Raw genomic sequence first — 105641 nt, forward strand, 5'->3', positions numbered from 1 at the left:
AGTGGAACATTTGGAATGGGCAGCTCTTTCTTTTCAAACGGGTGGTGCCTTTTGACAATCGGACCGAGTGTGGGATGGGATGGGAAGGAGTTTTCAAACACGCAGTCAGTTCACGACCGTAAATTTGGAAGACAAATGCAGAGCAAGCCTTTTGGGTTATAAAGGCAATTGTACTCATTATGAAGGAGCTCAGATTGCTAGGGACAGGCTAGTGCTTAATGTGGACACTAAAATGATGAATAGAAGGAAAGCAAAGTGCATTCCCACAAATTGCTGTGAGCTAGCTTCCATAATACCAGCTTAAACACTCAACTCAACAACTTGAAATCGGAATGACTGCTTCTCAGACACCATGCAGCAATTTACATCTTCCCTGATCCCGTTACTGCAGCCTTTTGTCAGAACTATCATCCCTGGTTTAACTTAATCATATCCATGTGTCCTCGCTCTTCCAAACCTGTCAGAGATCCTCATGTATTTCCAACTAGGCACCATCAATTCGGGATAGTGTTCAAGGTTATTGTGGTGGTTTCCCCACCTCTGAGTCAGGAGGCTATGTTCAAATCCCACTGGCTCCATCAGTATGTCATAACATCACTGAATAGATTCATCAGAAAATATCTCCAACTTATGTTTTGCTTCTATTCTTTACAGCCCATTCCAGATCCCTCTCCCCGGTCTCATCCTTCATTTAATCTCTCCCTTCAGCAAACCTGACCTTCCAAAAAAAAACACTCCTGCACTAATCCTTCGTCTGACTTTGACCTTTCCACTCAGTTACTACCAGCCTGAGAGAATAGCCCTCTGTCACATGGGCCTCCTGCTCCTTTAAAGGATCCAGCAAGGGATATACCCCTCCCAGTCTGGTGAGCCGGTCTGCCTCAGTGACCTCTCGAATTAGAATTCTATATGTTTCTATGAGATCCCCTTTCATTCTTCTCAACTCCAGTGAATATAGAACATAGGACAATACAGGCCCTTCGGCCCTTGATATTGTGCTGACCTTTTATCCTACTCTAAGATCAAGCTAATCTACACACCCTTCATTTCACTAACATACGTGTGCCTAACCAAGAGTTGCTCAAATGTCCCCAATTTATCTAATGCTACTAGCACCATTGGCAGTGCATTCCATGCACCCACCATTCTCTGTGTAAATAACCTACCTACCTCTGACATCTCCCTTATACCTTCCTCCAATCACCTTAAAATTATGCCCCCTCATGATCGCCATTTCTGCCCTGGGAAAGAGTCTCTGACTATTCACTCTGCCTATACCTCTCATCATCTTGTATACCTCTATCAAGTCACCTCTCATCCTTCTTTGCTCCAATGAAAAAAGCCTCAACATTTCTTCATAAGACATGCCCTCCAGTCCAGGCAGCATCCTGGTAAATGTCCTTTGCCCTCTCTAAAGCTTCCACATCATTCCAATAATGAGGCAACCAGAACTGAAAACAATATTCCAAGTGTGGTCTAATTAGGGTTTTATAGATCTGCAGCATAACCTCACAGCTCTTAAATTTAATCCCTCTGCTAATGAAAGCCAACACACTATATGCCTTCTTAACAACCCTATCAACTTGGGTGGCAACTTTGAGGGATCTATGGACATGGACTCCAAGATCCCTCTATTCTTCCACACTGCCAAGAAACCTGCCTTTACCTCTGTCTTCTGCATTCAAATTCGATCTTCCAAAATGAATCACTTCACACTTTTCCAGGTTGAACACCATCTGCCACTTATCGGCCTAGTTATTCTTCCTGTCAATATAGTCCTAACTAATCCAGTCTCTCTTCATGCATCAGTCCTGCCATCCCAGGAATCAGTCTGGTAAACCTTTGCTGCACTCCCTCCATAGCCAAAACATCCTTCCTCAGATAAGGAGACCCAAACTGCACACAATATTTCAGGTATGGTCTCACAAAAGTCCTGTACAGTTGCAGCAAGGTCATCCCTGCTCCTGTACTAGAACCCTCTCACTATGAAGGCCAACATATCATTTGCCTTCCTCGCTGCCTGCTGTACCTGCACGCTTACCTTCAGTGAATGGTGTACAAGGACACCCAGGTCTCGTTGCACCTCTCCCTTTCCCGATCTATCACAATTCAGAGAATAATCTGCCTTCATGTTTTTGCTACCAAAGTGGATAACGTCACATTTATCCACATTATTTTGCCATGTTATTTGCCCACTCACTCAACTTGTCCAAATCACACTGAAGTCCAAATCTCTGCATCCTCCTCACAGTTCACCCTCTCACCTAGTTTTGTGTCATCTACAAACGTGGAGATATTACATTTAGTTCTCTCATCTAATCATAATGATATTTTGTAAAATGCTAGGGTCGAAGCACTGATCTCTGTGCAACCCCACTAGTCACTGCTTGTCACTTGGAAATAGACCCGTTTATTCCTACTCTTCATTTCCTGTCTGCCAACTAGTTCTCTATCTCTGTCAGTACACCACCTCCAATCCCATGCGGTCTAATTTAAGTTGCTAATCTCATATGTGGTACTTTATCAAGAGCCTTCTGAAAGTTCAAGTAAATCACATCCATTGGCTCTCCCTTATCACAGGGCACAGTGGTTAGCACTGCCAGAGACCCGGGTTCAATTCCCGCCTCAGGTGACTGACTGTGTGGAGTTTGCACATTTTCCCTATGTCTGCGTGGGTTTCCTCCGGGTGCTCCGGTTTCCTCCCACAGTCCAAAAATGTGCATGTTAGGTGAATTGGCCACACTAAATTGCCCATAGTGTTAGGTGCAAGGGTAAATGTAGGGGAATGGGTCTGGGTGGGTGCACTTCGACGGGTCAGTGTGGATTTGTTGGGCCAAAGGACCTGTTTCCACACTGTAAGGAATCTAATCTAATCTAATCAACTCTACTAGTTACATCTCAAAAATTCCAGCAGATTTGTCAAGCAAGATTTCCCTTTCATTCCCCCTTAATCAATCTATTTACCTTCCTTTGCTGAAATATAAACTGCTCCCAATCCTCAGATCTGCTTTTCTTTTTGCCCTATTTGGATGTTCCTTTCTTGAATCTAATACTATCCCTAACTTCCCTCATTAGTCATGGTCTGGCCACCTTTCCTGCTTTACTTTTGTGCCAAACAGGAATGAACAATTTTTGCAGTTCCTCCATGTACCCTAAGTGCTTTCCACTGCTTATCCACCTTCATCCTTTTGAGTAATGTACTCCAATTTATCATTGCCAATTTGCACCTCTCACCATCAGGGTTTCCCTTATTTAGTTTCAGGACCTTACTTTCAGAATTAACTATATAATTCTCCATGTTGATGAAGAATTTCATGCCCTCCCTTCAGTCCAAGGGTGAAATGTTGCCTGATGTTCACAGTGTCAGTTTATCTTTACTTCCCTCTTGCTTTCTGCCCATTTTCAACTCCTCTTCTACATGAGAGGAGACTCCTGTCCCTCGATCCTATTGAGATGAAACTTCTGGTCACTCATACAGTCATAGAGTCATCGGGTCATCCAGCACGGAAACAGACCCTTCGGCCCAACTCATCCATGCCAACCAGGTTTCCTAAACTAAACTTGTCCCATTTGCCTGAGTTTGGCCAATATCCCTCTAAACCCTTCCTAACCATGTACCTGTCCAAATGTCTTTTAAATGTTGTAATTGTACGAGCCTCCACCTCCTCCTCTGGCAACTTGTTTCATACATGCACCACCTCTGGGTGATAAAGTTGCCCCCCAGGTCCCTTATATATCTTTCCCTTCTCACCTTAAAACTGTGCCTGTTAATTTTTCAATGTATAATTTCAGTTACACCACACTGTAAAAGTTTGCTATAAATTCTGTGTGTTATGATTGAGCCTTCCACTACCACCTGAGGAAGGAGCGACACTCCGAAAGCTAGTGTGTTTCCACTTAAACCTGTTGGACTATAACCTGGTATTGTGTGATTTTTAACTTTATTCAGGGGATACTGGCAGGTACCTTCATCTGAAAGAGTGAAGACAATTTCGGCTTTTATGATGTGGAATTCACAATACCAATTTAGTTCATGCCATTTGGTATAAAAATGCACCAAAGATGCACCTTCCCAAAGATGAACCAATAAAGTCATTTCAGGATTAATCATTGTGTGGTATATATTGTAGATCTGGTGATTTTTAGTCACACATGGAAGGAACATTTGGAGCATCAATTGGATTTGTTCAATTGACCTTGGGAGGTGGGCTCGGTGGTAAACCTGGCTAAGAGTGAGTTCGCAAAAACCCAAGTTACATTCCTGGGCCATATTATTGGACACGGACAGATGACCCTACAGGACGTGAAAGCAAAGGTTATTAGGGAGTTTCCTAGAACCATCGACAAAGAGGGCAATACTAATCAAAACTCCTTAACATTTTTGGTACAAATTAAGGATAAAGCTCTCTCACAGGCTTATACTCCATCAGATCCACACACACACACACACACACACACACACTTTACCAAGCTTTTACACATGCAAACGCACACATACACTCATGTGCACTCACACTCACATGCACACACACTCTCTTTCTCTCTCTCTCTCTCTCTCTCTCTCTCTCTCTGTCATGCATGCACACACACATACACAAAAGTCTATGGGGTGAATTTGCATTTGCAGAATTATATTAGCAGATACATTCTATTTTGCTCAAAAAATGCACAGTCACCTTCTCGAGATAACTTAACAGGCAATCCCTGTAATATTTTGTAAATTCCACTTTGGAAATAGAACCAATCTGACTCAAGATTGGGATACCAATTGACTTTACCCTCACACCTTTAATGCATTATCTGAGCTGAGATGTCACCTTTTGTTATAAAACCTTAAGTTATCTCGAGAAGGTGACTTAAAAGAAGTTCTGGGATTTACATATTAATGAACTGAAACCTGCAACCCATTCTAAAAGATGAAAGACTTAGCAACAATCCAGGTGTGTATCATTTCAGCTGCATGGCACTGTAATCTTTTGCCATAAATTCTGTGTCTTATAGTCTTATGCTCCACAACCACCTGATGAAGGAGCAGCACTCTGAAAGCTAGTGCTTCCAAATAAACCTGTGGACTATAACCTGGTGTTGTGTGATTTTTAACTTTATCCACCCCAGTCCAACACCAACTCCTCCACATCATGGTCACTTAACTTACACATTCCTGGACACTAGAGGCAATCTAGCATGGCCAATCCACCTAACATATACATCTTTAAACTGTGGGAGGAATCTGGTGCACCAGAGGAAACCCATGCAGACACAGGGAGAACGTATCACTTCCACACAGACAGTCAAACCCAGGCGCCTGGCACTGTGAGGCAGCAGTGCTAACCACTGAGCCACTGTGCCACCCCGAAATTTACTGCTTTCTGGCTCCCCTTCTTGAACAAGGGCATCGCACTGGTAGCTTTCCAATCTACTGTAATACCTCTGTAACACTCACAAAACCAAATACATTTTGTCAATCCCTTGTCCACCCCCATCTTGAGTTCAACTTACATTTTTAAAGGAGAGACCGTTCTGCTTTTCTTAAGCAACTTGGAGCACCAGGCATTAACAGCCAGGTAGACTTCATAATCCTTAACTGTAATCAGCCTTTTGTTTTGTCTATTACAGAGTACTTACATTTGGGCATTAAGCGAGAGTTTCAGAGTTATCTTGGGTAAACTTATTAAAACTTGCAAAGTTAGTAAAATTTAGTAAAAAGAGATTCCCAGTTTCTAATAGCCCTTGTTTTAAGAAGGAGACATGCTTACTGACTTCTCACAACTAATTCTTCACTAACTTATCCACTTGTTAGTATAAATTTGGTTCCCTAATTTAATGTTTATATATTGCAAATAGCAGACTAAAGCTATTAGAACTGTTAATATCAAGCTTCAGGTAGCTACCAAACACAAAGCTAACATCTTCAACCAAGAGGTCTGACTGATGTTATATACCAGGGCATATCAGGTGTGCACTCTGAGCTTGTGAATTTGTTATTTTATTCCTTTATTCCATTAACCAGTTTTTCTTTCTGAGGTACTGGTCCTGGTCCTATTTAGGATGTTTATGGACAGTGGAGGAATTGGGTGAACAAATTGGGGAGTAATCTTCAGGATCCAATTCTACATGAAGATATTTATTCTCAGTGCTGTGACATTGTGTACGGATATGGGTCCAGGAAGTGACCTCCTATCACGGATGTCTCATTGGATTGGAAGCAGGACGTAGGGTTACAAATGTCAGTCCCGTGTTTCATTGTCTGAGCATTAATTGTGACTCAATAGGTCTCCATTTCAAAGGGACACCTCTTTGATCTGTCTTTATTCCCCACCTTAGTCACCTTGTTTTGCTTTCCTTTTGCTTTATCAAAAATTGATTTCTCCCTGGTTCTACATTGAAACTATCCTATTATCTTCTGGGACTTTGGTTCAGCTTTGGATAGGTACAGTGTAAACAATTACTTAACAGATTCGCCAGCTCTCCCTTTACATACCCATCTTGTGGATACTTGTTATAATTTCCCCTCTTAGACTTCACTTATTACAATTTAACATTCATGGAGTTATAGAGTCATAGAGGTGTACAGCACAACAACAGACCCTTTGGTCCTACTCGTCTGTGCTGACCAGAAATCCTAACCTAATCTAGTCCCTTGGTCTAATCTTCGTCCATTTCTCTCTAAACTCATCTTATTCATATACCCTCCAGATGCCTTTTAAACGCTGTAACTGTACCAGCCTCCACCACTTCCTCTGGCAGTTCATTCCATACTCGCACCTCCCTTTGCGTGAAAAAGTTGCCCCTTAGGTCTCTTTTATATCTTTCCCCTGCTAAACCTATGCCCTCTAGTTCTGGACTCCCTGACCCCAGGGAAAAGACATTGTCTGTTTATCCTATCCATGCCCTTCATAATTTTGCAAACCTCTATAAGGTCACCCCTCAGCCTCTGACACTCCAGGGAAAACAGCCCCAGCCTGTTCAGCCTCTCCCTTTAGCTCAAATTCTCCAATCCTGGCAACATCCTTGTAAATCTTTTCCGAAGTTGAAAAATGTGGTGCTGGAAAAACACAGCAGGCCAGGCAGCATCCGAGGAGCAGGAGAATCAACGTTTTGGGCATAAGCCCTTCTTCAGGAATGAGGCTGGTGTGCCAAGGGGCTGAGATAAAAGGTAGGGGGCAAGGAATTTGGGGGACGGGCGCTGGGAATACGATAGGTGGAAGGAGGTGAGGGTGAGGGTGATAGGCCAGAGAGGGGGTGGCGGCAGAGAGGTCGGGAAGAAGATTGCAGGTCAAGAGGGCGGTGCTGAATCCGGGGGTTGAGACTGAGATAAGGTGGGGGGAGGAGAAATGAGGAAGTTGGAGAAATCTACATTCATCCCGTGTGGTTGGAGGGTTCCTAGGCGGAAGATGAGGTGCTCTTCCTCCAGGCGTCGTGTGGTCAGGGCCTGGCGATGGAGGATGCCAAGGACCTGCATGTCCTTGGCGGAATGGGAGGGGGAGTCAAAGTGTTCAGCCACGGGGTGGTTGAGGGTGGTTGGGGGTGGTTGGGTTGGTTGGTGCGGGTGTCTTTTCCGAACCCTTTCAAGTTTCACAACATCCTTCCGATAAGAAGGATGCAATATGCATGCAATATTCCAACAGTGGCCTAACTAATATCCTGTACAGCCGCAACATGATCTCCCAACTCCTATACTCAATGCTCTGACCAATAAAGGAAAACATACCAAATGCCATCCTCACTATCCTATCCACCTGCAACTCCACTTTCAAGGAACTATGAACCTGAGGTCTTTTTGTTCAGCAAAATACCCCAGAACCTTACCATTAAGTGTATAAGTCCTGCTAAAATTTGCTTTTCCAAAATGCAGCACCTCGCATTTATCTGAATTAAACTCCATCTGTCACTCAGCAGCCCATTGCCCCATCTGATCAAGATCCCGTTGTAATCTGAGGTAACCCTCTTCACTCTCCACTACAACTCCAATTTTGGTGTCATCTGCAAACTTACTAACTATACCTCCTATATCAGTGGATTAGAGCCAGTAAAAGGCAAGTGTAAATGAGACTAATTAACTGATTTCTCCTGCAAATACTTGTGTCCTTGTCCATTAACATTTTAAGAGAGTTAGATAATCTGCCCTAAACGTGAAACAACAGTATGAAGTAGGGCTGATACACACCCACACACACACAAGCACAGGCACGCACGTGTACGCACACATCCGCCCACCCGCCCCTCACCCCTAATGTTTGGTACAATCACCTGAAAGTCAAGAATGTGGAGCATGATGTTGGGAGACTGCTGTAAAAAGTGTAAATGTGATTGTAACATCTGAAGTAACTGGTATGAGGAAAAAGAGAAAGAGAAAGAATTTGAACTTCAGAAATTGACAATAAAGGCTACTCCATAAAGGCTATTTTATTCTAATTAGAGAGGAAAGTCGACTTAAAAGGATTGTACTGATGCTGCTCCTTTAACAAGGATAGGTTGCCCTTGGTCTCTTTTTCAGGAAGTTGTAATAGGTTGATCTACCTGAGAATGCTTTTAAGATAAAAAAAATACCTGTCCAGTGAAAGAGGAGTGCCCAGTTCTCCCAGCTCAGCTTTTCTCTGATCTGGTTTGGTTTCAGCAGTCTGGCTATTCACTGAAAGCAGGCAGTCAGTTTGAGGTTGCTGATCCAAGAAACAGCTACATGGAAGAAGGGGTTCCATGCTGAGTCCCTCTGCCATCTCTCTCTCTCTCTCTCTCTCTCTCTCTCTCTCTCTCTCCTGTGAGACCCTGTGTTTGATTTTACCTTTTTGTGCCAAGGGGTATTTATGGGGATTGTTGCAAGTATTTGGAACAGCATCATTAATTTGGGATGATCTGTTGGGTTTTAGCATAGGTTAAGTTATTCGGTATTCTGTTCTGTTGAGTTTGTGTTTCATTCAGTAATCTTGTAACTAAATTCTGGAGTATCGTCTTTACACCTGCTTAAAACAACTAGCAAAGTTAAGGTCTGGGCTACCTTCTTGAAATGTTTGTGGGCATCTGGTCCATAAAAGGATGGAGGTGAAGGTAGAAGGTAGGCTGAGTGGGAAAGATAGTGAGAATGAGCAAACCCATTGTAGCCAAAGGCCTGGTGGGGATCTGTTTAAATGTGTCCAAGCATTGCCTAAATTTGACACCACCATACAACCTTGTCATGGTAGACGCTGCAAGACGTGTCAGAATGTTGACATGGATACCACCATTACACGTGGGGACACCTCCCACCATGCACGTGGCAGGTACTCATGTGACTCAGCCAACGTTGTCTATCTCATACACTGCAGGCAAGGATGCTCTGAGGCAGGGTACATTGGCGAGACCAAGCAGAGGCTACGGCAACAGATGAATGGATAGCGCACAACAATCAACAGGCAGGAGCATTCCCTCCCAGTCAGAAAACTCTTCAGCAGTCCGGGACTTTCGACCTCAGACCTTCGGGTGACCGTTCTCCAGGGCGGACTTTGGGACACACAACAACAAAAAGTGACCGAGCAGAGGCTGATAGCCAAGTTCAGTACCCATAAGGAGGGCCTCAACTGGGACTTTGGGTACATGTCACACTACAGGTGACCCCATTGCACTATACACACACACACTCTCCTACAGACTCATACACTGACACAGGCCCTCTCTCGTACAATCACACATACACTCCCACACGCACCCACTTACAGACTTATACCCCTTTACACTCTCACTCACACACATACACACACTCTCTCACAGACTTTCATAACCCAATGCACACATACGCATACAAGTTTGTAGGGTGAATTTGTACTTGCAGAATTACATTTTACTTTGCTTAAAAACTGCATGAATCCATGTAAGTTTCTGTAAATCCTTTTTTTAGATTAGAATCAGTCTGACCATTGTGGCACAGACAGCCTCACACAGGGAGCTAACACCTTCAATACATTATCTGGGCCGACATGACACCAATTGTTAAAGTTCACTTAAGAATGTAACTTTTAACAAAGTTTTGTGATTTACATATGAAAGAACTGAAACCACATGGTCATTCTAACAGATGAGAGACTTAACAAACAATCCAGGTCTTTTACAATCTATAATTTTAGTTACATCACACTGTAAACCTTTGCTATGAATTCTGTGTCTTACAATCTTATAGTCCACAACCACCTGATGAAGGAGCAGCACTCTGAAAGCTAGTGCTTCCAAATAAACCTGTTGGACTATAACCTGGTGTTAAAATTATTTTTAACTTTGAACACTCAAGAAGCTTGACACCATCCAGGACAAAGCAGCCCACTTGATGAACACCACATCCACAAACATACATTCCCTCCACACCAACACCAAGTAGCAGCAGTGTGCACCATCTACAAGATGCAAAGCTCCTTAGACAACACCTTCCAAACCCACGATCACTTCCATCTAGATGGACAAGGGCAGCAGATACATGCGTACACTACCACTAGCAGGTTTCCCTCCAAGCCACTCACCATCTTGACCTGGAAATGCACTGCCATTTGTTTCACTGTTGCTGTGTTAATATCCTGGAATTTCCCTCCTTACCAGCATTGTGGGTCTATCCATAACACATGGACTGCGGCAGTTCATGATGCAGCTCACCACCATCTTCTCAAGGGCAACTAGGTACCAACAATAAATGCTGCCCAGCTAGTGACACCCACATTCCATGAGTGAACGTTTAAAACAAAATTACTTGTTAATCATCCTTTGCTGGTTTCTAAAACTGTCATAATCACCCATGCTACCATTAATCTTGTACACGTTTTCCATTTAATTTGATACATCATCCTGAATTCCTCAGTTTGTCACAGATTGTGGATCCTTCCTGGAGCATCTTCCTTTGGAAGTGGAATGTATCTGAAATGAGAGTTATGAAAGATCTCCTTAAATGCCAGGCACTGCTCTTCTACCACCTTACATGTTAACATATTTTTCCCAATCCAATTCAGTCTACTTTGTCTTCAGAATTGTCATTGTCCTTGAATTTAAAGTTTTATTTTCAGACTCCAATTTTTCACCTTCAAGCTGAATGTGAAGTTCTAACATATTATGATCATTCTTACCTGCAGGATCCTTTATGATGAGGTCATTATTTCTGTCTCATGACATGTTCTCAAGTCTAAAACAGCTTATTCCCTGATTGATTTCAGAACCATTGCTCTTAAAAATAGCACTCAACTGTTGTCAATACTTATGCCAAATAGTTTAATTAACTTATAAAGTTAATGCAATGCTGAACTCTCCCCAGGACAGATTTAAACTACTGCCTGTATTTAGTGAGATGAATCTTAAAATGCCACCAAACAAAATTGACCAAGACACCATAGAGAACTCCTCTGCCTTTTCTCAATAGGGTGACATTGGAGCTTTTAAATTTACCTGAGACAGCACGCAGGACCCTGATTGAATGCCTCATCCAATATTTGTAAAATTTAATCTTGTCTCACCTAATCACAACTTCTTATTTTGCCACTGCTTTCTTCCTGTCTTTTTTTCCCCACAATGAATGGTGCCTAGACCATGACTGTTTTTTTTTACCTTAACATTCCTATTAACATTGTAAACTGGTGTTAAACAGAAAATGTTACATTGTTAATTCTTATAACTGAAAAGACATGTCACTGAAGCTTTCTCTCTTGGACTCACCAGGACAGATGCAAGAATGCCACATTTCAAATGATTACAATTTATATTGTAGGAGAATAGGATAGTGATTGGTTGAGTAGTTGGACTCCCATTGGTAAATGTGTTGCCTCGGAGAGTGCAGTGGGTAACTATAGGCTGCCCAAGTTCTGGGTAATTTAAAAAATGGCAACGTGGCATAAATATATTCCTTTTGCGTGCAGAGAACAGTGCATGAATATTTGTCATGTCTAGTGAGCATAAACAAGACATGTTATGATCTTGACTTAGTATCTTAAATCAGTTATTAATACTACTGGTCTGTTTTGTGTTTTGCAAGCAGAAACTGATTGAGTAGTGCCTGTATTCTGTCCTTATTTTAGCAGGAGGAGGAAATTTGAGCCTGCTCCCTTGTTCAATATGGTCACAGCTGATCTCATCTCAGCCCATACTCCACTTTCCTGCCCACTCTTCATAACCCTTCAATCCACTACAAATTAAAAATCTGTCTACTTCCACCTTAAATTTATTCAGCGTCCTGGCATCCACTGCACTCTGGGCTAGTGAATTCCATAAATGTGTGACCCTTTGAGAGAAATAATTCCTCTTCGTCTCTATTTTAGCCTGCCACTGGCTTAGCCTAAAACTAAGACCTCCTGTTCTAAATTGCCCCACAAACGGAAACATCTGCTCTATGTCTACTTTTTCAATCTTGTTTAACAATTTATATACCTCAATTAGATCTCCTCTCATTTGTCTAAACGCTGGAAATTATAAGCCTAAAAAGCTCAATCTCTCTTCATAAACAAACCACTCATCTCTGGAATCAATCTAGTGAATCTCCTCTGAACTGCATCCAATGCAGCTACATCTCTCCTCACGTAAGGGGACCAAATTCTCTAGATGTGGCTTACCGTATGTAGTTGTAGGAACACTTCTCTACTGTTGTACTCTCTTTCTCTCTTCCATTTGCCTTCCTTATCATCTGCTGTACCTACACACTAATTTTCTGTGATTCATGCACACTGAAGCACTCCATAGTTTCTCTTCACTTAGATAATAAGTTGACTTTATTTTTCCAATCTAAATGAATGACCTCACAGTTATTCATGTTTAACTCCATCTGCCAAATTTTGGGGCATTCACAAAACTTATCCATACTCATTTGCAACTTTTTAAATTGTTTATTGTAACTTATTTTTGACATAACTCCATTCAGGCTGGTATCCCGTCACCCAAGTCCCCCTTTATTTATATGGGGCAAGTCCTTGATACTGACCCAGCTCTGTTAGAGCCAGCTCTCAGAGTGAACAGAACCTCTAACACTTCTGCTTATATTTGTCAGTCAGGGGCCCCTGATTGGAGCTGTGAATCTCATCCAATCAGGGAGCTCATATTCTATGAGGTCCACCTGGCTGGCCTCGTTAAAACCATTACAGCTCCATCCCTCTAAGTATAAGGATATAGGCTGGTTCTTTTTTTTTGTAGCTCCTCCTGAGGCATTTTAGCACCAGGTCGGCTTCCTCCAACTCTGCCTCAATGTGTAACGCACAGTAGCTTGCCTCTTGCACCCGGAATGTCTTGGAGGAAATTCATTCTCCTCTTCAGGTGGCAAAGGCATCAACATCCATCGTGTCCATCTCAGATTCTGAGGTATCTTCAAGATTTCACAGACAGGGTGTAGCGGGTCCTGTTCCTGCTTTACTCCGCGCTGAGTTGGTATCTGACAGGGTGGCCACTTGCGCGTGTCTCGCACCAGCTGGTTCTAGGAACCAGGGAAATCCCACACTATGGGATTCCCTCTGGGGCGAGCACTGAGTCAAAACTGCTGCAGGCTGCACAGCAAGTCTGACCCTTATATCACCCAGGTAACCCACTGCCACCAATACTCAGGCGATTCTCCCTTCCGTCAGTGGTTCAATGGCCACCCCATTGTCTACCCACTCGGGCAGTTTCCCCGGAAGAGAGAAAAGGACTGGGCTGTTTATGCCTGACCAGACCCAGTCCTGAGTGGATGGCTTCGAGGTGTCCCAGGAAAAACCCTAGATTCTCGACTCCGGAATTATGGCAAGGCCTTTTGAAACACCATGACTTTACCAGAGGTCCGTGGTGAGGGTGCAATGGAGCAAACAAGACGCAGAGCGACAGTCCAACACCCTTTTATTATCAACACCCACCAGAACCCGTAAGAAAGACAAACATTAGACACTATACAGTTTACTATGACTATGGGAACAAGATGCTAACGCACACAACGTAAGGCCTTACTTTACACAAGTTAGCAATGCTTATAACTATGACAGTGGAGAACCCCCTTTCCCACAAAGCCTCAACCACTGATATGGTTCTCGGAAAACGCCACGCTTCTGGGTAAGAAACTTACAGCCAGGCTTGAAATTGAGTGCGAGGGTGAACAGCAGACTTGTCCCAGCAGCCAGCGAAGAGAGAGGGAGAGAGAGATCTGTTCCAGCAGTCAGGAGAGCCCCCTCTTTTTAGAGAGCCCAGGTACCTCTGCAGTTATAGTCTGGAAATGCCCCCAGGGCACTGGCAATGTCCGATGTGTTTTCCACCTCCCTACCGTGCAGGTGAAAATGATCTCCGTGGCTGTGTCCATTGTTTCATAATCTCTCCATTTGCTAACACGAAGGTGCTAATGGCTCTCTTCTGTTCTCCTGAGCCTAGCCCAGACATCATGACTCCAGGCTTTGTTGGCTTATCAGGCCTGCATAGTGGCCACTTCCCCCCTCCAATACACTTAGGTATCTGGCCGATTCCTGCCAGAACACCTTGGGGGCTGGGCTCTCTTTTGTACAGGCACAGAGATAGCAGCCAGCTGAGCCTGCTGGGAAATCATGTCAAGCTTTCAGAAAAAGGTGGCTGCTTTGTCCATTTTAGCTGCTTTTCCCAGGTTCCACTGCTTGCTCCCTGCTTCTGTGTTGCCCGAAATTGCTACAGTTGCCCCTTCGATACGTCCAGACTTGCTCGGACTGTATCGACATAGCAGAGGAGGGCAACACAAGGTGGCTGCTCTGTCCATTTTAGCTGTTTTTCCCAGGTTCCACTGCTTGCTCCCCGCTTCTGTGTTGCCCGAAATTGCTACAATATTGCCCCTTCGATACGTCCAGACTTGCTCGGACCGTATCGACATAGCAGAGAAGGGCAACACACTCATCTCATATCCCCTTTTTTTCCGTGACTGTAGTCCTTACCCATACACGTGGCGCTCGGTTCCCGAGACCTCCCCTTAATCTGAACTATACCCCCCCCCCAGTACCACAGAAAGGTGATATAAACGGATTATCCAGGATAACAAATACAAACATGGAAAGTTATTAAAAAAAAACAATTCAACCACGGGTCCCAAAAGATAGGGGTGACCATAACACACAATAAATAAAAACAAATACAATTGGAGGTTTTGCTGGGGCAGCTTCTCCTTTGGCCTGTCACAGTCTTCTTCTCTTGTTTGTTTTCCTTTGCCAAAGGATCCGATTCTTCCTCCACCGCTTCTGGCGGAGAGCCCTGCAGTGATGCAAAAACAGGTACAACAATACCCCGGCCTGTGCGACTACCAGCAGGTGGGACGCTATACGGATCCAAGGCGGGATAACAATCCATGACCCCATATTCCACCAATCGGGACCTTTAATGTCCGCAATTTCCGGTGGCAAAGGCATCAACATCCATCGTGTCCATCTCAGATTCTGAGGTATCTTCAAGATTTCACAGACAGGGCGAACCCACAGCTTCCAGAACAATCAATAAAGCAGTCGAGAAGCTGGGCACATTTTGTTTCTGCACTGTTTGTGAGATTGCAGCTTTCATATGGTCCACATGTTTGTTCATGACCATTGCACCTACCTTAACTTTATACGTCACTGGACCTGACTTCCCATAGACCATGCTTCTTACCCATGCCAAGTCCGGCATGGGCGTTCCTAATGCTATTTCACCCTCCTCCCACCCAGGTCCAGAAAAGATCTGATTTAGCCTGGTGTGGAATCTTCTCCCCATTTCCAACTCTGCTGCAGCTATCCATGTAAATGCATGACAGGTGGTCCTACAATCAAATAGGAACTGGGACAGTTTAGTATCTAGTGTAGTCTGTTACTTTAAGCCTGCCTTCAAAGTTATATTGCTCTTTCTGCCAGACCATTGTATGTTGAATGGTATGGAGCTGTTCTAGTCTGCCGAATACCATTCAACTTTAGGAAATACTCATATTCCCTGCTAGTAAACAATGGCCCGTTATCTGTGACCAACATTTCTGGAAGTCTGTGTATTGCAAAAGATGCATGCCGGTTTTGTATTGTCATCCCCGTATTTGACGAATAAATTCTATGCAAGTCCAGTCACTTTCAGTGGGCGTCCACAATGACATAGAATATCGAGCCCATGAAAGGATCTGCATAGTCAACATGTAACCAACTCCAGGGTTTATCTGGCCATTCCCACAAATGGGGAGCTGCTAGTGGTAATTTTTGTCCTTGTAAGCACTCTGGGCATTGCCCCACCAATGCGGCTACGTCTGCATCTAATCCTGGCCACCAGACATAACTTCTTGCCAACATCTTCATTTTGGAAACTCCTGGATCACCCTGGTGGAGGGCAGGCAGTATCTGGCAGCAACCTTTGCTCAGGAAAATCACTCTTGGTCCCCATAATAAAATGCTGTCCTCTACTGTGATCTGGCCTCTCTGGTTCCAAAAAGGTTTCAATTCTGGATGTTATGCCACTTTGGTTTCCCCCATCACCACCAGTTTTGCCAGGACTGGGTCTTTCTGCGTCCAAAGTCTGATATTGTCAGCTGTGACTACAATCTTCAAACCATTATGGACTCTTCCAGTGGAGGTACTACCGGCAGTATATCTGCCAGTGGGAAGCAATTCAATACATCCACATTTGCAACTTGGCCTTCCAAATGGTGTCCCAACTTGCAACTATACGCATATAGTACTCAAGCCCACTGCTGAATTCAGCCTGAAGCTATGTGAGGCACTGCCTTGTCCTCTGTAAGTAGATCTAGCAGGGGTTTCTGGTATGTTTTTATTGTAAATTTAGTTCTGCAAAGGTAATGGTGGAACTTTCTGACTCCAAATATGATTGCCAAACCTTCCTTCTCTACCTTCCTTATTTACGGTCTGCAGTAGCCAAAGTCTTGGACGCGTGTGCTATTGGTCGTTCCACTCCCTTGGGCCACGTATGAGCTAATATTACCTCAGTGCTGGACAGGGAGGCATTGCATGTCAATACCAGATCTCACTAGGGATCACAGTGTGCCAGCACCTTCTCCAATGATTGCTGTTTCTTCACTTCCCTGAAAACTATGGCTTGGCTACACAACCATCTCCAAGGCTGACAGTTTTTTTAACATTTGATGCAAAGGTGCTAGGATGGAGGCCAGGTTATTTAGAACCTTTCTATAGTAATTCACCAATACAAGGAAAGACATAAACTCCAGTACAGACGTGGAAGCCAGGGCACCTTTGATTGCCCTCATTTTATCTTCCAACAAGTATAACCTGGTCTTGTCAACTCTGTAGCCCATGTAGGACACTTGGGGTGCCTGGAACACACATTTTCCCCTTCCAAGGCATACCCCCACCTTGGAGAAACATCTAAGGACTGTATCCAAGTTCTCTAAGTGCTCCTTATTGATCTTCCCTGATTAGCACATCACCTAGATAAATGGCATCCTGGGGTAGACCTTGTAAAATGTTCTCCGTCATCTGCTGAAAAATTGCACAGCCTGAAGATACTCCAAATGGCAATCTTGTATACTGATACAAACCCTTATATGTATTAATTGTAGCATACTTCTGGGAATCCTCATCTGACTGCAATTACAAGTAGGCCTGGCTCATGTCCAGCCTCATGAAGTTCAGCCCCCGGTCAGTTTGGCACATAAATCCTCTATGCAAGGGATTGGGTATTTATCTGACTGTGAAAAGTGGTTTACCATTTGTTTAACCTCCTCACAAAGGTGAACTGACCCATTGGGTTTTACAATCGATATGACAGGTGCTGCTGTTTCCATAAACTGCACTGGTTTGATGATTCCTTTGCTTTCCAGCCTCCTGATTTCTGACTCTACTTTTGCTCGTAAGGCAAATGGCACTGGACAGGCCTTCCAGAATCATGGAATTACTTCCTGGTCAACATGCAAGGTGGCCTTGGCTCCTATGATAGTCCCTAGACCTTCCTGAAAAGCTTCCGGTATTTAATTAGGACTTCACTCAGGCAGCCATTTTCTAATTGGAAAATGTTGGGCCAATCAAGGTGAATCTGTCTCAACCAATTCTGCCCCATCCAGCCTGGGCCTGTATCTTTTACTACAATCAGTGGGAACTGAACCAGCTGCTTCTCCTAAGAGACCAGAACAGAAGTTGTACCCTTTAATCTGTAACGGTTCCCCAGTATACGTTCTCAGTCTAACCGAGGTCCAACGCAAACTTAAAGATTGGAGTCCAGAGCAAATTTTGCTAAAGTGTGGTTCTACGATCACCGATATGGCTGTGCCAGTATTAACCTCCATTAGAACCAGGTGACCATTAAACCAGACGTTCATTTTGATTGGTTCCTATTTGGATGCTGCTAAGCAATTTAACTGCTCCAAACCAGATGTAAGTGGGCTTTAAAGGGTGCGCACATTGTTGGACACTGGCCTATGAGTTCTCTTACTCAATGTAGGTCTAATGGGACACTTTTGCTGTCTCGCGTCTGCCTACCGGCAGCAACCACAATGGCTTGCCAGCCCGGATCCTGAAGAAAATGTTAACCATTTGGCCGAGGCCTGGCTTTGTTTTGGGGTTTTGTTGTGGGCTGACCGAGAATCCCTGTGTTCAGGATATGGCCTGAGTGAGGCTGTGTAATTGCCGTCACTCAAGTGGTGTCCCCCCAAGCTCAGTCGGCCTGGTGAGGGTGTCCACTTCTGTTGGAATATCCTGCAACTTATATGCTCCACTTGCTGCATTTTTCTATAGATAAAGCCAGTTATAATGCCTGTTTGAAGTCATCATTGATTCCACAGACCAGTCTCTCAGTATCTCATTAAGGGTTAACCCAAAGTCATATGCCTCTGCCAATCATCTTCACCTAGTCAAAAATCCCGATAAAGATTCCCCTGATTCTCGAATTGCCAAGTAAAAATGAGGAGGCTTGGGGTTGTAATAGTCCTCAACTAAATCCATCAACTCTTGAAAGGTTTTAGTATCCAGTGCCTCAGGGAAAGTTAAGCTCCTAATAGCTGAAAAAGCTGTGGATCCACAAGCTGTCAGGAGAATTATTCTTTGCTCTTCATCCGCCCCAATGTCATTTGCCCAGGAAAAAGTAATGTATTCTTTCCATATACCGGGCACACTCTTTGACGGCAGGATCAAATGAGTCAAGCTTTACAAATAACGGTACAATGCCAGAAATGCTTATCACAACTCAAAGGCAAATGTTGTGAGTGAATTTCTTCAAGAGTGTACTTTTCTCTTGTAGCCACTGAAATAACTCCACAGAGGCCAATATTCATCATCAAGTCGCCCTTTATTTACACATGGAAAGTCCTTGATATTGATCCAGCTTCCTCAGGCACAGCTCTCAGAGTGAACAGAACCAGACATTGCTGTTTTTTTTTTCTTTTTATTCCCACAATACTGCCTAACTGTGGTACTGCTTATTTTTTCTCCACACCCATGCTTGTGTGTGCAGGTGTGAGACACAGTGAAAGACACAAGGTGCACAAATCTTTATTCAGTTTCCATCACCAGGAAGCAAAGAAACACCTGAGTGGCCAATGAACATTGCTGTTTATTTTTTTAAGTTTTTTTTCAAGCACCACTAACATTGCTACAATGGTGATAATCCCCTCTACAGCTGGATCTAGCTGTCGAGCTGCTACTAATCTTATATGGGTGAAATCATTCTACAGAGGCTGGTATCCTGTCGCCAAATCACCCTATAGCTAGACGTGGAAAGTCCTTGACACTGGTCCAGCTCTCTCACAGCCAGCTCTTGGACAGAGTGTCAGAATGTCTGATACACCTGTTTTTTTTTCCTTTTTAGAACCTCTGACACTCCTTTTTTTTAACCCCCACACTACCGCCTAACTGCGATAGTGCTTATTTTTCCCCAGCACCCATGGTGTGTGTGTGTGTGTGTGCAGGTGTGAGACACAGTGAAAGACACAAGGTGCACAAATCTTTATTCAGTTTCCACCACCAGGAAGAAAGTAAACACCCGAGTGGCCTGTGACAAGCAGTGCCCTTCACATCAAAGGGCAATGCTGCATGATCAAACAGTGAAGGGGAGGGCAGGGATTAAATCAAAAATAGAGTTGGCGGGGGAAATAATGCACTCCACTCCCTGCGGCGCCCACCTCTCCCTGAACAACTCCAGGGTGTTGGTGGAGACCGCGTGCGCCTTCTCCAAGGACACCCGGGCTCTAACGTAACCGTGGAAGAGGGGCAGGCAGTCAGCCCTAACCACCTCCTCCACGGCCCGCTGCCTGCACCTGTTTATGGCCAGGCCCAGGAGCAGACTCACGAGGAGGTCTTCAGACCTGCCCTCCCTCCTCCGTACCGGGTAAACATTGCTGTTTTTCTTTTTGTTTCAAACAGTGAAGGGGAAGGCAGGGATTAAATCAAAATAGAGTTGGAGGGGGAAATGATGCACTCCACTCCCTGCGGCACCCACCTCTCCCTGAACAACTCTAGGGTCTTGGTGGAGACTGCGTGCTCCTTCTCCAAGTACACCCGGGCCCTAACGTAACTGCAGAAGAGGGGCAGGCAGTCGGCCCTCACAACCCCTTCCACGGCCAGCTCCCTGGACCTGTTTATGGCCAGTTTGGCCAGGCCCAGGAGCAGACCCACGAGGAGGTCTTCAGACAGGCCCTCCCTCCTCCGTACCGGTGCCCGAAGATCAGGAGTGTGGGACTGAGAAGGTTTTTAAGAAAATCAAAAAGGGAGTGCAAACGCTCACACCCAATATGCACGTGGTCCACGGACTCCACAACGCCACAGAACAAGCAGTTGGGCAACATTGCTGGTTTTTTTTTCAGACACTTTCAAGGAGGAGAGTCCTTGCCCGCGCACACACACACACTGATCCAGCTCCCTCAGAGCCAGCTCTCAGAGTGAACTTTACCTCTGACACTCCTGTTTTTTTTATTTAACCTCCACATTACCGCCTAACTGCGGTAGCACGAACATTGCTGTTTATTTTTTTTTATTTTTCTTAAAGGGTAATGCTGAGTCTCCTGTTTATTTTTTTTCTTTTTGATCTTTCTTTTCTAACCCCCACACTACCGCCTAACTGCGGTAGTGCTTATTTTTTCCCCAGCATCCATGGTGTGTGTGTGCAGTTGTGAGACACAGTGAGAGACACAAAGTGCACAAATCTTTATTCAATTTCCACCACCAGGAAAATAGGAAAACACCCGAGTGGCCTGTGACAAGCAGTGCCCTTCACATCAAAGGGCAATGCTGTGTGATCAAAACAGTGAAAGGGAGGGCAGGGACTAAATCAAAATAGAGTTGGAGGGGGAAATGATGCACTCCACTTCCTGCGGCCCCCACCTCTCCCTGAACAACTCCAGGGTGTTGGTGGACACCGCGTGCTCCTTCTCCAAGGACACCCAGGCCCTAACGTAACCGCGGAAGAGGGGCAGGCAGTCGGCCCTAATGACCCCCTCCACGGCCCGCTGCCTGGACCTGTTTATGGCCAGTTTGGCCAGGCCCAGGAGCAGACCCACGAGGAGGTCTTCAGACACGCCCTCCCTCCTCCGTACCGGGTGCCCGAAGATCAGGAGCGTGGGACTGAGAAGGTTAAGAAAATCGAAAAGGGAGTGCAAACGCTCACACCCAATATACACGTGGTCCACGGACTCCACAACGCCACAGAATAAGCAATTGGGCAACATTGCTGTATATTGTTTTTATTTTTTTTTCAGACACCTTCAAGGAGGAGAGTCCTTGCCCGTGCACACACACACACTGATCCAGCTCCCTCAGAACCAGCTCTCAGAGTGAACGTTACCTCTGACACGCCTTTTTTTTTCATTTAACCTCCACATTACCGCCTAACTGCGGTAGCACTAACATTGCTGTTTATTTTTTTCCCCCACACTACCGCCTAACTGCGGTAGTGCTTATTTTTTTTCCCCAGCACCCATGGTGTGTGTGTGCAGGTGTGAGACACAGTGAAAGACACAAAGTGTACAAATCTTTATTCAATTTCCACCACCAGGAAGATAGGAAAACAACCGGGTGGCCAGTGACAAGCAGTGCCCTTCACATCAAAAGGGCAATTCTCCTGTTTATTTTTTTTTGCTTCTTTTTTTCCCCAGCACCCATGGTGTGTGTGTGTGTGTGTGTGTGTGCAGGTGTGAGACACAATGAAAGACACAAAGTGTACAAATCTTTATTCAATTTCCACCACCAGGAAAATAGGAAAACACCCGAGTGGCCAGTGACAAGCAGTGCCCTTCACATCAAAGGGCAATGCTGTGTGAAGGATGCCTGTTCTTTTTTTTTTCTTTTTCTTTTTTCTTTGAGAGACAAGGTGTACAAATCTTTATTCAATTTCCACCACCAGGAAAAGTAGAAAAACACCCGAGTGGCCTGTGACACGCAGTGCCCTTCACATCAAAGGGCAATGCTGTGTGATCAAAACAGTGAAGGGGAGGGCAAGGACTAAATCAAAATAGCGTTGGAGTGGGAAATGATGCACTCCACTCCCTGCGGAGCCCACCTCTCCCTGAACAACTCCAGGGTGTTGGTGGACACCGTGTGCTCCTTCTCCAAGGACACCCGGGCCAACATTGCTGTTTATTTTTTTGTGTGACAAAAAATGCTGCTTTTTTTTGGGTTTTTTTTATTAAACCCCACACTACCGCCTAACTGCGGTAGTGCTTATTATTTTTATCCCCAGCACCCATGGTGTGTGTGTGCAGCTGTGAGACACAGTGAGAGACAAGGTGTACAAATCTTTATTCAATTTCCACCACCAGGAAAAGTAGGAAAAGCATCCGAGTGGCCTGTGACAAGCAGTGCCCTTCACATCAAAGGGCAATGCTGTGTGAACAAACAGTGAAGGGGAGGGCAGGGACTAAATCAAAATAGCGTTGGAGGGGGAAATGATGCACTCCACTCCCTGCGGCGCCCACCTCTCCCTGAACAACTCCAGGGTGTTGGTGGACACTGCGTGCTCCTTCTCCAAGGACACCCGGGCCAACATTGCTGTTTATTTTTTTTTATTGTTTTTCTTTTTTTTTCCCGAGTGGCCTGTGACAAGCAGTGCCCTTCACATCAAAGGGCAATGCTATCCCCTGTTTATATTTTTTTTTGCCCTATCACACCAATGTATTTTTTATCCCCAGCACCCATGGTGTGTCTGTGCAGCTGTGAGACACAGTGAGAGACAAGGTGTACAAATCTTTATTCAATTTCCACCACCAGAAAAAGTAGGAAAACACCCAAGTGGCCTGTGACAAGCAGTGCCCTTCACATCAAAGGGCAAAACATTGCTGTTTATATCTGTCAATCAGAGCTCCTTGCTTGGACTAAATTAACAGCCCCAATCAGGGAATGCATATTTTATGAGGTCCACCATACTGATGTCATTATAATCACTCCAATTTTCCCATCTATTTTAGTGTAATCTGGAAATTTGGCTCTAGTACTTTCTACCCTTGCATCCAAGTCATTAGTATAGATACGGCCTGAGGACAGAACCCAAGGCATCCCCCTAGTTACATCTTACCAACTAAAAAAGACCCATTTATTCCAATTTTCTGCTTTCTGTATTACACCTAACCCAATTTGATCTTATCTTGTATATTAACCTTTTGTTCAGGACCTCATCAAATATCTTCTGGAAGTACAGATATATTACATCAACTGAATCTCCATTATTCATTTTGCTAATTACACTATCAAAGAACTCTAGCAAATTAGTCAAACACGACTGACCATTCATAAAGCCATACAGACTCTGATTGATTGCATGTTGACTTTCCTAGTGTCCTAACACTTCCTTATAATAGATTCTAACAATATCCCAATGACGTACCATCTATAGTTTTCTATTGTCTGTTTCCCTCCCTTTTAAACTAAGTGTGTTATAGTAGTATTTTTTTTTCAATCGACTGGAACCTTTCCCATATCCAGAGAATTTTGGAATATTATAAGCAATGGATCCACCATCTCTACTGCCACTTCCTTTAAGACACGAGGATGTAGACCATCAGACCCCAGGAACATGTCTCCCTTCAATCCCAAAGATTGGCTCAGTACTTTTTTTCCCTTGCAGTGATGATTGTTCTAAGGTTCTCCCTTGCTATAACCTCTGCATTACCTGTCAGTTTTGGGATGGTACCAGTGTTCCCCACTGTGCAAACTGAAGCAAAATATTGATTTAGTATCTCCACCATTTCTGAGTTCCCCACTATTAACTCTCCAATCTCAACATTCACTATTGCTACCTTCTTCCTTCATACTTTTAGAAGCTTTTTCTATCAATGTTTATATTTTTTGCTTTTTTCATAATTTACCTTTGTTCTTTTTGTTACTTTTTTTTAGTAACTCTTTGTTGATCTTTAAAAGTTTCCCAATTTTCCAGCCTGCTACTGGCCTTTCCAACACAGTACATCATTGTTTACGCTGAAGCAGGTAGCTTTATTACTGTCTCAGTAATGTATCAACAAATGTCCAGTTTTCACTCCAGGGATTGGGCGTGCCTTAGAGTCAAGTCCACCTGCCCTGGGAGCAGAGCGTAGGATGCCCTAGGGCAAGTGAGTGTCAAGGCAGGTTGATTAGGAGGCTCACCTTGATTATCTGGGACATTTTTATTTGATTCATGGCTAGGTCAGCATTTATTTCCGATCTCGTTGCACTTGAGCTGCCTTCTTGAAGCACTGCAATCCATTTGCTGTAGATAGATCCACAATGCTGTCAGGGAGCCAGGATTTTGGCCCAGTGGCAGTGAAAGAATGGTGATATACCTGTATTTCCAAGTCAGGATGATGAGTGGCTAGGAGGGGAACTCTCAGGTGGTGATGTTCCCATCTACTGCCTTTATTCTTTTAGATCATAGAATCCCTACAGTGTGGAAGCAGGCCATTTGGCTGATCGTGTCCATGCTGGCTCTCGGAAGAGCATCTCAGTCAGGTCAACCTCCTTACCCTATCCCTGGAACCCTGCATATGACATGGCCAATCAACCTGATTTGCACATCTTCGGACTGTGGGAGGAAACCCACGCAGATACAGGAAGAATGTGTAAACACTACACAGATCGTTGGCCGAGGGTCCCTGGCACTGTGAGGCAGCACTGCTAATCACTGAGCCACTGCATCACCCTTGGATGGTAGTGGTTCCAGATTTGGAAAGTGCTGTCTAAGGAACTTTAAGTGTCTCCAGTGCATCTTGCAGCTAGCACATACCACTGCTACTGAGCATCGGTGGAGGAGGGAGTGGATGTTTGTGGATGTAGTGCCAATCAAGCGGGCTGGTTTGTCCTAGATGCCTTCAAGCTTCTTGAGTGTTTTTGGCTGTTACGTGTTCCAAGTTATTTGCTGAAGGATTTCTAGCCTCTGACCTGCTTTTGTAGCCACAGTATTTATATGACTTGCCTGTTCAGTTTTTGGTCAGTGGTAACAGTGGGGCATTCAGTTATGATAATGCCATTGATTTTGAATCATGGCTGGATTCTCTCTGAATGGAAATGGTCATTGCCTTGCATTTGTGTGACGCAAATGTTACCTGTCAGTTTAGAGACCAAGCCTGGATAGCATCCAGGTATTGCTGCATTTGGACATGAATTGCTTCAGTATCACGAACATCCCCACTTCTGACCTTATGATGGAGGGAAGGTTATTGATGATGCAGCAGAAGATGAAGGATGCTAACTTGATTTAATTTATTATTGTCACATGTACCTTGGTACAGGGAAAAGTTTTGTTTTGTATACAGCATAGGCAGATCATACCATACAAAGTGCATTAGGGGAATAGAACCGAACAAAGAATACATCATTACGGTTGCGGAGAAGGTATACAAAGAGCAAGATCAACATTAAATTCAAAATTGACAGATTCATTCAGAAGTCTGACAACAGCGAGGAAGGAGCTGTTCTTGAATCCATTCATACATGCACACATTTATATCTTCTGCCCAACAAAAGTGGGTGGAAGAAAGTATAACCAGAGTGGGAGGGGTCTTTGATGATGTTGGTTGGTTTCCTGAGGCAGCAAGAAGTATAGATGGAGTCAATAGACGGAAGGCTGGTTTGCATGATGGGCTGGGCTATGTTAACAACGTTCTGTAGTCTCTTGAGGTCTTGGGAAGAGCAGTTGCCAAATCATGCTGTGATACATCCAGACAGAATGCTTTCTACGTACATCAATAAGAGTCATAGTGGACATGCTGAATTTCCTTAGCCTCCTGCGGAAGTAGAGACATTGTTGTTCAGTCTTGACCATTGCGTCGACATGGGTTGGCCAGGACAGATTGTTGATGATCATCACGCCCAGGAACTTGACGCTCTCAACCATCTCCACCTCAGCACCATTGATGCAGACAGGGACATGCCCTCCATTCTGCTTCCTGAAGTCAATGAGCAGCTCCTTTGTTTTGTTGACATTGATGGAGAGATTGTTGTTTTTGCACCATACCACTAAACATCCTGTATTCTGCTTTATTGCTGTTTGAGATCCACCCTATGACAGCGGTGTTGTCGAAAAACCTGTAAATGGAGTTACAGCTGAATTGGGCCATACAGTTATGAGTGTATAATGAGTATAGTAGGGGGCTGAGTATACAGCCTTGTGGGGCACTGGTGTTGAGAATTGTGGTGGAGGAGGTGCTGTTGCCTTTTCTTTCTGATTGCAGTCTATGGGTCAGAAAGTAAAGGATCCAGTTTGGTCGGGGTGGGGTGGGGGGGGAGTTTGTCAATATCTCGGTCTTGGAGTTTAGAGATGAGTTTGTTTGGAATTATGGTGTTGAAGATGGAACTGTAGTCAATAAACAGGAGCCTAACATAGGTATCCTTGTTACCCAGATGTTCCAGGGATGAGGGTAGGGCCAGGGAGATGCCATCTGCTGTGGATCTGTTGCACCACTAGGCGAATTGCAAAGGGTCAAGGCAATTTGGTAGGTTGGAGTTGATGTGAGCCATGACTAACCTCTCGAAGCATTTCATAACTACAGAGGTCAGAGCCACTGAGCGGTAGTCATTGAGACACGCTGCATGATTTTTCTTTGGCACCAGGATGATGGTCGTCTTCTTGAAGCAGATGGGGACTTCAGATCGTAATAATGAGAGGTTCAAGATGTCTGCGTATATTCCTGCCAGCTGGCCTGCACAGGATCTGAGCGCACTGCCAGGGACTCCATCCGGGCTGGTTGTCTTCTGTGGGCTCGCTCTCAAGAAGGTCTAACGTCTACAATGGTGACTATGGATACAGGTGCATCTGAGGCTGTTGGGATAGATGGCATTGTTTCATAGACCTTCCGTTCAAAGCAATTGTAGATTGCATTGAGCTCATAGGATAGGGATGTACTATTTCCCACGACTCTCTTCAACTTCACTTTGTAGCCCATTATGTTGTGTAAGTCTTGCCACAAGCAACAGGAGTCCGTGTACTTTGTCTGGGTCTCAAGCTTAGTTTGGTATTCCCTCTTGGTATCTCTGATACCCTTACAAAGATCGTATTGAGATCTCCTGTAAACAGCAGGATTGCCCGACTTGTATGCCTCGGACCAGGACTTCAGCAGGGAATGGATCTCATGGTTTATCCATGGTTTCTGGTTGGGGAACGTTCAGAGTAACTTCTTTGGCAACCTGGGAAACTCCTACAGAAATGTTCTGGAGCTGATACGGTTGAACTCCAATGATTATAACTATTTTCCCTTGTGTTAGATATGACTTCAACCAACTTTTCCCTCTGATTACCATTGACTCGAGTTTTGCTCAAGCTTCTTGAAGCCAAATTTGGTCAAATGCAGCCTTGATGTCCGGGGCTGACAGTCTCATCTTTAGAATTTAGCTCTTTTGTCCATGTTTGAGCCAAAGCTGTAATGAGGTCAGGAGCTGAGTGGCGCTGGTGGAACCCAAACTGGGCGTCACTGAGCAGGTTATTGCTGAGCAGATGCTGCTTGATAGCACTGTTGGTGACACCTTCCATCACTTTCCTGATGATCAACAGTAGACTGATGGGGCAGTAATTGGCCAGGTTGAATTCATCTTGCTTTTTGTGTATGGCACATACCCAGGCAATTTTCCACGTTATGTTGGCTAGATGCCAGTGTTGAAGCTGAACTGGAACAGCTTGGCTAGGGGGGCTGCATGTTCTGGAACACAAGTCTTCAATAATATTGCCGGAATGTTTTCAGTGCCCACAGCTTTTTCACTATCCAGTGTCTCCAACTGTTTCTTGACATCACATGAAGTGAACCGAATTGGCTCAAGATTGGTATCTGTGATGCTGGGGACCACTGGAGAGTACAAGGTGAATCTCCACTCAGCACTTCTGGCTGAAGATTGTTTCAAATGTTTCTGCCTTATCTTTTATACTGATGTGATTGGCTGCCCCATCATACAAGATGGGGATATTTGTGGAGTTTCCTCCTCTAGTGAGTTTATTTGCCCACCACCATTCCTGATTGGATGTGGAAGGATTGCTGAGCTTAGGTAAGATCCATGGTTGTGGAATTACTTAGCCCTGCCTAAAATTGCTGTTTATTCTGTTAGGCTCACACACAATCTTGTTTGGTAGCTTCACCTTATCTTTAAGTGTGCCTGATGCTGCTCCTGACATGCCCTCCTTCACCTTTCATTGAACCAGGGTTCATCCCCACTTGATTTTCATGGTCGAGTGGGGAATATGCTGGGCCAGATTGTGTTGGAGTACGGTTTTGCTGCTGATGGTCCACAATGTCTCACAGATGCCCAGTCTTGCATTGCTGGATCCGTTAAAAGGTTATGCCATGTTACACAGTGTAAGTGTTGCATACCATCAAAGGAGTTATTCTGAATGTGAAGGTGGGACTTCACCTTCACCAGACTGTGTAGTGGTCAATGATACTATCACAGAAAGATACCTCTGTTACAGGCAGCTTAGTGAGGATGAGGTCAATTTTTCTTTTCCCTTTTGTTGGTTCCCTAACCATCTGCTGCAAACCCAGTTCAGCAGCTATGTCCTTTAGGACTCAACCAGCTTGCTGAAGAGTCGCTTTCAGTGATGAACATTAAAGTCACAGAATCCTGACACTGCAGATAGAGGCTGTCTGGCCCATCGGATCTGTACCTTCCCTCCAAACAGCATCTGACCCAGCCCATAACTCCGCGATTACCATGGCTAATCTGCTTAGTCTACATATCCTTGCACACTATGCAGCAACTTGGCATGTCCAACCAGCTAACCTGGATTACGAAAGGAAACAGGAGCACCCAGAGAAAACCCACACAGACATGGGGAGAATGTGCAAACTACAGACAGTTGTCTGAGGGTGGGATTGAAGCTGGATTCCTGGTGCTGAGAGGCAGCAGTGCTAACCACTGAGCCACTATTCTGTCCACCCACTCTTCCACTCAGAATATATTCAGTGCCTTTGCCACTGTTTTCTAACTGGTACTGATTCATCAGCCAAGATGGTGGGGGCACACGATAATCAGCAGGAGGTTTGAGAGGTCCAGAGTCAACACTAAGGTAAGCTCCCTCCCAACTCTGTAACTGCCACTTCTACTAGATCTGTCCTTGAGATCTGAGACCTAGAGATCTATGATCTGGGATCCTACCCAGGTATGGCAATGGCATTGTCTGGGGGGACATCATGTGCAAAGTATGATTCCAAGAGTATGATTCTGTCAGGCTGTTGCTTGATTGGTCTGAGACATCTCTCTCAACTTTAACACTAGCTCTCAGATATTGGTAAGGAGAACTTTGCTCTGTTAACATGCCTGAGATTGAGTTGTTGTTTCAGATGTGTTGATCAATGCCAGATGGCCCATTCAGTTTCATTTTTTTAGGCTTTTTACCAGTTGATACAACCAAGTGTTTCATTTGACCACTTCAGAAGGCATTTAAGAGCCATATTGCTGCGGGTCTGGAGTCATATCTAGGTCAGACGAGATAAGGAAAGTAGATTTCCTTTTCTAAAGGACATCAATGAACCAGATGGTTTTTTTCTGTCAATCAACAATGGCTTCACAGTCATCATTAGACTTTTAATTACAGCCTTTTATTGAATTCAAATTTCACCACCTTCCATGCATTCACACCTGGATGCCTGGTAATACCAGTACCCCATTGCCTCTCTCCAATATTACAACAGCTCCCTTGTTTTCAAAATTATTTGGCCCACTAGTCCTCAATGCAACTTGCCCTCCATGGCCAATTAAACCCTCCATCCCATCACCATAGCGACTCACCCTGTATTCATCATCAGAAGCCATGTGGAGATGACAAAATACTAACAATTTAATGTAGCTCTCATTCCTACATATTTGATAGTGATCAAGAGCTCTCATTATTAGATCTCATTTGAAGCTTTGAAACATTTTTATTAAAATAATTCTATTTGAACTCCATATTAAAGATAGCTAATCCTTTAATAGTCTATTTGAACTGTTTGTTAAACTATGAACTCAAAGCCTTCTGAGAGATATTTTTCGCTTTAGAAACTCAGCTAACCATTCAAAACGACAATGATAACCTTTGGGGAAAAGTCAGCAAAGAGGTCCTGAAAATACACAATGAGCTACTACGTTTTTGTCAATCAAAGCAACTCAGCAGTTTTCTTTGTTTCAGTGACAGCAGCATTTAAATACCTTCAAATTATGACAGTGATACAGACTCTTCAAGAGGGTTTGTATCTACTTAATCAATTTGTGACTCTCCAATTGTGGGCTAAGGCCCGTTTTTACCTTTACAACAGTCTGTTTGAACTCAGCACTGAGTTCAAATGGCCTTGCTGAGACTTGGTTTGAATGGACTTTTCCAGAGAATGACTGCCCATCAGCAATTTGACTTGGGAATCAACCGCACGAGGAATTCCGCTTGCTGCGTTACTCCAACGCCGACCGCCTCAAAGAGACAAGCGCGAGCACGTCGAAGGGGAGAGACTAGGCGTACGCATGCGCGACATAACACATTGGGTGAGGGTGCAGGAGTTGGTGGCGCGCGCAGTGATGGGCTCGCAGGTTTCAGCTCGAGCTGGTCGGGGCCGCCTGAGGAAAGAACGGTCTTTGGATGCTGAGAGCAGTGAGGATTTACTGGGCGATGACAGACAGGAGGACATTGCGCGGTTCCCTTATGTAGAGTTTACTGGCAAGGACAGTGTCACCTGTCCGACCTGCCAAGGCACCGGCCGCATTCCGAAAGGTAACAAACGGCTTGTGCTTTAACGGGCACTGAAGTAGCGTTCGCGTCTCCTGAACTCCACAGAGCTGCTTTTCAGGGCCTGGAGGATCTGCCCCACCCCGGGGCAGCTTTGAAACACAACACGTTCAGTGCCTGAGCATATCCTTTGTATTTCCTGGAAGGCGCGTTAACTACATGTGGCAATGCTGCTGATGTTTTTGTTCCACTTTAAAGTGGGTTGGTGGTGTCTCAGTTGCTGTTGAGACGTCGGGAGTTCAATATGCCCCCAAAATAATCTCTGTTGACAGCCTAGTGCTATGTTGTGCCTGTGGACGGACTACTTTCTCGATGCGATGCTAAACAGGACTTTTTATCCCTTTGGGTGGATATGAAGCATGTAATCGTTTGATTATGGCTGTTGGACTTTGTCTCGCAGTTATATGACTGCACCTAAATGTACTTTAGCTTGGAATTCTGACGTTACTTTATCTCCCTATTTGATTTTTATCACACTTGTTTGTGCAGCCAAGTCTTTTAACTTGAGACTTCCATGAGTCCATCTGCATGCATTTTAAGTGTTCTGGACCTGAGGTTATTTTCCCTAGTAATCTGTTTATACGCTTGTACTTTTTGAGATTACCCCAGCCCACCCATGCCTCACTGCACTAATATTGTTAATCTCCTTCCTGCCCAATTCAACTTTCCTCATTGTCTGCTGGTCTCTCCCAGAGAAAGCAACTCATCTCTCTCTCATTAACTCCTCCCATACTTGTCACTTGTGGACAAAGTATTTGCTGGTACCCTAATTGTGGATAGCTGCATTATTTCCCCTGGCATTTTCTTCCTCTTGTCTCACTGTTTCATTCAAAGTCTTTATCACCCTGTCATGTAAAACTGCTGTTAAGATTTCTGTACTGTGGCAAATCTTAGTAATTCCAATATCCATTGCACCTTGTATTTGCTGTCCAAGTGTCTCTGTCCATGTCTTCATTCAGGATGTAATGGTGCTGACTAGGTCTGCACTTATTGCCTATCCCTACTGGATAAGGTAACTGGGATTGTCAAGTTCCCAAATATGCTCACATCTTGACCTGCCGTCTCATGGTCTTGCTCAACCCATTATGCCAGTCACTAGTAAGGCCATCTTGGCCTTCTGTCAGTCGCTACGTATTGCTTTGTTCTTAAACCCTACCCCTCCCTGTATCTGAAATAAACAATGGTCCTAATTCGATCAATTTTACAATCAACAAGTCTAGCCTTCAAGCCTGTTTGCGAAAAACATTTTTGCGCTACTGATTTATTCAATTGCACTTATTTCCTTTCTTCTTTTGCCCTAGTTTCATCAAATCTTTCAATCTGGTCTGTTCTGACTTCTATTCCTTTAAACCGCTAAGGGTCACAGACTTGACAACTTTCCCAATCTATGCAAGGTGCAATTCTTTTCTCAGGCCCAGTGCCTGACTTTGTTTTGAGACTGCATGTCCTTTATTTACCACTTTATCAAATCAGCATGCTTAAATCTAGCTTTGTGTATTGATCACCCTAGCTGGTCAACCAGCTCATCAGCTTCTGACACTGAGGGGGAAATAAGTTTGGTGTCTCCCTCAAACATTCTCATACTCCAAGTGGCTCCCAGGTAGCTGAACAAGAGGCAGGAGGCCTTTAGACTATGAAATGGTGACTAGTTACAACAATCAGCCACTCATTGCTGGCCAACTCGCAACTTATGCAAAGCCCCATGGGCCCCAGCTCATCTGCAGCTAGACTTTTTTCCCCACTGCTTCAACCAACATGTTGAAGAATACATATGCAGTTTGTGACTTGATTATACTCCCTGTATAATACCAAATCAATCCTTCAATGAGAAGGAATCCACTAGAATTAGAGACATTGGTACAGAATTAAGCCAGAGGTCCAACTTTGATTGGAAGTTGTAGTTCGAGGTAAACTGTTTTTGGTCTAATATCCTCCTTTTTATAAGGAAAGCTGTAATTCCTCTCTTCCAAACAATGCAAAATATTTCCACTTGTTTGAAAGGTGACCTGAGAAAGTTGGGTGAAAATTAAATGGGAGCAGGGGTTTAAGTGAGCAAAAGGTAGGTCTTGCCAAAATGGGCTGGGTGATTTTAAAAATGCGGAGATGTGGAAATTGGCTTTACTTGATGGAATAAAGCACAGGTTTAACTGTTCCAAGTTAACTTTATTAATCTGATCAATGCTTCAGGGAGTTCATGAGTTGGGGTTCTCAAGTGTCAATCCCTTTTAAGGTCTGTGGAAAGTACAGAAGGCAAGTAAGTTGAGCTTTGAATGCCCCCTTGCATGTTTTGATTTTTTTCATCTGTCTCTGGAAACCACTTTTTCCACATAAATGTCTAGAGTTCATTTGTCAGTAGTCTTATTTGCTGATACCATACTGAAATGCATTGTTTCTTGGAGCGTTATGACCAGTGAATTGACACTGAAACCCAGAGATTCCATTTAGTGCAAATACTTTGGTTTGGTCTGGTCAGGTCCAATGTTGTCGTGATTGAACAGCAGATGTTACCAACTGTCCAATTCAACAAGGAGGTAATTGGAGATTAGGAAAGAGAATTGTGGTTGCTTCAGATTAATGCGTTTAAAAAATCCCTTCAATTCTCTCTTCCTCATCTGCGCCCCCCCCCCCAATTTCCTCAGCCAATTTGGGCTTAAGCAGGGCTTGGATTGGAGCACCAGGCAGTTAGGACTGGTCACTTATTGCTAGCATAATATGTCAATGGTCACGTTCCCTGTCAATCACCAGAGTACTCATGCCAATTCTGTTGCGTCTCCTGCAGTCACGTCTTTCAGCACTCCTCCTGTGTTTCTAATAATCAATCCATTTAGTCCACGGAGCAATTGCAGCAATGCCATTTCCGGATGAATGTGTGGAAATTGTCCCAACTCTGAGGTGTGTTGATAATTGAGTCCCACTGTTCTACAAGTCATAAATGTGTAGTTACCCAATTAAAGCACTGAGATGACCAGTTGACCGACTGCTATTCAGGGCAAATTCTTACCTTTTTTTAACCGAACAGGAAAATACCCCACCCAAATCAATTTGTTCTTTTAACAACTAGCAAAAAAATCATAACCTGAGCTGTGAAATGCCCATCAGCCATGATTTAAATGGCAGAGTGGACTCAATAGGCCAAATGAAAATGTGTTGCTGGTTAAAGCACAGCAGGTTAGGCAGCATCCAAGGAACAGGAAATTCGACGTTTCGGGCATAAGCCCTTCATCAGGAATGAGGAGAGTGTGCCAAGCAAGCTAAAATAAAAGGTAGACTCACTGAAATCCTTGTAGAGGGAGGAAGAGAGCTTCTTCAAGGAAGGCATCCTTGCAAGAGGATTCGCAGTAGATTAAAATCTTCGGGTAAAAAATGAGGTCTGCAGATGCTGGAGATCACAGCTGAAAATATGTTGCTGGTTAAAGCACAGCAGGTTAGGAAGGGCTTATGCCCGAAATGTCGAATTTCCTGTTCCTTGGATGCTGTGATCTCCAGCACCTGCAGACCTCATTTTTTTTTTTACCCAATAGGCCAAATGGTAAGGATCTAGACTTTTCTAAGGAGTGGGGTGAGGAACTTGTGTTCTCTGACTACATTCTGCAGGCAACATCCTGTCATAATCGCTAAAACTCAATCTTCAGTTCAATAGTTGTGGGTAGATCTAGGTGTTGGGTGAAAGGCAAGGTAAATTGCCACAGTCCTTTATTTTTTAGGACTATAAGGCAGTGCTCTCATTAGAACTGCCTGATGAGTTTAACTTGAGGGTCATCACCCTTCAGGTGAGGGGCAAAGTTGAGCAGGTGAAACTTTCTTGGAGCCCTCAGATGGTATGGCAAATGAGCCTATGCAGAGTGGCACAAACTGCATTGCAAGACATCTGTTGAGCCAACAATTTCACTCTTGTTGGATGAATAGCATCGTCAAGTAACTGAAGAATGCATTGAATTGGAGTGTGGCTTGTGATGTGCTTTGCAACTGGTTGCATGATGAGACTCTGCAGTGGGGTTACTGGGTGAGTAGGTGATGGAATCAAATGTGTTCCCAGGGCTTAATGCTGAGCCTCCACACTTCAGTAACTGTTCTCATGAACTGAGAGCTGTGTGGTCTAGTTATCCAATAAGATGGAGAGCAGTAACAACAAGGGCAGGAGGATGTAGAGGGGACTGATTGTCATTTTGGATTTCTTACCTTTTTGCCCATGCCTAGTTGCCCTTCAATTGAGTGGCTTTGTCATTTCAGAGCAGTTAGTCAGCTACGCTACTATTGGTCTGGAATTGTATGTAGGCAAGACCCAAGTAAAGATGACTGCTTTTCCTCGCTAAAGAATGTTATTGAACCAAGTGGGTTTTTAAATATTCACTGAATTGAATTTCTGTTTTGCCAGTGGTCATGTTCCCTGAGCACTAGCCTGGGTCTTGGGACTCCAGGTCAGTGATTAGTACCACCACCTTGCCATATAAAACTGACAAATGGAAACCCCATGCAGGGAAGTTTTGAGAACCAGAACGCTTGCAGCACAGATGGAGGCCCTTTGTTCCACTGTCCCTGCTGGTTGTCAGGCGAACCATTCACCTAGTGCCCCTTCTCTCTGTAAGCCTGTTCTTTTTTCAGCTAATCCAATTCCCTTCACCTTTTTTGAGCCTGCCTCCACCTTGCACTCGATGTATTTCAGACCCTAACTCACGTAGTTTCTCCTCATATTGTCAGCATTTTAAAAAAAAGTCAATTGCTTTGAATTTATACCCTCTGGTTTTTGATCCTGTTAGTGGGAACAATTTTTCTCTAACCTCTCCAGGCTACCCATGATTTTGAACACCAAATCCCCTGTCAACCTGTTCTTCAAGGAGAACAGTCTAGCGTCTTCAATCTGTAACTGATGTTCCTCACCCTAGAACCATTCTCTTGAATCTTTTCTGCACCCGTTCTAATGCCATTTTATTCTTCGTGTGGAGTCTAAAATCTAAACACTACCTGGGTTGGGGTCAAATCCACACTCTGTACAGTCGATTCTGTTGTAACATGTAGTTCCATTCTCGTGCAATCCCATGTTAGTAGAAAATCTTATAAAAACAGCACTTATTAAACTAATAGGGCTGGAATTGTATTGTGCTTTAAAACTTTGTGCTTTAAAAAGTGTCCCCAATTCAAATGATAGTGAATTTTGTTAATGAAATGCACATTATAGCAGAATGTACAAGTATTTCATTGCTTCCTTGCTCTTGCATTCCATGTCCCTGTTAATAAAACTGAGGATGCTGATGATTTAATCCTGCTGTTAAGCTATCCTGCTATATTCTTTCAATCACACACACCAGGTTTTCCTGCTTCTGCATCCTGTTTAGAATGACATGCTTCATTTTACTGTTTTGCTGTATTTCCCTGACAAATGTTCACTTCACCCATCTATCCTCTTGAAGTTCTGCACTATCCTCCTTGCCTCTTGGAGTACTTGCCTAAAGAATAACTTGGTTTATTTCCCTTATTAGCTGCCATACACATCTCCTAAATTCTGTTTGTTTCTCTTGCTTTTACAACTCCTTTTCTTTTTCTCTTGAAGTGTCTAAATTCAGCCTGATTCTTAACTGTATTGTCCAGCTGACATCTGTCAAATTGTTTTTCTGCTTCATTTTCACCTCCAGCACTTCCATTATTAAGGGAGCTTTGTTTGTCCTTCCATCCCCTTTTTGTTTTTGTTTGAATATGCATTGACTGTGCCATGAATTCTTGCTAAAGGTTCCATTCTAGTCTTGCCTGTCATCTGCTGATTGTAATCAGGACAGATCCATCCTTGTCCATTTTTTTTGAAGCTTTTTCTTCACTCACTGTTATTGTGGATTGCTTCTTGTCCTATTCTACTGCATCAAAGGTTTTTTTTTGAGGCAATTGTCACAGTTCCCATTTTCAAACCAATCTAACAGTATTGCCTTTCTTTATGGACTGGAAACTCCCACTGTAGAAAATTTCTCTGAACACACTTCAGGAGTTCTTCTCACTGGCCTCCACTGTTATCCCAGTATATGCTTAGATAATTAGTGAGGGGATTGGGGTGGATACACAAAAATGCAGTTGAGGATTCACAGGTCAGCTGTGTAGCAGAGAAGATTCAACTCAGCTGAATGGCCTGCTTCTCCTTCTCTGTATGGTCTGATGTAAGTAATGAGCGTTGTATCACAACCCCAGCTGCTGCACTGCTGGTAAATGAGTTTTTAAAAATACCTGGCCACATGTAAGCAGACCTGCAATGTAATGTGGCTTACTGCTTGCTCCTTGTTGATCCTTTTCCCTTCTCCCTCACCAGCCATCAGTGAGGGTGTGTAGCCTGGAAGTTAATATAAAAACTACTAAAATAATTGCAAGTGGTGTGAACAGGATGTAGGTTACACCATCTAGGAAGATGAATGTGATGTGCTCATCAAAGTGGTTATGTATTTCGTTCAGCTTGTCGGCAAAAAGTTTAGGTATTTATCCATGTCTTTGACCAAAAGACTTGCAAGGAAGTGCCATGGAATTGGGTTGGTTGTAACTTTTATCATTTGTGCAGCAAAAGGGTTGAAGATCCATTCTATTAGTGTTGCAGTTATTTCAAGATACAGATGTGATCACTTGGGGGGCAAAGATAGAAAAGTGAATGTAGGATCATGGCTAATCAGACATTCCGTATCGACTGGCGGAGCAGACTTGATGGCTTACTTCTGTTCTTATTTCTTATGGTTGTTTACTCGTAGTGCTGGAAACAAGTTTGCTCAGATACCCAATCTACTGGTTAGCTGTCCAAGTTAAAATATAACTTGAGCAAGTGATTCTGGTATTTAAAATGTTTTCACAATGCACATGAAGAAATTCTCTCCTTAAATTAAAATTTGAAGTGGGGCAACTAGCAACAGTTGAGCTTTCAATGTTTCCTATCCCCACCAAGTGAACAAAGATCAAGAATAACTTTGTGGCACAATCTAGTCAACTGCAACAATCCCCCACGTGCACTAATTTGTTACATCAGCAGACAGCCATCGACCAGATCACATTTGAAGCAGTAACCCTTCAACTGGAAAGCTGCTTCAGTATTCAAAATTTCCAAACTAAGCCATGCAGTTACTGCAGCACTAATAGAATCTATCGACAACCCTCTCTGCACAAACAAAGGTTACAAGCAACCCCATTTCAGGGCACTTGCTTGCAAGTCTTTTGGCCAAAGTTGTGGATAAATATCTAGTTTTGCCACTAGTGGTTGGGGGGGGTGGTGGTAGTTTCTGCAACTAGTGAACATAGTTACAGAATAGGGGGCCCCTCACTTAAAGATGCGAAGAAACTTCTCCCAGAAGGTAGTGAATTATCTGAAATCTTCTACCCAGAGAAGGCTAGGTTGTAAAGGTTAGGCCTCACAGCATTTAGAGTAGATAGCCCTCAATTCCTCATTTTCTGTGAGGAGCTGTTGCAAGAGTTGAGGCCTGGGGCAGGTCAGTCATAATAACGTCAGTAGATTTTGAAGGGCTTATTGTCCCTCCCCTCATTCAAAGCAAAATACTCAGACACCGTATAGTTTTAGAAAAAAACATAGAAAAATACAGCGCAGTACAGGCCCTTCGGCCCTCGATGTTGCGCCGACCGAAGCCTACCTAACCTACACTAGCCCAATAACCTCCATATGCTTATCCAATGCCCGCTTAAATGACCATAAAGAGGGAGAGTCCACCACTGCTACTTGCAGGGCATTCCATGAACACTCAACCTGCTGAGTAAAGAATCTACCCCTAACATCTGTCCTATACCTACCACCCCTTAATTTAAAGCTGTGTCCCCTAGTAACAGCTGACTCCATACGTGGAAAAAGGTTCTCACTGTCAACCCTATCTAAACCCCTAATCATCTTGTACACCTCTATCAAATCTCCCCTAAACCTTTTCTCCAATGAGAACAGCCCCAAGTGCTTCAGCCTTTCCTCATACGATCTTCCTACCATGCCAGGCAACATCCTGGTAAACCTCCTCTGCACCCGTTCCAGTACCTCCACATCCTTCCTATAGTATGGCGACCAAAACTGCACACAATACTCCAGATGAGGCCGCACCAGAGTCTTATACAACTGCAACATGACCTCAGGAGTCCGGAACTCAATTCCTCTACCAATAAAGCCCAGTACGCCATATGCCTTCCTCACAGCACTATTTACCTGGGTGGCAACTTTCAGAGATCTGTGTACATGGACACCAAGATCCCTCTGCTCATCCACACTACCAAGTAGCCTGCCATTAGCCCAGTAATCCATCGTCTTGTTACTCCTACCAAAGTGAATGACTTCACACTTAGCTACATTGAACTCCATTTGCCACCTTTCTGCCCAGCTCTGCAACTTATCTATATCCTGCTGTAACCTGCCACATTCTCCTTCGCTGTCCACTACTCCACCGACTTTCGTATCATCCGCAAACTTGCTCACCCAGCCTTCTAGCCCCTCCTCCAGGTCCATTTATAAAAATGACAAATAACAATGGTCCCAAAACAGATCCTTGTGGAACATCGCTAGTAACTGCACTCCAAGATGAACCTTTACCATCAACTACTACCCTCTGTCTCCTTCCAGCCAGCCAATTCCTAATCCAAACCTCTAATGCACCCTCAATGTCATACCTCTAATTTTTGCAGTAGCCTACCATGGGGTACCTTATCGAACGCCTTGCTAAAATTCATATACACCGCATCTACTGCTTTACCCTCGTCCACTTCCTTGGTCACCTTCTCAAAGAACTCAATAAGGTTTGTGAGGCACGACCTGCCCTTCGCAAAACCATGCTGACTATCCTTGATACATTATTCCTATCCAGATGTTCATAAATCCTATCCCTTACAATTCTCTCTAAAACTTTGCCCACAACAGAAGTGAGACTCACTGGCCTATAGTTACTAGGGCTGTCCCTACTCCCCTTCTTGAACAAGGGGACCACATTCGCTATCCTCCAGTCTTCTGGCACTATTCCTGTAGACAACGACGACATAAAAATCAAGGCCAATGGCTCCGCTATCTCCTCCCTAGCTTCCCAGAGGATCCTAGGATAAATGCCATCAGGTCCAGGGGACTTATCTATTTTCACCCTTTCCAGTATTCCCCTGACCTCTTCCTTACATACCTCCATCTTTCTTCCAGCCCCTGGAGGAAGAGAGAATGATCGCCCATGTGCACATTAAAGTACAGATTTGAGATGGCCCAGGGAATCCCTTGTGGACTCAAACCTGTAAGCCTCTGTTGGTTTGTCCCGGAGATTGTACTTTTTTTTATTCCAGACTACTAAACTACTCTTGCAGTTTAGTTTAATTTTAGTCATCCCTTTTATTTACCAATAGCACCACCTCTTACAAGATAACACTGATGCCTAATAAACCAGGCTATTAAATTTAGATTAGATTCCCTACAGTGTGGAAACAGGCCGTTTGGCCCAACCAGTCCACACCGACCCTCCAAAGAGTAACCTGCCCAGCCCCATTTCCACGCTGACTAATGTACCTAACACTCTGGGCAATTTAGCATGGCCAATTCCCCTGACCTGCACATTTGGACTGTGGGAGGAAACCGGAGCACCTGGAGGAAACCCACGCAGACGCTGAGAGAATGTACAAACTCCACACAGTTGTCCGAGACTGGAATCAAACCTGGGACCCTGGGCTGTGAGGCAACAGTGCTACTCACTGAGCCACCGTGCTGCTCCTAGGCTAAATAGGTTCTTAAAACCTAGGAGAGTAGGGTACCAGCTCTTCAAGACACTTGCAGGCTACACACACCCTTCTGTCACAAACAGGCTTCTTTTATAAAAAGTTTACAAAGACACTGCATGTTCTTAATTAGACAACATTGGGAAGGCAATAAGTCGTAAGGAAGAGAAGTTATTTGACAGGTCTGTGTGCACTTAATTGATCACTCCTACAGGCCCTTGGCTATCCATCAGGTGGGAGAAGCAAACTCGACCAAGTCTGGTATCTATTGGTGAGAAGTTCCTATCATGAAGTATCAGTCTGAACTAATCGGGAGAGGTCATAAGGTAACCTTTCGCATATTCAGATATCATTGTTTTACAAAATGGCTTCTTAGCGAGGAGAGCAGACTTTGGCCATAAAATAGCTTTCTGACAGATTGTCAGAATCTCTTCCATGTTAGGTTGAGAAGAATTTTTAAGCTAGGAGCAGACTCCTTTTTATCTTAATAACAGAATGATTCTGTACCTGAGGCTGAAACATTACCACAGGGGGTTGTATTTTAAATGATTCATCAGTCTCGAATTAAACATGCTTTCTTTTCAGGGTTGTCAGATTCTTAAGACGTAAGGTCTGACTAGTTAGAATTCACAATGGGGCAGTAAGAACAGCAATTAAGTTAAAGCTTCATCAATATTGCCTTTACAGAGTTTGCATATCATAAGCAATGACTATTCCAAATCCCCAAAATGCAATTAAATTCAATCCATAGCAAGTTCTCGTCTTCTCTGGAAGAGCAGTTTCTCAATGAACTATATGGTCACTTTACAGGGAGGAGCATCCAGCTAAGGCAGTATACTTGTTGATTGTAACAGTTACCCAATCAATATGTATGTGATACAATGAATGTTCTTAATCTTTAACTGGATTCATACAATGGATACTTTCCCCTTGTTAGCTGACCTTGCGTACTGAATGCTCCCAATATTGTTTAAATTGCTCTACATAATGACTGCTTTTTCCACCTTGTTGATCCATTACCCTTGCCTTCAGCACCCCATTGTTAACTGTAAGTTCTTATCTAATTGGAGTCCTGCTCTGCTGAACCTTTTTCATAAAACTCTGAACTTAACTCTCCCTACCTGCTTATACCCTATACACATTCTCTGGCTGACTTGGCTTATTGCTAGTTTTGTTTTTTGAGGTCTGTTAATTTTTATTTCAAAATCTATGTTAACATCTAACTGAAATGTGCTCATACAGCCTTGGCAAGAGAAATCTTGTGATCTGATCGTGCATCACTTCCTGTGGTAAACTCTTATTTGCATATTACAGTAATTGTACTGCTACTGTGAAATCCAGAATACAAGAGTATAAAGGCACAAAATAAGTTTCTTAAAAATGCAGCTTGTCCTTGTATGGCATCTCTTGATTTTTATAAATTTTCCAAACCACTTCGCCAGAAACATTAAAATGGTATGTCAAGCCATAGGACGATCGAACAGGGATGACTAACATAGCTTTGTGTAGGGTCAGTTTCCAGCAACAGCATTTCTGCAAGCAGCCATTTATTGTATCTACTCTTCTCAAACTGTTGAGACTGCTTGAGCTTGTCTATGCTTTTTTAGTAAGTAATTAACCTTTTAACCAAGCTTTTAACACTTTAAACATAGCTCCTCCTCTACTTGGAGGGGCCATAAATGGGCCTTGTATTGGCAAATGAGCCTATTCGGGTAACTGACCTTTTACAGCAGGAAAACAGTTTTTAGAAGCAATCACAACTATCTTAAAAGCTAAGTAATTATGAGTAAGGATGATTTAGGACATGGCAAGATGGTACTAAATTGGGAGAGGCAAATTTGTCTATCAGGTAGGAGAGTTGATTGGGAGGAGCTGTTATTGGGCAAGTCTACATTTAATGAGAGCCTATGGTAGGTTTGAAATGCCTACTGATCAGAGTTAGGTGAGGAGGAAGGACAAGGATAGCAAGGTATGGCACCCTTCGATTCTGAGGGAGGTTGTAGATTTTTTTTTGTTTAAGTAAATGGAAGCACATGTAAAGTTTAGGAACTAAAATTGACTAGGGCCCATGAGGAGTGTAAAGTAGAAAGAAATTTCACAGGAAATTAGAGCAAGGAGGGGCCATGAAATATCCTCAAATAGGGTAAAGGAGAATTCCATGCATCTTCAAAACAAGAGGGTAACTAGGGAGAAGATAGGACTAATCAAGGATAAAGGAGGGAACTCCTGCCTGGAGGCAGGGGATGTGGTTGAGATTCTAAATAACGCTTTACCCTTCTCCTGAGTGATTTAGAGGCCGTGAGATTAGAATGCCCCACCCTCGTATATTAGGGCAATTTGAGGAAGTGGCTTTTCTACTCAAGAGCATTTAAGGTAGAGAAGCCCCCACTACCTGATGATATCTACCCAGGTTATTGAGAGCAGCAAGAGGAGATTGCTAGGGTCTTGATCAAAATCCTTGTTAACCACTGAAGAGGTCCCAGAGGACTGGCGAGTAGCTAATGTTCTTTTCAAGAAGGGAAATAGGGATAATCCAGGAAATTGTATAGAGCGGTGAATCTTGTCAGTGCTTTTGGAGAGAATTCTTGGATAGTATTTGTGCTTTTAAAAGCACTGCCTAATGAGGGACAGTCAGCATTACTTTGTGCAGGGCGGGTCATGTCTTTCTAACTTTAAGGTGACTTGAGGGTAGAGCAGTGGATGTAGTCTACATCGATTTTTAGTCAGGCTGTCAACAAAGTCCCTCATGGGAGGCTCATTCAGAAGATTCAGATGCATGGGATCAGTGGTGACTTGGATTCTGAATTAGCTGCCCATAAAAGGCAAAGGGTAGTGGTGGAAGTGCTTTTGTGGCTTGAGGTCCATGACTTTGTGTTTCTCAGGGCTGCAAACTGGGAGCTCTGTTTTGAGATAAAGCAATGATTTTGAAATTGTAGATGGGTGGGTTAATAAGTTTTCAGACTACAAAGATCGGAGTTGTGGATAGTGCAGACAATTGTCAAAGGACACAACAGGATAGAGATCAGTTGCAGATATGAGTGGAGAAATGGCAGGTGGCATTTAATCTGGGTAAGTGTGAGGTGCTGCACTTTGGGAGGAATGTTAAGGAAAAGTGCATGGTTAATGGCAGGACCCTGAACAGCACTGGACAGGGGGGTCTTGGGATTCAAATCCATAGCTCCCTGCAAATGGCCACTAGTAGAGAGGGTGGTAAAGGAGGCATATGACATGCTTGTGGTGTTTTGGTCAGAACTGAATACAAGAGTCAAGATGCCATGTTGCAGCTTTATAAAACTTTGGTTAGGCTACACTTAGAGTATAGTGTTCAGTTCTGGTTACCACATTACAGGAAGGATGTGGAGGCTTTGGAGAGAGTGCAGAAGAGGCAGCATCCTGGTAAGCCTGAATTAGAGGGTATGAGCTCTTGAGAGGCTGGAAAACCTTTGGTTGTTTTCTTTGGAGCACTAGAAGCTGAGGGGAGACTTTTTTAAGTCTATAAAACTGAGATGCTTAGTGTGGATGATCAGAATCTTGCCCAAGTTGAGTTGAAATGCCTAATACTAGGGGCCATACTGCTAGGGGTAGTGATGAGGCAGATATGATAGGGTTCAGTACAACATCATGGGCTGAAGGGCCCATTCCTGTATTGTACTGTTCTATGTTCTTAGTTTGGCAGAAAACGAATACTAATCTCCTGATCAACTGAGGGAGCCACTTCACCTGGGAGCTGACTTTTGGGGTATCCCACCTGGGACTTCCCCTCATCTGTTTGTAATGTGACTAATCTGGCATTTACTGTCTTTTATATTTGCAGGAAAACAGCCAAGACTTGGTGCTTTTCTTTAATGCACCAGCTTCGTCATTTTTAATCACTGTTTCTGAAGTCCAGTTAGACCCAATGTTTAGTAGTCAACACCATATGGTTTCTGTTTTTCTCCTCCTTGACCCCTCAGCATCTTGAGCATGTAATATACTTTCTGCTCACTTCCTCATTTCTCTTCTCTTGTCTGTACTGCCTGTATCTCCAAAACCAGCTACAACTGATGCTACAGCTTCCTGTGTGTTGCCTCCTGATATGACTTGGGGCAACTAATCATGACTTTTTCTGATTATTGTATCTTGATCTCTGGAAAAGGATGTTAAGATTCCAGAAGATGGTGCAGGTTCATATACACAGGTTGGGTGCTGCCCTGAGGCCCCTCCTATGACAGAGGAGGCTCACTGGAGCTCATAAATGGAAACTACATTGCACACAGACCCATATAGTGCATGTGATACAGTTTTGGGGTGGGGGTCAGGAGGGTGACATGCTGGTAAATGGGAATAGATGTTTTCCCCACCCCGTGGAGACTCTTGCTTTTCTATCAATTTTTCTAGTCAGCAAATTTGGCTACAGGACAGTTGGTCCCTTCATCCAAGTCATCAATATACATTAACCAGTTATTTACAATGGGTTGCCACAAGGGTCTGTTTGCCAGCCTGGCTTAACTGTTGTCTCCCCTCATCATTGCCTCAACCTTTTTGTGTAGCTGCTGCTTTTTGGTCACCCCTTGTTGAATACCTTCATCCATAATTTTCCATCTGCTGGTTCTCCTCTTTCACCTTGTTTTTTTGTTTTATGTTGTGTGTGAAGGAGAGATCTGACTGTATTGATCCTGCCTGGTTTTTGTATTTTTTTTCAATGTTTTGTTGTACTTCCTTTCATGGATTCCAGTGTTCTCCCAATAGTAGGCTGACTGACCTATGTATTCTTGCTTTCTGTTGTCTGTCTTTTTCTTTTGAGTAGTGTTATCTTGAATGGGGTGATCAATATCTGAGCTGATCAGAGGGCTATGCAGATTTGTCCAGAGCAAGTAATGTTTAACAAACCTAGATAAAGCATTGAGGGTAATTGACAACTTGTTAAGGTGTGGAGCCATAATGAATGTTGTCACTGAGTGCTTGAAGCAAAACTTTTAAACAATGAGTGATTAAACGCTCAAGTGGTCCACAAGATGGAGAAGGCTGGGCTGTGCAATGTAGTTTTGGATTGACCAAAGACCCAGTACAGGTCTGATGGGTCAACCAAATAATAAAAACTCCAAATTCGAATAAGCAAACCAGAAGTTTAATATCCCATTAAGTCAGGTGTGGCTCAATTGATAGACCTGCTGACTCCAGTGGTTAGGATGCTAAGTCCCAAGGTCCAACAGGGCCTGAGTTTATTTTATATACATCTCATTCAGATTTATTTTATACTGCTGTACGGGAAGACAAATTGATTGCCTATTTGTCTACTTGGTAGAATGTTAAAGATCCCACAGCACTTTTTTTTGTTGAACAGAGTTCCCCCGGTTGTCCTGGCAGTGTGCCTCCAACAATATCACTAGGATTATCTGACTGTAATCATACTGCTGTTGAGGGAGGAGTTGGTGCATATAAATCATTCCCTACACTCAACTAAAATGTCTTGCTATACAAAGCACTATGCAAGAGGTTTTCATCTTGGCTCCTGAGCTGCATTGTGTGGCTACTCCTGTTGATCTAGTGTTTTTAATCTACCCGGAGCAGGTGAGATTTGCATTTTATATGCTTTCCTCTTTTATAGGAGCCTTCAAACTTTCCAACTTTGCTTACACTTAGCTTATCACACTTTATCAGCAATGTTTTTGTTTTAAATTAACTTTACTCACTCGCTCCTAATATTGCCTTTCTCAGTAGGCTAAGTGGCTGCGTAATAGACTGAGAATTTCCTTCTGCACTGGAAGGTGGGCAGGTGGGGTGGGGGGAAACAAGATATCTTATTTTTCAGGACTGGTTTGAAGTAAATGTCTACCACCTTCCATAAACTTGACTTTTTTTTTAAAATCATAAGTCCCAGCCAACTTGGTGTTAACTTGGCCTTGAAGGTATTTTAAGGCCATGTTAATAGTGCAACTTGTTTTGATAACCCAAGTTTGTTGTTGCCTTAATTGCTTTGGCACTTGAAGTATGCAGCATTAAATCTAATTAGTCAGGAGCTCCAAATTTAAAGGGAATCCCTATCCAATACTTAAGTTTCTTTTTTGCCAACTTTCCATAACAGCTGTTTTTGAGATGCTACATTTCAGCTCATTACACATACTCCCCAACTTATGCCAGAGTTTAGAATCTTATCCTTCTCCAGTGCATGTATAATATCCTAAACCCCTGAAGTGAAATTGCAGCCATGGTGGGTTCACTACAAAGCAGAACTAAGTAATGGAAAAAGCAACTTTTTTAAGTTAGGTCCATAGCAACCCAGCTCGAGTCTTCTGAGCTGTTTGTTTTCATCTGAAATATTTGCTAAAACACTTAATCTGATTATAAAGTGCAATTGGTTACCTATATTGATCTAATCCACCAGGGCATACTGGTTGGAGGGGCTGAATAATATTTGGGTATGTATTAGATTAGATTACATAGTGTGGAAACAAACCCTTCGGCCCAACAAGTCCACACCGACCCGCCGAAGCGCAACCCATCCATTCCCCTACATTTACCTAACACAACGGTCAATTTAGCATAGCCAATTCACCTAACCTGCACATCTTTGGACTGTGGGAGGAAACCCACGCAGACACGGGGAGAATGTGCAAACTCCACACAGTCAGTCACCTGAGTTGGGAACTGAACCCAGGTCTCTGGTGCTGTGAGGCAGCCGTGCTAACCACTGTGCCACCGTGCCGCCCACAAATTAGCAAAAGTCCAGCTAATGGTTTAACTGGTGTCATGAGCAGCTGTTACTTGGTATATAGGGCTAGTCAGTCTGTTACCTTTTAGCCTTTGCCCTTTTAGGCTGAGCCAGTCTGATTACCTGTTTCTGCTGTGCGTCATTGGGAGCACAACAAGCGGGAGGGTGCTGCTGGGGAAGCTGCTGCTAGGATAAGGATTCCCTGGCTGTTCTGTTTGGGATTTTGGTTTTGCTCATGCTGGGTAATGTAGTGTACAAAATCCCATGCAAAGACTGCACAAAACACTACATAGGACAAACAGGAAGACCGCTAACAACCCACATCCATGAACACCAACTAGCCACGAAACAACACGACCAGCTATCCTTAGCAGCCATACACTCAGATGACAAACAACATGAATTCGTTTGGGACAACACCACTATTATAGGGCAGGCCAAACAGAACAGCCAGGGAATTCCAAGAAGCATGGCACTCATCCAGAAATTCTGTCAACAGACACATCGACCTAGACCCTATATACCGGCCACTGCAGCGGACAGCAACTGACAACCGGAAGCGACAGAGACAAACAATTATAAATGCCAGAGGAAACATCACAAGCGCTTCACAGGAGGCTCCCAAGCACTGAGGATGTCACCTAGACAGGGGACAAAACGTTTGCAACAAAAACTCCCAGCTCCGCGAACAGAACCACAACAACGAATGAACTTTTTTTTTTGGAATAACTGCAGTACCATGATACATTGGCGTTGTTGACTAACCATGGGTATCTCTGCCTTGCATGTTGATAGCTAGATGAAGGTCTGAAGTTACCAGTTCCTCCTTTTATACGCTACACTTCTCTCCAATTCCTTGTACTCCAGGTCCTTAAACTGAAACCACTGCCCACCCACTTACCATTTAAGACTCGTACACTGACAGTGTCCACTGTCAAATTTCTAGTTGCTTGATCACAGACTTTTGTCGATGCTGCACTTTTATTTTGAGCAGCATTTTTGGTCTTCTCTACTCTGCATAACTATTATCAACAAATTAGTCATTAAATGTACAATTTGCGACGACTGACTCGAAGGAATTTCCCAATCCAAGATTGGGAAAAAATGTATTTGTGGAGTCTTAACTTTTTTTAATTTCATCAGTACCAGATGATTGATCTACATGGATTTGATGGCCTTGATCATAGGAACGGCCATCTGAAGATGAAAGATTTTTAATTAAAAACCAGCAGATCGTACGGTGACTGCTTGTTATTTCAAGCAGAAGCCTTGCTGAGTGTCATTGAGAGTTCTTGCTGTGTGGTCTTTTTTTTCTGCACTACATTTGACCACTAAGATGGTCTGTCTTCTGGCACATTCCATCTGTCGCTCTCACCTTTTTTGTTCCATGCTAGATACGATAATGAAGAAATTGTTGCAGGGTGGAGAATTATTGAAAGCATACTTAATCATTTCACCTGCGAACAAAACTTTTTTTTTTCCCTGAAGCTTTTTCCCCATGTGTTGAAGTGTAGGATGGCATCTGATTTTGGCATCACAGAATCTGTACCATGCAGGAGGGGGCTATTGGAATGCACACCAGCTCTTCAAAGTGTATCCCAGACTCCACCTTACGCCAGTAACCCTGCTTTTACCTTGGTTAATCCGCCTCACCACATCTTGGACTGAGGAAACTGAAGTACCTGGCAGAAACCTGTGCAGTCAATGCTGACATTGAACCCAGGTCCCTAATGTTGTCTGTGTTGCTAACCACTGAGCCACAGTGCTGTTATGGGTGGGATGAAAAAGCAAATGAGTTTTCTTGTGCAGCAAATTCTTTTGCATAATACCATAAATAGAAACTCCTTTAGCCTGCCCTGACGTTCGATAGGATCATGCCTAGTTTGACATCCCTCTTGTCCACTTTGCATTTTTACTGTTACCCTTTTTTTTTTAAAGTATCAATCTCTACCTTTTTTTAATACACATGACTCTGTGCACCTCTCTTTTTCCCCCCCCCCCCACTGACCCCCAATATCTCTCCATTGGCAAGAACTTAAAGATTCAACTATTCCATGAAATTCGAGCCTCATTCCTGATGAAGGGCTTTTGCCCAAAATGTCAGTTCTCCTCCTCTGCTGCCTGACCTGCTATGCTTTTTCTAGCACCACACTGCTCTAATCTCCAGTATCTGCAGTCCTTGCTCTTTCTCCCTGTTCCATGAAATTCCTCTTCCTCTTTAGTCTTAAACTGGTTCCCCATAATTCTGAAACTTTCCCATCATTTCAAACGTTATCCTTTTCTGTATTTATCCTGTCTAGTTTCTTTCAGATTGGTATATTTAAGATCACCACCTCCTCCTTCAAAACTCCAGTGTGTAGAGTTTCAACCTATTTAACCTTTGCTCGTTGGACAGTTCCTCCATAACAGGAATCATCCCAGTGAACCTTTTCAACTGCCTCCAGTGAAACAAAGGGATGAGAATTGTTCATACTCGAGATGTGGCCTCACCAGCACCTTCTACAGTTGCAGAAAGACTTTCCTAAATTTGTACTCCAACCCCTTGAAATAAGGGCCAACATTTCATTAACCTTCTAGATTACCTCCTGTATCTGTGAACTCACTTCCTGCAGTTTTTATCCATTTAAATAACTTCAAAATGAACAATTTAACATTGTCCATTTTGCCCATTTTAATCTATCAACATATCTTTGCAAACTGTTTGTATCCCATTTGCAACATGCCTCTCCTTTTTTTTTGTCTGCAATTTGGCTGCTGTACAGTCACTTTCTTCCAAGTTACTAATATGCTATGAACAGCTATGGTCCCAGCACTGATCCCTGTGAAACCCCACTGGTAATGAGTTGTCAACCTGGAAAAAAAGCCCCTTTTTATCCCCACTCTGTTTCCAGCCCATGAGCCAATTCTCTCTCCATGCCAATATACTGCCTCCAACACCATGAGCTCTTAGCTATGACTTAACCTTTTGTGAAGTACTTCTCAAATGTCTTGTAGTCCAATGCAACACATCTACTGCCTCCCCTATATCCACTCTAGTTGAGACTTCCTCAAACACTTAAAATTAGTCAGATGCAGTTTCCCTTTCATGAAGCTATACTGATTGCTTCCTTGGTTTTTTTTTCCTTTTCCAAATGTTCTGCTGTTAATTCATTAACTCTAACATTTTTAATTGGCCTATACTTACTCACTCACTTTTTGCCTCCCTCCCTCCCTTTTTGGAATAGAGATGTCACGTTAGCAGTTTTCTGATCCTCTAGTACTTCTCCAGAATACACAAATTTTAGTGAAACTACAACAAATGCATTCACCATCTCTGCATCCTTTTGGATGCAAGCCATCGGGGCCAAAGGATTTACCTGCCTCTTTTTTTTTAGCCTTTTTTGTTAGTATTGGACACACTACTCTTGTGACAAGTGCTTAATTCTCTTCTTTCTTTTCTCTCTCTCTCTCTCTCTCTCTCTCTCTCTCTCTCTCTCTCTTTTTCCCCCCCCCCCCCCCCACCATGTTCAAAGCATCTTCCACTGAAGGACTTAAATTATCTAACTCCTCTGTCACTTCCTTATTCCACATAACTCAAGGTTTTGTCTCTCTCAATCCAGATGAGATCCTGGCCACGAGTCCATAGTTCGCAGTACCACAGTGCTATTTGCTCCATTCTCCCTATAGCCTCTAGCTCTCATCCACTGAGCACAAATCTCAAATCTATTAGACAAGTTCAAAGGTTGAGACTCCTTCAGCATACCTATTGGATCTCTCTACCTGCCAAATTCATAGTGTCTCCCTCCTATCCCTGACCACTGACCAAATTTGAGGTGGTTAATCTAAAGAGTATGACCATCTCCTGAAAGTGTCCAGGCAACTTTTTTTTTCCCCCCTCTCCCTGATGTGTCATAGTATTTGAAACTCAGATTCAGGTTCAGAATTGATGGCTAGTTGAACTCCAGCTCAACAGTTGCTACAAATGTGCTTCCTCTCAACCACAGTGGGATGCACTGGCTCCCACAATGCAGCTACAATATTACCTGGCTCTGCATCTTTGTATAGTTTTTGTTTTGCGTTTGGTACCGGTCTTGTTTTCAAATCTGTAAAATACTTTTCTTTTTAACCTGAAAACAATAGTTAAATTCTCTATCAGCCAGTGCACATAAGGGTTTCCTGTGATGTCAGTGTTTTTCTGTGAGCCCTAATCTTGGGCTTCAATTATCCTGTTAAAATTGAGCCAAAAAAGCACTTCTATGTATCAAATCCTTGTGCTGCTCCAAAGTAATACTTGGACTCTGCCTCATTCCAAATGTGATCTCTTTCCTGATCATGCCAAGCTTACTGAGTATACTTGAATCGGTAATGTTTTGTTTTCTTCAACCCAAGGCATCATTCCAGTTTATCTTCTGCAAGTTTCATATCAAGGTTTCTGCAGTCTGCTTTGCTAGAGTATCCTCTGCAAACTAAATGATAGATTGCTCATCCCCAAAATAAAACTCTTTATGGTTGGTTGGTTGGTAACCTCTTATTTAGAGTATTAAATTTTGAAAACAAATGAACTGTAGGTTATTTCCTTCACCCCCTTTTTGTTTTGCAGGGCTGGTCAATGAATTGGTGGCCCTGATCCCATACAGTGACCAGAGGCTGCAGCCACAAAGAACGTAAGTCTTGAGGATTGATAACTTTTATAGTTGCCTAGAATTGATCGATCTTGTTTCAACACTAAATATTTACTGTCTAACGATACTAACAACAGTAGTATGGCTGATTTTTCACTGGACTATAATCCAGAGCTCTAGCTTAATGTTCTGGGGCTGTAGTTTGAATCTCACCATGGCAGAAGGTGAAATCTGAGTTTAAATATCTTTTTTAAATTTAAAATACAAGCCTAATAGCAACTCTTATCATGTTAGAAAGACTGATTTGGTCCTCTAATACTCTTTTTTGGGCAAAGGACATCTGTTATCCTTGCTCTGACCTGTGACTTCAGACCCAGAGCAATGTGGTTGACCCCTAGCTGTCCTTCAGCCAATTGGGAATGGGCAGTAAATGCTGGCCTAGCCAATGGGGCCCATTTCATGTATGAGTGAAAAACTTTGAACCAATGAATTCCAATGTTATAAATAAAATGTGGATGCTGCTGCACTTAATGTTGTGATGCTTGAAATTAGGGGAGACAATGGTCTAGTAACATTTTCACTAGACGATTAATCCAGGAACCAGGTTCAAATTCTGCCATGGCAGTTGGTGGCACTTGAATTTGACCATGAATCCTTTTTTTTTTGAGGGAATCAAATGTATTTTCATTTTTTAAGGAAGGAAACTGCTATCCTTACCTGGTCTGCGATACATGTGACTCCAGACCCACCATAACATGGTTGACTCTTACTCCCTCCTCTGGGTAGTTAAGGGGCAATAAGTGCTGCCTGGCCAGCAATGCCTTCATTCTGTGAATTAGTTTGTAAAAGATTATTCCCCTTTTTAGTCCTGAAGTGACTAAACTGAAATGGTAAGTATTTTGATTCTCATTTTGCACTCTGTTAGAAACAACACTAAAGCTTGCAGTGGGTGTAGAATGTGAAATGGTTTTTCAATGAGAACTTGAGCATTGAATGACTCTTCTCTACAATATTTGATACATGCATCCTGTGACTACAGTTAATGCCATGTCAGGAGTGGGTATGAATAATGATAAAGTGTAAAACGTTATTCTCAATAGCCCCATGATAGAATAATATCCTCAGGTGCTATTGGGGACTAAAGTACTGACTTGAGTTTGAGGTTGAGGCTGAAATTTTGGCTTGGGTGGGAGAGTTGTGGTGGTGTCTGTCAGAGTCAGATATATAGCATAGAAACAGAGCCTTCAGTCCAACCCGTCCATTCCGACCAGATATCCCAACCCAATCTAGTCCCACCTGCTAGTACCTGGCCCATATCCCTCCAAGCCCTTCCTATTCATATACCCATCCAAATGCCGTAATTGTACAAGCCTCCACCACATCCTCTGGCAGCTTATTCCATACACGCACCACCCTCTGTGTGGAAAAAGTTGCCCCTTAGGTCTCTCTTTATATCTTTCCCCTCTCTCCCTAAACCTATGCCCTCTAGTTCTGGACTCTCCAACCCCAGGGAAAAGACTTTGTCTATTTATCCTATCCATGCCTCTCAATTTTGTAAACCATCTATAAGGTCACCCCTCAGCCTCTGACGCTGCAGGGAAAACAGCCCCAGCCTGTTCAGCTCAGATCCTCCAACCCTGGCAACATTCTTGTAAATCTTTTCTGAACCCTTTCAAGTTTCACAACATCTTTCCGATAGGAAGGAAACCAGAATTGCGCACAATATTCCAACAGTGGCCTAATTGATCTGTACAGCCGCAACATGACCTCCCAACTCCTGTATGCAATATTCTGACCAATAAAGGAAAGCATACCAAATGCCGCCTTCACTATCCTATCTACCTGCAACTCCACTTTCAAGGAGCTATGAACCTGCACTCCAAGGTCTCTTTGTTCAGCAACACTCCCTAGGACCTTACCATTACGTGTATACGTCCTGCTAAGATTTGCTTTCCCAAAAGGCAGCACCTCACATTTATCTGAATTAAACTCGATTTGCCACTTCTCAGCCCATTGGCCCATCTGGTCAAGATCCTGTTGTAATCTGAGGTAACCTTCTTTGCTGTCCACTACACCTCCAATTTTGGTGTCATCTGCAAACTTACTAACTGTACCTCTTATGCTCGTATCCAAATCATTTACGTAACTGATGAAAAGTAGTGGACCCAGCACCGATCCTTGTGGCACTCCACTGGTCACAGGCCTCCAGTCTGAAAAACAACCCTCCACCACTACCCTCTGTCTTCTACTTTTTGAGCCAGTTCTGTATCCAAATGGCTAGTATTCCCTGTATTCCATGAGATCTAACCTTGCTAAACTAGAATTTTTGGGGATATAACTATTTGGTGTTTGCTGAGGAGCAGTCCTGGTCCTTCTGAGAGGAATCTTATTCCATCATTGCAACAAATTAAATCATTTTGGATTACTAACCTTTTGTCTTTTTAAAAATAAAGTCTTGATGCAAGTTTAAATTGCATCTAAAGCAAATGTAACCACAATTCTGCCTGTTCTTTTACTACCTATAAAAGATATAAGAACAGAATTAAATCATCCATGTTGTCAAGTCTGTCCAGTGTTTGCAAAAGACAGTAACCAGGATTTGAGCTGGGATGGTGAGATTCTGGAACATGTTAAAACCTCCTTAACAAGTATAAAGGTTCACCAATCCCCAGGGCCAGATGAGATACATCCCAGGCTGCTATGAAGGAGATATTTAGTATTTCTTTCACTAAGTGAAGTGTCAGATGACTAGAGGGTAACTAATGTGCTTCCTTATCCTGGTCTGTAATTACCCTAACCACTGACATGCCAGGTATTATTGGAAAGGTTGTAGATTAATTAGTGCTTGGACAGGGATTGAACCAGGATAATTGGTATGTATTTGTTAGAGGGTGATTCTCCCTGACTCATTCTTTTCTCTTTGAAAAGAAGACTAAATATATTGAGAGGAGTGCAGTTGATGTAGTTTACATGAACTTCAGTTAGTTTTTGACAAGGTCCCACATGGAAAGTTGGTCGGACAGGTTGCCACAGAGTCCAACATTAGCTTGCAAATAGGCAATGAGTGGGTTGTTTTTGTGATTGGAACTCTGGTACCAGTAGTGGAGCACTGGAATCAGTGCTGGAACCCTTGATATTATGTATATTAACAATGTGGATATGAAAGTAGAATCTCATAGACGTACAGCATGGAACCAGATCCTTCAGTCCAACTCGTCCATGCTGACCAGATGTCCCAAATTCACCGAGTCTCATTCGTGTGCATTTGGCCCACATCCCCTCAACCCTTCCTATTCGTGTACCCATCGTGATGCCTTTTAAGTGTTGTGATTGTACCAGCCTCCACCACTTCCTCTGGCAGTTTGTTCCATGCACTCACCACCCTCTGTGAAAGAGTTGCCTCTCAGGGCTGTTTAATTCTGTCTTTTTACCTTAAACCTATCTCTCTTGTTCTGGACTCCTCTTCTTCCCTCCCTTTTTTTTTCCCCTCTTTCTCCTCTCCTCCTCCCCCTCCCCCCCCCCCCCCCCCCTTCAAGGAAAAGACCTTGGCTATTCACCCTTTCCACACCCCTCATAATTTTATAAACTTCTATAAAATCACTCCTCAGCCTCTGACACTCCAGGGAAAACAGCCCCAGCCTATTCAGCCTCTCCCTATAGCTCAAACCCTCCAACCCTGACAAAATCTTTGTAAATTTTTTCTGAGCCCTCAAGTTTTATAACATCCTACCTGTAGCAGGGAGATCAGAATTGCATGCAATATTCCAAATGTGGTCTCACCAATGTCCTGTACAGCTGCAACATGACCTCGCAACTCCTGTACTCACATGCAGTGACTAACAAAGGCAAGCATACAAAATGCCTTCACTATCCTATCCATCTGGAATGCCACCTTCAAGGAACTATGAATCTGCACTCCAAGGTCTCTTTGTTCAGGAACACGCCCTGGGACCTTGCCATTAAGTGTAGAAGTCCTGCTGTGATTTGTCTTTCCAAAATGCAACACCTCAATTTACCTAAAGTAAATGCGATTTGCTGCCACTCAGTGCATTGACCCGTCTGATCAAAATCCTGTTGTACTCTGAGGTAACATTCTTTGCTGTCCACTACATGTCCAATTTTGGTGTCCTCTGCAAACTTACTATACCTCCCTATGTTCACATCCAAATCGTTGATATCAATGACAAAAAGCAATGGACCCAGCACCGATCCTTGTGGTACACCACTGGTCACAGGCCTTTAGTCTGAAAACCAACCCCCCACTGCCACTGTCTCCTACCTTCAAACCAGTTCTGTATCCAAATGGCTAGTTTTCCCTGTGATCTAATCTTGCTAACATGCCTACCATAAGGAACCTTGTACAATTAGTAAGTTTGCAGGTGAGACAAATTGGGGAGGAGGATGATCTGAGGCTACAGTGATATTGACCAGCTGGTAAATTTTGAGCAGAACAATGGCAGATGGAATCTAATCCTGACAAGTTGGCATTTGGGGAGGCCTAATAAAGGAAGGATATACACAATGAATGGTAGGTCCCGAGGGAGTGCTGAGGAAGAGTCTGTAGATCCCTGATGGTATCAGCATAAAGGGTGGCAAAGAAGGCATATGGAATGCTTGTCTTCATTAGTTGGATTACATAATAAAGGAGCAAGAAAGTATTAAAATATTCCACTGCAAACCTACTGATTTTTGACTTTTTGACTATATATCCTCACACCCAGCTTCTTGTAGAGACTCTATTTCCAATCTCCCATTCCTGTCTCCATAGCATCTGTAGCAATGATGCCAACTTTGGCAAGGGAGCCTCTGAAATGTCCTCCACCTTCCTCAGCTGAAGATTCCCCAGCATCGTTGTTGACAGGGCTGTCAGCCAGGTCTGACCCAACTCCTGCACTTTGGCCCTCACCCCCTCTTTGTCCCACAACAGTGATAGGTTGCCCTTGTCCTTACCTAGCATCCCACCAGTGTCCACATCCAGAGGATCATTAGCTGCCATTGCTACCACCACCAGACATATTCCCCTCCCTTCCCTTGTCAACTTTCCTCAGATGGTTCCCCTGGTGTGCTCTTCCTTCACTCCAACACCACCCCCAATGCTTTACCTGCACTTGACACCATCTACAATGTCCTTGCCCCAGCCCCCACCCCATACCCCACACCAGGCCTTATCACAGTCTGCTGTTACACACAACCCATTGGCTTCTAACAGCCCCCATTAATAGCTACTCGCCCTCATAGCCAGATTGTTATCCATCCTTTGTCCAACTGTTCTTCTTCCCTTGGGATCTATCTGCCTGTAATTTACTCCTTACTCCTCTCCCCATCGTAGTCTTCTGCATGTAAACCAATATTTCCTTGTCTACAGTAGACAAACAGGAGGCTGGAAGAATGCAGCAAGCCTGGCAACATCAGGAGGTGAAGTCAATGTTTTGGGTATTAACCCTTCAAGACCAGGGGTAGGGGAACTACATTAAGGGGGTGGGGGATAAGAGTAGCCGAATGGTGCGGTAATAAGTGAACACCGGTAGTGGGTACACCCTGGTTGAGAGATGTTTGTTTGGTAGCTGGAAGGAAGGGTCAGTAGATGGAATGTAAAGGAGAAGGCAGGGCTGGAAAAGGAGCCAGGAGATGGGTGGAAAAGTTATTTGGAATTAGAATTCCAATATTAAGCCCTCTGGACTGTAGGCTGCCTAATTCTTTCATCTCAAACAGCTTTCTGCCTCCTACATTCCATTCCACCCTCTAACTCTTCCTTCCAGATTCCTCCCTCCCATCAACTATCCAGGTCATACTCGCTTGTGTCCACCTATCACTACCTCACCGTTCTGCTACTCTTCCCCTTCCCATCCCTCTATCTGTTGCACCCCCTAAGCCCATGTTTAACCCTAAAAAGTGTTAATACCCGAAACGTTGACTTGTCCACCACCTCATGCTGCTTGGCTTGCTGTGCTCTTCCAGCCTCCTGCCTGTCGACTTTGGATTCTAGCATCTGCAGGTTTTTTTAAAACACTTTCCTAGCTACTGTCAGTTCTGAGAAGGGCTCACTTGACCCAAAACATTAACTCTGATTTCTCTCCACTGCTGCCAGATCTGCTGAGCTTTTCCAGCAACTTTATATAAAACACTGATTCGGACACAAATTGATTACTCTGCAGTTCTGGTCATGATAATATCAGAAGGGTGTGATTGCACTGGAGATGACTTACCACATCTGATCAAAAGATGCTCTGAGGAGAGACTAGACTCCAGAATCCTCAACTGCTCCTTGTAATGAGCCCAAAACTGTTCAGTATTCCAAATGACCAGAACCTAGTACATTTCAGCAGTACATCCATGCTGTTGTATTTAGCCCCCTCAATGAATGTTAGTTATTTTTTGCCTTCCTAACTGCCTGCATGTTAACTTTTTTTGTATCCTGAACTCTTGATTTAAGTCCCTTTTACACTTCAGAAATCTGAAGTGTAAAGTCTACACTCCTACCAAAGTACATAACCTCTCTTTCTCACACTTTGTATTCTATCTGCCAGTATATCTATTAGCTACAAACTCGGGTTTCAAATGCATTATTGCTGTGAAACATTGAGATTCTAATCTTTTCTGGGGTTAGAACTAATTTTGAAAGCTATGGTTTTTAAAAATAGAACATTGTTTTATGCAGAAGTTTAAACAATGTCTCTTGTGTTTCAGGAAATTGTATGTCTTCATTTCCATATTCGTGTGCTTGCTGATATCTGGATTGGTTGTCTTCTTCTTGTTCCCTCGGTCAGTGGTTGTGAATGATGATGGAATCAGAGTGGTCCTTGTGAAGTTTGACAACAATAACTCCAGAGTCTTCATTGACATGACCGTAATGAATTTTACTTAATATATTGAAACGCTAGTATGGGTCATTTTTTATAATGGGTGTTTCATCAATACAATTGAATTAGGGGCACTGTTTCTAAAGCATGACTTCTTAAGATGTGCTGGCTGCAACATGATTGCAGCCCCAATATGTTAAGCACTGTTTCTAAAGTGACTTTTTTTTTCCCTCTATAATATGAGACAACGCAGCCATTGCATTATAGAAGAACTGTATTTGGAAGTACTTTCAGTTATTCCATTTTGGAGTTTTGCACTCCAGACTTTCCCTTTTTTAATCTAATCTGGTTTATCTCAAATATCTGTACCTTTTTAAGCTTTTATTTTCTCCTTTTCAGGTGCTAACCAGGACCTAGCAGTTATGTTGTCACATTCTGTTTTGGGTCTCTAAGTTGGGCTGCTGTCAGAATAACTGACCTGGTTCAGATAGACCTAGCAGGATTGGCAGTTTAACTTGATGTCCAGAGTTATACTCTTACCATTTCTGAAGAGATGTAATTTAATCTCTCTCTGTTTGAAACCTTTTTGTCAGTATTTAGATTTAACAAGTTTGTAAAAATGTTTAGGCTAATATGCAAAAGGATATTGAAAACCATGGTAACTGTCTTTCAATGAAATTACAACACTTTTTTTTTCCCCCCACATCCAAGTCCTTTTAGATTTTGAAGAATTGCTTTTGACCTGTTATCACCCTTATATGGGGAAAGTGGCAGCTAATTTATGTACAGCAACAAGAGAAATGAGCAGATGACCTAGCTTACTGCAAAAGTAACTGTTTAAATTGCCTGCCTCCAGATTTGGGTCCCCTCAATCACAAGCTGCTTGTGGAGATGTGGTGGATGCAGCAACTTGAATAAATGATTGTAATAAGGTTCAAATTTTGCCTGTACCCCCAACATGATCCAAGCTGAGAGGCATCTTGGCCTGAGGCCTAAGAATGGGCCATTGGCACCTTGCACACCAGAGATGCAGTTCTTTGACCATAATATACAAATTTTGAAGATCAATTGATTGGCTGTACTTCAGCCATGAGACCTGAAATGTCTACTGCAAGTTCCTGAGCTAGTTTAAAATCAAGCTATCTTGTCATTGGATGTTGCAAATGTGAAATGTTGTTTTTCTTCACCCTCCTTTTGAAAAGTCATCTTACTAGCTTTGTAACAAAAAAATCTTGCCTGGAGGTGCTCATCAAGTCTATGGTTGGTTAACAGGTGTGGTGTGATGACCTGCACCATCTTGGAGTTAAGGTAGAACCAAGTGTTCCAACTTATGGAAGTACAAAAAGTCGTCCTGCTTTGCAGTGTAATGCAGTAACTTTAAATTGCTAGTTACTATATTAAATGAGGGATTTAACTTTTGTAAGTATAAACTGGCAGTAAGTTTTTTTTTAAACTGCAAAGTCCTTCTGACTTAATGAGGAAAGAGGCATTACTGCATCTGAGTAATGAAGTGTGTTTTGTGGGGGATCTTTTAGACCAGCGGTTGAGCCCTGCTGAGGTTCCTATAGGATAGGTATGCCCCTAGAATGAAATTATCAGCCCTGATAAAATATCAAACCTTCTAATGCAGTAGTATTAAAGCATGCCAGGCTACAGAGTTCCCCCCCCCCCCACAAAACCCCCTCTGTGGTGTCTGGCAAAGCATTGACCATCTATGTAATTCTGACCAATAAAAATGTTAATACCTAAGCCTGTTTTCCTAACATTAAATTCCAGTGGCAGATCACTTAATGATCCACTCAAATATTTCACCATAATGCTCTTGGCAGTACCACCTGAGGGACCACTGCTCATCAGCTGGTGGGAGGTAGTCTCTTTCCTCATCCTTTTGACGTGAGCAATAACACTCTGGTTCAGATTTCAGTTTGAGTAGGCTGTTTTATTCAAGCCCTTGCTGTGTTTCTATTAAAGATGGACGCCATCTTTCAGTTTTTTTTTTGTCCTCCTTTGCCTTCATCCTTTGTTTTCCCATTTAATCCAGTTGTTGCATACAATGAGATTTTCCAAGTCACCTCCCTGTCTCATGGGTGCAAAGAAAAAGTATAGCGTGAGGTCTAATCAAAACACTCCAAACAACGCAAGATGTTTCTTCTGCGGTATTTCTAGTTTATCTTGTGGTTTTACCACCCTGACTGAAGCCAATAACTTTTCATTAGCCAGATAATTTCAAAGATGAAACCAATTCCTATAAAGAGGAATTGATTTTACTACTCTTGCTACAACTCTTCCCTCTAATTTACTAGAGTCATAGAGATGTACAGCACGGAAACAGACCCTTCGGTCCAATCTAGTCCCATTTGCCAGCACTTGGCCCATATCCCTCCAAACCCTTCCTATTCATATCCAGATGCCTTTTAAATGTTGAAATTGTATAAGTACCAGCCTCCACCACATCCTCTGGCAGCTCATTCCATACACGTACCACCCTCTGTGTGAAAACGTTGCCCCTTGGGTCTCTCTTATATCTTCCCCTCTCACCATAAACCTATGCCCTCCAGTTCTGGACTCCCACCCCAGGGGGAGTCTATTTATCCTATCCATACCCCTCATAATTTTATGAACCTTTTTTATAAGGTCACCCCTCAGCCTCTGATGCTCCAGGGAAAACAGCCCCAGCCTGTTCCGTCTCTCCCTATAACTCAAATCCTCCAACCTTGGCAACATCCTTGTAAATCTTTTCTGAAGCCTTTCAAATTTCACAACATCATCTTTCCGATAGGAAGGAGACCAGAATTGCAAGCAATATTCCAACAGTGGCCTAACCAATGTCCTGTACTGCTGCAACATGACCCTTCCAACTCCTGTACTCTTTACTCTGACCAATAAAGGAAAGCATACCAAACACCGCCTTCACTATCCTATCTACCTGTGACTCTACTTTCAAGGAGCTATGAACCTGCACTCCAAGGTCTTTGTTCAGCAACACTCCCTAGGACCTTACCATTAAGTGTAAAAGTCCTGCTAAGATTTGCTCTTCCAAAATGCAGCACCTCACATTTATCTAAATTAAACTCCATCTGCCACTCAGCCCATTGGCCCATCTGGTCAAGATCACGTTGTAATTGGAGGTAACCACCTTCGCTGTTCACTGCACCTCCAATTTTGGTGTCCTCTGCAAACTTACTAACTGTGCCTTTTTTTTTTATGCTCCCATCCAAGTCATTAATAAAAATGATGAAAAGTAGTGGACCCAGCACTAAGTTACTTTTTTAATCAACTCAAATGACTGGTTGGCTTGTAACCTCCAGTACATGTCAAATTAATATTTTTCCTTCCTTCCCACTGGAAGATAAATAGTATCATCAGCCAGCATCAGATACTTTTTTTTGTTCCACATATTTATTGGTTTACCTTGAAATTGAAGAAATCCTCCCCTTTGAGAGGAAATATTCCACCATTCATGTTCAGATTCTTAAGCTTTTATTTTCTCCTTTTCAGGTGCTAACCAGGACCTAGCAGTTATGTTGTCACATTCTGTTTTGGGTCTCTAAGTTGGGCTGCTGTCAGAATAACTGATCTGGTTCAGATAGACCTAGCAGGATTGGCAGTTTAACTTGATTCTGGTTCAGTGAGTTTAATTTGATGTCCAGAGTTATACTCTTTCCATTTCTGAAGAGATGTTTGAGAGTCATCTTTCCCATTTGGACATATTTCTTTGGAGTGTACTTTTTTTTTGTACCTTTTACAGGTTTTACTACACTTTTTCTTTCCTGATGTTTGTTTTTAAATATTTGTTTAGCTGTTCCTACTATTTTTGGTCTCCCACTTTTAATTTCCAGCCATTGGCTTTGGTGTGTCTAGTTTTATTATAACAGAACCATATTTTCATTACTGCTGTCTTGCATATGTTCCCGATATCTACCGCCCTCTGGGTCCAACAGGTTGTTTTTCTTTCCTCCTAAACAAATTACTGCTTAGCTTCTAACTTTCACCTTCTGGTTGAAGGAATGTTTGCTTTGAGGGAAAGGATTCTTAATCTACTGTCCGTGTCCTTGTAACTTCTCCCCAGCCGCCTCTGCAAGGAAAACAAACCCAGCCCCTCTTTGTAACTGATCTCTGGCAACATTCTGGTGAATCTCCCCTACACCTGCTCCAGTACAATAACATCCTTCTGATTTATGCAGTTCTGGTCGGTACACTTTCACTGTGGCCTAACCAATGATTTTTTTTGTGACAAGACTTCCATCCTCCATATTCTACATCCTGGCTCATCTTGGAACCCCTACAGTGTGGACAGAGGCCATTTGGTCCATCAAATCTGCACCAAACCTCCAAAGAGCATTCCATGCAGACAATTTAACAAGGCCAATCCCACCTAACCCCCACATCTTTGAATTGTGGGAGAAGACTGGAGCACCTGGCAGAAACCTATGCAGACATGGGAAAGAGTGTAAACTCCACACAGTCACCTGGGTCCCTGGCACTAAGAGGCAGCAGTGCTAACCATGCTGTCCTATGAAGGCAAACATCCCATGTGCCTTCTGCAATACCCTGTCTACCTGTGCTGACACCCTCTGGGATCTTTGGGATTTGTATACAAAGTCCCTCTGTTGCTCTGTACACCCAAGGGATCACTGAACATCCTTCCCTTATTAGACCCCTTAATGCATCACCTCATTCTTTTATCAGGATTAAATTTTATCTGCCATTGCTTTACCCAGTTTATCAACTGATCAATATCTGACTGTAGCCTCCGGTTATCATCCTCCCCACCACCAATGTTTGCTATCAACAAACTTAAATCTTTGACATCCAAGTCATTAGTTAGCATAAGAACAGCAAGGATCCCACCACCAATCCCTATAGTACATTGCTGTTCACAGGCTTCGAACTAAAATATCAACCCACCACCTTTGTCTCCTACTTATGTCAATTTTTGGATCTAGTTTGTCAACTTGTCTTGAATTCTGTGAGAACTGGAGAGTCAGAGTGGGTAAGAGGGGAGCTGGGAAAAGCACAGCAGGTCAAGGATGAAGACTGGAGCTATGAGCTCTTGCTTTTCTGGGCCAACTTTCAATGTGGGACCCAGTCAAAGGTCTTGCTGCAGTCCGTGTAAACTGGTAACTGCACAACCACCATCAAAAATTGGCTTTTTTTTTTAAATAGCCATTTGTTAGGCAGGATCTCCCTCCAACAAATCTGCTGTATTCCCATTTCATTCTTTATTTTTCTCAAGATTGAAACCGCTGATTCCCAGTGATTTATTACTTCATTTGTGGGAAGTGGGACATTGCTGGCTGGGCTAGCATTTATTACCCATCTCCTGTTCCACCTTAAGGTGGTGAGGAGTTGTTGCCTCGAACTGCTGCAGTCGACTTCATCTGTTCACTAATCCTACAAATGTCTGATTTATTTCTTGTCTTTTAAATTTAATCACAAAGCTCCAAGGGCAAGCTGTTCTAGAGTCCTAGAAATGTACAGCACTGAAACAGACCCTTTGGTCCAACCTGTCTCTATATATATATATATATATATATATATATATATATATATATATATATATATATATATCCTGTCCCTCAAGATTCCCTCCAACAACATACCCACCACTGACATCAGGCTCACCGGTCTGTAGTTCCCTGGCTTGTCCTTACCACCAGATGCCTTTTAAATATTGTAATTTTACCAGCTGTCTCCTCTTCCTCTAGCAGCTCATTCCATACACAACCCTCTGCATGAAAAAGTTGCCCATTAGGTCCCTTTTATATCTTGTCCCTCTCACCCTAAACTTATGCCCTGTAGTTCTGACTTCCCTCCACCCCAGGGAAAAGACTTTTTGTCTATTTATCCTATCCATGCCCCTCATCATTTTATGAACCTTTTTATAAGGTCGCCCCTCGGCCTCTGACACTCCAGGGAAAACAGCTCCAGCCTGTTCACCCTCCCCCTATAGTTCAAATCCTTCAACCCTGGCAACATCCTTGGAAATCTTTTCTGAACCCTCAAGTTTCACAATGTCCTTCCGATAGGAAGGAGACCAGAATTGCACGCAATATTCCAACAGTGGCCTCACCAATGTCCTGTACAGCCACAGCATGACCTCCCAACACTCCATACTCTGACCAATAAAGGAAAGCATACCAACCGCCGCCTTCACTATCCTATCTACCTGCGACTCCACTTTCAAGGAGCTATGAACCTGCACTCCAAGGTCTTTGTTCAGCAACACTCCCTAGGACCTTACCGTTAAGTGTATACGTCCTGCTAAGATTTGATTTTTTTCCAAAATGCAGCACCTCATTTATCTGAATTAAACTCTATCTGATCAAGATCCCATTGTACTGAGGTAACGTTCTTTGCTGTCCACTAAACCTCCAACGTTGGTGGATTTATGTTCACATCCAAATCATTTGTATAAATGATGAGTAGAGGACCCAGCACTGATCCTTGTGGCACTCCACTGGTCACAGGTCTCCAGTCTGAAAAATAACCCTCCACACCACCTTTGACCTTCGAGCCAGTTCTGTATCCAAATGGCTAGTTCTCCCTGTATTTCCATGAGATCTAACCTTGCTAACCACTCTCCAATGGGGAACCTTGTCGAACGCCTTACTGAAGTCCATATAGATCACAGCTACTGCTCTGCCCTCAATCCTCTGCGTTACTTCAAAAAACTCAAATGTTCGTGAAATGTGATTTCCCACACACAAAGTAGTATTGACTATCCCTAACCAGTCCTTGCCTTTCCAAATACATATACATCCTGTCCCTTGGGATTCCTTCCAACAACTTGCCTGACATCGGGCTCACCGGTCTGTAGTTCCCTGGCTTGTCCTTTTTATTACCTTACTTAAATAGTGGCACCATGCTAGCCAGCCCTCCAGTCTTCCAGGACCTCATCTGTGACTATCTATGATACAAATATCTCAGTAAGGGGCCCAACAATCACTTTCCCCAGCTTCCCACAAAGTTTTCGGGTACACCTGATCAGGTCCTGGGGACTTATTCGCTTGTATGCATTTCAAGACATCCAGCACTTCCTCCTCCCGTGTAATATGAGCATTTTGCAAGATGTCACCATCTATTCCCCTACATTGTATCTCTTCCTTGTCCTTCTCCACAGTAAATGCTGATACAAAATGCTCATTTAGTATCTTCCCCCATCTCCTGCAGCTCCACATAAAGGCCACCTTGCTGATCTTTGAGGGGTGCTATTCTGTCCCGAGTTACTCTTTTGCCCTTAATGTATTTGTAAAAATCCTTTTGGATTCTCCTTAACTCTATTTGCCAAGGCTATGACATGTCTCCTTTTTTGCCCTCCTGATTTCCCTCCAGTATATTCCTGCTGCCTATATACTCTTCGAAGGATTCACTCGATTGCTCCTGTCTTTACCATATGCTTCCTTTTTCTTAACCAAATCTTCAATTTTCCACGGTCATCCAGCATTCTCTATATCTACCAGCCTTTCCTTTCAGGAGAAAGTGAAGACTAGATGCTGGAGATCAGAGCTGAAAATGTGTTGCTGGAAAAGTGCAGGTCAGGCAGCATCCAAGGAGAAGGAGAATCGACGTTTCAGGCATGAGCCCTTCTTCAGGAATGAGGAAAGTGTGTCACTTTCCTCATTCCTGAAGAAGGGCTCCTGCCTGAAACATCAATTCTCCTCCTCCCTTGGGTGCTGCCTGACCTGTTTTTCCAGCAATACATTTTCAGCCTTTCCTTTCACCCTAACAGGAATATGCTATCTCTGGACGCTGAACTCATTTCTGAAGGCTTCCCATTTTCCATTGCCCCCAATCAAATTTCTTGCCTAATACTGTCAAAATTTAGCCTTCCTCCAATTCAGACCTTCAACTTTTAGACCTGGTCTATCCTTTCCATCACTCTTTTAAATATAAAAGCATTATGGTCTCTGGCCTCAAAGTGCTTCCCCACTGACCCCTCAGTCACCTGCCCTGCCTTATTTCCCAAGAGAAGGCAACGTTTTTGCACCTTCTCTAGTAGGTACATCCACATACTGACACACTTTCTTGTGTACACTTAATAAATTCCTCTCCATCTAAACACTTAATACTATGGCAGTCCCAGTCTGCCATAAGTTGAAAGTTGAAATCCCCTACCATAACCACCCTATTATTCTTAGATAACGGAGATCTCCTTACAAGTCTGTTTCTCAATTTCCTGCTGACTATTAGGGGGTCTATAATACAATCCCAATAAGGTGATCATCCCTTTCTTATTTCTCAGTTCCACCCAAATAACTTCCCTGGGAATATCCTCACTCAGTACAGCTGTAATGTTATCCCTTATCAAAAACACCACTCCCACTCCTCTCTCACCTTCCTCTCTATCCTTCCTGTAGCATTTGTATCCTGGAACATGAAGCTGCCAGTCCTGCCCATCCGTGAGTCATGTTTCTGTAATTGCTATTATATCCCAGTCCATGTTCCTAACTATGTCCTGAGTTCATCTACCTTCCCTGTTAGGTCTCTCTTGCATTGAAATAAATACAATTTAATTTATCAGTCCGACATTGTTTTCTGCTCCGTGCCTGACTGACTCGCTTCTGTTCTCGACTGTAACAGTCTCTGATCGCTTTCCTCACTATCTCCCTGGGTCCCAATCCCCACCATACTAGCTTAAATCCTCCTGAGCAGCTCTAGCAAATCTCCCTGCCAGTGTATTGGTCCCCTTCCAATTTAGGTGCAATCCATCCTTTGTGTACAGGTCATAGAACATAGAAAAATACAGCGCAGTACAGGCCCTTCGGCCCTCGATGTTGCGCCGACCGAAGCCTACCTAACCTACACTAGCCCAATAACCTCCATATGCTTATCCAATGCCTGCTTAAATGACCATAAGGAGGGAGAGTCCACCACCTGCTCCTGGCAGGGCATTCCATGAACACTCAACCTGCTGAGTAAAGAATCTACCCCTAACATCTGTCCTATACCTACCACCCCTTAATTTAAAGCTGTGTCCCCTAGTAACAGCTGACTCCATTAGCGGAAAAAGGTTCTTGCTGTCAACCCTATCTAAACCCCTAATCATCTTGTACACCTCTATCAAATCTCCCCTAAACCTTCTTTTCTCCAATGAGAAGCCCCAAGTGCCTCAGCCTTTCCTCATACAATCTTCCTACCATACCAGGCAACATCCTGGTATTCCTCCTCTGCACTTGTTCCAATGCCTCCACATCCTTCCTATAGTATGGCGACCAAAACTGCACACAATACTCCAGATGAGGCCGCACCAGAGTCTTATACAACTGCAACATGACCTCAGGAGTCCGGAACTCAATTCCTCTACCAATAAAGCCCAGTACACCATATGCCTTCTTCACAGCACTATTTACCTGGGTGGCAACTTTCAGAGATCTGTGTACATGGACACCAAGATCCCTCTGCTCATCCACACTACCAAGCAGCCTACCATTAGCCCAGTAATCCATCATCTTGTTACTCCTACCAAAGTGAATGACTTCACACTTAGCTACATTGAACTCCATTTGCCACCTTTCTGCCCAGCTCTGCAACTTATCTATATCCCGCCTGTAACCTGCCACATCCTCCTTCGCTGTCCACAACTCCACCAACTTTCGTATCATCCACAAACTTGCTCAACCAGCCTTCAAGCCCCTCCTCTAGGTCATTTATAAAAATGACAAACAGCAATGGTCCCAAAACACATCCTTGTGGAACACTGCTAGTAACTGCACTCCAAGATGAACCTATACCATCAACTATTACCCTCTGTCTCCTTCCAGCCAGCCAATTCCTAATCCAAACCTCTAATGCACCCTCAATGCCATACCTCCGTAGTTTTTGTATTAGCCTGCCATGGGGTACCTTATCGAACGCCTTGCTAAAATCCATATACACCACATCTTCTGCTTTACCCTCGTCCACTTCCTTGGTCACCTTCTCAAAGAACTCAAAGGTTTGTGAGGCACGACCCGCCCTTCCCAAAACCATGCTGACTATCCTTGATCACATTATTCCTATCCAGATGTTCATAAATCCTATCCCTTACAATTCTCTCTAAAACTTTGCCCACAACAGAAGTGAGACTCACTGGCCTATAGTTACTAGGGCTATCCCTACTCCCCTTCTTGAACAAGGGGACCACATTCGCTATCCTCCAGTCTTCTGGCACTATTCCCGTAGACAACGACAACATAAAAATCAAGGCCAATGGCTCCGCTATCTCCTCCCTAGCTTCCCAGAGGATCCTAGGATAAATGCCATCAGGCCCAGGGGACTTATCTATTTTCCTTTCCAGTATTCCCCAGACCTCTTCCCTACATACCTCAAGGCCATCCATTCTAATCACTTGTGATTCAATATTCACATCAGCAACAGTGTCCTGTTCCTGAGTGAATACTGACGAAAAGTATTGATTTAGTGTCTCTCCAATCTCCTCCGCCTCCACGCACAACTTCCCACTACTATCCTTGACTGGACCGATACCTATCCTAGTCATCCTTTTATTCCTGACATACCTATAGAAAGCCTTTGGGTTTTCCCTAATCCTACCAACTAAGGACTTTTCATGTCCCCTTCTCGCTGCTCTTAGCTCTCTTTAGATCCTTCCTGGCTACCTTAACACTCAATCGCCCCAACTGAACCTTCACGCCTCATCTTTACATGGGCCGCCCCTTTTCCTTTCACAAGGGATTCCAATTCCTTATTAAACCACGGCTCCCTCACAAGACCCTTTACTCCCTGCCTGACTGGTATATACTTATCAAGGACACCCATTAGCTGTTCCTTGAACAATCTCCACATATCATTTGTGTTCTTCCCTTGAAGCCTATTTTTCCAATCCACGCATCCTAAGTCATGCCTCTCCGCATCATAATTTCCCTGCCCCCAGCTATAACTCTTGCCCTGCAGTGCACACTTATCCCTCTCCATCACTAGAGTAAAAGTCACCGAATTGTGGTCATTGTCCCTGAAGTGCTCACCTACCTCCAAGTCTAACACCTGGCCTGGTTCATTACCCAGAACCAAATCCAGTATAGCCTCACTTCTTGTTGGCCTGTCTACATTTTGTGTCAGGAAACCCTCCTGCACACATTGGACAAACACCGACTCATCTAACGTACTCGAGCTATAGCTTTCCCAGTCAATATCTGGGAAGTTAAAGTCCCCCATAACAACCACCCTGCTACTTTCACTCTTCTCCTGAATCATCCTCGCAATACTTTCCTCTACTTCTCTCGGACTATTAGGAGGCCTGTAGAAAACTCCTAACAGGGTGACCTCACCTTTCCTATTTCTAACCTCAGATGGCTAGTCTTCCTCCATCATCCTTTCCACCGCTGTAATACTATCCTTGACAAGCAATGCCATGCCTCCCCCTCTTTTACCCCCATCTCTGACCCTACTAAAACATTTAAACCCTGGAACCTGCAACAGCCATTCCTGTCCCTGTTCTACCCAGGTCTCTGTAATGGCCACAACATCAAAGTCCCAGGTACCAACCCACGCTGCAAGTTCACTTCTACCCCAGAAGAGATTCCAATGATCCAAAAATGTAAATCTTCTCCCATGCATTCATCTGCTCTGTCCTCCTAATCCTGCCCTCACTAGCTCATAGCACCAGGAGTAATGCAGATATTACTATTCTTGAGGACCTCCTCCTTAAATTCCTGTCTAACTCTATATTCTCCCTTCAGAATCTCATCCTTTTTCCCTTTCCTATGTCTTTGGTTCCAATGTGTACTATTAATACTAAATTAATCAAAGTATTTTCCACTGTAAAGACTGCAAAGTATTTAACTCCTGCCATTTCCTTCCTCAATGTCCCCCCAGATTCATCTTTTTTTCAAAGGGGTTTGTGTTTACTTTGACCTTCTCTTCTCTCCCCCCCCCCCCATCTTTGATTTAAATTTGTTTTACATATTCTTCACTGGTTTGCCTTCAGTTTATCTTCTCTAACCTTTTTAGTCCTTAGCCAGATTTGGAAATTATTCCAGTCCTTGGGGCTATCACTGACGTTTGCCTCATGTTCTCTTTCTTTCAACTTGGTTAAGTGGTGAAGTTAATCATTCAAAATCTTTTGCTTCTTGTTCCAAAAACCTTGTGCACAAAGCCTTAAGTTCCATTGTACCAAATGACATTTTCTCTTTTCTGTCCTATTTTTGGTTTTCTGCTAATCAGCAAATCGACTGAAGCAGCAACTGAAAGCTCCCCTCCTATTTATTTTTAAAACCCTGTCACAGTCCTAATTGTGATACATCCAGGATTCTGGTTCCAACCTGATTTAAGGTGGAGCCTGTCCACAGGAACAGCTCCCTCCTCCTCCTTCACCCCACCCCACCCCACCCTTTGCTGGTGCTAATGTCCCATGAATTTTAACCTGTTTTTCTCTCTCACTAATCTTTGAGCCAATTCTTTGACACAGGGTCAACAAGATTGAAGAGCTAACTTGCTTGTGGCTCAGGAAGTAATCTGGAGATTAAAAAAGCAGAACCAAAAAAGGTTAATTTGGTGCTTAGTTGCTCATCCATTTTTTTTTTCTACCTACATCATTGGTATCCATATGGACCACTGGGTAGTAGTGGAAAAGAAAATGAAATGGAGACTGGTCTCTAACCAGGAGAGAATCCAAACCACTCCCATCTGTATACAGAGAATAACAGGGTGGTAACAAATGAAGTTGAAGGACCAAGAATAAATTTGTATAGAGGTAGGGTGTATAGGTCTAGCACTAACAGTGCCATATGTCTGTCTTTATCAGAAGTGGTTAAGGAGGGGTATTGACACAGATGGTTTTCACAGCCTGCTTATACACTGTGTAGGGATTCTGTTTGGCTTATGAAATACACAGCAACCCTCTGAAGACCATTTCTCTGTCCACCCTCCCACAACCACCACCACCATTACAAATCCACCTAGCCTGCACAACCCTGGTCACTATATGGGACAATTTAGCATAGCCAATTCACCAACCCCCACATCTTTGGACTGCAGGAGGAAATCCCCACAGACACTGGGAGAATATGCAAACTGTACACCGCTCAAGGCTAGAATTCAGCCCAAGTCTCGAACTGTAAGGCAGAAGTGCTAACTAACCACTGATCTAAAAGTTAATTCCCAAGCAAAGGTGAGAAAGTTGGCTGTACTTGGATAAGATGTCAGATCTTCTTGAGAGAAGGAAGTGTGGAAATTGGAGGCACTAACCTTCCTTCTGTACTTCACAAATAGTGGGGAAGGACTAGGAATTGAATTGTGCCAAGATGAGCCCAGCAATGAAGGCCTGTTAGTTTAACCTGTAGTTGAAAGTATTTTTCTTAATGGGCCTGGCCAGACCCAACCCTTTTGGCAGGTGTAGGGTGGATAGCCCAGGAGTGACGCAGCTGGTCAAACCACGCTGCTTTAAACAAAACAATTCTCAAACACACTGGATGAAATGCTAACAAAAGAAAACAGAATTAGTCAGTTATTCTATCATAACTTAATGAAGCTGGTCCAATTCTTGCAACATCCTATAAACACTCCTTGACAAAAGATAAATTCAAACACAGGGTCCATAAGACAGAAGAGCAGAAAGTAAGCCATTCAGCCCATTGAGTCTGCTCTGCTGTTCAATCATGGCTGAAGTTTTTCTACTCCATTCTCTTACTTTCTCCCTATCGCCCTTAGTACTTGAGAACCTATCTCAAACTTAAATATACTCCATGACCTGGCCTCCACACTGCCTTCTGTGGCAATGAATTCCCTAGATTCACCACTTTCTCTGGCTGAAGTTTTTCCTTATCTCCATTCTAAAAGGTCTTCTCTTTTTACTCTGAGGCTATGCCCTGAGGTCATAGTGTCCGACCAATGGAAACAACTTCCCAACATCTACACTGTCTAGGCTATTCAGTATTGTGTTTCAGTTAAAGCCTCCTCAGCATTCTAAACTCCAAGTTATAAATCCAGAGTCCTTGTCTTTTTCAAATGAGATTTAGATTCCCTACAGTGCAGAAATAGGCCCTTTGGCCCAACAAGTCCACACTGACTCTCTGAAGAGTAGCCCACCCAGACCCACTCGCCTACTCCCTACTAATGCACTCATCACAATGGGCAATTTATCATGGCCAATTCACTTGACCCGCACATCTTTGAACTTAGGAAACTGGAGTCCCAGAGGAAACCCATGCAGACACTGAGAATGTGCAAACTCCACACACAATCGCCCGAGACCGGAATCTAATCCGGGTCCCTGGCGCTGCAAGGCAGTAGTGCTAGCCACTGTGCTGCCCCACAGTTAAGCTTTTCATTCCTGGGACCATTCATGAACCACCTCTGAACACACTTTAGCGTCAGTACATCCTCTGAGAGATGGGGCCCAAAACTGCTCACATTACTCCAAATGTGGTCTGACCAGAGTCTCTTAGAGCCTCAGCACATTCCTGTTTTTGAGTCCCCTCAAAAACCATCATAGCATTTGTCTTCCTAACTACTGACTCAACCTGCAAATTTACCTTGAGAGAATCTAGGGTTAGAACTCTCCAGTCTCTATAGTTCATGCCTCTATCCTTCCTAACCCTCACTTTCCCATATTCTACTCCATCTGCCGTTCTTTGCCCACTCTCCTAACCTGTCCAAATACTTTTGCAGCCCCCCGTCCCCCACCACCTCATTGCTACCCATCCCTCTACCTCTCTTTGTATCATCTGCAAGCATAGTCAGAATGCCCTCAGTTCCTTCATCGAGCTTGTTAATGTATAAAGTGAAAAGTTGTGGTCCCAACACTGAGCCTTGCGGAACACAATTTGTCACTAGCTGCCATCCTGAGGAGGACTCTTTTATCCCCACTCTCTGCTTTCTGCCAGACAACCAAGCTTCTCTCCATGCTAGCACCTTGCCTCTGAAACCATGGGCTCTTGCCTTACTCAGTAGCCTGCATGGCACCTTGTCAAAGCTAGTCTTGAAGTTCGGGGAGTTAACAAATATTGGCTCTCCTTGGTCTAACCTGCTTTTTATTTCCTCAAAAGACAGGCAGAAGAGTTTTTTGAAAGTTCTGGCAAAACTTCTGTTAAGGCACTGAGCCCCTTTTCACTGCAGCTGCTTCTCTCCATCCCCAGCAGTTTTTGACTGCTTGCTAAAACAAACCAAGCTAGGAGGAAACCGGAATTGGCCACACCCCTGCTATTGTGGAAAGTAACCATTTCCAGACAAATCAGTACCTCTGCCTTTATGACCCTCTTGGGTAGAAAACAAAGGATGATGTCACCTTGTTAAAGGGGCAGCAGCATCAATACATTTAGAAACTCTAATCTGGGGCAAAATGAACTTTGCTTGGGTTGAAGAAAGTCCACATGGATTTGTTAGAGGCACATTGATTAACTAGATTAGTGTCACTGACAATAATGGGGCTTTCAAAAGATGTTTATTAAAGTGCCAGATAATTTTGTCAAGCTCATTCTATGGGCCTTGGACAAATTGTATTGCCCTGCAAAGGAATTTAAGGAATTAATAGCAGAACAGGCTGTGTTTTGAACATAGTTTTTGTTCCTTGTCCCATTAAGTGTTAGCCAAGTAGGAGCAGCTGGCTTTCCCTGTGACACCTGCTCCTGGTGAAGCATGCTAAAGTTCGGTGACATCAGAAGTGTTGCAAAGCAAACTTAACCAGACAAAAAATCCTATAAGATTTCAAGTTTGGGATTTTTTTGGCAGTCAAAAGTCTGAACCATGTGCAAAAATTGAATCGTAGACCCATCCTGTGACAACCTGTTGATTGGAATTGTAGCTGAATGACGCTGTTAATCAGGTAATCGCTAATGTAATGCTGTCGCTTTAAACATGTTATATCCTTGGTGGCTTTTTTGGAAGGGTCATAAAGGCAGAGGTGCCCAAGGGTCTAGTTTGATAATGGAAGGGGAGTGACCAGTTCTTCCAGTTCAGGTTTTTTCTAGGGGCTTTTGTTTGTTAAAGCTGTAGTTGTCTCCATATGAGTCCAGGGGAGTTGCATGTAAAGAACTCCTCTGACCACCTTCTGAAATCCCCTCTTGGATGTCGTTGCCTCTTTCCTTAAGAATCTGTTCTGAACTTAACTTTTTTGCCAAAGGGTATACTTAAGAGATGTTACAGTAAGGAACAGTTATTAGTAATAGCTACTGTATCACACCAGTTAAGCTTTCCAATAGTTAAGTTCTTAATTTTGTTTTCTTTTGATCATGTTTCAACTGTAGTGTTTAAATTTTGTTTTACTTAAAGCTGAGTGGTTTGACCAGTTACATTACACCTGGAATACCCATTTCACATCTGGTAAAATAAGGAAAAAGTTAGGGTATAGGCTAACTCAACACTTTGACAGGGTCTGGCTTGGTCCATAACACTAAGTGGGGTTGAGGCTTAACTAACTGAAGGGGTTTTTATTTGATTGCTGCATGCAATAAAGTTCTTAAATAATTGTTTCTTATGATTTGTTTTCATAGACTACTTTTTGTTTTAAATTCAGCTACTTAAAGTTAAGAACACTTTATGCACAGAACTGAGTGCAGTCTGAAGTATTGTGAACTTTTGGGAGGATGGTGTATCAACCTCTTGCAGAGGATAAGTTATGAAGTGCTGCATTCGCTTAGAGAACTTTAAATTTAAAAAGGATGCTATTCTGAAGGGAGTGCTGGCACAAAGACTGGATATAGGTGTACAAATAACTTGAAGACAGACTGGTTAAGAAAGTATGAGCTTTTGGGCTTTGTAAATGGAGGTAGAGTACATAGTGAAATTTTGGTTTGAAGCTTAACTGAAATATTGATCTTGAAGGATATGAAGTGTTTATAGGTTGTGCAAAAGATTTGAGAATTGTTCCATGGTTGAGATAATTGAGGAAGAATTAGAGAAGTTAAATTTGATCAATTTTTTTAGTTCGGGTGGCTAGACAGGAAGTCGCCTTCCCTGTTTGGAAGGAGTGTAGAGACAAGAGTGAAGATTAGCAAAATAACCAAAGGCAGCAAGTGTAACTTTAAAACCCAAGAAGTGGTTAGGATTTGGAATGCACTCCATGAGAAGTTGGTGGCAGCAGGTTCAGTTGAGGCTTTCAAGAGGGAATTGGATAAGCACCTAGAGAAAAAGAAACTGTAGGGTTAAAGGAAAAATTGGGCAAATAGGATGATGATTTGGCCTTGCAGAGTGCCAAACTTGAGGCAAATAATTACACCCCTTCTGCTGTTTTGATATGTATTTGCATTGTAAAATTGTTAAATGGAACCTGTAACATTACATAATATAACCTCATTTTGTTAGCAGTAGTCTTCAGTAAATGGGCTGCAAATAACATTCGCAAATGTGTTGCTGGTCAAAGCACAGCAGGTTAGGCAGCATCTCAGGAATAGAGAATTCGACGTTTCGAGCATAAGCCCTTCATCAGGAATAAGAGAGAGAGAGCCAAGCAGGCTGAGATAAAAGGTAGGGAGGAGGGAGGGGCGATGGAGGTGGGATAGGTGGAAGGAGGTCAAGGTGAGGGTGATAGGCCGGAGTGGGGTGGGGGCGGAGAGGTCAGGAAGAGGATTGCAGGTTAGGAGGGCGGTGCTGAGTTGAGGGAACCGACTGAGACAAGGTGGGGGGAGGGGAAATGAGGAAGCTGGAGAAATCTGAATTCATACCTTGTGGTTGGAGGGTTCCCAGGCGGAAGATGAGGCGCTCCTCCTCCAGCCGTCGTGTAGTTGTGTTCTGCCGGTGGAGGAGTCCAAGGACCTGCATGTCCTCGGTGGAGTGGGAGGGGGAGTTAAAGTGTTGAGCCACGGGGTGATTGGGTTGGTTGGTTCGGGCGGCCCAGAGGTGTTCTCTGAAGCGTTCCGCAAGTAAGCGGCCTGTCTCACCAATATAGAGGAGGCCACATCGGGTGCAGCGGATGCAATAGATGATGTGTGTGGAGGTACAGGTGAACTTGTGGCGGATATGGAAGGATCCCTTGGGGCCTTGGAGGGAAGTGAGTGTGGAGGTGTGGGCGCAAGTTTTACATTTCCTGCGGTCGCAGGGGAAGGTGCCGGGGTGGAAGTTGGGTTGGTGGGGGGTGTGGATCTGACAAGGGAGTCACGAAGGGAGTGGTCCTTGCGGAACGCTGATAGGGGAGGGGAGGGAAATATATCCTTGGTGGTGGGGTCCGTTTGGAGGTGGCGGAAATGGCGGCGGATAATACGTTGTATGCGCAGGTTGGTGGGGTGGTAGGTGAGAACCAGTGGGGTTCTGTCTTGGTGGCGGTTGGAGGAGCGGGGCTCAAGGGCGGAGGAGTGGGAAGTGGAGGAGATGCGGTGGAGGGCATCGTCGATCACGTCTGGGGGGAATCTGCGGTCCTTGAAGAAGGAGGCCATCTGGGCTGTGCGGTGTTGGAATTGGTCCTCCTGGGAGCAGATGCGGCGGAGACTAAGGAATTGGGAATATGGGATGGCGTTTTTACAGGGGGCAGGGTGGGAGGAGGTGTAGTCCAGGTAGCTGTGGGAGTCAGTCGGTTTATAATAGATGTCTGTGTTGAGTCGGTCGCCCGAGATAGAAATGGAAAGGTCTAGGAAGGGGAGGGAGGAGTCTGAGACAGTCCAGGTGAATTTCAGGTCGGGATGGAAGGTGTTAGTAAACCCTCCAACCACAAGGTATGAATTCAGATTTCTCCAGCTTCCTCATTTCCCCTCCCCCCACCTTGTCTCAGTCGGTTCCCTCAACTCAGCACCGCCCTCCTAACCTGCAATCCTCTTCCTGACCTCTCCGCCCCCACCCCACTCCGGCCTATCACCCTCACCTTGACCTCCTTCCACCTATCCCACCTCCATCGCCCCTCCCCCTAGTCCCTCCTCCCTACCTTTTATCTCAGCCTGCTTGGCTCTCTCTCTTATTCCTGATGAAGGGCTTATGCTCGAAACGTCGAATTCTCTATTCCTGAGATGCTGCCTAACCTGCTGTGCTTTGACCAGCAACACATTTGCAGCTGTGATCTCCAGCATCTGCAGACCTCATTTTTTACTGCAAATAACATTCAGCATACTCTGCTGATCCAGTCTGGCTTATTACTAATCCATTTGGCCAAACTGTTAATTCTGCTGACAAGTGATGTAATGTCATTGCTTTAAAACATTTTTTTGTGATGCAGTCTATAGTTGCCAGTGTGAAACGTTTGGAAGTTATTTGGAGATATGCATTATTGCTTTCTACCCTGTCAATTATAATCCTATTTAACCTTTTTCTGTAGATCAGCCAACATTTGGAAACATACTTTTTTTACTGACCTATCTGATTAAAGATGCAGGTAGAATTTGCCAACTTTTCTTGAATAGTATCTTCCAGATCCTCCAAGTGCTTCAGAGCCAGCTGAGTTTTTTTTTGACATGCAAACTGGCACTCCAGCCAGTTTGCATGAGATCCAACAAGGAAGAAATTAGGAACTACTTTTTGGGTGCTTGTTTACTCCAATTTCTAACAATTTGAAAGTAACCAACCTGTGACTCGGGCCTGAACCGATGTGAGGGGCCTTTCCGGCCTGGAGTTTGGCACGAGGCCAGAACTTTTGTTTTAAACATTGCAGATCTTTTAACAACTTTTGAAGCTAACATCGTGGACAGAGCCATCATACTCCGGAGTGAGTCAGTTGTGCTGGGCAAGATTTCAGTAAACTGAACTAGTGAGCACAGGCCCAAGCATTCCTGCTTATGTCAATAGTCTGATGTTTGCAAAAGTGTTTTTATTAAAATATTCCAGCTTTGTTCTGATTTTTTTTTTGTTTTGAAGGAGGGTACATTGAAATTGTGCTCCCTCCTTTTCTACTTCTGTGGTGTGAATCAGAATCCTGTTTATTGCAAAGCACTGCTAATTACTAGTGAAAGTCATAACCCAAATTGATATGCTGGTTTCAACACTAATGTAGTATAAATGAATCTCCATCCACTCCTCCTCTTTCCCCCGCGCGCGCCCCCCCCCCCCCCCAAAAACATAGTTTACACTATTTTATTGGTTTGAAATTTTTAACAATTGCCAAGAGTGTTCACTGACCTTTTTTTTAAATTTCAGAGTACCCTCAACATTAGCAATTCCAATTTTTATACGGTTTCTGTGGATTCGCTCACCTGTCAGGTCCAGTACATGAAAACTGTGATTGGAACAAAGCAGCTGAGCAATGTTTCAGTTATACCACCTCTGAGTGAGAAACAGGTACTTGTGCCATATTTTATTGTCTTTTTGCTTTTTGTTGTGTTGTCTCAGTTATGTAGATGAGTGTTCACTCATGCACAATACAGCTTGCCAAAGGACCTGAGGCAATTGGTTGCTTAACTAAATGCGTAGGTGTCCCAGAAACTGGCAAAGAATCATTGCGGTTTTATGTAAACTAACCTCATTCAAGAGTCTATTCTCTTTCACCCTCCTGTGATGAGCAAGGAAGACTTGAATCCTTGTCAGAAGTGTGACTAATCAGGTTTGATTTGCTACCTCTTTATACAGTGAATGATGGTCTCTGTATCTATATTACTAATCTTGCAGGTGAACTACACTGTACGAATGGAGTTCAGTGGTTCTCTAACATATGTATAGTAAGTAAAATTTTCTACATTTTTTTGAATACTGCTGACGTTTAGGTCATTCTATGCAAGTATATTAGGATTTTATTCAATAAATGTCTGTTATCTGTACTATAATTACATGGTAAAGGTCTCCATACCATTAATTTGAAAATACTAAACTTCTATTCAATGTAAATAACCAAACAAATACTGTCCTCCTCAGAGGCATTGATCAGAACTTCACTGGACTAGACTTTAAATATTAGGCTGCAGAAGTAGGCCAGAGGCTGGCAGTTCTGTAGCGAGTAGCTTGCCTCTAAACCTGCACACCTCCCAACCGTGGGCAAGCTTTGATCTCGGGAGTGAGAAGAATCCATGCTTGCCTGGCTGAGTGCAGCTCCAAGGAAACCACACCCCATCAAGGCCTAGAACTAAACTTATTAATAGGGTCATGTGTTCATCCTTGTTTTATTGCTCAATCTCCAATTTAAAATTGAAGCACTGGGGGTAGCTTGGAAAGTTTTTAATTAGAGAATTAATTTTCTCTCATGTACATTCTGATTTTGGCAAAATGAAATTAAATTGACTTGTCCCCTGGTACGTTCACATGTTGGAAATGTGAATTTGTGGTGTGATGGCACCTAAAATTTGAGGGACTGGGGTTTTAGTGCAACTTGGTAATTGGCTACTGTCTAATGCTGTAGACGTATTGCCAAAATTTGTGCAGTCAACTAGGTTTTTGGGTATTTCCTTTTAATCCCAATTTTTTTGAGTTGGTAGGGATAAAATGAAAGCTGTTTTTTTTTTGTCTGTCTGAGGATACAGTTTTTTTTGAGCTTCTAGGTTTTGTTTTCAGGAAATTGTGGTTGGTGCAGATGAGGCCAACATTTGTTGCCTATCCCTGATTATCCCTTGAAGATGGTGGTGAGCTGCTGTCTTGAACAACTCCCATCCTTGCAGTGTAAGGGCACCCACTACGTTAGGGAATTCCTAAGATGTTGTGGTTCTGTTCGCCGAGCTGGAAGTTTTTGTTGCAAATGTTTTGTCCCCTGGCTAGGCGACATCATCAGGGCTCTGGAGCATTCTGCGAAGCGCTTCTTTGATGTTTCTTCCGGTATTTATAGTGGTCTGTCCTTGCCGCTTCCGGGTGTCAGTTTCAGCTGTCCGCTGTAGTGGTTGGTATATTGGGTCCAGGTCGATGTGTTTGTTGATGGAGTTTGTGGATGAATGCCATGCCTCTAGGAATTCCCTGGCTGTTCCCTGTCTGGCTTGCCCTGTGATAGTAGTGTTTTCCCAGTCGAATTCATGTTGCTTGTTGTCTGCGTGTGTGGCTACTAGGGATAGCTGGTCGTGTCGTTTCGTGGCTAGTTGATGTTCATGTATGCGGATTGTTAGCGGTCTTCCTGTTTGTCCTATATAGTGTTTTGTGCAGTCCTTGCATGGTATTTTGTAAACTACATTAGTTTTGCTCATGTTGGGTATCGGGTCCTTTTGTTCTAGTAAGTTGTTGTCTGAGCGTGGCTGTTGGTTTGTGTGCCGTTATGAGTCCTAAGGGTCGCAGTAGTCTGGCTGTCAGTTCTGAAACGCTCCTGATGTATGGTAGTGTGGCTAGTCCTTTTGGTTGTGGCATGTCCTCGTTCCGAGGTCTATCTCTTAGGCATCTGGTGATAAAGTTGCGCGGGTATCCGTTTTTGGCGAATACCTTGTATAGGTGTTCCTCTTTTCGCAGTTCTGGTGTACTGCAGTGTGTTGTGGTTCTTTTTGAATAGTGTCCTGATGCAGCTTCGTTTGTGTGTGTTGGGGTGGTTACTTTCATAGTTTAGGACTTGGTCTGTGTGTGTTGTTTTCCTGTGTACCCTTGTGGTGAATTCTCCATTCGGTGTTCTCTGTACTATCACGTCTAGGAATGGGAGTTGGCTATCCTTCTTCTCTCGTGAATCGGATTCCTGTGAGTGTGGCGTTGATGATCCGGTGTGTTTTTTTCGATTTCTGTGTTTTTGATGATTACGAACATGTCATCGACATATCTGACCCAGAGTTTGGGTTGAATTTGTGGTAGGGCTTTTTGTTCTAACCTTTGCATAACAGTTATGCAAAGGTTAGAACAAACAGCCCTACCACAAATTCAACCCAAACTCTGGGTCAGATATGTCGATGACATGTTCGTAATCATCAAAAACACAGAAATCGAAAAAACACACCGGATCATCAACGCCACACTCACAGGAATCCGATTCACGAGAGAAGGATAGCCAACTCCCATTCCTAGACGTGATAGTACAGAGAACACCGAATGGAGAATTCACCACAAGGGTACACAGGAAAACAACACACACAGACCAAGTCCTAAACTATGAAAGTAACCACCCCAACACACACAAACGAAGCTGCATCAGGACACTATTCAAAAAGAACCACAACACACTGCAGTACACCAGAACTGCGAAAAGAGGAACACCTATACAAGGTATTCGCCAAAAACGGATACCCGCGCAACTTTATCACCAGATGCCTAAGAGATAGACCTCGGAACGAGGACATGCCACAACCAAAAGGACTAGCCACACTACCATACATCAGGAGCGTTTCAGAACTGACAGCCAGACTACTGCGACCCTTAGGACTCATAACGGCACACAAACCAACAGCCACGCTCAGACAACAACTTACTAGAACAAAAGGACCCGATACCCAACATGAGCAAAACTAATGTAGTTTACAAAATACCATGCAAGGACTGCACAAAACACTATATAGGACAAACAGGAAGACCGCTAACAATCCGCATACATGAACATCAACTAGCCACGAAACAACACGACCAGCTATCCCTAGTAGCCACACACGCAGACAACAAGCAACATGCATTCGACTGGTAAAACACTACTATCGTAGGGCAAGCCAGACAGGGAACAGCCAGGGAATTCCTAGAAGCATGGCATTCATCCACAAACTCCATCAACAAACACATCGACCTGGACCCAATATACCAACCACTACAGCGGACAGCTGAAACTGACACCCGGAAGCGGCAAGGACAGACCACTATAAATACCGGAAGAAACATCAAAGAAGCGCTTCGCAGGAGGCTCCAGAGCACTGATGTCGCCTAGCCAGGGGACGAAACGTTTGCAACAAAAACTTCCAGCTCGGCGAACAGAACCACAACAACGAGCACCCGAGCTACAAATCTTCGCACAATTCCTAAGATTTTGACAGACAAAACTCCCAGATATTTCATCGAAGACGGTGAGTGACTTGAAGAACTTGCAGTGTAGTGTTTCCATATATTTATTGCCCTTGTCATTCTGAGTGGCAGAGAATGCAGGTTTGCACAGTACTGTCTGAGGAGCCCTGGTGACATGTGCAGGGTATTTTGCAGATAGTGCTGCTGGTGAATGGCACCCCAAATCAGCAAATTACTTTTGTCCTAGACAGTGTCAGTCTTGGTTTGTTTTTTTTTGAGTTAAACTCCCCTCTTGCCTGGAGAAGTATTCCATCACCCCATTGACTTGTGACTTATAAATGGGGAGATAGTGAGTATCATGCCACAGAATTCTAGCCTCTGACCTGCTCTTGTAGCCACAGTATTTGTAGTCCAGTTACATTTCTTGTCAGTGATTTGCCCCACTAACAACATCCTGGGGTGTGATGGTTGGATTACCTCCTTTTGCCCATTTTTGTCTGGTACTTGCATGTTGCAAATGTTACTTACAAACATGGGTCTTACGATCAGCATTTAACTCTAGTTAAAACTCTAACCTCCTTGTAGGTCTTGTTACACAAGACACAAAAATGGTATTCTGGACAGAGGAAATCGAGAGAAATGGTTGCGTCGTCTTTGCTCACGGGGTCTGGATGATTTCTGTGCTGATCAGAATTCCACTGCTTAGTCTTTGGGTTTTTTTGGTTGCAGTGTCACAAGGTGGTTGGTTCACACGCCTTCTGAAAGGCTGTGACTTGGTCCACAGCTTATGGCAACTGCCAAAGTAGGGAGAAAACACTGGTTTTCTTCGGGCTTAAAGTAAATTTTTAATCGCAGAGATGCATACTGATATGCCATGGGGGCATTGAGCTAAGTCACCTTCCCTATCCCTGTATTGCAAATACAGTAAAGTCAAAATATTGTTGGACCCTTCAGTTGTCCTGATGGTTCCTAACCAGACTTTATAAAATCAGTCTGGTAACTCAGTGGTTAGCAGGGCGGCACGGTGGCACAGTGGTTAGCACTGCTGCCTCACAGCGCCAGAGACCTGGGTTCAATTCCCGCCTCAGGTGACTGTCTGTGTGGAGTTTGCACGTTCTCCCCGTGTCTGCGTGGGTTTCCTCCGGGTGCTCCAGTTTCCTCCCACAGTCCAAAGATGTGCGGGTCAGGTGAATTGGCCATGCTAAATTGCCCATAGTGTTAGGTAAGGGGTAAATGTAGGGGTATGGGTCTGGGTGGGTTGCGCTTCAGCGGGTCGGTGTGGACTTGTTGGGCCGAAGGGCCTGTTTCCACACTGTAAGTAATCTAATCTAATCTAATATAATACTAACTTTAGCAGAGCTAAACTAAACAATAATGTCTAAATATTTTAAACCCAGTCTCAAATAGAAATATGGTACGAATGGGGCCATTCAGCCCACCTTGTCTATACCAACCCAAGTTGGGGTTTAAACATAGCGTCGCTGTCTTGCAAACAGACAGTTAAAGAATAAAAAGGAAAATAACATGAGGTGTCACAGGCATATGAGATTGACTAATGTCTTCAGAAATCAAGCTAGATACAATGCAAATTGTTTCGAGTAGGCCCCTGAGGAATACCCATTTCACTTGATCCTTACAACTGGAATTTTTTTAATTTTTGGCAGGATCATAATGGGAGAGCAACTAACTCATTTCAGCAGCATTCACAGCCACAAGCATCTCTTTAAAAACAGTTCAAAGTTCAGTTTCTCTTCCATCATTTTGAGTGGCTGGCAGTGGCCGTGGCCTTCCTGTGGCCCCTTTTAACATCCAAGCATCTGTCAACCTTGGAGCATAATGCATCTCCAGACTTGATGTCTGATTTATGTTCAAAATCATTGTCATCTCCAATTAACTTCCAAGGCCAGGTCCCTTCTAAATGAATCATTTTTTATATAAAGCTGCTCACAGTCCAGATGTCACCATCAATTCACACTTCCAACTAAAAATGTGAAATAAAAGTAATGAAGGCCTTGACTGCATTCCAGTTGAAGGTCTGAAGCTTCTCCTATCTTTGTTTACAGCTCCAAATTGCTCAACTACCTGAGAGCCAATCTCTGACCCGGGCCTTCTGCCTGCCAACAATACCTCGTCAGTAGTCCACAGAATAATCAGCTTGCTGACTGAGTCTCCATTTGTGTGCGCACACCCTTGGCTGCAGTTGGTCTGGATCTTCTACTGCTTGAACCACCAGCTGTGTCAACTGTACTTTAAAATGAGTGGTTACTTTTTCGAAAAAAATCACAGTAATAACCTAATAGTCTTTGCACCCTCAAATCTGTCTTCTGAGGGCAGTGTCGTCTCTTCCTTCCACCCCCCCCCACCAACCCCAGTTCAGCTAGTGCCTATTTGGGCCAAGACAGTAGTGAGGTCCATCAGGGAGGATGAGCCTGGGGGTGATCAGTCCTGGTAGTGGAGGCCTGCAGATCAAAGCATCCCTGTACACTGACGTCGCTGTTTTCTGCTCCAATCTGCTGTCTGAGTGCAGACTGAGCATCTGACCAGGCCAAACTGCCTTCAGAAGTTAAAGTAGAGGCAAGAGCTGAGGCCATGTTTTTTGGGAACTGGGCTGACCAATCCTTTATTCCCTTCACTGTCAGGACAGATTACCTGAAGATGCTGGGAATGTGGTTTGGAGGGACTGGAGCATAAACAAAATCTCGAGTGCATTGCCAGGATGGGCCAAACTGGTCATTTGGGAGCACTGCTCTTCTCCCCTCCCCACCTGCAGGTTATAAACCTGGTCATCAGGTATGTGGCACTCTGGCACAGATCTGGCCCATTCCCTGAAACTATGCCATTGCAGTTATCTGGTCTATCTTCCACTTCATCTGGACGTCTTAAGGTGGACAGTGTCCTCTGACACCATGTATAAAACTCTGGATAAGGGTGGGAAGGATGTTCCCTATGTCACCAACCCCCTAATGCCAGCTTTGTGTGTAGCTGTGTCGACCCTCCATATGCAAACAGTGTCACTGTAACACTGGGGATAGGTAGAACCTCCAATACATTAAGGATCGGACTGGCCTAATTGCTGCAGAGTGCTCCAAGTAGTTGAACCATTCCATGTCACTTGTCTTTGTGGGGAAGCTTGTAATGGAAAAACAGCACCTTTGACCACCAGTCCATCAGGAAGTGGTCTGCACGTAGCATCCTCAAGATCCTATTGGGGAAAAGGAGGGTTTGTTTTTGTCACCGAGCTGCTCAGGACAAACCTTGACACAGGGACTGTCCTCTATGGTCTGTTCCCTGGGATGCATACTGAGACCAGCATCCAACTGTTCCTGGAGGGCTATCAATTCGATGAAAGACATTTTGGTCTGCTTGAAACTTGCTGGCCTTTCAGAGCAAGAAGTTAACCTTGACTGGGTGTTGCAGACTTGCACATTCCAAGGTGCAGTGGGAAAGACCACTCTGAGGCCTTCCTGCTGAAGGTAAATGGGGGTCCATTTAGTTGGAGCCTAGTGGTGGTGCTCAGGCCTGTAGATACAGTCTGGCCCAAGACACGTCTTTTGGTTTGTTTGGATAGTCAAATATTTGTTTCCTTTTAACATGCTACTGTTTGTGACTGCATATAAGAGCTAGTGAATAAGTTTTTATATTTTTAAATAGTGAGGTCAGAAGTTGACTGGCCCTGGCAGAACCCAAACAAAAGGCTAGTGAGCTGGTTACTGCTGAGCAAATGCCCCTTGATAACAGTCACCAGTTCTTTTGTTACTATTCTAGTTGATAACACCAGACAAATTTTTATTTCCAAAGTGAGACCTAGCTTGATAGACTGCAAGTGTTAGTTTCTTTGAAACTTACTGTGGTGATAAGTCATATACACTTAGCAGCAATGCTTTTTTAAAAATTCATGCATCAAGAACTAAGCTTAGTTTGTGTTGAGCCATTTAACACTGTCTTGATATGAATACCAAAAATAGTGGACCAGCTTTTCCAGCGATTGGCAGTCTTTGATTTGCCTTGTTCTTTTTTATTAATTTTACGAAAGAGGAGAGCTGTGCATTTGTTTGGGTCTCTCTCTGTTGCAAAGGTTGTCGTAATGCAGAGCTGTCTGAGGATAAAGTATGCCCCTCTTCCCAACAGTCAGTAGCATATTCTGAAATTTAAAAGTCCAAGCAGCCATTTTGGCAGCTGCTGTCGAAAGGCAAGTACATAAGTGGAGTTTTTTTTGGGTGGACTGGGGGAGGAGTGTGTAGAACAGCAGGGTGGGCTGTAGAAAACTGGTCTGGGTGGTGAAAATAACAGGGTGGAGCTCTGGTGTGGCAAGGAGTCTCCTCCAGTTGGATCTGACATCAGGAGAGCATTTTGGGTTAGAATTGAAAGATCAGTATAAGGTCTGCTTTCTCTCCTGTGCTGAAGGGGCTCTCTGCTCTCAGATCCATGTGACTTGGAAGTAACATCCCATAAAAGGGAAAGTGCAGTGATGGATTTTTGGCATTTTTCTGACTTATTGACTAAAGCAGTTCTTTTTTTCCTTGCAGTACCTTTTGCACGATGCCGTCAATCAAGGTCCACAATATTGTTGTCTTCATGCAGTAAGTTCTTCAAGAACAGAATCTTGTTTAAATAGAGAAAAACTGAAAAGTTGCAACACTGACTTGAAGTTACTTGTACACAAAACAGAAAGCTAGCACACTGATGCAGGAGGTCATCAGGAAGGTTAATGAAATGTCGGCCCGTGTTTCAAGGGAGTTGGGTTATAAGATTAGGGAAGTCTTACTGCAGTTATACAGGGTGCTGGTGAGACCACATCTGGAGCTGTGGTCACTTTTTATTTAAGGAAAGGTTTAGTTGGAGGCAAGTCACAGGTTCACCAGGATGATCCCTGGTATGGAGGGAACGTCTAATGAGCAAAGGCCCAACAGATTGGAATTCCACACAATGGAGTTTAGAAAAATGAAGTAATCTAATTGAAACCTATCTGATTCCCACGGGGCTTGACAGGGTAAATGCTGAGAGGATGTTTTCCCTTGTGGGAGATTTTAGGGCTAGAGGACACAGTCTCTGAATAAAGGGGTGCTAGTTTAAGACTGAGGAATTGATTCAACTTGCCACAAAGCTATGGGGGCAGAATCCTTGTGTATATTTAAGCTGCAACAGATTTTTGATCAGTAATCTAGGGAAATGCAGGAATGTGGATATGTTGGATCAGCCAAGCAGCCTGTCTGTGTATTTTTTATGGTCTTTTGTCTGTCTTTTAAAAAGCTGTTCAAAGTGCAGTATGGTTTTGGTAGATATCCTGAAGCTGAATTTAAAGTTGGACTTGATTCTTTTAACTTGCAATTTTAGGTTTTCACCAATAAGTGGTCTGGTATTCTTGAGTGGTGCTGGAAAAGCACAGCAGGTCAGGCAGCATCTGAGCAGGAAAATCAATGTTTCAGCCAAAAGCCCTTCATCGGGAATCCTGATGAGCTTTTGTTCGAAACATCGATTTTCCTGCTCTTCTGCCTGACCTGCTGTGCTTTTCCAGCACCACTCTAATCTAGACTCTGATCTCCAGCATCTGCAGTACTCACTTTTCCATGGTATTCTTTAGTCTTTTTTTTTTGTAGGCTTTTGGAAGTCAGGAATTATTACAGTTCTGTTTGGGTGACAAAAATGTAGACGTGAAGCCTAGCCTTACAAGCAAATTCTATTGAATTTCCAGTTTTAAATGTAAGTCTAACAGAATAGCTAGTTATTGACAACTCCTTTCGCTAACCTATCTTTTTACCTCCCTCTCTAAAATACCAGTCTGATTTTAAACACTGCACTCCCTCCCCCATTAAGATTTACCAAAAGTACTAAAATTTCAAAACCAGCCAGCTGTTGTATTTTTTTTTGTGTATCTTCCTGTCTTCTCCTCCTCTTGGGGATTTCTGTTTCACAGGTCATTGGTAGATGAAGGTACCTTTTTAAGAGAGCTATTCTACAGGTAGTCTGCAGATATTGGTGGCTTGGCAGTTCTCCAACTGTTCAGTTTTTGTTTTGGCTTTATACCCCAAAGCATCGGATCATTGGTGTTAATATTGTCAAACTACTAAATTCAAACTTGATTGGAGTTTGGTATTTTGGGGCATAATTTAAACTGGCTGAATTTGAATTCATTTATTTCTTCCTTTGGCTCCAGGCAACCCAGCTAATGTAGCTGTTTGACCAAATGTTACATTGTTACCTTTTTCAGAACACTTAGTGCTGTGTCAGGTTGTTCTGTCAAGGTACAGTACCCCTTCCAGCTTCGTAACAATGAGACTAAGTACAATACTTCAGGTTGTGGTTTTGGTTGGACAGAATATATATACTTTCTAGCTTCATATGTAACCAACTTCAACTGAAGTTCAAAGCTGTCTTTTAACATTGGAATGGTTTAGCTGGCAGTATTTGATTGGCAAGCTAATAAACAGCCCGTCTAATGTTAATGAGTGGTTATTGGAAACTCTCTCCATGTCAAGTAACTTCAATCATTAATAAAACTTGTGCAGCAACTGAGTTGACTAGTGCATACTAACTGGCTTTTTGCTTTGCTGTGTGTCACAAACCTGACATCCCCTCCCTTGCTGATGGGACCAAGTGTCCTGATACCAGCTGGTCTGTGACTGTTCACTTCCAACTTCTCGAGGGTAATTGAACATGGGCATTTTTTAACCCCTCCTAGCTGCCCCCCACCTTTTTTTTAAAAAAGTATTTTTGGGTTTTTCCCAAACTACATAAGCTGTGTGCAGTGCCAGATCAAGGCAAAGTTGTTTTTATTCAGGAAGTAATCCTGTGCCCTGTCCTCTGCCCTCATCCCACCCAGAATATGCTGAACAACCAAAGAAAAACTTGGTAGGGCATCAAAGCTGGTGGTTTTTAACAAAGGGTTCAACACTGCTTTGTGTGGAAAATCATGTCTCTCAAACTTGAGGTTTTGTTTTTGAAGTAATAAAGAGGATTGAGGGCAGAGCAGTTGGTGTGAACTATATGGACTTCAGTAAGGTGTTCGACAAGGTTCCCCATGGGATACTGCTGAGCAAGGTTAGATCTCATGGAATACAGGGAGAATTGGCCATTTGGGTACAGAACTGGTTCAAAGGCACAAGACAGAGGGTTGTGGTGGAGGGTTGTTTTTCAGATTGGAGCCCTGTGACCAGTGGAGTGCCACAAGATTCGGTGCTGGGTCCACTACTTTACTTTTTTATATAAATGACTTGAATGTGAGCTGAAGAGGTATAGTTACTAAATTTGCAGAGGACACCAAAATTGGAGGTGTAGTGGACAATGAAGAAAGTTCTCTCTGATCACAATGGATCAGATGGGCCAATGGGCTGAGCAGTGGCAGATGGAGTTTAATTTGCATAAATGCGAGGTGCTGCATTTTGGGAAAATCAAATCTTAGCAGGACTTAGTTAATGGAAAGCTCCTGGGGAGTGTTGCTGAACAAAGAGACCTTGGATTGCAGGTTCATAGCTCCTTGAAAGTGGAGTCGTAGGTAGATAGGATAGTGAAGGCAGCGTTTGGTATGCTTTCCTTTATTGGTCAGAGTACTGAGTACAGGAGTTGGGAGGTCATGTTGCGGCTGTACAGGACATTGTTTCGGCTACTCTTGGAATATTGCGTGCAATTCTGGTCTCCTTCCTATCGGAAAGATGTTGTGAAACTTGAAAGGGTTCAGAAAAGATTTACAAGGATGTTGCCAGGGTTGGAGGATTTGAGCTACAGGGAGAGGCTAAATGGGCTGGAGCTGTTTTTCCCTAGTGTTGGAGGCTGAGGGATGACCTGATAGGGGTTTATAAGATTAAGGGGCATGGATAGGATAAATAGTAAAGGTCTTTTCCCTGGGGTGGGGAGTCCAGAACTAGAGGGCATAGATTGGAATGAGGGGGGGAAGATATAAAAGAGACCTAAGGGGCAACTTAAGAGGCATTTGAATAGGTATATGAATAGGAAAGGTTTGGGGGGATATGGGCCAGGTGCTGGCAGATGGGACTAGATTGGGTTGGGATATCTGGTCGGTGTGAATGGGTTTGACCGAATGGTCTGTTTCCGTGCTGTACATCTGACTCTAAGTGACTGTAAGTGCAATTTCCCTGGTCTAGTCTGAAATCATGACACTGACAGCATGGAAAATTCTCCAGCTGGATGAGATGGGTCAATTTTGTTCATCTATTGTTGATCTATCAATTGTAACCATTTGGCTGGATTATTGGCTTAGAGTAGTGTAATGCCAACACTTCCGTTCCCATCACCACTTTGTGGTTCCCATGAAGGCCACTCCTCCTCAACCTCTTCCCTTGCCTGAGGTCTGGTGGCTGTCAGGTTAAATCCCCACCAGTCGCTTCTTTGTAATGAGAAAGCAGCCCCTATGATCTAGTAAGACAATGGCGACACACACAATTAGTGTCCCCTTCTATGCTGAGAACCTGAGGAGACAGCGATGGATCATCTGTTCAACATTTTTAGACTCTTAGAGATGTACATCATGGAGACAGATCCTTCGGTCCAACCCAATCTAGTCCCACCTGCCAGCACCCAGCCGTATGCCCCCAAACGGTTCATGGAATGCCCTGCCCGTATCAGTGGTGAACTCTCCTTCTTTATGGTCATTTAAGCGGGCATTGGATAGGCATTTGGAAGTTATTGGGCTAGTATAGGTTAGGTAGGATTCGGTCGGCGCAACATCGAGGGCCGAAGGGCCTGTACTGCGCTGTATCCTTCTATGTTCTATGTTCTAAACCCTTCCTATTCATATACCTATCCAAATGCCTCTTAAATGTTGCAATTGTACCAGCCTCCACCACATCCTCTGGCAACTCATTCCATGCATGTACCACCCTCTGTGTGAAAAAGTTGCCCCTTGGGTCTCTTTTATATCTTTCCCCTCTCACCCTAAACCTATGCCCTCTAGTTCTGGACTCCCTGACCCCAGGGAAAAGACTGTCTATTTATCCTATCCATGCCCCTCATAATTTTGTAAACCACTTATAAGGTCACCCCTCAGCCTCCGACGCTCCAGGGAAAACAGCCCCAGCCTGTTCAGCCTCCCTATAGCTCAAATCCTCCAACCCTGGCAACATCCTTGTAAATCTTTTCTGAACCCTTTCAACTTTCGCAACATCTTTTCAGATAGGAAGGAGACCAGAATTGCACGCAATAATCCAACAATGGCCTAATTGATGTCCTGTACAGCTGCAACATGACCTCCCAACTCCTGGAGTCAATACTCTTTCCAATAAAGGAAAGCATACCAGACACCTTCCTCACTATCCTATCCACCTGTGACTCTACTTTTAAGGAGCTATGAACCTGCACTCCAAGGTCTCTTTGTTCAGCAACACTCCCTAGGACCTTACCATTAAGTGTATAAGATTTGCTTTCCCAAAATGCAGTGCGTCTCATTTATCTGAATTAAACTCTATCTGCCATTTCTCAGCCCATTAACCCATCTGATCCAGATCCAGTTGTAATCTGAGGTAACCACCTTAGCTGTTCACTACACCTCCAACTTTGTCATCTGCAAACTTACTGTACTTCTTATGCTCGCATACAAATCATTTATGTAAATGATAAAAAGTAGAGGACCCAGCACCGATCCTGTGCCAACACCTTCTGTCAAAGGCTGAAATGTTCACAACCTTAATTTAAAAATTTTGTTGAGCTGCCTCTTTCTGCTAAAGTTTAATTATCCATCTTTTCGCAGTTGGCATTGTTTTGTGTGGGGTTTAGTTTTGTATCTAACCTGCTATTTGTCTGCCATGTATGGATGGCTGAATTGCATTAAGATTGGTAGCTGACTTTCAGGATGTGTTGTGCTAGGTTTGGTTTTTGAATACAATTCTGTTGGCCCATGCCAGCAGTTTGTCAGAACCAGTTTTAAGCTACTCAATCTGTTCAGAATCCAGCCTATTTGGCATTATGGTCATTCTCACCACATGTTGGGTGTGTGCCATATGAAAGAAGGACTGGTGTTAATAGTCATTCTGTGAAAGGCTTAGAGGGTGTGGAATTCTTGCATTTTTTTTAAAAGCTGTACATAGTTCCCTACAAAGAGCAATCACGTCTTGGATGTCATTTGAGGTAATGTAACTGGGGAAATGGTTGACGTATCAGGTGGGAGAGTATTTTTACAGACAGCAATCATAACTTTTAGATTCAAGATTGTTGCCCATTGCTGTAAGTTCTTAACTTGAGGGAAGGCCTTTTTTAAAAAAACCAAGATCAGATATAATCTGGCAAGTGGACTGAGAGCTTATTTTTAGATAAGTCTGTTGCAAGCGTTGGATGCCTTCAAGAAGGAAGTATGGAGATGTTCCAATAAGGAAAAAGGGTGGAGTCATCAAATCCTGTAAACCCCTGGATATCCAGGGACGTGGAGAATTGGATAGAGAGAAAAAGGCTATGGCAGATACTATTGGCTCAAAACAGCAGAATCCCTAGAATATGCAAGGGGAGACTTTTTAAGGTGAGCTAAAATGGGATGTGAAAGCATGGTGGAAGGTAAAGATAAAACATCAGATTTTTAAAGGTACATCTTAAGGATAAAAGGTTAATGAGGGCATTGAGAAGCTGTGGTAATTCATGTGGAGACAAAGTGCAGGTATGGTTCTAAATTAATATTCTATGCTCACTAGAGAGATGATGTGGGTTTCAAAAGTGGAGAGGAGTATGATATCCTTAAAGGTTTTGGGCCCCACATCTCAGGAAGGATTTACTCGCCCTGGAGCATGTTCAGAGGAGGTTGAGAATGGAGATGAGAAATTTGTTCAGCCAGAGGGTGGCAAATCTGTGGAATGCATTACTACAGAAGGCTGTGGAGGCCAGGTCACTGAGTATATTTAAGATAAATTCTTGAGTATCAAAGGTTACAGGGAGAAAGCAGGACCATGAGGTTGAGAAACTGCTCAACCATGATTGGCAGAGCAGACTTGATGGGCTGAATGGCCTAATTTCTGCTCCTATGTCTTACGGCCTTAAGTTGGTGTAGTCTGACAGGCTTTTAAAAGGAGCGAAATTTCCAGGGCTGGCTACAATGTATCCCAGGTTGGTGAGATGAGAGGCGCTTCCAAAAATGATCAATTCCCCTCTGACCCTGGGAGGGACTGGAGGATAGCCAGTGTGGTACTGTTAAAGAAGGGAACGAGGGCTAAACCAGGAAAGTTTTTAGTCCAACCTCAGTGGAGGGAAACTATTGGAAGCGATTCTGAAGGACACTTCATTTTCATTTGGAGAGACTGGGATTAATTGAATAGTCAGCGTGGTATTGCTAAGGGGTGGTCGTGTCTGACAAACTTGATTTGAAATTTTTGAAGAGGTACTCAGATGTATAGATGAGTGCAATGCATTTGATGAAGTTAAAGTAGACGACAAGGCTTTTGAGAAGGTCCAGTGAGGCAAGGATTTGCCCAATTGGTTCCCCAATTGGCTGAGTAGGAGGAAGAAGTGGGTGATGGTTGAGGGGTGTTTTTTCCAGATGGAAGTCTGCCTCCCATGGGGAGGATCAGTAGTTGGGCCCTTACCAACTAGCTTACATTGTCAGAAAACTAGTCCCTCTCTTTTTTTAAAAAAAAGCAGTCCCTAGGCTCAAGGTGACTCTGTCCACTCAAATTTTTTTGAGAGGCAATAAACTGCGCAGGGCTGGTTTGGTGCAGAGATGAAAAGGATTTTGAGGCCATTTGTTTATTAGTAAACAGATGAGACTTCAGACTAAAATGGTCATGTTTTAGAAGTGACCTGTATAATGAAAGGGGAGTGGTCAGCTGCTGAGCTGAGCAGGTTTTAGTTCAGACTTGAGCAGGTGAGGCAATCAACAGGGTGCTGTGGCAACTTTTTTTTTCTGCCCTTCAACTTCAACCTGTAAGCATGTGTTCCATTTATACTGGGCTTTAAAGGGGGTTTGCTCATTGGGACTGTTGTGAATTCAGAACAGAATACGTAAGTCGAGCTGGAAAGGCGGAGTTCTGTAGGGTTCTTTATTCTGTTCTTTGTGTTTCATTGTGTAATTTTGTGTATAAATTTTTGTTTTTAAAATCTAGTAGTCAACCTAGCTAGCTTCTGGGTAATTTTCACTGTACACTTAAACAAATTGCAAAGTTAAGGTCTGGGGCTGCCTGCTTAGAATGTTTTGAGTGGTCTGGTCCGGTCCATAAACAAATGATTTTGTCTTCGAATGTGAAAGTTGATCAGTAAATTTGCAGACCAGACAAAAAACCAAAGTGGAAGTGGTAAATAATGAGAAAGATGGCCTAATCAGTGAGAAAGAGTTCAATCTGGATCAGTGAGGTGCTGCACTTCAGAACAAACAAGCCAAGGGGATACATGATTGGGAGAACCCTGGAAAACAAAGGATCTGGAAAACCTTTTGGTGTGCATGTGCACCAGTCCCTTTAAGGGATCAGGGTAAATGGTTAAAGCATTTGGTATACCTGCTGAGGCGCACAGTTTACGAGTAGGGAGATGCTGGAACAGCATAAAATGCTGGTTGGGCCACAGGATCCATACAGGAAGGATGTGATAGCACTGGAGAGGTTGCGGAGGAGATGCACCAGGATGTTGCCTGGGCTGGAGAGTTCATGGAGGAATTGGACCGTGGCTTTCCTTGAAGCAGAGGAGATTGATTGATTGATTGATCGGGCCATGATTTGAGCATAGGGTAGACCAACCTTTCTCCTTGATAGAAGGGCCAGTGACTAGGGGCATTCTCTTTTACAGTAAGGGGAAGAAGGTTTAGAGGAGTTGTGGAGAACCTTCACCCAGACACTGGTGGGCAGCTGAAAATTGCTGCCTGTATGAAGATGTTGGAGGCAGAAACCCTCAGCATTGCAATTGCACATCTAAACACTTAAATGCTTAGGCATACAAGGCTATGGGCCAAGTACTGGAAAATGGGATTACAATAGTTGTTTGTATCTGCTCTGGCCAAAAATGGCCTTTTTATCATCTGGACTGTCGATCTGACTTTGATTTGACCTCCATACCACTGATCACACCCATCTGAGTGCAATCACTCCTTGGACAAAGTGATGTTAACTCCATTCTTCAGGTGTGACTAACCTAATGTTGGCTACTTTTTTTCCCTTGTGGTTTTTAATTGTTTAATCTTTCTCAGGACCACAGTGAAAAGCTCCTATTTGGGACATCCATCACAGAACTCTCTGGAAGCCTACCGCTATCTGGATTGTGGGTCCAATTCAACTGTGTATAGAAGACCTCCTTTGAATCACTGAGACCTCTACAGTCTGAATGGAAATGATGGTTCAAAGCAACTTCAATTGTTTTCATTAATGTGGGACTTTTCTCCTCCCTGTTTAGCTGGAAAGTGACTGCAGCCAGTAGATTTGAGAAGAGTCTTCTGTTTCTGCACTCTTTTTATAAGGCATGTTGGCCGTGTAGAGCATCCTTAACCTTTTTTTTGTTTTTAATCAAAAAGGTTTGAGAGCATTGCTTTCAACCTTCCTGAGTAGTTGCTTTTTCTATAATGTTTCTCCCTAGGGCAATGCCTTTGTTTCAAAACCTACCTCATGTGTGCCATGCTGTGTGCCCTCTAAGTTTCATACAAAAGCCTCCCATTGTAATGAACTCTTATACAACACAACCATGCATACAAGTTAGTCTACTCAAAGCTGCACTAGACCTAGGATATTTTTTGTCACTACCATCCTCTGAATTCCACTTCCCAGTTTATGTTAGACTAAACTTGAATTGCTTCTCCCTCCTGGGTTTTTCAAACTCTTGCATCACCACCACCACCTCTTTCTCCCCCCACCTCCCTGTGCTTTCCCTTCCTTTATTTTGACAAGGTTGTAAATGTGCTTGTATCTAAAATGTAGCCAAAAGAGACCTTCAAGTTAAAACAATAACTGGTTTTCAGTTCACCAAGTTAGCCTAGGGACACTCGATAGTTCATACCCAGCATTTGCATCGTCTGGTGTGTGAATTATTAGCATTAATAGATATACTTAAAGCTTTCGTGTATGATTTGAAAATCACTAGGGAGTACACAAATGGAGGATTGCAAGCCAAGTTGAATGAAGGACTAAACAAGATGCATCCCAAATTAACACAGTTTAGTATAAAAAGCTCCATTATACAATCTTGATGCAACTTCAAAAAATGCATAGTAGTTTTACAATGTTTGCATTCCTACCGCAGTAGTCATTTAAAACCTGAACTGTTGGATTTATACATTTAACTTGCATGGCTAACAACACTAACTTTTTAAATTTAATGATGGAGCCTGATGCAAGCTATTTTTACACACCATCCAATCCCTAAAATGATCTGCTTTAGTGGTTTTTCTCCACCTATGTCAATGATGCACTTGCTGTCTGTTGACTGTTTGTTTGAAGTAACTTGTACATTTAAATGCCCATCTTTTTTGTATGCGTGCAAGCAAATGCCAAGACAACTGAAGCCATGTTCAGATTACCAAAATAAGCAGGAACTGGTCTTAACTGACTGACTTGGAAACTGGTTGCAAGCTGTTTTTGTTTTAATATTTTATAAAACTTGGTTTGCCAATTGCAGTGTACCTGTTAATGGTGACATGCATGAATGTTTTAGCTTTTCCATTGGGGCAAACTGAACTGGTACAAAGGGAAGACTGAAGAAATAGGGGGAAAAGTCTGAAAGAATGTTGTTTTGTTTTGTGTAATTTATTCAAGATGTTTTTGTACTCCAGGGTATTGCATAATATAAGACACAGGATTTGTAAAAGTGAAACAAAAAGCAGACACACTGGAAGCTTGCTGTGGATCCATTTTTAACTCTAGTTTAAAAAGTAAACATTGAAGTTAGCAGGGTTTACACTTGTCAATGATCTAATGTGGAAGATGCATTTTTTGGGGGGTCAGGGGTGGGGCAATATTGACTTTGGTGTAAAATGTATGAAGCACTTCCATCTGTGTGCTATGTTGTTAAAATGTAACTAACCAACTGAATGAATAGATTGTGATATAGAACATCAAATGTAATAACAGAAGCACTGGTGGGTAGGAACCCCAAAAAGTTCTAAGCTTGAGATACCAGTAAGTGTTACTAATACTGGAGAGGGAAAAGAGAATAACTTCCTAAATGTAACTCTCTTCTCCCCCTTGCCCCTCTTCCCACCCTGGTGAGCACTGTCCAATTTAATATCCCTGATTCAGGTTCTTTTTTTTTCAAACTGATAGTTTGAGGGGTTTTCATACTATGTCAGCCAGCATTATATGTTTTGTGATGGAGGATTGTTTTTAGTTCAACGGTTTTCACAATATAAAGCTGTGTTGATAGTTTGCTGCAAGTTTCACTTACTGTTGGAGGCTGCTGCATCAATCCTCATCCTTTTGCTAGCCTTCATCCAAAGCAATGAGCTAATGCTCTGAACCTATCTATTCACCCATGGGTGTGAAGCTGATAGCAAGTTAAGCCTGAAATGTGTACAGGGTTGTGGTTTGAGCAATTGGCAGTATTAACAATTACTTTTCTGACTTGTTTTAACAAGACCCCAGTAAGTTTGTTTTTTTTTCTTTGTGCAAGTGCCCCTTAGTGTGTCTTTGATTCTTAACACCTCCCCATTGGACAGATGCTGGAACTTCTCAGGTAGCGTTTGGACAATCCTGTTTCAGTGGCTGTTTTGATTCTATCTGTAGAAGGGTTGTGTTTTTTAATCAATTGTGTATTGTATACTGGAAAGAATTTTGGCCTGAACAGGTTGGAATGTCTTGGCACTCTGAGCTGATGTGCATTGTTTAAATGTAATGCTGTCAGTTAGTGAGCATTTTATTTTTTCAAATAAATGTTCTGGGACTAGTGCATTGGCTTATTCCAGTGATGTGAACAGCTGCTCTGGGCTTTTAAATATTTCTTGCTACTGTACTGTTGCATTTAGTAGACTGAATCTAGTACTATACCTTGGCTGTGTAATCTTCTCAAATGGGCTATTAAAGTAACCATCTGGAAACTTTGCGCAAAGATTCATTGCTGTGCTGCTTAATGGTTGCATGATTTTCATTGGTGTGCAAGCGCAAATCTTTCACCTCCGTAATATGGTAAGTGGTAATGACTTTCTTTGGGTCATTCTAGTCTAGCCAGGACTTTGTTATTGACAAAGGTTTCATTTTGTTTTTTGACCCATATGCTGTTGGGGGTGGGGAATGCTGTTTTCTTGTATCTCCTTTTAAGAGAAAAGCAAAGTGCCTGCTGCAGTCCTTTTTGAGCAGATGCTGAAGTTGCTGCAGGTTGCCAAGACTAGGGCAGAAACATCCTGTTAGGAACAGCAGGGAGCTGGAGACGAGGACAAGAATTGGCCAAGCTGCTTCACTTCAGTTTGTGTTGCAAGAACCAGATCTCACCGTGCAAAATGGTCAAAAGGAGTTGAGAATTCCATACCACTGGGGTGCAGATATGTGCTGTTGTCCCTCCTTTTTCAAAAGGGATCCAGCTGCTGGTGAATGTGACTTGAGTGGAAAAGCTTCAGTTGGCAGTGAAATCCTATGTGGCAGAGGAGCTGTTCCATTTTACTGCAGAAATACTTGAAACTACAGGAGGTTTATCTTTAATAAAACTTTTGGAAAATGCACTGTTGTCTAGTGGTTTTCTTTTGGCGTCATCGAGCTTCTTTCTTACAATTTCCCACTTTTTTTAAAACACTTTTTTTTGTGGGGTTGGGACTAATGATGTGAAATCACATGGGACAGGATTGTGGTTCTTGGGTCAAGCTGCTGGTGTTGCAGGTGAGTTTATTCCTAGTATTTTTAATTCTTGTCCCCAATTAGTGACTGGGCCTGCTGTCCCTCCAGTCAAGATGGGTAGGTCTTTCTCCAAGCTGCAGGTCCAGTGAGAAGCCCTTTCTACATGGAGTGTGGGTTGGGTGGGTTTTTTATTTTTGTTCAATTGAAAGCTGCTAAGTCTGTGTTTGGTCACAGAACCCTTCCAGAGGGCAGTCTGCAACCTCCACCCTGAGGGTATCTTACAGCACTGGTGTTGACTGACTGTATGGGCAGGCTTGTCTGAAGCAGCTGCCTTGCTCCTAACACCATGGCTAACCCTCTGGCTTGCTGGGGTGGGGGAGAAAATGGCATTTGTTCCCAGCCCCTTTTTAAAGCCCTGTGCCAAATTACCTCTCCACAATGTGGGCGGCACGGTGGCACAGTGGTTAGCACTGCTGCCTCACAGCGCCTGTAGACCCGGGTTCAATTCCCGACTCGGGCGACTGACTGACTGTGTGGAGTTTCCACGTTCTCCCCGTGTCTGCATGGGTTTCCTCCGGGTGCTCCGGTTTCCTCCCACTGTCCAAAGATGTGTGGGTCAGGTGAATTGGCCAAGCTAAATTGCCCGTAGTGTTAGGTAAGGGGTAAATGTAGGGGTATGGGTGGGTTGCGCTTCGGCGGGTCGGTGTGGACTTGTTGGGCCGAAGGGCCTGTTTCCACACTGTAAATCTAATCTAAAATGCATTCTTATGTCGCTTCATTCTCCAGTCTGATCCAAAATGGAATTTTGGATCATTGCATGGTCAGTGATTTAATGGTGCCAAGTGTATTTCTAATTGGATATAAAATCTGTTAAACTTGTGCTGAAAGTGTTACAGTTCTGCGCAAAATGTATTCACTTGCTGTGGTGTTTATGGTTCAATCAAACTGCAAATAGTTAAAGAAAACCACTGTTTAGAGGGAGGGGGTGGTAGTTGTGTACAAGACACCTGACAAGCATAAAAATGTAACCATAATTTTCCAGGGCCTTTTGCAGCAGAGTGTTAGCATACCTCTGAGCCAAAGGCTTGGGTTCAAATCTAAGGTGTGCCATCATGTCTGAACAACTGGAAACTGGTGTTTTGTGCTAAACTACAGGCTTACAATAAAACCAAAGCACAGACTTCAAGAACTATGCTGAAGCTCTGAGTAAAATAACAGCCCTTCCTTTCTCTTTCAAACTCTGCCAATCGAAGGCTGAAATGTGATTTTTCAGGCTTCCACAGTACACTATTTATGCGGATCTCTTACAATAGATCACCCAAAGGTTGGATGTTTTGCCTTGTTAGTTGACCAGCAATTAATTTTTGTTTCCCACTTTATAAAATACTTGAATACAAGCCCTGCAGCTAAATAGCATGAATCAAAGAAAGGCATGCTATCATTCAACATTTTGGAACAAAATTAGTTTCTTGTCCAACCTGCTTCAGTTTGGCAGAGTTGGCTTTGAGGTAACTTCAACTCAGCTGCTTAATTATAGAATTTTGGTGCCAAGCTTGTATAAGATGCATTATGCTTGAAATATGTATCATCTAACTCCTCTGATTATTGTGGATGGAAGTCTGAGGCTTGGTGTGCAATCCAGTGAGTTCATGCTGTTGGAATGCACCAGGATAAGTAGAAGCAGTGTAGGGTGGAGAAGAAATCTGCTCTAATCTTTTGATCAGATGTATTCTACCAGTATGTAAACATTCAGTCTGGTTTTCTGGGGCTTCTGTATCTTGTACCCTTATTCTGTCTTTCAATTATCCTTTTCCTTTGGTTGTAATTTATTACTTGGCTAAGAGATAGCCAAGTCTCAAGGTTCTGGTTTCAAGCCATTCTGGGACATGTTGAGACCAGCTGCCCTGCAGTTGTACAGGAAGTACCATGCTGTCAGGTACTGTTATTCTACATCCCCTCAGGATGAAGAGATGAGCATTTTTATCTTCAGTGGGTAAAATTTAGCTGTATTTCCTATTGCTTACAATAGTGACTACACTTCAAAAGCTTGAAGTGCTTTTGAGGCATCTGCTCAGGAAGTGTGTAATTATTGAAAATATTCTTTTCTCTTGTTTGTTTTTTTGACAGTCTGGATGAGACATCTTCTTTCAATTTTGTTACAAAGTCACTTGGAACATTTCAGCTGTGGCTAGCATGCTAATCATGTCCCCACATAACTGTGGACTTTGAGTGTAATTATATTCTAAATGTTCACACCATGTCAAATCAGTGTTGGGAGCAACTGGGGCTACTGTGGAATTCCAGAATGGCGCAGGCAAATTGGGGTAGGTGGCAGGTGACATTCAGCAGAGAAGTGATGTAATGCACTTTGGCTGGGAAAACATTGAAAGGTATAAAATAGAGGGTGCAGGAACCGAGGGATCTGGGTGTATATGTGCATAAATCATTTGAAGGTGGCAAGACTGGTGCTGAGAACAGTTAATAAAGTACACAATGTCCTTTATCTACAGTGCATGCTCTGGAAAAAGCCTTACTAAATTAGTTGAGCATGATTTCTCTTTCACAAAACAGGAGACTTAGATAAATTCAAGGTAATCTATAGTGATTAGTGTTTACTATTTTCCCTGAAACAACTTAAGCTAACTTGTCAGTAGTTTCCTGCTTTCTACCTTGCTTTTTTTTTTGAATAGTTATTTTCCTAATGTAAAGGAGCTCTTGCTAAATGGCGGTTTGGAAAATTTTAAAACTGATGTAGCAACTGTTTCACTGGTAGCATCTTTTAACACCATAGGAAGTTATGTGTTGCTGATCTGAACTATACCAGTATGCAGCAAGCAATACAAAACATCCAGGCATGCTCAAGACAAGGGACAAGTGCTATTTGGACCAACCAAGTGTCAGGAAATGACCATCTCCACTTGACCTTCAATGGCCTTCGCATCACTGAGTTCCCACACTATAGCAGTAGTTAACAGATGATCTGATTGGAGGTATTCAAAATCCTGAATGTACTGGAGAGTAAACAGGGAGAAACTAGAGGAACAAGGAGCAGGAAGAGGTTTAGTAATGTCTAGAAGAAACCAGGGTGATGTGAAGCAAAACTTTTTCGTATGGTGAGCAATTGTGGTCTGGAATGTACTGCCTAGAAATGTGGAGGCATTGGATGGTTATTTTGACTGTACCTTTACACATTACTACTGAGAAACAGCAGGAGCTTTGCATAAGATAATGATGCCCAGTTAATCTATGGTAGGCACAATGGGTCAAATGGTCTCAGCCATATAAATACCCTGGTTACACCTGCAAGGTGGAGGTTGGGAGCCTGTTGGCAAGTAATTCTACAAAGTGCAAGTGAATGGTTTGATGGAATGCACTCCAGATAAGTTCAGATCCAATAAAACTTGTGTGCCATGATCCAGGACAAAGCCTCTTCAGTGGAACTTTATTCAATGTCCTAGAAGCTCCACTAACATCCTGCTGGCATCTGTATGTGCTAGTGATAAGATGCAGATTTGGACATTGTTGCAGCGCAACTTCCATTTAAAGGGATGTGGATTGTAGGGGTGTGGGAGCGTTGCCATTGCCGCCACCACCTGCAAGTTCCCCTCCAAGCCCATTGACTTGAAAACATATGGCTTTTCATTCGCTGCTATGGGGTTCCTATCCAGGAACATCCACCACCACCTCTCCCTGACACCAGAGAGTCATTAAGTGTGAGAAAGTGGTGAGCTGGCAAAAGTCAATTGCTGCTGGATTGACCAGTGTTGCCCACTTCCTATGAGTGAATTAGTACAAAAACATCTTCACTTAGGAGACTCTTCCAATCTACATTTGGGAATCCAGATTATAGAAAAGCCTTGGCAGGATGACCAATGCAGAAGCAGATTGGGAGACTCTGTTCTGGTCATAGGAGACTGCTATTGATCTCAGCTGCTTATGTCCACCATCTCCTTTTATTTCCACTTTGATCTACTGTGCAAAGCAGAGGTATTGCCCTGTTCAGTTAGCTCCTGCCATGCATTGTAAATGCCTCATCACCAGGGAGAGTGCCTTGGAGTGCCAAACACTTTACCTTTTATTGCATACACTGTGCTCAAAGCATTGGGCTCAAGGGCAGTACAGTGGCTCAGTGGCTAGCACTGCTGCCTCACAGTGCCAGGGTCCCAGGTTTGATTCCAGCCTCAGGCGACTGTCTCTGTCTGTGTAAACTCCACAGAGACAGATCTCCCCATGTCTGCATGAGTTTCCTCCGGGTGCTCTGGTTTCCTCTCGCAGTCCAAAGATGTGCAGGTCAGGTGAATTGGCCATGCTAAATTGCTCATCATGCGTTAGTCAGAGGGAAATGGATCTGGATGGATTACTCTTCGGAGGGTCAATGTGGATTTGTTGGGCCGAAGGGCCTGTTTCCACACTGTAGGGAATCTAATCTGATCTTTCTGCATATCTTTGAACAGAATACAGCCTAATTTTTTTAATGTCTAAAAGCATCCCTTTGAGGTATTGTAACTGCAATAGGTTGAATATCTAGATAATAGAGGTGGCCTGAGAGTACGTGAATGATAATGGGAAACAAAACTAAAGATACCAGTACAGAGTGGCAAGAAACTGATATATTGTGATCACAAACCAACTTGACCTGAGGTTTGTGAATGACATACCAGGGATGTATAAAGTCATTTGGCACTTATTACTTACACAGTTCACTTACAACCTTTTCATATTTCCCAAAATTTCTCACTAAATCCCAGTCTCAAAGCTTAATCAGTACTGCTTTCAGTTGTCTAGCATATAATTTTGGAAGCTATTAATTCCAAAACCGTAATCTTTTATTAAATTAATAATTATCATGTCTGTTGCATTAGCTGGCACTTTTAAGGGAATGCATTTGCTGTCCCCTACTCCCATCATACTCTTTTTTTTTTCCCCATAACTAGTCTGCATCACGTCCTAGTTTTCAAAAAATCATTTCCTGTGTTAGGACTGCACTTCAATGCAAAAGGACCACTCTCTAGCGGAAGCAAGATGGCAAAATATGGGCCAGATACAATGACATAGGTACGAGACAGGACCTGAAACATTTTGAGTATTACAACTTTGAGGGATTTGTTCCCTAACAAAATTGGATACAGTGTACTACTAATTTATACTGGAGAGTTACATTAACATTATTCTGGTTTCTGCAAAAGACTTTATTTCCCACAATTGAATTATGCAGAGGAATAGTGGATTTTAGTAGAATCATTTATAAACGGTTTGTAATTTGTTCTGCATTCAATTCAGTCACTCTGCAGATGTCGGACTGAAACTCCACAGGATAGGGTGGAGTGATGGTATTACATTTCTCCTAGTACAGGTTTCAAGAAGAGTAAACTTAGGTGGGTGCAAAACTAATATTGCACCTGCTTTCAATTGCCTCTTTAGTGCTATATTAAACTGTATGCCTTTAGGAGCTTTTTTTCTGTAACCTAGTGGTTAGTCTGTGTCTGGTCTCTGCAGATTATCTGATTTGCAGCTGGCATGGCATTTTGGTCCTACAATTTGTTAGTGGGCTGGAGTAGGGAGAGAGCAAAATCAGTTTGTGGTGCTGTTTTGAGCATGCAGTCTACTTGACTATATTCCTTATTTGACATAGCGAGAATATCGACTTGGGCTTGATGGGGAGAGGTGGCTGCCATCATTCACTGAGATGGAAAGTGGGGAGGGGGAAAAAAAAGCTATTGTCACCCTTAGACTCTGTCCTACAGATAATCTCTGAATGCAAGCCACTGAATAACCTGTCAGATCAAAAAACAGCTGAAACCATGCTGCGTATTTTGTTTTTTAGTTAAGTTTTATTTGTGTTTTCATTTTCTGTCATGAAATATCCCAGACTAGATAAACATTCAATAAAGATACATCATAGGATGGACTTAATACAAATAAAAAAATTCAAAACAAATGTGTTTTCGTTAATAGAAAAGCTTTCTATCTTTATTGCTGCAGAGGAAGGGTAGTGGGTTGAGGGGAAAAAAAAGTACAAAGTGACAGAATCCTTTTCACATGGAACAAGTTCATTAGTGTTGTGATGGGAATGTTCTAGTCTACCATGCTTTAAAACCAGTATTGCAAAATTATTTAAAAACATTTGAACTATTTTACATATACAAAATAGTACATATCCTTGGTTTGTTTTACACCCCCCCCCCCCCCCCCCCCCAACAAAAAGTCTACCTTTTTTTTTCCCCCTCTACTTACAAGAAAAAGGTCGCATGAAAGCAAGAGATGCATGAAATTAGGGAGAAAAATAGGTTGTAGGAGAAAAAATAAGATTAATTTTTATCCACATGCCTAACTTTGGAAAACATAAGGGAAAAAAATTCTGTGAATGGTTTTCACCAGGTTTGTTTGAAGATCAGACCACACATCATCCACATAGAATTTTTTTTGCTGCAATACTGATTTTGTTCTTTATAAAAATGACTGGATGTTAAGTTGGTGTTACAGTTCTGTAACAACACACATGGCA

At 43.3% G+C, this 105641-nt stretch overlaps 1 protein-coding gene across 1 annotated transcript; it reads left to right on the forward strand.

The window, feature by feature from the left end:
• Window positions 1-30788: 30788 nt before the first annotated feature.
• LOC132805694 (transmembrane protein 106C-like) lies at window positions 30789-99022 on the forward strand. The gene is made up of 7 exons (XM_060820880.1): window positions 30789-31005; window positions 51984-52047; window positions 58693-58852; window positions 78795-78935; window positions 79263-79312; window positions 86996-87049; window positions 95575-99022. The coding sequence occupies exons 1-7, from the start codon at window positions 30813-30815 to the stop codon at window positions 95690-95692; spliced, it is 780 nt and encodes a 259-aa protein (XP_060676863.1). The 5' UTR covers window positions 30789-30812; the 3' UTR covers window positions 95693-99022.
• Window positions 99023-105641: the final 6619 nt, after the last annotated feature.

The sequence above is a fragment of the Hemiscyllium ocellatum genome, chromosome X (genome assembly GCF_020745735.1).
Source record: "Hemiscyllium ocellatum isolate sHemOce1 chromosome X, sHemOce1.pat.X.cur, whole genome shotgun sequence".
In the NCBI taxonomy this organism is placed as follows: domain Eukaryota; kingdom Metazoa; phylum Chordata; class Chondrichthyes; order Orectolobiformes; family Hemiscylliidae; genus Hemiscyllium; species Hemiscyllium ocellatum.

Coding starts and splice junctions, on each gene's coding strand:
- LOC132805694 (XM_060820880.1), top strand. CDS start 30,813: ATGGGCTCGCAGGTTTCAGCTCGAGCTGGTCGGGGCCGCCTGAGGAAA. Junction 31,006..51,983: donor CACCGGCCGCATTCCGAAAG/GTAACAAACGGC, acceptor TTTGTTTTGCAG/GGCTGGTCAATGAATTGGTG. Junction 52,048..58,692: donor AGGCTGCAGCCACAAAGAAC/GTAAGTCTTGAG, acceptor CTTGTGTTTCAG/GAAATTGTATGTCTTCATTT.